The following is a 104,209-nucleotide window of genomic DNA, read 5'->3' on the forward strand; positions in this document are numbered from 1 at the left end:
CCATGCACGCAGGACAGCGCGCAGCACAGCCAGGCGCGCAGCACAGCCCGTGTGCGCAACCATGCTCATGGCCTGGCGCGCAACAACACGCCGCACGCCCACGCACATTCCAGTGTGCAGGCCCGTGCGCACGCTAATGGGTTGCGTGGCCCTGCGCGTGCCTAAGTGCCGCAAGGCCATGCGCACATCCATGTGCCGCACGGCCAGGCCAACCAACCAAGTCAGCGCGCACGCGCACACGCCCATGCCCACCATTTAGCCGCACGCTAGCGGACGCCCATGCCCACCATCCTGCCGCATGCCAGCGAGGTTAGTGGCATGCCTCACTGCCCCAGCCCGTGCCTTGCAGAGCAGGCCAGTGGGCGCATGGCTCCAGCCCATACCTTGCAGCCAGCGCCTAGGCCACCAGCCTAGGCCATGCAGTGCACCCACATGGCTCACCATCAGCAAGCCATGCCGCACCACTTGACCATGGACCAGCCTGAAGACCACCATGCACCAACCTAGCCCATCATGGGTCATGCATGCCACGGCTAGACTTGGTCCATGACCACTATCATGACATTTACTTTATTTATTTATTTATTTTCAAGGGACCTATTGGGGGTTTCCAAATTTTTTTGCTTATAAATAGAACTTCATGCATTTGCCTTGGGATCTTTTGACAAAACTCCTAGTGAGAGAACTATTGTTTGAGAGATCATTTTCGATGCCTTTGCATTTGGGCTTTTTGGGTGAAATTCATGAATCCCAAAGAGAGGATTACACCTTAGAATTCATTGAATAGGTGTAATCCATTTAACTTGTTTCTTTACAACTTGATGAAATTCGTGAATCTAAGTTGTATTATCAATATATGAGGTTTATTCATTTCTTGTGCAATTCGTGAATCAAGAATTAGATTGTATTTGTTTATGCTTTGGTTCATTCAAGTGCATGAGTGTTTTGCATTTTGTTCTTGAGTGTTCATCTTTGTTCTTAGAGTTCTTCACATTTTTGCTCTTCCAAATCCATTTTGCCCTAGTGGTCGACCAACAAAGGTGTTAGTCAACTTTCCATAAGTTGATTCTCATCTTTTGTTGCGTTAGCCGAACACAACATACTTGCCAAGTCCAATCCCAATTCGGCAACCACTTGCCTTATTGGGACTTGCCTTAACCGCCCACTCCACTTACCATAATTAGAGTTCCTACATTTTAGGAACCCTAATTGACCAAATCCTTACCATAGCCAGCTATATACACTTCCCATTTGAGTTCCAAGAATTTAGGAAACTTTCCTAAATTCACTCAACTACCCAACTCGTCCAACCCTAGCCGCACATACCAAAACCCTAATTCCAAAACCCTAGTCGTCCATCACCACTTTCCAAACTCTAAACCCAAGTTCCAAGTGGCGCCAACCCTAGTTCCTCACTAGTGTCGTGCGCCCCTTACCACCATTCTAGCCATACACTTCCTTGACCATTTTCACCATTCCAAACATCCATTCTAGCCTAAACACTTAACCTCACCATCCCAAATTGGCCATTGTGACCATCATCAATCGAGGACCAAGCAAGAGAGGGACAAGGTTTCGGTCATTTCAAGACTACCATTGGTGTGGAGAACAAAGTGTTTAGGAACTTGACCGAGGTCCCTAACAGGAGCTCCCCCCTCCTTCATCTCTCATTCCTCTCATCTCTAGTTTTCTCTCTCTCTTTTATTTTTTATTTTTTATTATTTTATTATTTTTTCCATTTTTGGGTGTTTTTCAGGGCTAAGTAAGGAGGAAGGCCAATCAGCTACTCTCCGGCATCCGGCATCTAGCAACCACCATGCGCCCTACTGCAGGCTTCCCAAGGCGCCAATCCTTCAGACGGGCGAACAATTTTGCTGAATGGAGCAACGCGTAAGCCACATGCGCAACCCAAAGAGAGCACATATATTCCACGCACCACCACTCAGGGTGCCCTTCTGCCGCCACGCGGGGCTTTTTTGGGTCTAGGAGTACCGACTACTTTAGACCTAACCGTCCGCCATATCCCTAGGGTGGCGCGTGGCTCTCACGTGCCATCACAGCCGTTGTTTGTGTTACTTTTTTCCTCCAAGGTTGAAAATGCGGATCTATATCTTTCCAAAATATTCTCATATTTTTTAAATTTCTGTAAAGTCTTTTATTTTTAGAAAAATGAAAATAATAAAACACATAGTCTCTTGGACTTTCGTCCGTAGAATGTGTCATCAACTCTGTCTTGGACAGAGTGTGGGGTTTGGTTAACTCTATTCCATCTAAAACACATAGTCTCTTGGGCTTTTGTCCGTAGAATGTGTCATCAACTCCGTCTTAAACGGAGTGTGGGGTTTGGTTAACTCAACTCCATCTTAGACGGAATTTGGAGTTTGATTAACTCTGTTTTGGGCAGAGTTGTGCTGTCTCTCAGACTTTAGATCTGTAGAGGTTTGCAGCTTGGACTAGACCATCATGTTAGTCACGAGTGTGTACTGGAGAGCTATTAATGTTGTAGTTGACGTGTAATATAAGTTTCAGGTCCAGTTTATAATGTCCGTTATTAAAAAATGCAGGTCCAGTCATGTTATGTCCTTAGAGTATTCTCTATCTCTTTATAAGGAACATGATGAAGCCCAGAGGATCGCTTCTCAATCTTTTTCTACGAACTTCAAATGGCATCCTCCACCTGCTGCTGTGTTAAAGTTGAACACTAATGGAGCAACTTTTGCAAATCAATCTAGTTCAGGAATTAGAGTGATTCTAAGAGATTCCCATGGCAGAGTCTTAATGTCAGTAAGTCGTAAAGAGAATGAGGTCCAGGATTCTATGGAAATTGAATTGCTTGCAATCTTAAGAGGTATGCAGCTATGCTTCCCAATGGGGATTCCTGAATTGATAGTGGAGACAGATTCCTTATTGAGTGTGCAAGCATTACAAAGCCAAGATGAACTTATGTCTATGCAGGGTAACCTGATTAGTGCTATCAAGGAATTGATGAAACAGATGCCTATGGTCTCAATCCAACATGTGAGTCGGCTGGCTAATGGAGCTGCAGATGGTTTGGCCTAATATGCATGGTTCCTTAATACTCTTACAGTTTGGTCGGATTATGTCCCTGAATCTGTTTCCCAAGTTGTGGAGTTTGAAACTGTGTAATCTGTTTTTCTATTTTCTGTTGCATGGTTCTTGTTTTAACTATGTTTTATGTTTTCCAGTTAAGCTGATGAATAAAGTGATGTTTTGCTATAAAAAAAAAAAAAATTATGAATGAATACAATATGCATTTTTCTAAAAAAATAGAGAAAAAAGAAACCTCAATCGCTGGAACGAAAATAACTCCCTCACTTTTTCTGTCTCTCTTAAGAGTAAAGAGTGCTTGGTCTTATGCAGCCTCTACTGGAACCAGGTAACATATTTCTGCATTAAATAAAATGACTTTTTAATCAAGAATTTTTGTAACAGCACTTTTTATCTGTTTTGACTATTTTCCAAGTTTCCGGTTCATGTTAATTAATTGTTTTGATTAGTAGTTATATTCTTTTGTTTGGTGCACATATGAATTTTGACTGTTTAGTTTAAACATATCCATGGGTTGTATACAATTGTTGGGAATTTGTAGGAACAGACATCAGAATGAAATTTGGAAATATCGGTATTTGGGGCTTGAGAAAACAATGGCTAGACTCAAGTGATCCTTTAAAAGTGTTGTGGTCCTTTTTATTTCCTTGGTTTTCTTTGCAACCAAACAAAAAGGGTATAGCTTTCTTGGTGCTTCTTCTTTTTATTATTATTATTTTTTTTTTTACAGTGCTTTCTTGGTGCTAATTCGTGTTTATGCATCTATTGTTTAAATTGATTTGGTTTGGTAAATGGTAAGCTATAAGTAAGAGCAAAAACTAGATGTGTTCTGATATTTTGCTGCTTGTATTAAGAATCCGAGAAGCACATTTTTCCACTAATATGTGAGTTTTCTCAGAGAGATCCAAAACTGATTATGTAGTAATTCTATAGAACTTCAGGATTTTTTGGGCCTTCTTGAAATTATTTTTCTTCTAGGGATATTTGTGGACAATTCCCAAAAGCATGTAACCTAAGAGGATTCTGTTTAGGTTCTCTGTGTGAATTTTATTTGGGAATTTGGAGTGACTTATGAGTAAAAGATGTATTTTTGCAGCATAGATTTTGAAACTCTAAGGATCGTATATATATATTGGCATTGTATGATCTTTTGCATTCTCTTCATGCTTCTTTACCAAATCTTAAATGCTGGAGCCAGAAGAGACCCCACGATCTATCCTTGATTTTAATACAAATTTCGATCTCCTCCATTTCTGGGTTGACCACAACTCTAGATCCAATAACAACACAGAAAACAATTTCTTCTATGTCATTCAAATACAGGGGCCCATTAATATCTAGTTCACACAAGTTACTATCATTAGCCTCCTTGCAATGACTGAACAAGCTTGGAATCCTTTTTCCTGGAAATATAATGCCAATGCTCTTCTTATATCGGTGTATCCAATTTTGTTCCTTAGAATCTCCCTGTCATACGGATATAAAAAAAAACTTTCAGCAAGGCAAGCTATAAACAAAGAAAAAGAAAAAGAATCACCTCATTCCTTGAAGGAATACCTCTGCACTCTTAATTCATTAGACAGACAATTAAGCCATCCAAAGAATCTTACAAGAAGTCTTGCAGAAAAAGATCAGCAGCAAATTGCACGGATGCACAAACCATAGCCAATCTAGCACAAGTAATCATGTAGAGATACAAAATTCTATCTTTTCATTGAGATTGTAAGTGATCGATGTTAACCTAAAAAGAAGGCTGCCTATTGTCTAACCCTACTCATCAAACAAGAGAAAAAGAATAACAAAAAAATCTTCAAATTATCACTCAATTTGCAATCATATCCTACACTATCATTTTTTACAATCATTCCCACTAATTATCTAAAAATTGAAATGTACCCAATTTTTCTATTAAAAATACAACTGTGATAGAAGTCTTAAAAAACTTTCATATTTCTTTCAAGAATTATTCCTTTAGACATGTATGCATGACATCCCATCTTACACATTGGGCAATTAAGCCTTTATTATAATTTCTAATTAAACATACGTACTTTTAATTAATGATATCTTGCTTAATAGGTATTGCTCGAATAAATTTTTTTGAAATGCTCTAGATGTGCTTAGATGCTCTGTTTTTTGTTAGTAGATGGACAGATTACTCTGTTGGAGGCATAAATTGGAGACAAGATTTATTTTAAGGTAGATAGTTATAAGGTTCCTAGAGTTAAACATACGAGATGTCCTATATCTATAAAGAGATTTCACAAAAAAAAATTCACAAACTGACATTGCCTCATATGATACATTAGATCTATTTTATAATAAAAGTAGTTTTACAATCTAATGTACCATTTTCAAGCTATGTCAATTTGCAGATTTAATTTTGTGTGGTCTCTTTGTGACTAAAACATTTCTCTAAACATGATGACTTGTAATGGCAAGAAATTAATGACATCATTAGAGTCGCTTGATTTTAGCTAGATGGTAGTATGTGGACACCATTGTCTTGGTCATATCATTTCTGTGCGAATGGTAAAAATAAATGTCCTACTAAAATGTCACTTTAGTTAAAACGCATGCATTATGAACAATCGTAATGTATTCAATATATAAAAAAAGTATCCACAACTCTTGAAACAAATGAGCAAAGATCTTCAATAAACCAAACCCGAAAAATTTATAATATATATACACATAAAAGGAAAGCAACCACAATATTGTTTCTACAAAACTTCTGACATGACTTGATACATCTGGTTATTCTTTCTCCTGCAAAACATGATAAACAAGCCAAAGTAATCATTTAGCCTAATAAAATTACGAAAACAATTCTAGTTTCTACAAGAGGCAGTGACACACCACCAAATATGTAAGCCAAAAAAAAAACACATGATATTATCCAATTTAATTCTTGAAAATACTCACAGTATGCAGATGACGTGATCCAGTAACATCAACTCAAATGCAACTTTCATTTCTTGGTTTGCAACAAATGAAACATCACTTGAAAAGGTGATTCTTCATGAGGGCGAGTGCTGTTGTAGTTGTGAACTAACCTTGTTGAAAGAAAGCAAACACCAAGACAGTTCTTTTCAGTGATTATGGGTCCTTCGATGGTTCTTGTATCTGATCCAAGAATGATATCATCCTGAATATATGTTGAAAACAAGTAAAACACTAATCAAATATGTTATAAAGTGGTGTCAACCATTTAAAAGAAGACACCTGTAAAATTAGAAAATGACCTTGTAGCCAATATCAGAATGACAAGTATACCAGATTTATCGAGAGGGGCATTTTCTGTTCTGATATGCTCCTACACATATGTATATAAATATGAGTTGGTGGTAAAGGGAAAAGATATACATTTTTCTGAAATTCACAGGAGAGTACAGAGAGATCGACAGAGAGTTTTTCTAATAGCTTTGTAAAAGAGAGGCTGAGTGTGTGTGATCTTGTATTCTCAAAAGTTGTGGTTATTGATCATCAATAAAATCTCTAGATAGTTCCTGCTATGGATGTAGATCCTAGGATTGAATCACGTAATTCTTTTGTGTTACTTTTGTTTACTGCATACTGTTTACAAGCTCTAAACAAGTATACCTGGATTATCAATCCAAGGAGTCTTCTATTTCCCTGTATAATTGGGATTCTTAATTTTCTGTCAAGTCAAAAAGAACAATTTTATCATAAACTGCAAAGAAGAATAAAGCTTCAATCTTTATATGTAGCAATTATGCTTAATTGTCATACCTTGCGCTTCCATGGTCCTTTATATGTGGATTAGGTACTTTGGAGGGTTTCCATATTCTATTCTCTTCTTCATCCCAATGATCAGGCAGCTTATAATGGAAAAGAATTGTGAGATGTTTTCATCTTCTTTAATATTAGTTTTAATGCTTTTCAAATGTATCATGTCACGAAATAGAGCAGTCAACATAAAAAAAACAATTGGGATGCTCCTACACGTGAAGCTCCAACAACTGATATGGGGAGGTCATCTCAATGGGAAGCTCCTACACGTGGCCAACTAAAGTTGAATTGGGATGCTGCCCTTGACAAAAACAATTGCAAGGTGGGTATTGGAGCTGTTATTCAAGATTGGGAAGGAACAGTTAAGGCCACTGTGAGAATGAAGCATGATCTCTACCCTGACCCCCTATTGGCCGAAGCCTATGCTCTCCTGCAAGCATCCATTTTCTGCAAGTCACTAGGCTGGAAGGAACTCATCTTCGAAGGGGACTCTTTACAAGTTGTCAACTATCTCAAGGCTAGTGAAGTCATTGATTCTTATGTGGGAACAATGATTAGGGACGCTAAGTCTATTTTGAACTCTTTCACATCTTGGACTGTGAGGAATACTCTTAGAGCTGGTAATGTTGAAGCTCATGCTTTAAGTTGAGATTCACTTAGTATTAGAGATAGTATCTGGTCTGTAGGTACTATCCCAACTTGTATCCAAACACTTTTATAAGTGAATACATGAGACTTTATCTTCAAAAAAAAGTAGGTATGCCCAATTTTGTTCCTTAGAATGTCTCTGTTATACGAATATAAAAATAAAAAAAACTTTCAGCAATACAAGGTATAAACCAAGGTCACACACAAACATGTTGAAAAAAGAATGAGAGGAAAAGAGACGTACATAACTCTTCCCATGAAGGAATCAGCCAGCTTATTTTCGCAAGCAGTTTATGGCATCCGTACAAGTCAATCCTTTGGAGGTTACGAAAATTCGTTCCATTGTTTTTAATAAGTATTTCAGATAGTAGTGCAAAACTTTCCAATGACGTGCATTCACGAGCATGAACACTTGCTATACTTGATGGAAGAGGTAAAATTTCTTCAAGTTTCTTGCAATTGTTCAAACAAAGGTCTCGCAACCTATCAAATCTGAGGCTTTGAACTGGAAAGATAACAATATCACTCCCACTTAGATCTAACCTATCCAAAGCAGGAAAGTAATTACCATTCGTGAAGAAATTTGATTCTGACAGGCAACAGAATCGAAGAGTTAAAACTTGTAGCGATTTCCAAATCGCGCTTGAGGAGGAACTTGCATCATTAAAAATGCTTGAATTTGTTGGAGTCAATTCTGCAGTAGTTGATGCAATTTCACATTCTTCGCCTGTAGACACAACAGATGGCGTGGATTGTATACCATCCTCCTCCACCTTTCCAATGTGTATTGGTACTTGTGAATCACCGTGGACTTGGACAATGTGTAGACTTCGCAACTGATCAATGCAGCCTGCTACATATAATTCTTGAAGCTGAGTAAGGTTGCTAATTGATGAAGGTAGTTTCTTTAGACTAGAGCCGGGGTACAGATATAACTTTTTAAGTCCTTTGAGGTTCTCAATTGATGAAGGTAGTTCTTTTATGCTAGAGTCACGAAAATCTAACACATGTAAAAATTCCATTTCACGCTCAATCTCTGGAAAGTCTTCGAGACTAGAGCACTCTCTAAGATTAAAAACACGTAGAGATCTCAACTTGAATCTTTTCGGCAAAATCCTAAGCTTGCAGCATCCGCCAACAGAAAATCTCGAAAGCTTATCAAGGAATCCAACGGAATCATGAACCTCAACTAAGTTCTCACACACTGTAAGATCCAACTTCACTAAATTTGGGCTACTTGAAAGGTCAGGAATTTTTGTTATGGATTTACATTTAAATAAATCCATAACTGTCAAGTTCTGTCCAAATTACATAAAATAAATGTATTAGGTTCAATGAAATTTTGTTTCATAATTAAAGAAATAAATATTGAAAATAATAATGGTACCTTAGATTTTAGGCCGCCTAACTCCTTGATGAGGCTATCAGGCATTCTTAATATAGTGAGATTATTTCCATGAAAATTAGAAGGCAAAAATGAGGAAGGATATTCAGGCCAATCAAACACTCTTATCTCATTAGATAGATATTCTGGCCCTGCAGAAAATTGTGCATTTCGATTTAAAAACAATCGAAGATTCTTCATCTTCTTAAATGCCTTGGAATGCAAGCATATCTTGTCATGGCCTCCGGGAAAATCTAACAAAATCGCTTCAATTGTTTTTGTTCCCTACAAAGACATACAAAGGCATAAGTATCCCAACAAAATCAAATCATAAAGTTGTTCTTCTTTTATTACCACTTGCTAGCATCATGGAAACACATAGAAACCAAAACAAATTAAGCTTAAATTATTGAAATGAAAATTTTAATAAATTAATTTTCAAAAAGTCAAGTCAAATCAATTAACATTATAAACTAAAAAATAGAAAAAAAATCAGAAAAATTAAAACTTAATATTAGAAAATTTCATTATTTAAGTTTCTTGTTTCTATTTTATTTATATAAATTAAGTTTAATACTAAACTACAGAAAGTTTCATTAAAACAAAAAAGATAATTTTTTGAGGAGACAATTGTGATTTTCTTTTATGAAAAGTAAATTGTTAACTTTAACGGGAGCATATATATTATGTAGAAATGGTCATGATATACATACAAACTCTTTTAAACTACACACACGTGCACCAACGAGTTACTTCACCATTTTTAACTTCAACATTTTTTTGGGAGTTTCACTTGTGAACAGAAAACAAATATAAATTCAAAGGTTTCTATTAGCGTGATCTTACCGTATTTTCTTCTAATACATGGCGAATATCTTCATGAAACCACAATCTACTGCGCTTGCCAGCTTCTTTAGGCGATTCTTGTCGAACAATTTCTTTACCCATTTCTTGCAACAAGTCATGCATCTCCACACATTGATGACAATTAATATTGATGAGACACTTATCTTTAAGCCTTGCAATGCCAATAGATGATGAAAAACGACAACTGTCTAGTATTTTCGTGACATATTCAACAGAGTTCCCCTTGAAGAAACATGCAATGTCAAGAAAAATATCCCTTTCATTGTCATCCAGCCCATCATAGCTTATTTTAAGAATTTCATAAATATCCTTGTGAGGACTTCTTTCATACTCTTCCAATGCACTTTTCCATTCTTGTATACTTCTACCACGTAAATCTGAACCAAGTACTGTAAGAGCTAGTGGAAGGCCCTTAGCATAACCTATTATACATGTTGTGAGTTTTACATGACTTTCAATTGGCTTCTCTCTTTTAAATGCATGCCAACTAAAAAGTTGAATAGCTTGGTTGTGGTCCAATTCCTGCACTTCGTACGTTGAATCAACTTGATGATAAGTTAATAGATGTTGATCTCTTGTTGTTATTACTATTCTACTTCCTGGGCCGAACCAATTATGATTTCCAGCTATTTCTTTTAATTGGCGCAACTCATTCACATCATCAAGAATTATAAGTACCCTTTTAGAGCAAAGCATATGCTTCATAACATTAGAACCTCTAACACCGCCAATATTAAAACTTCCAAAGCTTCCTAAGAGCTCATAAAGAAGTTTCTCTTGTAGTTTGACCAAACCGTCCTTTCGACTCGAAATCTCTCTAACATTTGCTAGAAAACATCTAGCTTCAAATTGATGTCCAATTGAGTTAAAGACTGCTTTGGCGAGAGTTGTTTTACCAATTCCACCAGTTCCATAAATCCCTATCATGAGAGTAATGTCATTCCTTCCAATTTCTAAATTAGTGTTCAAGTCATTTAGACGAGACTCCAGTCCAATTGGATACTCAGCAATGTCTAACTGGTATGTAGATTTAAATATTGTAGAGTCCACCCATTCAATGATTTTATGCATAAATTCATATTCATTCCTGCCAATACAAGGAAATAGAACATTCAATGAGTCACATTTTTCACATAAAAAGATATAGAGTTTCATTATTTATAAGTCGGTGTGTCAACACATTAACTATAGTACTTATCACCCATTACAATTACAAAATAAGTTTAGAAAAAATCATGACTAATATATAAATTGTTATAGTAGCTGATGTAGAAGATCTTCCACAAGGTCTAGTTACAAGGTTTCTCTCTTTATTTTTTTAATAGATTTGCTTACTCAATACCAATAAATTAGTATGAAACCAATAAAAATTATAGTATATCATATGAGTTTGCTCTCTCATTTTGACCGCTCATAATTTTAATTTACTTTTTAGTTTTTTTTTAATGATTAAAGAAGTGAATTTTAGTATATTAGTATATTTTTTATTTTTAAAAAATATTTAAAGATATTTTGAAATTTTGAAAAAATTTAAAATATAAAATGTAAAATTTACACTGGTGGACACCCCTAATGATCAAAACTAAACCGCACAGTAGTAGCACTCATTATTTTTTTATATTTTCATTTAAGTCTAACTTTAATCTTTGATGCAGGGAATTGATTGCTAGCCCAAATATATTGGAATAAAGGTGGGCAAGACCAAGTAAAGTCCACTATGTTTATATGGCCCATGTCTCGTTGATATTAAACGAGAGACGATAACGAAAATAGGAATAGATGTATGCATTCATTGGGTTTTTATCGAGGTTTTCTTCAAATTGGATAGGAGGAAAATTCCTCCATAGATCTATAAAAATGAAAAGCGTTATAGTGAGCATGTGCTGTCACATGATTTTTTTAAAGGCTAATGCCTTATTTGTTTTTACAGATAAGATAAAATGTGTTGAGATAAAAATTAAAATATATATATTTTTAATATTATTTTTATTTTGAGATTTAAAAAAGTTAAATTGTTTATTTTATTTTATATGAGAATTTGAAAAAATTATAATAATTAGATAAGATGAAAAATTTTATGAAAGTGAACGAGACCTAAGTTAAAAAATTGACATATCATTCCAAACTATACGTTTCTCACATGCTCAAAGAACACATGATAATTTTTTATATAAACAATCTCGCTTGAAGAAAAATTCTATTATGAATTAATATAATGGTTAAAGATCGAAGTACCCGTCTTCCAAATGTTCTCCAGCCAAACCGGCAACCTCTTGTAGGCTTTCCTTCCACCTTTGCACCTTCGGATCCTCCTTAAATCTCTCCTGATGTTTAGCCAATGCTTCTCCAAAACTTCCGCTTTGATTTCGTACTTCTGATGGATTTACATGGTAAAACACAGGTAAAACAATTTGTTGTTTTGTTTTCTTGCACTCAAGGATCTTCGTTAACTCTTCCAAGCACCATGCAGATGATGCATAGTTTGAAGATAATACAATGATAGAAATCATCGACTCCTCAATAGTTTTGAAAACTGTAGGTGAAATTATCTCTCCTCTTTCAAGATCTTTGTCATCTATGTAGGTTTTGATTCCCCTGTCTCGTAGAGCATGGTATAGAAAGACAGTAAAAGTATTGCGAGTGTCTATTCCTCTAAAACTCAAGAATACATCGTAAGACTGTTTAAGAGTGGAAGAAGAAGAGGCGGACGAGGAAGAGGGTAAACTGAATGTCATTGAAGAAGTGTATGCAATTGATCTGATACAGAAAACGGAGCAACTTCTTGATAAGTTTCAGTTGGATTCGTGGACATCTCAAGCCACCTAACGCTTTAATTCGTGGACAAGAAGGCATTGAATGTCTATCAAACATTAATATCTTGTTCCTGTTGGTAGGAATGAGGTCGTGTATGCATATTAATAAAGAAAAGAATTTACTTTCAAAAAATAAAAATAAAAAGTTGCAACTTCTTCCTATAAAAATATAATATCAGAACCAATGAAGAAAATAAGTGAAGAAATTTTCAAGCTTCTTTAATACCGTAAATGCCTATAATATATGTAAGATGGCAATAATTTGTCAACAAAATACTTACGGATTGTAATAGTTAATTGAGATTAGATGAATTAAAATAAAAATTAAAAGTTGAATAAAATATTATTAAAATATTATTTTATAATAATATTAATGTTTTGAAATTTGATAAAGTTGAATTGTTTATTATATTTTATTTAAAAATTTTAAAAAAATTGAGTGGTGGTTGAACTAAGGGCAAAAATATAGTGCCATTTCAAATGAAATTCTTTCTTTCTCAATTCATGCCAGCCTGTAATGCTGTAGAAGATCAAGCTCCGTCTTTGCCACCGACAATTGAACGCACAAAGCAAAAAACAAAAAACCAAAACAAATCAAAACAATCTCCAAGAAAATTCCAAAGATTAAACTCAAGAAAGGTACTTGTAAACATAAGATGTACATTCCTAAGGCGTAGATTGTGTACTGGAGTGGATGTAATTTCATATTTGCCTGTATGCACAACAGATGGCTTGGATTGTGTAGTGTGTACCATCCTCCTCCACCTTTACAATGTTTATTGGTTGTGAGGTGAAATGGAAAGAACATAGACTTCGCAACTGATTAATGCTAGATCAACAAAGTAGAATGATCGAGATTCAAACGATCTAGAGGTGGGGAGTGCATCCAATTGTGCCGCACTTACGAGCTACACCCTCAATTTGTACTTACCAATAACAAAAGGAGAGCCGATCCCTGTGAGAAACATAGTGTATCATAAAATCTCATCCATTCTACTTATTATTTTAGGGAATTGAAATTAAAATTTTGTTAATAATAATAATAAGATGGTTTAACATCCCAAACCATTATAAAATTATTCTTTCTTGTGATTGCTTATGCTTTGGCATTCTTTTACTTGTTTTGTAGATCAACGGTAATAAAATAATGGTGTACTTCCACGGCACAACAGCTGCCACACATCTCCCCAAATGGCTTTTACAAGCTATCAGACCTAACCATCTCAGCCACACACAAAAATATCCGAAAGTAAACAAATAAAACAAAATCATATTATTAAAAAAAAAAAGAGAGAGAGAATTTATATATTATAAACTTAGGGAAACATGATTTGCATGTCTGACTCCGCTAGTCAGAAACGCACTCAATCGCTGGAACGAAAATAACTTCCTCTCACTTTTTCTCGTCTCTCACCAAGCACTCTGTACTCTTTATGCAACCTCTACTGGAACCTGGTAACATATTTCTGCATTAAATTGTATGTCTTTTTAATCAAGAATTTTTGTTACAGCAATTTTAATCTGTTCTGACTATTTTACACGTTTCCGGTTCATTTTAATTAATCGTTTTGATTAGAAGTGCACAGATGAATTTTGACTGTTTAGTTTAAACATATCCATGGGTTGTATGCGATTGCTGGGAAATTGTAGGAACAGACATACATGATAATGAAATTTGGAAATATCGGTATTTGGGGCTTGAGAAAACAATGGCTAGACTCAAGTGATCCTTAAAAGAGATTCTCTTTTCCTCAAAGTCGTGGTCCCTTTTTCTTTCCCTGGTTTTCTTTGCAACCAATCAAAAGGGTATAGCTTTCTTGGTGCTAATTCGTGTTTCTGCATCTATTGTTTAAATTGATTTGGTTTGGTAAATGGTAAGCTATAAGTAAGAGCAAAAACTAGATGTGTTCTGATATTTGCTGCTTGTATTAAGAATCTTAGAAGCACATTTTTCTAGGGCTGCAAACGGTCCGGTGAACACCCAAAGGGACCGGACCGGACCGGGTCCAGTCGGTCCGGCCTTTTTTTTTTTTTTTTAATAATTAATAAAAAAATTTTATTTAAAATACTAAATTAAATTAAGTGACTTATTAATATGGATTATATAACAAACTCAATAAAAAAATATTTTATATTGTCAATGATAATAAATTAGATGAAAATTATATTATTAATTTATATAATTACTATATAATTAACTAATTGATATTATATATTTATTAATTCATAGAATATTAACAAGTGTTAATAGCATATTTAAAATTTTTATTATTAATAGTGATAGGTTAGATGAAGATATATATAAAATATTGTTAATTTATAGAATATTAACAAGTATTAATAATATATTTAAAAATTTATATTGTTAATTGTATAATTATTATATATAAAATATTTTTATTTTTTTATTTTTCATTCGGTCAGGTCCGGTCCGAAAAAACCCTGGACCGAGGACCGGACCAAATGTTTTCGGTTGTCTAAAATGTGGACCGGACCGGACCGGTCTAAGTCTGGGTCCGGTCCGGTCTGGACCAAAACGGTCGGTCCGTTCGGTCTGAGGTCGGACCGTTATCACCCCTACGTTTTTCCACTAATATGTGAGAGTTTTCTTAGAGAGATCCAAAACTGATTAGGTAGTAATTCTGTAGAACTTCAGGGTGTTTTGGGCCTTCTTGAAATGATCTGTGAATTATTTTTCTTCTAGGGATATTTGTGGATAATTCCCAAAGCATGTAACCTGAGAGATTCTGTTTAGGTTCGCTGTGTGAATTTTGTTTGGGAATTTGGAGTGACTTATGAGTAAAAGATGTATTTTTGCTGTATAGATTTTGAAACTCTCTTTCTTGTCCAGCACTATATTGGCAGATGGTGATCTTCCCTAACTTTGCTATCTATTTTGCTATTTGGTGGTCATCCAAGTATTTTTAATGGAAATATGTGAAAACCCGATTGGTAATAGGATTTGATCTTCCAATCAGGGTAACTTTGCTATCTATTTTGCTATTTGATGGTCATCCAAGTATTTTAATGGAAATATGTGAAAACCCGATTGGTAATAGGATTTTTATCTGCCAATCAGGATTTGCTCAGTTGAGTGTTCTCCAGATTTTTAGTTTTAGCCAGAGAAGCGCTAAATAAAACTTTGGGCTGTACTAGCCTTTGGACCCTGATACTTGCTAACTATTTGTGTGGGATTGTATTTGCCCTCAAATGGGGAGTCCTGCTTATGGAGTGCTTCTGATGCACCAGTCAGATACTGGGACTGGCAAGATAGTTTTACATAGTTTTTCTTTGAGTTTATCTTCTATAACAGGAACCAAGTAGTAAGAGTTAAACGTACACATTTAGACATAACTTCACGTTCTTTCTGGGATGAAATTTACTTTTTATGCTGTTAATGATTGATCCTATTGACTGAATGAGAAATCTGGGAGTTTTCCATAGCGATATCAATATGTTGTTCCTTTTTGACATAAAAAGTCCCCCCGAAAGGGGGGGTGGGGGTTTCTCTCATTCAGTCAATATCTAATTATTTGATAATAATTTTGATGAGAAAGCTAGCATCATTTTATGACAGCAGAAAAACAAAAATGTCTCGGTTTGTATTTAACTCAATATCTAATTGTTGTGTTTCACCATCAGGTGATCAAATGGAGGAGGCATTACCAACTCCTGTTTCATTTTGGAGCAAGATATCCGCCTTTAGGACCATGGCTTGGGAAGCATACAAAAAGAAGCCGATCTCACATTGGATTCTTCTATTTCTAAGCAGTGCAGCAATGCTTGTTGCTTTCCCTGCTTCTAGCATTCTTTCTCGTCTCTATTATTCCAATGGGGGCACAAGCAAGTGGATCATTTCATGGGTGGCAGTTGCCGGGTGGCCTCTAACTGCTTTGATCTTATTTTCTACATACTACTTTTGTAAAACCTTTCCTACTCCTCTGAACTTTAAACTCACTCTTTCCTATATCATGCTGGGTTTCTTGAGTGCTGCCGACAATCTCATGTATGCATATGCATATGCTTACCTGCCAGCATCCACTGCTGCTCTACTGGCATCATCGTCGCTTGCATTTTCTGCACTATTTGGGTATTTTCTTGTGAAGAACAAACTGAATGCTTCAATAATAAATGCTATTGTGGTCATTACTGCTGCGATGACCATCATTGCATTGGATTCAGATTCCGATACATATGGAGATATCACTAATAGCCAATATATCATAGGCTTTATATGGGATATTTTGGGATCCGCTCTTCATGGGCTCATTTTTGCACTTTCAGAACTAGTTTTTGTGAAGTTATTGGGTAGAAGGTCCTTCCATGTTGTGTTGGAGCAACAACTCATGGTTTCTCTGTTTGCCTTTGTATTTACCACTATTGGGGTTATTGTGAATAAAGATTTTCAAGGGATGAAATCTGAGGCTAAAAGTTTCAAGGGTGGCACAACTTCTTATCTCCTTGTTCTGATCTGGGGTGCTATCACTTTTCAGCTGGGGGTATTGGGAGGTACTGCTGTGCTTTTTCTATCATCCACTGTGCTTGCTGGTGTGCTCAATGCAATAAGGGTACCCATCACAAGCATTGCAGCCGTTATACTATTAGATGACCCCATGGGAGGTTTCAAAATTCTCTCTCTGATGGTTACCTTCTGGGGATTTGGCTCATATATATATGGCAGTTCGTCGTTTGGTAAGGATCCATCGAGACAATAGGTTCTTGAATTCCCTGTTAATCATTGTTTTCTTGGTTGAAGAATCATTGGGGTTAATTTATACAATATTGTTGGGCAATTCTAGCACCCAAATTGACTTAGAGAAGTGTACTAGTAGTACCTTTGCAATATAGTTAGTTTTCTGCAAGATTTTGTACCTTGAATACAACTTCAAAGGGAGAGGAATTGTGCAATGGATGCCACATTAGATTCTTGTCCATTTCTGTTTAGTGAAAGGTTAGGAGGGGGTGGGAGGCATGGACTTCCCCTGGTTGCGGGTAGGCAATCCTTTGAGGGTATTATACCAAACTGAACTGACGGAGTTGGGTTCCACCCCATCATGTGCATAGAACTGTTGAGAGCACAATCTCCCTGGTCGCACTCAGTGAACTGAACAAGGAGCCTCCGCCCTATTTGGAGCTTGTATTTAGCATTACTCTTTTTAGTTATTCACCCGCTACTGTTGGTAGTTTAGATGATTGTCTTGCTGAAACAGTTTTGAAACAATGTTGTTATGGCTGTCTTAGAAGAATGTTCTTGGCGTCAGATTGTATATGAGAAAACAAATTTGTATCAGAGAAATGATGTCAAGAATCAAATTGATGTCGAAGGCTAGATACAAGCATAGTACCACTATCTTAGAGATTTAAGATGACTCAGTAGGGTGTAAATAGAGGTAAAAAACAAAATTCTCAGCGGGCAGGGATAGCCCTGACTTGGCATACTTTCTTCTCAAAAAGTGGAACAAGAAGCGCAGGGCATGGACACAGCCTGACCGCGGGCTGATCATAGGTAGGTAGTTCCCAACTTGATTCATATCCATCCGGATCCAACATCTTTCATACAGGAGTCTCTTTAACCCAGTAAGTATGCCAACCCTGCCCCATTATAAGGCGTGATGATGATGCAACTGAACAGGTTGCCTCTTCAAAACGAAAGGAGAGTTTGCCACTACAAGGCCAAGGATATGAAAATGGTTAAAACGAATTGTAAAAATGTAAAAATTCATATATCAATTTCGAAAGTTCGAAACTTGGGTTTCGAACCGCAAAAACATGAAAATCCAGATACTTTTTTAAATTAACCCAGAAAAAAACATGCAGTCTACCACAGTCCCCACAATGGCAAAAGCTAAAAAAGTAACAAGAACATGACACAGTAGTTATATTTATATAAAGTCTATCCTGATTTAAACTTGAGTTCCTTTCAGCAGCCCCAACTCGTTTCTCTTTACCCATTCACAAGCCTCAAAAGATTTTAAGCACATCCAAATGCCAATTTATACAACGTCAAATGCCCAGAAGATATCATCCCTGTCAAACATAAAAGCAAACGTATTCATTTGCCATCAGCCATAGCTACTGCTACAGCATCATCATATTTAATTTTTGGGGCCAATATCCTTAAGGGCACAGATCTGCTCCTCTCCCATTGCAGACATAACGGTCAATACAAGGTCCTTTCCTTCAGCAAACCCATCTTTAATCTATACACAAGAGACCAAAGACAAAACTATTAGTCTATCAGGCAGAAGAATAAAGATTCCATCAAAGGTTTGGACTCCTAAGCTTTTTATGCACAAGCAATTGGCAAAATTAACAAAAACCTTCTCGATGAGATACCTGGCTGAGCAGATTGTCATCGGTGGGAAGCCTCAGATCATCCTTTGTGTCTCCATTATCCATCAAAAGACTCACCTATATGACACCAAATCTTAATTTGGTAAACATCACTATCATTGCTATTACTATTGATGGTTTTTTTATCATCACATAATAGAATTGCCAAAATTGGTAATGATCAATATATAAAGCTTACGAAACCGTCTTCAGAGATATCAATCAACTGATAGTCAGTGCGAGAAACATGAGGAACCTGAGAAAATAAAAAATGTATGAGAAGGGCCAACAAGTAAACGTGTGCCTCGGCACAAACGAACAACTGCATAGTAATGAAAAATTAGAAATAGCTTTACATCACAGTTGTGGGACGAAGGAACAATATCCTCAAGCTTCTTCCCATTAAATATGTCGATTGCCACAAAGTGGCACTTTGCATGTCCATGCTTGCCTGTCTTTGAAGTGGAAACTTCTACAACCTGGTTTCAAGAACCATAAAAACAAACGATTCATGAAGCTTTTTTGAGGTATACATTGAAAACTGTTAAGAATTAAAACATGAAATTCTGAACAAGACGATCAACAAAATTCATAGTTATGAGCTGCAACAATACTTGTATCAATTATGTTTTCGTATTAGTATTTTCACATTCAATCCTAGGCTTTTTTTAAAGAAATAGGATGCTTAAATGAAGGTAAATGCAACAATGAAAGGCACACATACTAAAAACAAGCTAGGGCTCATCATTAACATCCAATTTTAGCATTAGATGTTGTTAACGCAGAAAACACAGGGTGGGAGTTATACCCCTGCTCTTGTCACGAACTAGATGAAGTGTTTGATGTAGTTTTTAAAGTCTAAGCATTCAGAAAAGACTCGAGCCCTCAAACTTCTTCAACATTCGAAGTTGCCAACCTCACACCTTCAAGAAGTTATTCACAAATACCAAATTTGAAATGTAGTAGTTAAGAATCTCTATTAAGCTTCGAAAATTATCATTGAAGATGCAGACACATGCACAACGGCTAAAATACGCCCCCATTACCACCAAATTCAATAAAACCAAAAACCAGAACTTTAATGAGGTAGCCAAAATTTATTTGAAGCTTATTTAAAAAAAAAAAAAAAAAAAAGATCAGAGAATCTCCACACAAACAGCTCATACAATTTTTCCCCAGAAAGAGAAAAAATAAATAAATAAATAAATTTGATCGGTAAAACGCTAAGATAAGAATGATAAGAAACCTAAAAAAATAAAACAAAACTACAATTGATAAGGCCCCATGTACCATTATACCAAAATAAACCCATCAAAGACCCAGAAAAATAACACGAACCACCAGTGACACCCAGAAAAGAATTCATAATAACAAACCAAAAAATAAAACGAAAGAAAAGAGAGAACCTTGCAAGGCCTGTTCTTGATGACAATATATCCATTCTTACGAATGGTACCAGCTTGTTGAGGGTATGTCTTTGACGCCCCTGCGTCGGCCTTTGACTCGAAGTGGTGTTCCTCGTCCGACATTTTCCTGAACTCTCTCTTTGCTTCGTTCTGTTATGAGAATGTACAGGACGGATTCGTGGAGGAAGGTGACCAGTCCTTTAATACGAGGACTCTCAGGTCCATATTCATATTCTTAACCCTGGTTAACGTAAAAGATAAGATCCAAGCCGTTCAATTTTGGGTACGAGATTAGCTCTTTGCCAACGAATCATATCCTCTCGAGCACAATTGTGCATGTGTTTGGATTGGTGCGTACGCGTGAATCCTATTCATACACATGCAACGTGACAATCGCTATTTTTAAGCAGCTACCTAATTAATATATTATTTTTTGTGAGACCAGAATATTCATAAAATAATTCAAAAATTAATTTTTCGTATTAATTAGTGTACCATAATTTTATATTAATTCCATAGAGATACCTATTCACCATGAGGTATCTTCTCACCAAGTGACACCTTTTCCACCGAATGCTACCCGATGATCTTCACCAAGAGATAACTCTTTCTACTCTATTTTTCACGTAGAACTGAAATTTTTCTAAGTATAGAAGCCTTAGAATGGAGTTATTCTTTTTAACATTCTACATGTATTTTTACATATTTATAAAAATATATCATTGACTTATATTTTTTGTTCAAATCCTGTTTCAATAAGCTTCTGTTGTTCAATCGATGGCTCGTAAGGCACTGGCACAGCATGGCTTGAAAGCAGCTGCTTCAAGTGAGACTTGGAGACAAGTGGTCCATGAAACCATATATAGCCCATAACTTGTGATCGAAGGGGGTTTGGTTTCTATTAACATGTCATGATGGATACAGGAAAGCTGCATGGTGATTAATGGGTCATTGGTGTGTATGTTTCGCAGCTAAAAGTATCCATGGTTATGGAGTAACACCTTGCTCACGTACGTGCCAAACTCTATCTTAGCAATTTAGTCTAAAATGTGAAATATTTAATTAAATATGAATAAAATAATCTGTTACTATGTTAAATCACTAGTTATCTTAAAATGTTGAAGATGAAAAAGTTAAAAAGTTGAAATTAAAAAGTATTTGTATTTGTGATGTTTGAATAATAATATAAGATGAGATGAGTTGAGAGGATTTTACTATCCAAACCAGGTTATAATACCCGCCAAAAGTAACAAAACACTTTTACTTATCAAAAAAAGAAACAAAACACTTGTGCCATGACCTAAATTCAAAAGATTTTCTCTTATGCTTAAAGAAAAAAGATTTTCTCTTATAGATAATTGCTTTATGGTGCTGGAATTCACAGTTTTGTATGAAAATAAGGGACAAAGAATTCTAAGATAACTATTTAGTCAAAGAAAGACTTAACACTCATTTGTTTTTACAGATAAAATAAGATGAGATGAATTGAAATAAAAGTTAAAAATTAAATATTATTTTTATTTTAAAATTTGAAAAAGTTGAATTGTTTATTTTATTTTGTATGAATTTAAAAAAATTGTAATAATGAAATGAAATGAAATGAAAATAATTATAAAAATAAACGTAAGCTTATTTTATGTGTGAATAATAAAATGAGTTTATTCTTTTTACATGCCATAATTGAAAAAGTACCACGTGAGATAGAAAATTATAAATGAGTGTGCATTCAATTTTGGTGACCACCTTAACTGCACACACCGTAAGAAAAATAAGAGGAAACTGCTACACCCGAAATCTTCTACCGAAAGGCAAATGTTTTTTTTTTTTTTCTTTTGCTTTTTTTTTTTCAATCATTTTTTTAAACACTTTAAATATTTTTAAAAAATATAAAAAAATCATAAATTCATTTAAAAACATTCCTTAATCACTAAGTAAAAATAAAATAATAAAAAATAAATAAAATACAATTTCGGTAGAAATTTTCGGTAAAACATTTCTGTGGGAATAGTATTTTCCAAAATAAGAATGCAGCCAAGTTTTGCTTTTGTTTTTCAGCTTAAATTGTTTTTCTTTTTATCCAAATCTGGAAAAAATGGCAAACTGAACTGAACAAAATCTACTCCATTCCTAAAACTGCGATGGTTATGTCCTTTTTATGTAAGGCAGGTTCCTACCATACTAAGATGGGGGCAAGTATCCATCTTCTTGGGACCTACTGTGGTAGGAACCTCTCACCTCTCATTCTAATATGGGAACTGCTAGGGCAGAGGTGGTTCTATGCCAAGTGCAAATGCACTTTTTTATTTTATGTGTTTATTTTTCAAGTATTTTTTAAATTACTTTAAATGTTTAAAAAAAATTATAAACTTATTTAAAAACACTTCCTTAATCATTAAGTAAAAAAAAAACCACCATCGGTAGCCTTTCTCGGTGGCTATCCTCGGTTCTCTCTCTCTCTTCTCTTGTCAAACTTGTACATTGATAGAGTGCTGCATTTTTGCTAAATTCGAGTTCCAATTGACAACCATGTATAACCAAATTCCTCGACTAGTGCTGCTACCTTTTTGCTTTCATGTGCATAGCCACAACCTTATACACCATTCCTCAACATGGTCCAGAGGTGGTCCATGAATTAATTCTATATGTTATGCACCATACTGCTAATAACACCTCTAGAATATATTCTACTTAGAAATAGCACTATAAAAAAATACATATACTAGCATACAAATTCACATATCATGGAGCAACCCTAATCATTTGTGTTCAAGAGACACCCCTAAAGCATTAACTCCAAAGTCAGCTTTGATTCCTCATTCCAAGGCATTAACAAGAAAAGAAACCAAACCAAAACTCCATCTCCCCCACTGGCCAATATGCCTATAAAGTTCTAAATATATTTGTTATAGAGGCTTTTGTGAGTAAATGTGAACCAAATGAACTCTTATATTGTATGTAAAACCGCAAGGAGATATATTTGTGTTAAGGAATAAAGGATCAAACTCTTTCTTTGTATAAATTAAACTTTTATGCCACCAGCAATGGAAAGGTAATGGAAAGACATCAAAACCAAAAGCAGAGTTCAGGGCTACTGTACATTCCCCTCCATGGCAGCATAGAAAGAAAGTCATAACAGAAAAAAATAACAAAGAAGATATAAAGCAAAGTAAGAAACTCTGCTTTTATCTTCTTTTTTCATGTTCATCACTGATGAGATGTTGGCTCAATATCTTTAAGAATTCCAACTATTTGCTGCATGCTAGGTCGCTTTGAGGGAAGGTCAGCCGTGCACAGATACCCGATCTTGAGGGCCTCCTCCATTTGGTCACTCAGTCCTGTATTTCGTATTTTCAGATCAATCGCTCTTGACCCTTGGCCCTTCCTCACTAATCCTCGAACCCAACTCACCAAAGTTGCTTCTTTCTCCTCAGGATAGTCATCTCCAGTTGGTTTTTTACCAGTGATTAGCTCAAATAGGACAACCCCAAAGCAATATACATCAGATTTTGGTGTTGGGGTATCATATTCTGGCTGAGAAAACTCTGGTGGCATATACCCCGGTGACCCTTGGGCTATCTCCTCATCCAAGCCATTGCCAAAAATTTTAGCCAGACCAAAATCTGATAATCTGGGCTCCAAATCATAATCCAGATACACACTGCTAGCTTTGACATCTCTATGAATAATTGGAGGTGAGCAGCCATGGTGGAGAAAAGCCAGTGCTCGGGCTGTACCAAGTGCAATTTTGTGACGAAATTTCCAAGTTGTTAATAACCCTTCAGAGCCGACATTTTGAATTCCATTAATATCATCTTCTTCCCATGTATCTGTGCTCCAATCCTCGGTAGTCTGAACCCCAAGTGGCAAGTCATGAAGCAAATTCTGCAGGTTCCCATTCTCCATGTAATCATAGATTGCAATTCTTTGATCCCCAGCTAAGCAATATCCAGTCAATGGAACAAGATTGGGGTGTTTAATTCGACCAAGATGCTCGAGCTCTCTTGCAGCTTCTTGCTCTGTTAATGTTGACCCATGGACCAAAACTTTCACTGCTACATGAATACCACCGGGTAGAAATCCTCTATAAACAGGCCCAAATTTTCCTTCAGCCAAAAGAGTGCCACGGTCAAAATTTGAAGTTGCAGACAGGAGGTCTGCAAATGTGATATTCAACAATGGTTTCTCAAAAATCACCACGGGCACTGAATTTGCATGCTTAACATCAGCTACCCATGTGGTTGAATCAGTCTGGAATGAAAAGGGGCCTGAAATATGTTGTTCTTCTTTGTATGATGTCTGCTTTACAATCCACATCTTACTTTTCCTTCTGCAACCAAATGCTAGAAATAGCAATAACCCAGCAAGCAAACAGATCATTGAGACGGTTAAAGTCAGAGCAAGCTTCATTCCCTTATGTTTGGTGGGTTTTCTTTTGAAGAGCTCAGGGTTTGCAGCAATTGGACAGCTGTTAGATGAACCAAAGAAGGCTGTTTGGAGGGTATCGGGGGAGAACTCAGAAGCACAGAGGGTTATGTTATTGTAAGAGAAGTTGAACTTCTCCATCCATGGGAGTTTCTCTAAGAGAGACAAAGGAACTTCTCCACTCAAGTTGTTGTGTGAAACATCAAGAAGTTGGAGGCTTTTGATACTTAGCACTGGAATTTTCCCAGTAAGATGGTTGTCAGAAAGATCAAGTGTATTCAAATTAACTAATTGTGAGACTTCATCCGGAATGTGACCAGTGAGAGCAGTTTTAGACAAATTGAGATATTCCAAGTCTAAAAGCATTTCAATTCTCGGGAAGCGTTGCCTGTTAAATCTATTGTGTGCAAGATTAAGGTGTTTGAGATTCTGGGCTTGACTCAAATTATGGAAAATCTCTCCACTAAGCCGATTCTCAGACAAGTCTATATACACCAAATGAAACCAATTGTAACTTGAATTGAATTGTACCTGAGAAATATGACCTTGAAACTGGTTCCTACTCAGGTCTATAATCTCCAGCTGCTCCTGCAACACAGCCATTACAGAACCCTGGAACAAATTTCCAGAAATATTAAGGCTAGCTATGGACTTCATTTCCCAGAAATCTGAATCTTGGCCATAAATCTCATTTCCTGCAAGGTTCAAGGTCTTGAGCTTGGGAAAAGCAGCACCAAAACCATCTGGAAGAGATCCACTTAGCTGATTCGATGAAAGATCAATGGTAACTAGGGACTGGCAATTCTTAATTCCTGATGGGATGCTCTGCTCAAAGCTGTTTCGATCGAGTTTAAGGACTTGCAGACTAACTAGTGAGCTTATGGTTGCCGGAATTTCCCCAGAAAAATTGTTGCTTGAAAGGTCTAAGATTTCTAGCATACCAAAATTGCCAATGTTGTTAGGTAGGGACCCAGAAATCCGGTTGGAGGAGAGATTAAGACTCCTGAGTAAGCCTAAACTCCACAAATCTGAAGACAAACCAGTGATTTGGTTGTTACTAAGGTCTAAATATTGAAGATTTGTGAGCTTGCCAATGGTGGTGTCAGGAATAGAGCCAGTGAGGCCTAAACCAGAAGCTTCAAACCGAACAACATTTTCTTTTCCGGCATCACAGAAAACCCGTTGCCATGAGCAAACTGGAGCAGAGAAGTTGTAGACTTGAGAAGAAGTCAAACCCATCTTCTGCAAGAACTCAGAGACAAAGAAACCATCTGTGTTGGGTTGTTGAGAAGCCAAAAGTTTGAAGAAAAGTGTGAGAACTAAAATGGAGCCAAAGAAAGCGTAACCCATTTGGGAATGACGTCGAAGATTGAGAAACAATAGAGTATGAATATTGAATACAAAGCCTCCCCAGTTCAAAACCCTCTCTCAAAGCTTCCAAACTACCATCACTCGATCATAAATGTTCTGGGTCCATCTCAGAAAACAATTTACTAGTTTCTGCAACTACGCATAAGACAAAACCAACACCCCAGTGTTTTAAGACAATACGAGTGTTGGGCTCAAACACTTCCAAAAAGAAACACTTTCCCTGAAGACTCAGGGGGACCCTTGCAAGCAAATATATTCAGTGGTAGTATTCAGATAACAAATGAGAATTTGAGGACCATGGAGCTTCTGGACTTTGAAGAGAGAATGCGAGTCTTACCTTGTCTGGCTTTGCAGGTATTTGAAAACCAACAAAAACAAACAACCCAACTGAAGAAGCACTTTTGTCTCTCTACAGAATATGAGGCAAGCTCTCGGTCGGCTGCATTGAATTTAAATAAAGCTCCATATTTTTTTCAAATGGTGAAAACAAGGAGGGTCCATTCCTAGAGGCAGAAAGAGACGAACTTGTAAAGAAAGGGTATTGGGAAGGGAAGAAACCACCAGCATGGGGCGGTCAGAGGTTGCTTCATAAATGACGAATTGAATACAAATATCTGTCATGGGTTGGTGAATTTATTCGGAGCTTGTTGGTGGGAATTCAATGATTCTTCATCGAGTGTTGTTAATCTTCTTCTTTTTTGCCAATAGGATAGGCTGTTACCTTTTTCCTCTTGACTAAAATGCATTCAGCTTTTTGTCGTAAGTACGGTAATTTCCTTCTTACATATAAAAAGTCAAATATTCATGGCTTTACTCAAGCCGATTAAAATTCTCTTTAATTTTTATTTAAATTCAATACTCACAAGTATAAGAGAGTTGAGGTCTTCTCCTTTCTCTTTTCAGCCGATATATCCTTTCGAAAAAATTTAATTATAAGTGATTATACGTATTAATACGCACACTTATTTAATATGATTGGTCAGAAAGTAGATTTTATTGAAAACAGTACTAATTTAAATTTAGAATATGAATACAACAACATTAGTATACAAATTGGTACGCAAACTTGCTAGTACATAGTAAAACTCTATCTTCCCACCGTTGTTTTCAGTATAACCCCCTTTCCTCCAACCAAAGGCAGGTGGAGAGTCAACTCCACCCTCCCTCCCCCTATATGACCTTCGCAAGACCTATCCAAAGTTTTTTTTTTTTGGCTTTCCTTTAGTTTTCCGCCCATAGTACAAAAATACATCGGTCTGCTATCTCCTGGCTTCCTACGACCGCCATGCACCCCACCATCAGATTCTCCAGCCGCTTATCTGTTATACAACAGAAGAAAACTAACCAAAAGAGCGGCGCATATGTCTTACACATGGCTCACACTGCGTGTAAGACTCACGAGTCGTTGCGCCATGGGAGGTCTATTGTCACCACGCGAGATACCATCGGAGTCAACGGCTTTGGATCTATTAGATTAGACCTATACTTTACTGCCAAGGTGGCGCATGAGCTACAAGCACCTCCACAGCCAATGGCAGTCTTTCGCTGGCGATTAGATTCATTTTCCGGTTGTTAATTTCCTATATTCCTGCTTTCCCTAACCAAGGATCAAGATAAAGTGGTTGTTAAAATCTACTTCAGACAGTCCAACCCAGCAAAATGCAGCACACATCATTTCACTGTGGCTTCTAGTTGTAGTCTTATAGTTTGTTTATCAAACCATGTAAAAACTGCTTCAAGCGGCTTCCCTTTGTGGGAAATGGGTGGAAGCCAAACTTCTGACTCCAGATCTCTTTTTTTTTTTTTTTTTTCGCTTGTATTGTATTTGTTGGTCTTGGGATGATTATTGGAGACTCACACCCCATTGAATCTTGTATCTTGAACCCCTTAGTTTATCTATGATATGCTTGCTTGCTTAGAAAAAAAAAATGATAAATGCTATTTATTATTATCTATTTGAGTAGACTCACTTTATGTATCTTACCTCTTCTTACTTAAAACTCTCAAAGCCTCAAGCAAATATTTGAGGAAGTTTTTTCATTTTGATGAAAATAAAAGATGCTTCCATTTTATGCATAGTAGTTCAATTGAGGTAGATATCCTCTGATTATGGGAGAAGGCAGAAAAAAATGTATTACTAATTTTTATCATTCATGGGGTTCTATAGTCCAACATGTGGGAAGAAAAAATAGCTAAAATAATATGGAAGAGATCTTGCCCAAGATGTTTAGTTTGAAATGCTGGATAGCAAAAACCATTTAAAATTCTCTTAAATTGCATTTAAATACGGCAGCATGCATATTCTATTCCCCTACAGAAACACTTTATATGATGCGTCTACAATCTGCAACTGAAAGACCATAAAATCAACCTTTTCTTCCACTTAATTGTCTGGTTGATAACGAGTAATGTTGATTATTTATATTTATATTATAGTGGAGATTTCTATGGATTAGATACGAATGCTGGTAGGAAAATGTATTTTGTTGACTTAAACCCTTGAAAAAAGTTTCTTCCAAGTGGACATTTGTTTTCTTTTTTCCCTCTAATCATAGCATAGCAGGACTACCATATGATGGGGCCAGACGAGTGTAGATTCAAGGGACCATGACAGTGATCTTGAATCAATTTATCTGGGAGTGGGGCATCCACAACAGATTAAAAAACAAAGAAAGAGAATTGTGTGTCGTGTTCATCTGATCATGTTGAATCATCTAAACAATCCATACTGTATAAGTTCCCATCAAATGTGAAATAGGGCTCTACTCTATGGCCTTGATCATTGAGTTGGCCCCCACAACCCTTCTGTCTCCACCTCTTTCCTGTAATTTTCTTTTTAAGACTTTGTGGATGCAAAATAATGGGTTATGAGATGAATAATGATTAATCTCTGCATCATTAATAACTTGCGCACCTTCCTTGTAATAAACACAGATTACCCACGTCATGCACATGATCAGGGGGCCTGAAAAGTTGAGAATGACCCTTTTCCTGCGCAAGAGAATCATGATATTTAGCAGGAGTTAGAGGTCATTGCACATGGGAAGGTGTCCCTTTCATCATATACAAGGTGTCTGCAATCTGCATTAAACAATGATATTTAGTAAAGTCTTAAAAATATGAGAGAGAGAGAGAGAGAGTTCAGCACGCCAAACCCGACAGCAAAGGAAGTGGGGAGGAAGAAGCATTGAGTCTTGTAATGATTTGCATTGATTGAGGATTGAGGACTGAGGAGTAAGAAATAATCAACCGACATAATCAGTGTTCATAATTAAACATCACATATCATTTATATTATTCTCTTATATATCTCTCTTAATCATCAGATCAGATCCCAGCAAGCTTAATCTTCAAACAAAGTTTGATAACAAAAGTCAAAGATTTAGCTTTTAGCATTACCATACCTGCATGTACTAGGATCCATGACAAGAAAAAGACTCAGAATTGTGGCTATTGTTTGGTAATTCATAGATAAGACCTCTTCTTTTTCTTTATCTTTGGTTGCTTTGCAAATTGTTTTGGCAGTTGGTGTGTTAGGTTTCAACTTTTGAATTTGCAAATTCCAGTGTCAATCAAGCCCATGGCTTATTTGGGTTTTGTCAAGTGTGGTTGGATCTCAAGAGATACTCCTAATTTAAAGCTAATTATTTTGCTGCAAAGCATTGGAGGGGTACTCACAAAAACAAAAAGAAACAATTTTAAAATAAATAAATAAATAAAATATTGCTTCAAACTCAAACTCTCCAAGATGTTGAAATAAGGGAAAGTTAATAAATTTCTCGATCCGTAAAAGAAAATAATTGAGATCATAAGATGAATTAAGGTTATTTCTCTAAAGTTTTATACTTAAAATTTAGAAAAAAAAAAAAAAAACACAAAATAAATCCTATAGATTTATTAAACTGTGTCTTCATTGTTCATCTTAGTAAGATATGTTTCTCGTTAGCAGGACCAGAACAGAACAATAGTAAACAAACTGTCTTAAATTTGTCTTCATTTTAAATGAGGGTCAAAAACTTTGTTAGGGGCTCTGCAACTGTAGTAGGCAGTGCTTTATGGTTGTATTTACTGTGAAGTGACCAAACATTTATATAAAAAAACGTATGCTACCTCCAAGAATGTGCTAAGATACTCTAATAAATAAGGGACAGATAATACTTTTTATTTTTTTATTCAAGGGACAGATAACATTTAAAAGTTAAAAAATCAAACCTTATTTTTATATTATTTAGATTAATGAGGTTAGATAGGTTCCATTTTCTAGTGCGTATATATATATATATATATATATACATGGATTTTCACTTCGTGTGTGGACTGTGAGTAAATGTTGTTCAGATTAATGATTAGTCCAAAATTGTCCTACTAGTTATCAAATTGGATGATTTAATTTTAGAGAAAGATACATTACGTGAGTTTTATAATATTTAGGCTGTATTTAGATGTTGAACTGAGTTGAGTTGAGTTGAATTGAATTGAGATGATAAAATATTGTTAGAATATTATTTTTTAATATTATTATTATTTTAGAATTTAAAAAAGTTGAATTATTTATTATATTTTCTATTGGAATCTGAAAAAGTTGTAATGATGAGTTGAGATATGTTTAGTAACCAAACAAAGCTTAATGTTGTCCTTATAATATTTTCAAGCAGCGTGAATTTCATATAAATATTTAAGAGTGATGCTCTTTATTATCCCTTTTATAATTATCTTCTCATCATCTCATGATATGATATTAAATTATTGGAGGCTGTTTATTATATTTTACTTGTAGACCTATTATTTAATTTCACGTCAAAGAATGTTGAGAGGGTGATAACAAAAATAATAATAGATAGATTTTTCTAATATTTAATACTGTGTCTATCTGTTTCTGCATTAGATCATCTAATTTGATCAAATAATTAAAGAGTATCATAGGCAGCCATAAGAGGTGAGAGGAAAACATAATTATATCCATATTAATTCAAACCAACATGCTCTTTTGAGTGTATGAAATAACGTAAGAACAAGGTAATTCCAAGTTTTATGGGGAGGTGAAACACGAGAAATAGTAGGTCTGGGGACAGCAATGTCTGAGACTCGCATGTGAACTACAAGGTACAGCCTTAAAGAAAACTTGGGTGTATTAACTGTGCCTGGTTGGACGCTTTGGAGAGCCACAGGCAAATTTAATGCTGGTTTTGGACTTTATGTCGTTCATTCTGTTATTGATTTTGATCTTTTTACAATAAGATGTTGTTTCTATATAATACTGAAGAAGCACGGACATCCATTGGGTTGCACTTGTCTCTGACAATCCCAAAAGACCAGACACCCATATTCAATTCTTGTTTGTTTGGGAGGAAAGATCCTTGAGATGATGGAGATGGGAGAGAGGAGTCCAAGGCTCCTTTCACAAGATAATAAAAGGAGGAAGAAGTTTAAAATTTGAATAGGTAGAACTTGTTTCTGGAGACAAGTTTATGAATTTTTTGGTTCTCATTTTTAATTTTTTTCACACTTTTTTTCCATTCTCTCCAACCAAACAATAAACTGGAAAGATCCTATTACGCACATTGGGAGCATGCATGAAAGGAAAATGCCAAATAACAGGTCTCAAATATCCAAGATGGATACCCCAGAAAATCGATGCCAAAACATTTCCAATTCAAATTGCCCCTAGAAAGTAAAAAACAGCAATTTATGATCCATAACACAACTAAAAACTAATAAAATGGAAGTAACTACAACTTTCGGAAATAACTCCAAGATTCAGTTATATTAGCAAAAAGAACTTGATCATTTCTCGAACATAAAACCTGTTCAGATAATAAAGTCTTCCAACATGAGAAATGTTCCGAGAGGAATAAGTCCAATACAAAAAATCCCCCCAAATCTCCCTCTCCCTAACAAACAATTCACGGAAAGGATAAGATCAGCTCTAGCACTCTCCTTAAAATTTCTGCTTAACAATACACCAATTGCCCCAGGCAAACAAATGAGTCAGGCTTACACTTCACTGATATCAATCTAGTCTTTCTTCATATCCTGAATGGCTGATTTCCTGAGCTAGATCGGTCCACTTTAGTCTTGTTCGTTTGTGTTTTCTTGGTGGCGATTTCTTGAAAAGGATTTGGTCCACCAAAAGTATGCTTAAACTGCCTAACCTTCTTTCTCTTTCCCCTGTCATATTCTTCATCCCTGCAGATATTGAAAAATGGATAACTCAAGTTAAAATCATATGTGATATAGCTCAGTTTGAATTTGCAGGCAGTCGAGTTGAGCCATTCAACCAAACCCCATCAAAGATGACTACAATTTCAATTAAGCTAACATATAAAAAATTCTAATTAAAAGTGACTACAAATAATGTGAGCATTCTCTCTCCTCTTCAGTAATATCACTGCTCACTGCCCTAGGTTATGGCATTAACTCTGCCACTGCCACTGCCACCCACCTCTACTGCAAAGTACTTCCTCCCAACTACAACCCTCGACCTATGGCCAAATTAGGTTAAAAATCCCCAACACCAGTCTCCACTAGCCCAAATCCACCTGCCAAACTCACTGCCAATTCTAAGCAAACACCACATCAACCTCAACAGCTACATCAAATCCAAACTCCTCAGCCACTGTTTTCAAAAACTCATTCTGTATGACATCTCCTTCCAACCATGTGAACTCAAAATCCATCAGCAAAAGATAAAGATTTCGAACACAAATTTAAGGCTTTGCATCCTCTGAGCAGTTAAGGCAATGCATAGGACCCAACCATCCCAGTGTTCAGTGTCCAAATTGCGTTCAAAAGTTTTAACCTAAGCCTAACAACAGGGTAGGAAACTGGATGACACATCAGGTAAGGGTTTCATAACTCTTTTAAGTTCATCAAGGCATCACCGATACAGCTTTTATGTGCTTAAGCTCCATGTTCTCAAGCAGTCAAGTTCAAGAATGAGCATGACTTCATAGTGATTTATGGTCAGTGAATTCATTTCTTTAACTTGAGAAAAACTAGCATAATAAGTGACAATCCAGCTTACCATTCATCTGGTATGTAGCCGATGCTGATTTTACCCATCCCATTTGATGCTACAGATTGAGATGTAGGCAACTCTATCCCATCCCACTGAGCAACTGCAATCAACAGATTAAGACCAAAGAACAATGATCAGCATGCTATAGAATTGAGACTGATCCACCATATTTGAAGTTGAGCAATTGAGAGCTATAGGGAAAAGAATGATGGCAAAACCAGCATGGACTTGGGAATATGCCAAGATACAGATCCCAAATAAGTGAATCCCAAACAGACCTTCACTTGAATAGAATATCCCATTTCCTATTTGGAAAAAGAAGAACAAAGACAAATCCAGAGTATGTTATATAAACCTAATTTCTTCTACCCTAAGGGGTACTTTCTCCTGGATACCTCCTATGTACATAAATTTTAGCACCCCTTCATGACTCAATAAAATTTCCTTCTTTATAAAAAGAGTAATGCTATACACCACACTCTCATCTTATTTTGATCATACAATATGTGGCACATTTATCAACATTAGATGAAAAAGAAGCATGCAATAAATGATCATTTAATGGTGATATATGTGACACATCATACTTAGTGGGATGATAGTATGGTGCATAGAATTTTCCTTATAAAAAAGTCTTATAAACTTAAAGCATGCATTGCCACTTGCTAGGGCCTCTTATTTGTCAGAAATTAATGTAAGTTTGGTCTATAGGCACCACTTTAGAATTTTAAGCAGTAGCACCAAGCTCAAAATTACGTATCTTTCCAGATGAGTGCTGGAAAGATAACTACATGAAAAATCTCTTACCAACTGTCTCCTCCAGACCTCGGGTGAGCATACTCATCAAACCATTCTGCATTACTTTTCTTTTTCCTTCTTTCAGACCATCTAATCGTCCTGCTTCCCACTGATCTGCTACCAAGCTAGAGCTAGAGCTCTTCTCCAATTGCTTATCAGTGGCAAGCACAGTTCCACTCTGATCCATTCTTTGTCTACATTCATCATTTATCATATCTTCCATCTTCATTAAATCCTTGGCAGCAGCATTACTAGCTCCCTCTTTTGAACCAGACTTGGTCCTTTTTCTCAGAGGTTGAGCTAAACTTGAGGTAATTTTCCTGGTAATCTCAGACGTAGACGGCCCCAGATCAGTTGAGATACAATCCATGTCAAACAAGTTTTCTCTGTTAATATTCTTCACATCTAAAGTGTGTTTTTTGTTTCTTTTGTGCTTTTTCTTCTTCCACAAACTCAACGATGCCTGGAAAAGGAAGTGTGAATTAAGCTGCATGCTCGCTGCCCGACATTTCACTGGCTTCTTTTTCAGTTTTCTGTGATGTTTGCAATTAAGAGCTTGTTTCTGTGATCCATTTCTCTTCATTGATGAGCACAATTTCACTGACCCATCAAGCACTATTTTTTGAACCGGAACACCAGCATTCTCAACCAGTGAATTGCCAATAGTGCCTTCATGGGATGTATTCCCAACCTGGAAAAATTGAAGAATAAAAAATCAATACTTGTTCAGACTAATGAATACCCGACCATTTTCAAGGCCTTTTTTGGTGTACTTACAGGGTCCATTGTATTCAATTTCTTATCATTAAGATTTTGTGATGGTGCTACATGTAAAATGTGATTAATCTGGCGAATAAAACATGTAACAGATCAGTTGGAACAAGGTTAAAATTATATCTGCCCACCGGACTGGTAAGGACCCTAAGGAGCATGCGTAAAGAAACATCCACTGACCTTCTGAGAGGTCTCCTCTCTGACAAGTTTAGCAGTAGAAGAGCTTTGGGGATCACTGAAGGTAGGTAATTTTGCAACCGAGACTCTCATATCTTTCCTTGAATCTCCATGCTCTTTATGATCATTAATAATGCCTTTAGCTGTCTTTTCAATATCAGGAGCCCCACCATCACCAGATGGAGCTGATACTGACGAGCATTCTCTTGAATTTGGGTCAGTAACAGGAAGTGTTTCCTGTGGAGTGTTTGATAATGGCAACTTTAAGACAGGTTCTGGTACAGAACCCTTTTCCAGCACTGAGCATTCGGTAATTATCAGGCAATTATTTTTTTGTACTAATTCTTCCTTAGTAAGGGGTGTCCCATGTGGACCAACATTTAACACATCATTCCGAGGAACAGCAGTAGCAGAGGTTGCACCACTTAACCGATTCTCAACTGGACCATTCTTAACTATCTCCTTTAAGCCTTGGTTGAAACTGGAAGATGTTCTATTTCCATTAGAGTTTCCTTTCAAATTCTCTTTATGAGCAACATCAGTGGGGATTTTCCTTGGAATAATATTTCTTCTGTCACGAACATAAAACAGCATGTAAGCTTGCTGTTCTAGAACTCTCTTCTCACTGGCTGGGGCAACCTGTCACAGAAGAATTGCAAAAATTCATGAGAAATTCATCTCAAAGACAACAATCAGGTGCCCATATTTAGTATTTGGTTGTGAAGTGAAGCTAATTGTATAATCTAGGTTTGAATAACGCAGATTTGGTACCTTTCTACTATATTTGTAATATCACCAAAGAGTGGTTTTATCTAATCAGAAATGGACTAATTGATAGCTTACCTGATTGTCGTTGAGATAGTACCAAATGCCATTTGAAGTGCGAACATAGCAAGAATAATGTCCATAATGGGTGTTCCAACCATCATGGACCAAAACACCATAAAGAGTATACCTCAGATCTCCATCCTGTGAAGTATAAGAAACAAAATGTCAAATATATATTATGTACAATGTGACCTGAAAACTGTTGGAACATAAGGCAGCATCATGCATTTACTACAACAATCTGGAAACTAGACTTGCTTCCTGCTTCCAACAAAGCAGGTTTTCCATTAACGGCATCAGTAATCAGATACTGAAAATTAAAATATACATCCAGAGCCATAACAGCTGGCATCTTCCCTCTATGTCATTGCTGCCTCTTTTCACAATCAACGTAGTGGGTTTCAGTTTTTTTTTTACATGTACATCATTTGTGCACTTACTAAACTGAACTAGTGACTGAACCCCAACACTCTGAACCGGTGACTGAAACAAAACTCTTGGTTAGGGGGGAAGTAGATGCCACTTGGAGGCACTCGTGAAAATAAAGGGATTAAAAAAAAAGCGCACTGCTACTCTTCATCCAAGTTTTGTCATCCTCAATCACACATGGTGATGTATCACATTTCCAGTGGCTTTTTCTATCAACCACTTAAAATGGCACCCACTTGAATTGTGCGACATTACCAAGTCTGACTAGGGACGACAACGATTACGATGATGAAGAGCATTACTCTTACAAAAATTATTTGATAAACTTTCTCTGAACAAATTAATATCTTGGCATAATTCTTGATTCGTGACTGGCTTTGCCCCAAGCTTCCCCATATTTCCCAACATTCCACATTCAATACCCATTTCCTCCTTTCACAATACTTTCCCCAAGGAAAATTTCTCCTTTGTTTAAACTCAGTTTCACTCCAATTCCGCTCTTTGCTGGAGGCAAAATAATTTTTTTTCCATCGGAATTTTTTTAAATATAATATTCATTAAAATACCAGATGCCAATAATTAAAACAAAGGCTACTATGCCTATGAAATCTAGGGGAAAAGAAACTTGCAATAAAAATAAGTTCACTTACATAGGAACCACTGACAAAGGGTTTCAAATCTAATGTACAACCAAAATGAACCTTCTTTTTAATCTTTTGCCCAGGATCGTGAGCATGAAACCGCTTCAAGTGAACAGTTAGGACATATGGTGCCTTGTGGACCGTAAGCTGTTTGAGAGCCCTAACTTTCTGCTTGCATCGTTGACACTGATATTGCCTCTCTCCTCCGTCTAGCTGCTCTGCAGCAGTGAAGTTTGCAAGTGCTTTATGCAAGGAATCTGCCTTGACTATTTCAAGACTTAAATCTAAGAATGGATCAAACGTATTGGAGCAATAAGAACATTGCAAGCATTTAACCTGGGGAAGCAACAAGGAAAAATGGTCAAAAATATAAATAAAAAATTTTCCAACCTTGTCAGGAAACACATCCAAAAGCATTGAAACTTCAAAAGCAGTTCCGAAGGCATCTAGTCACTCATTACAGAATGTCAATACATTCTACCAGGTATCAAGATTAAGTTACCTGACTCCTAAGGCGACCTCCGAATATCTTGTGCACCAAACTTTTCTCATAAGCACTAGGGGATTCACCAGGCACTCCAGAAGGTAAGCAACATTTATGCATTGATTCCAGCAAATTTACCATGTACTCATGTGCATCCTCTTGTCTAGCTTTCCGGAAATTCCGTGATATGCCTAATTGTGTGGTCAGGAGGTACAAATTCCAACACAGTTCAAATGCAAAAAAAAAAAAAAAAAAAAGCTGTATCTCAATAAAATCAAGAACTAACTGTTTATCCTTTAAACTCTTAACAAAAACTTAATTGGTTGGACCTCAGGACCAATATGAGGTTTTTTTCTTTCTCAAACAAAGCATTAATAATTACTTAAAAGTAATCTTTAGAAAACCGACTGTTGCAGTTGAATCAATTAAGATATGAATTCCCAGAAGCAAAAACACTTTCACCAAACGTATCCATCCATTAATCCTTGTATATAAGAACAAGGATACATTGCAAGTTCCTGACAAAATCGCTAGGTGCTAATACTCTCCCAGTTGATTGTAGAGCACAGCTGACATGCTTTTGGATGGCACATAAAACACAAAATCCAGCAATATGACCTTCATCAAACAACAAATGAAATTAGAAATGGCATGTAATTAACCACCCAAGTTCTAGGACCAATGGCCATAGTGGGCCAATGAATCTAATATAATGGACAAAAACCATGGCAATTTTCCATAGAAGTCTAGAAAAGAATTAGCTTGTAAGAAATCTGTAAAAAACACAATAATTTATTAAATTGAGATTGAAAACCTTATTTGCAGAGGCATTCTCGTCAGACAAAAAGCATAAATCTTGGAGTTAAGTTAACAGAATTAAATAGCCGATAAGAGTTCAAATATTAATCTGCAGCTAACTCTTTCCAGTCCAAGTGAGCGCATGCACAATAGCATGAATTCTTGATCAAAATTGCAATTAGCGATTGGAAAAGAGTCCTCGAGCCTTCAAGAACAAAGAAAATGTAGGTCTACCATACAATTCTTGGGTTTTTTGTGGATTCAGATCAGTTAGTAGTATAAAAAAAATCCTTGGCCTGCAGTAAAGGTTGATACTTAGGTTAGCATGTTGATAGCCTATGCTGAAAGTATCAACCCATAAAAATAAGTTTTAAACTGTGAAACTTGAAGAGTAATGCATAACCAACAGGCATAGTCACTTCAAAATGTTTAAGAAATTAAAAGTCTATATGAAATACTACTTGCACTTCTTAGGAAAGTAAGTTAGTGGTTGAACGAATGAGTTAAGGCCATTAGGCCTCGTTTGGATGTTGAGATGAGATGATAAATCTATGAATAGTAGTCAAATGGTTTGTGAATAGTAGTCAAATGGTTTGAGTTAAGATGTTTTATGGGATTTTGGGAAAGGAGGGAGAAAAATGTTGAATAAAAATATTATAAAGTTAAAATATTGTTAGAATATAATTTTTTAATATTATTTTTGTTTTGGGATTTAAAAAAATTGAATTGCTTTTTGTGCTTTGTTTTTATGTTTGAGAAAGTTGTAATGATTAGGTAAAGACAAGATGAAAAAGTTGAAGATTTAAAATTGAAAAGTATTTGTATTTGAGTGGTGTTTGGATGTTGGGATGAGATCATCTCATCCCAACATCCAATCGGGGCCTACTATCTAATGAGTGCAATTAGTCAAATATAACTCATAAATGAACACACCACACCAGAAGCCTTATGGTCAGATCATATCCTTCTCAAACAGCCTCAGAATTGAGATCAAGAGTTCAAGGTACAAGTGCAATAATGGATAAGTGATATAACTAGAATTTAGGCATATATTAACTCATACTTAAGATATTACAAGCCAAAAAAGTAGAAAATGAGAACAGAGATACAAGACCAAATGATGGAGTGCATCAGCACACTGTTCTTTCAATGGCTTCTTAAGTGACTCGAAGACTTATATTATGATTGAACGAATAGAGAGAAGGGAGAGGATATTGGAAGTGGGTAAGATCTATAAAACCCAGAGGTCGCTTCATATAAAACTCTTCGTCAAGAAAGCTATGAAGAAAGGCATTTTTTGACGTCCAACTGTCGCATAAGCCACTCTTTAGAAGTCACTAGAGTAAGAACAGTCCAAATAGTCGAAAAAAGAATCTTCACACATAATCTTCGTCATATAATGGAAAATAATCTCACTAGTAATTTTTATAAGTAAAATTATTTCATTCAATTCCTTCAATTTCACTGGTTATGGAAGCATATAAACTTTTTTAGATTTTATCAAATAGACATCCTAAACTTCAAAAATACTTTTAACATAGAACCACCCATCCTTATGCACGGGTCACTAAGGAAGCGAGTGTTAGAACATGCATGTACAAAATTCATAAATACATATAGTACAAATAAACAGGAGAAATAAATCCGTTTCAGTCAAGGGCATTCTCTGGGAACAAAAGGTGCTGGGGATCACTCACAAGAATTTTGATGCTTGCTACTCTGCAGGTATGCTGCTAAAGGCTCTGTGTACGTTAGACACTGCAACACTGAATTGAGGAAACAAGTATTTCCAAGATTTTGCAGGCCAGCACCCTGAAATTATTCAAACCAGAGCTGAGCTACCGGATAACTTTTACTTTTTAGACAAATCAAAACAAGAAAAAGTCGAAACCCAAGCAAACTAATGGCATAAATTCAGAAATTTTAAATAAAATATCATGATTCATGATAACAAATATAACAAAGATGGCAAATGCGTAAAAATTTGAGAACGGGAAATTTTATACACCACTAAAATTGGAAGTAATCGATACCAAACACCACAAAGTTGAAGCAAGAACAAATTGGACAAGAAAGCTTTAAAAAGAAACTAGGAGCACCCACTAAATAATGAAGAGCAGAGACTAATTCCAAGAAATATATCAATCTTAAGTCTACACACTCTCCAAAACCAGCTAAACAAACCCAAAACCATGAAAACCCACTGAACCACTTACAATTCTCCGAACGGTAATCCCGAAGCTGAGCTCGGGATCCAACCCATGCTCCAAAAACTCGGACCCATCTCCTTTCTTCCCAGCCAAACCTGATTGACCCGTGTTAGACCCCGATCGCCGTTGGTCCGAGCCGCCGCCGGGGTTCAGAGTCTCAAGCTTGAAATCGCCACCACCGCCGCCATTACCGAATCCCTTAAAGGGCTTCCTCGCCGGGTGAAACTCTATTCTCCTGTGAAACAAAGCCGGGGATCCATTCGCCGAGGCACATGGAGGATCCGATTGGATTTCGGATCCCATACTAGTTCCTAAGCTGTCAGGCATTACAACCTCTGAACTGGATTTAAAAGCTATTGAGTTTTACAGGTTTTTCCTTCTATACGTATATGCATTCAGCTCAGAAACGCTACCGATTGTTTGTTCTGTAGGGGGTTCTGGGGGAAAGTTTTGAGAAAGCAGAGGCTTTTCGGCTTCTGCGAAAGAGAAAGAGACAAAAGGGAGGGAGAAGCAGTAATAAACCCTACGTTCCCGAGGATTTTTTGGTGGTACACGGAAAGACCACGCTGAATCTCGTCGCACCTGATTATTCAGAATAAAAAGTATAGGTAAATTTGTGTTTGCGTGGATGCTTTTGGACCGTGAGATCAACAGTGGCGACACGTGGGATGGCTTTGAAGTCTCAGGTTGATGCGCCACCAAAAGTGGGACCCTCTAGGATATTCCAGATTGGCCTTATTTGAACCGCTGGATTTCCACATTTCTCGTGGCCTATAATCAAATACTGTAGGAAATAACAGTTTTTTTTTATTAAATTAAGAATTCATGATGTAAATTAAATTGGTACGAAAATAAGTAAATAATGATAATAAAAATATACTTTTTAGTAATAAAAATAATATTTGTAAACGCAAACTGTACAAATCATTTAAAAAAATAAGTAAATGTCATATTTATATAAAATTAATTAATTTTTTAATAATAAATTTTATTTTTTTAAATAAAATTAAACGACATTCAAAACTATATATAATATTACTCTTCGACTTTAATTTCATTTCATTATCAAAATCCATCACATTTCTCAGTACACCAAGTCCAATTATGTTTAAGCGCATTTGGGCCAGGGTTTTTGTAAATGATATACCTTTTTAATGTCCATCTCATTGTTCAGATATTTTGTCCGAAATTATGGGAGATATATAGGCCCAAAATGATTCTCATGATATTTATAAAATTTTTCAAATTTATAACATTCCATACAGGATTTGAATGACTTTCTCCTGTTATTCCCTCTTTAAAATCTTGTGACTTGTCCCAATGTTTTCTTATATAGTTTCCGGCCAAAAGTTTTAACAAATTGTTGGCATCATTATCCATATCAATGAATTCTTTTTCTTTTTCTTTTTATACGGTGGATAGGGGGGTTTTGAATCCATGTTCTCCATTTGGAGAGAACTGTATGCCATCAGGCTGGCTCTTGGCCATATCAATGAATTCATGTCACCTGTGGAGATAACATATGAAGATGCATTCTTTAATAGATTTTACAGGATTCAATCGTGCCATGAAGAATGTTAAAACTATGGGTCATGCTTATCAAGACTTGGTAGTTGGCATATCGATTGCCATCTGTTAGGCCCATCACAAACACGGCAATCGGCCCAATCTAACATATAGAGAAAGAACACTTTTTTTTTCTTTTTTATGAAGAGACAAAGGTCACATGTTCAAGAGTGACCACAGCCTATATTATTAAAAAACTCTCACTTATGACATAAGAATACCGTAATAACCAATTCAAATCACCTGAGAAGCGTACAAATAATCATCTTATTCTATCAACTCAGGTGTCATATCGTAACCTCCCCCATTAAACAAAACTTTACAAAAAATACCACGTCCCAATTCTTCACCAAATAAAATTGCCCAGCCCGAATAAACCCATATCACAAAACCAACGTGCTTAAGTTCTAACATATGGAATACCAAGTTTGTCCATACGAATAATACCTCGGATGCAATCTTAAATGGAATCCAACCCAGAAAAATCCGACACCATACCTCTTGTCCCTTGTTTTGCCAAAAAATTTGCAACCATATTTGCCTCTATGAATATGTGCCAAAATCGAACATTCACTTCCCGAGCTAATATTTTAATCTCTTCTCAATAATCCCAAAGGAACCAGAATTTACAAATACCCTACGCCAACCAATGTATTATAACTAAAGAATCCGACTCAATCACAAAATCCCAAAACCTCAACTGTTTACATAAACGCAAGCCATCCAAAACAAGTTTATATTCTGCAATATTATTAGTAGCATGGCCATAATAAAGGGAGAAACCAGCAACCACATCCCCATTTGAATCTCGAATAATTCCTCCTCCTCCTGCAACTCCTGGATTACCACAACATCCACCATTCACATTTAACTTTAACCCCCCTCTCACTGGTTTTCTCCACAAAATTAACACTGTTTTTTTTTTTTAGCAATAGGCAAAGTCAGACAAGCTAAATTATCCAGAATTTCTTTATCCTTACCACCCATGTGCCGGAACCTCTTCATGTTAATAGAAATATTCCTCAAGCCCACTTTAACTTCCCGAATCACATTCTCAACTTTGAAGCTAAAGCCTTCCATTCTAGCAGCACATCTAGATTTCCAGAGTTTCCAAGAAATCACAATAGGAATTAACCCTTTAAGCCAACCCACCTGTGAACTCAAAGATGCCTTTTGCCACCAAATATTCAACATGCCCTCCCAGTTTCTAATATGTGATACATCAATGTAATAAGATTTTACAAAAAATACCTTTTGAGCTCTTTCTCCCTCACATAAAATGTGGTGCGAGGTTTCCAGTTGAGGTTTAGTACAACATTCACACCTCGATACCATCAGAATACCTATGTTTCAAATAATGTCATCCATCGGAATAGCCTTTCTCTTCGCTCGCCATAAGAAAAATGACATCTTCTTTGGTACCCCATTTTTCCATAACCATTTTTTCCAAGGACATAACTCACATCTTTGTCGAATTAATTCACAAGCTGATTTTGTAGTGAACTTACCATCTACCCCATGCTTCCATACACAAACATCTTGCCCCTACCGAATCTGAATTCCAGACTCAATAATAATTCTCATCGTTGCATCTGGAATCAGTTGCTGCAATTCCTGCGCTTTTGGCCCGTTAGTATCAAAAACATCTGCAACTTTCAGATTCAAAACTCCTACTATCGAGATTGAATCAATCAACGGACCCGTTTATAACCAATTATCCATCCAAAAGCTGCATTGTCCATCTCGAACAAGCCACTTCGAGTTCCTTATCACTTTTGGCATTAAAGTCATTAAACCCTTCCAGAATCTGGTTCCCTTTCTTAAATGTAATACTGAATACACATGAGAATTACCCATGTATTTAGTAGTAAAAAATCTTGACCACATGGAACCCCCTTTAATCAATTTCCAAGCAAATTTCATCATCAAAGACTCCTGAACATCATGCAAATTTCTGATTCCAAGCCATCCCGCCTCCACCGGCAAACATATTTTTTTTCATGCTATCCATTTCCTTTTTTTGTTATCAACCGACGAGTTCCAAAGGAAATCATAGAATAACTTCTCAAGTTTGGCTAACACGCCTTTGGCTCAATTTAAAACAGAGAGCATGTGAATATGCATACTATTCAAAACATGCTTAATCAGTACAATTTTACCTCCAAAAGAGAGCACTTTGCTTTTCCACCCTGTCAGTTTCTTCTTTAACTTTTGCCAAAAGAGGATCAAACATCCTTAATTTCATTCCTCCTACAAATAATGGAACTCCCAAATATGTGCATGGCCAACTTCCTTTCTCAAATCCTGAAGTCATTTTCAAACTACTCCTCCTGTTAACTGGAATGGAATTAGAGAAAAACAATGAAGACTTACTTGGATTAATCAGCTATCTCGACATCACTTCATAGACATCACTTCATATCTATGTAACACTTCCATAATTTTTCTCATAGACGCACTTCCCCCATTTACAAAAATTAGTAGATCGTCCGCATAATAAATGAAAAATCAATGAACCTCCACTAGGATGAAATGGCAGAATTCTCCCCAAATTGAACTCTTGATTAATCATGCGAGAAAGAACCTCTTCGGATAATATAAACAAATAAGGGGAAAGCGGATCACCTTGTCGAAGTCCGCGCGATGCCTTAAAAAATCATTTGGAGCAACCATTCAACATTACCGAGCAACACGGTAGATACTCTCATGATGTTACGAGAGTCAAGAATTGATATATACAAGATCTGAATATATAAATTTAGTGCAAGAAATTAAAAAAATAAAAAAAAAAAAAGTGGACTACACCATGAGAAAGTTTGAAAAAACTCATTTTTTTTAAAACGGGACCTAAATTTTTACAAAAAACTTGTACATTTTAGACTTATACCTAACATTACTCCGATGTTATAAAAAAAGAAAAAACAAGCAAAACCTAGAGTCTGAGAGAGAAATAGACATATTTATTGAATATTTAATATTGTCCGAATAATTCACTTGGTAGCTATAAATAATGTTGAATTCACTTCATATGTCTATCTCTATCACTCTAAATTTTAAAGTTGGGTCAATAATCCTAGGAAATTCAAATCCGGAATCATCACCTAGCAATCTGCTTCACTTTGAAGCGTACTCAAATGCAAAGAAAAACACACAAAACCAAGGCAATCTATGCTAGTTTCTCATAACTTGTATCAAGCATCATTGACAGAACTTGTCCCAAGTCCCAATTTACATGATCTTAAACCGATAAACTTGGTGAGTTTCAGTTAACCAAAATGATATCTCACACACTTGTCAGTGCATGCAATATGATTAACTCTACATATTAATTCAAGCCAGCCAACGACACGCTAGAAAAAGAAAATCAAACCCCAACGGGGTTTAAAGTTACTGAGGCTATTGTCAATGATCATGATGATGATGGCTAACCACCCTCTCTCTTGATGAAAATTGAATAAGACTAAATCTTTATTTCTCTAAATGAAAGATGACAAATTGTGCACTATTACTTTACAAGGATTCGTATACATTTTAAATAGAAACTTTACAAGCTCTATTCTAGGAAACTAGCTACAGTTATGACTTTACAAAATTAATAGAATTAATTTCCAAGATATGATAATTGTTACAAGCTTGATTTTCGACTAGCTGGCAGATTTTTTATCCTTGGCTTGATTGGTGAAATCTTCCTTAATACCAGATTTTTGATCATTTGATTGATTGGTGGAATCTTCCTTAATACACCCCCGCAAGATAGGGCTGTCATCGGCAAGGCCAATCTTGTTTCGCAATTGTTCCATACGTTGCCTTGACAGTGGTTTTGTTAGAAGATCTGTAAGCTGATCCTGTGTATTAACATGATGAACTTGGAAAGTTCCTTTCTGAACCATATCACGCACAATGTGTAGATCAATTTGAAAATGCTTCATGCGGGAGTGCTGGACTAGATTTAAACTTAGCTATGTAGCACCCAAATCATCACAAAGCAGCTTGGGTGTAGTGGAGAGAGGGTGACCGAGTTCTTTAAGCAATTGATGAAGTAGCCAAATGGTCTCAGAGGCAGCAGCATTTGCAAGGGCTCTATACTCAGTCTCGGTAGATGATCTAGCAACTACCCTCTGTTTTTTTGAGCTCCAAGAAATAGGATTTTTTCCAAAGAAACTTATGTAAGCAGAAGTTGAAGTTCTATCATCAAAGTTCCCTGCCCAATCCGCATCCGTGTAGGTTGTAAGGGTCGATGGACTGTTTTTTCTGATGTGAATGCCATGAAAAATTGTGTTTTTCAAGTAATCAAGGAGCCTCTTCGCATCTGTCCAGTGAGTTGTAGTGGGTTTATGCATGAACTGAGAGAGTTTATCCATTGCAAAGGAGATGTCTGGCCTTGTAAGAGAGATATGTTGAAGAGCACCTATAACACTCCTGAATTCGGTGCTATCAACTGAACTGGTGCCATCAATTAGTTTAAGAGCTGTGGTAGTTGACAATGGGGTGGAGACATCTTTAGCACCGAGCATGTTACTCTTGGACAGAATATCTCTAATGTACTTATGCTGAGACAAGAAGAGACCAAATTTTGTAGGTATAGCTTCCATGCCCAAAAAAAAATGAAGATGTCCCATGTCTTTTAAAGAGAAACATTGTCCAAGTTTTGCAATTATGGAATCAATAAATTGATGATCATTTCCAGTTATGACCAGGTCATCCACATATACCAACAGAAAACATGTGATAGGGCTGGTTTTGTATATAAAGAGAGAAGAATCTGCCTTAGAATTCACAAACCCAAGCTCTATGTTGGTGTTTTTTATAGCCGAGTACCAGGCTCTTGGTGCTTATTTTAGGCCATAAATGGCCTTGCGTAAGTGACAAACATGATTAGGCTTAGACATGTTCTTGAAGCCCGGAGGTTGAACCATGTAAACATTTTCAATCAACATTTCATGCAAGAATGCATTGTTGACATCAAGTTGTCTTAGAATCTACCCATGCATAACAGTAATAGAAAGAACAGTTCTTATAGTTGTTGGTTTTACAACTGGACTAAATGTCTCCTTGTAATCTAAACTAGGGTGTTGATTGTACCCTTTGGCAACAAGCCGTGCTTAGAATCGATCAACAGACCCATCAGTTTTTCTCTTAACACGGAAAACCTAATTTACAACCCACTGGTTTGCAGTGTGTAGGAGGTGGTACTAATTCCCACGTACCATGACTCATCAAGGTCGTGAGTTCTTCAGACATAACATGTCTCCATTTTGGATCACGGAGTGCGTGAGTCACACAGGTTGGTTTAATGGTGGGTGGAATGGGATGTTTGGTGACTGAGTTTAACTGATTCGGTTTGTGGATATTGTTCATGGACCGCGTGGTCATTGTGTGGGTTCGGGTTATCATAGGAGGCGGATTATTAACTACTGACTCAGTGAGAGTTTCACAAGGATTTGGTGTACTCGTGGGTGGCGATTCCATAGAGTGAGTAGACTCACTCATGCGTGACTCATGTGGTGCAAAGGAAGAGCAGGAATGCAAATTTGTGAAATGTTGAGAAGAAAAATTAGGGCTATTACCAGAAGATGCACCAGAAGACGATGTGCGCTCGGTCTGCACTGGCAGCGGTCGCGACAGGGGCAGTGTCGAGATGGGCAAAGTAGAAGGCAAGGATTCAATGCGGGTGACTTGGGACTGGAGGGGGCTGCGAGTTTCATCAAAGATTACATGCCGAGAAAAATAAATTCGATTTGTGTGGAGATCAAGGCATCTGAAGGCATTTTGAGTTTGGGAATAGCCCACGAACAGGCACGGTAGTGATTTGGGCTGGAGTTTATTTGAGTTATAGGGCCGGGTTAGGGGAAAACATAGACATCCAAATTTTCTTAACTTGAGATAATTTGGACGTTGTTGAAATAAGGCTTCAAATGGTGATTTATTGTTCAACAATGATGTTGGCTGTCGATTAATGAGCTAAATAGCCGTTTCGAAAGCATAGGGCCAATAAGACAAGGGTAGAGAAGCATCTTGTAATAAGGTTAAACCGGTTTCAATAAGATGACGATGACGATGCTCGGAGACATCATTTTGTTGTGGGGTATGAGGGGCGGTGGTATAGTGGCTTATTCCATGAATTGAAAAATATTTTTTGAGTGCCACAAATTCACCACCATTATCGGAATAAAGGCATTTGATTTTTCTTTAAAAACGATATTCCACAAGGTGTTTAAATTGTGGAAAAATGGTACTTACGTCAGATTTGTTTGTTAAAGGATAGAACCACATATATTTGGTAAAATGGTCAACCAAAATCAAGTAATATTTGGAACCATCAAGACCAATTGTATGTGCGGGACACCAAACATCGGTGTAAATGAGATCAAGTGGTGCATTGCTTTTTAAACTTGTGGAACCAAATGGTTGTTAATGGGCTTTATTCATTAAACATGAAGTACAAATGTGAGACACTTAGTCTTTTTTATTGGAAGAGAAAAAGATTTGATAAGATAGTGGACAATTTTTTGAGATGAATGTCCAAGCCGCTTGTGCCACCCATCAACCGATGTCTGCTCATGCACATTTGCAACCATTTTGGAGGGAGAGTCCACCAGTGAGTCCAGAAGCGTGTAAACACCGTCTTCACATGCACCTTTGAGTAAAATCGCCCCCGTGGTCTGATCGTTGACAAGAAAAAAAGTTGGATGAAATTCAAGAAAAACTTTATTTTGAGTTGTAAAGTGATGGACATAAATTAAATTTTTACGGATACTGAGAACACAAAGTGTATCATTTAAATGAAATGTGCGTGATGGTGATTGAAAAACCAAAGAACCAATGTGTGAAACACGCAAACCTGAACCGTCACCAATTACAATTTCATTTGTCCCACCATACTCGGAATGCACAGAAAGGTTAGCCAAATCACCCGTAATATTATGTGAAGCAGCAGAATCAATGAGCCACTTAGTATCCTGCTTTGGAGAGGTGGAGACACAATTTGCAATAGCTTCGGGAAAAGTCACTCGCGGACACTGCTTTGCAATGTGATCCAGTTGGTCACAAATTTGACAGTTTGGCTGGAAACGTCACTGCCCATTGAACTTGCCTAAGTTGTTGGGTTTCTTGCTATCACAGGGCCCATTGTTTGGCGAGATTAACCCGAAGGCCCCTTAGAATATAGAGACTTGTTGGAACTCCGAAAGGAGTTACCTTTGTTTTCAGAAGATGAAAACGAACCTGGATGTCGATTCGTGTAGTTCGTCGTAGCTTGCAACTGCTGTGTGGAGAGTTCGAGACGGCGCAGATATGCCTCATGGCCCACGAGGAGATCATGAAGTTCCTCGAAGGTGAGCGATTTTTCCCAAGCTCTAATCGGTGCCGCGATCTCCCGATAATCTGAACCAAGGCCATTGAGGATGTATAAAGTGAGATCATCATTTGAAATGTGATGATCTATGAGAGCGATTTCATTGGCAAGGGACTTCACAGTGTGCAGGTATTCCTGAATGGTCTGATTGCCCCGCTTGATTAATGTAATTTCCTCTTTGAGTTGCATTTCCCTAGTTCGCAATTTGCTAGCATAGAGAATATTTAATTTCTGCCAAGCTTCCTTAGAAGTTTTGGCAACTGAAATGAGGGGAGTGATGGTTGATGCGGTGGAGGCAAGGAGTACTTAAGATGAGTTTATCCTGCCTTACCCAGTGGGTTTTTTGAATAGAGGATGTGGGGGGTGTCGTCTTGATGGGGGCAAGGGTTATCTCCGGTGACATAGTCAAGAAGATTGTACCCAATTAAACGTGCTTCGAATTGGGCACGCCACTGTGGGAAGGTTGAGGGAGTAAGTTTGTCATTGATTTGTGCAGAAATGTTAAGTGCAATCAAGGGGATATTTGTGGGGGAGGAAGGGTTCTGAGTGGGATTTGAGAATATGGGGATCGAATTCTCGTGAGATGATGGCTCTCCTAATACCATGATGAAAATTGAATAAGACTAAATCTTTATTTCTCAAAATGAAGGATGACAAACTGTGCACTATTACTTTACAAGGATTCGTATACATTTTAAATTGAAACTTTACAAGCTCTATTCTAAGAAACTAGCTACAGTTATGACTTTACAAAATTAACAGAATTAATTGCCAAGATATGATAACTGTTACAAGCTTGATTTTCGGCTAGCTGGCAGATTTTTTATCCTTAGCTTGATTGGTGAAATCTTCTTTAATACCAGATTTTTGATCATTTGCTTGATTGGTGGAATCTTCCTTAATATCTCTTATGTATTTAGAATTTGGATTCTTTTTCCTGTAGTAGTACAGTATCAATTATTTTGTTTTAACGAATTATTAATTTCAGATAATCTATTATATGCATGTAGATAAACTAGCTTTGAGGTTGGCGATTGGACACCATATAATAATGGCGGCCATACCTTATTTAGAGGCAAGTAGTATAAAACTAAGGTTGTTTTAGAACTTGGACTGAATTAAGATTAGTCTAGTTTTAAGCTCAGTCTAACATTCAAACACTTAATTTTCAAATTGTTAAACTTATCTCAACTCAAAACCTCTTTACACGTGGGATCCATAATATTTTTTAACTCAACACATCTTTACACGCAGACCCACAACTTTTTTTAACTTCTCATAAATATATCTAAATTCATCTTAACATTCAAACACATATAAATTCATCTTATATGGGCTCTACAAAACTCACTTTACTATCTCAACTCACCACTATTTATAAAAAAAATAACTCATTTCAACTCAGCTCAACATTCAAACGGGGCCCAACTCTATCATGTCAATGATCAGCCATAAAATCGCTAATTCTAGTGTACACAATATAGCCATAAAAGAACCGAAAGTATTAATCATCTAATACTCCATGTTCACTCGTTTATGAATTGAATTATTTTATTTTCGAATCAATGTGTAGAGTATATTATTTACATTACTTAAAATTTATAAAAATTGATTTATAAAATTTAAATTATATCACGTAAACAGTATAGAATATAAAAATTTTAGAATAGAATACCATGAAAGAGGACGTCAAGCCCACCTTAGACTTTCCTTCCTTTCAAGATGTACGATGTACTTCTTATTTGCTTAAAAACAGGGAAGAATATAGAAGACGAAACCTAAATTGCCAAATTGCTAAAGGTGCATGACCCAATATTGAAAAAATAATGCCAAATTGATATTTTTAATGTTAGAGTACATAAACAGGGGAAAAAAAAAAAGAGAGATTAAAGTCAATAGGTGCAATATCGGTGGGGTGGCGTGGCGTGGCGTGGCGTATATAGCCAGCAATCGGCAAATTGCGGTGGCCGCGGATAAAAAGGGCTGAAAAAGAAAGGCATGACAAAATGAGAATGGTTCTCGCCTTGTAGATTTCATAAACGAAAGATAACTGATTCAGAGGTTGGGTGGGTGGCATGCAACTATGTGTTATTTATTCGTCACTACAAGTAAAAAAAGAAATTAATACAAGATAAAATCTTTATAAAAAAAAAAAGTATAATTTTGCATTCTATATGTAAGTCGTCAAATCAAAATGATAATATGGCTAAATTAGAGAGAGGGCATCATACAAATTCTATAATCAGGTCAGTGTATAAAACACATCTCATAAATTATTTATACAGTATAATTTGATTTGAAAGATAAACTTTAAAATTTAAATCTTACAAATAAAATAACATGAATGATGTGCTCTATGCTCCGACTTGAAAATAGAATAAGTAAAAGTTAAAAGACTAATCAAAACTCAAGTTTTTTTTAATTTTTATTTTTATTTATAATAAGCTTTCCATTAACCAGAACAACCATTTCCAGTGTCTATCAATCCAAATAACGGAACTTAAAAACTCTGGATATGACCCCTCCCACTGAGTCTCACACACTTATATCATCAATATTCCAAATTTCCAAGCAAATTTAGCCAATTTGTGTGGTCCTTCATTTCCCATACGTTCAACATGTTGTATGCTGCATTGGTGGCAGTTTTAGTCAACTCTTGAAACTCCTTAATCACATTTCCAAGAATTGACATAGAAGTCAATGTTTTGAATACCGTACCAAAAGTTATACCGGTCAAAACACTGAAACGAAATAATTCGATATCGATACCGTTTCGTGTATCGTTTTGAGATAGTCGATATATTAATAAATATATATATATATAAATTATATTCTAAAATGTATGGAGTACCTGTATCGGCCCAACGGTCGGTACGGAAAATTTCGATCGTACCGATCGATACGGTACGAAATTTAAAACGGTGATAGAAGCACCAATGTTCTTAATTATATGTACCATAACTAAAGAATCACTCTAGTCTCGGCCTCGTTTAGATGTTGAAATGAGTTGAGATGAGCTGATTTATAAATAATAATGAGTTGAAATGATGGAGTAAGTTTTGTGAGCGAACCTCAGATGAATTTAGATGTGTTTTGATGTTAAAATGAGTTTAAATGTATTTATGAGAAGTTAAAAAAAGTTGTGGGTCCCGTGTGTAAAGAGGTGTTGAGTTAAAAAATGTCGTAGGTCCCATGTGTAAAAAGGTGTTGAGTTGAAAAAGATCTTAGGTCTCATATGTAAAGAGATCTTGAATTGAGTAATGTTTAATGACTTGTGAGTTGTGTGTTTGAATACTGGGCTATCCTTAAATTTGAACTCAACTATCTGTTGAGATGAGTTCTGCTCCAAACGAGACCTAAATATTTTTTAGCAATTCTAAGACATTGATAAGGGCAGATTTTATTAGTATTGCTTATTCGATCAATCTATTATTCTCCCTCGGATTCTTTATATATTTTCAGTGATGATCTAGAAATTAATAAATTACTTAAAACATATATCGTATTATCTATTGGAAATCTGAGATAGATAAAAGAATTATCATCATTGAGAAGTTGGAGCCTGGAGGTGGAAAGTTTGCCACTCTTCCCAAATTGGAAAAGACGTTAAGCAGCAATCCCTTAACCACTCTTTAATGTGAGCGAGATGAGACTTTGTGGGAAAGGGAAACCTTAACCACTCAGCAACCTCATATGATGTTCCTCAACCTCTGTATCCCCACCGTTCAATGCGATAAAGAAAGTGATCGAACTGTGTGGATCTGTGGAGGAGCCAATGGGAAAATGAAGCCCACCATAGTATTTAACTTAAAGAAAAGTTTTGACTGTTAATGTCCTGACCAAAGGAAGATCAGAGGACCTATTGAGAGACAGAGAGACAGGATGGGTAATTTCCTTTAGAATTCCATCCGCTCCCATTCTTCAATGTGTTCTCACTAGATACGACAGATTTAAAAACCCGTCACTGAAAACCACCTGTCTACGATACCCAGATCTCTGTTTCTCTTAATTTGATCAAAATTATTCACCATCTTATTTATCGAAGTTCCCCTGTTTCTACATGATCTTTTGCTCTGTTTTCCGCACGAAGTCTTATAACTTCTCTGCTTGATGATATGCTCTTTAGCTTCTAGTCTATCCGTTTCAATTCTCTTCTCTGGTTTGATCCTTGTAAACTAGTCTTTGTCTAAATTTAGTTCCTTTTTCGAATTCGAAGTACAATCCCACAACTCTTTTCCCCTGCTTTTGGTATCCAAATTACTCTCTAGCCATATCTCCACCTAATTAGTTTGATCCTAATAGCCATTTCTCCCCCCTCTAAATCCCCTGCTTTTGCTGTATAGATTTTCGGTTTTTCGACTGGAACTCGTCTTATCCAACGAGTCCTGCCTAGTTTCTGGGCCTCCCACTTCAAAAACCCGATTTGTATTTTTCGAATTTGAACAAACCCAATCATGGGAATTCAGAAAGATAGGGTGAGATTCAATGTTGGAGGCAGACTCTTTGAAACAACTGCGGCAACCCTAGCAAACGCCGGTCGAAATTCGATATTCGGCGCGATGTTCGACGAGAATTGGACTCTACAAACAGATAGTTCCGGGGAATATTTCATTGATCGGAACCCGGATTGCTTTTCCATCCTCCTCGATCTCCTCAGAACCGGCGAGCTCTACATTCCTGTGGATATTCCAGAAAAACTCCTCTACCGGGAGGCCCTGTTCTATGGCCTTCTAGCCCGCGTTCGCTCCTCGAAATGGGGTCCCTTTGATGGCAATCGATTGCGGCTTTCTCGTTCTATAACCGGTCAAGCACCTGGCGATGGAACGGCGATTCGAGCTGGCCCCGATGGTGGATGCTGCGTTGCTCATGGTAGCATGGTTCACGTCTATGACTGGATGCTAGATGAGCATGCACCAATAACGCTCGATTACCAAAGAGTCAATGATGTTGGCTGGATTGACTCACAGGGTATTGTGATCAGTGTGTGTGAACGATTAGGCCGTGGAGATGGTGGGATGGGTCTGTTCAGTTCATCAACAGGGGAGCTGAGGCATAAGTTTCAAGTCAATCATGATAATCAAGTCAAGAGCTTTACTGCTGGGGCTTTGAGTTTCAGCTCGGATTGCAAGATATTTTCTAGTTGTAAAGGTCGGAGTAATGAGTATGGTATTGGAGTCTGGGACCAAGTCACAGGAAAACAAACTGATTTTTTCTATGAGCCTCTTGGTTGGTCACTTGGTGATGCTGACAAACTCCAATGGCTACATGGGAGCAACTGTTTGTTGGTTGCATCTTTGTTTCCTAGGAAGGACAATTGTTACATTAGTTTGTTGGATTTTAGGGATAAGAAGATGGCTTGGTCTTGGTCTGATATTGGTGCTCCTACGACTGTGGATGAGAAGCGGGTTAGAGATGCAATAGCAATGGAGGAGAATAGCTCTATCTGTGTGGTGAATGAATATGAGGATTTAGGTTTCATGGACTTGAGAAGCACTGCTGGGAGCATCAGGTGGAGCTCAAGAAGCCGGTTGATGAAGGGGAAGATGCCGGACGAGCCATGTTACCCTAAATTGGCATTGCATGAAGGGCAACTCTTCTCGTCAATGAATGATTCCATATCAGTGTTCTGTGGTCCTGATTGGGTTTTAACGTCGAGGCTGGGTCGAAGCTATGGAGGTTCGATATGTGATTTTTCTATAGGTGGTGATCGGCTCTTCGCGCTGCATAGTGAAGAAAATGTGTTTGATATATGGGAGACTCCACCTCCTCCTATTATATGATTCAGCAATGGTCTGCTTGTTTTTGGTCTTTGTGTTTCTTCCCTTTTGATATACATGGTTTTCCTTTTTGTTTTCTAGAATATAGGTGGAGTTGCAGTTAGGCCTATAAGTAGAGTTCTGAGCTTGTATAGGGTTTGCTAATTCTTAGAGAGATGAAGATGATTGCTTTAACTAGGTTTAACCTCATATAACACAGAGGGACATCAAAAAGTGTGTATAAAATGGGGGTTTCCCATTGTTACAAAAGAAACGAAAATGATTGCTGAACTAAATTACAGAGAGGAACATGTTTTTGTTGGGAAGATGCATCTACTCGTCAATTGTGGGTCTACTTGCATGTTTCGTTTTCAAACTGACCAGGAATGCCTCTTTCATTCTCTCTTTTTTGGCATCTCTCTTTTTGTTCTTTTTGACCTCTGCTTTCACAGTTTTATTCCCTTCCTCTTGTTCTGATGCATCCCCATGCTCTCGATACAGATTCCAGATTTGCTCGAGAAGGGAAGGGGGGGTGGGCTTTGTTTTCTTCTAAGCGAGCTTCATTGATTAAAAAAACCATTGTACAAATTACAGAAGAACGTAATTATACAGTAAATATGGGTGGATTTTTCCCACTAAGAAAATCTAATAGACATTAGAGAATGCAGATAATGGGAATGCTTCCAAATGTTTGGTTAGAAAAGGGTTACTTTTGTTTAAACAAGCAGTCTAGTTTAGGTTTATCAATTTATAACCATAACAGCAAGCCCAAAAGTCAGTCACTACGACTCACTAGCAAACAGTCAAAAAGAAAATGTAAGTAAAACAGCAAAATATAATGATAAAAAAGAGCTTAATTGTGGGAAGATACTCTGTGAACAGAGATTAATGTCAGTCAACTATAACAAATGATGGGCTCCATTGCTCCAACCAATATTACCCCGACCCTCATGTAATCAATCTGAGTAGACGTTATGAATTCAACATAGCGTTGATACGAGGAAGGAGGTTTTGATCATCCAAGGAAAACCACGCTGTTCATGATTACTTTTATGTAGGGAACCATGATCATTTGTTATTGATTACTGACAAAGAAAAAGAGGTTGTTCCTTGGATAATCCAGAACAATACAATGACATCATGAGCACCCTCCATATAAGATTATCCAGTAATCAAAAGTGCCTTATGTGAACTTCCAGGAAGCTACCTTCAATTATTTTTCTATATCAATAAGAAACTTTCAAATGTATTGTACAACATGAGCAGGAACAAAAATGATAATCCAAGTAGCACAACTAACTTGACTTTGAAAGGAAGAAAAAATTAGGTAAGAGAGAACCAAAAAGCCGCGGACCCCAGAAGCAGACGGTAAATCAAGCATGTTCAGGCATCACTTTCTTGAGAAATGTAATTGGCTGAGATTCTTCAGGAGCAAGTTGCTCAAAGGAAACATAATTTTGCTCCTTATCGTAAACATGACATAGGGTCATTATCGTCTTCATCAAACGCCAATTCCAATTAGCTTCATTCAGATACTGTTGATGAGATGTGAGAGAAAAATGAATGAAATCAGCAACTTATTGGCATCAGTAAGGAAACCATGGGACCCGTGTCTGTGTGCCTGCATGTAGGAGTTAAGAACTTATCAATTATACCTTTCCCCAATTTTCTTGTAGAGATTTATGGGCTGCCCGCAAATTATAGCTTGGTATCCTTGGAGAAATATGGTGGGGAATGTGGACACTGATATCATGACACAGGATCTCAATCCTGTACAGGAAAAAGGAGCCGGAATTTAGCAGTCTAATTCATATATATAGAAAATAAAGGAGATTGCAAAGTACATCCCATCAGTTTGCCAATCAAAGCAACGAAAGGACAGACAGACACAAAGAAGGAAGTAGTCATTACCATCGAGGATAATCACAATGAACTGTTCCATTTAGCTGGGCCTGAGCAGCATTCCACTCATTTGAAGATTTGAATGGTATGTGAGGAGCTGAATGATGGACCATGGTGAAAGTACTCATCTACACAGACAAATAAAATCATAATACTTGGACACATCTTATAGGCTGAAATGATCAGGTCATAAGCTCATATGATCATCAAGGCATGAATCAAACTATGGAAATTTGGGATTCTAGCATAATCTATGCTAAACTTCGCAAGAATCTTTTCAATGGACCATCTTTGTGAAACTGATATAGCAGGGCCAAAAGACTTTTAAATTAATGAGAATGTAAGATCCATTCAAGAGTGAAACTGAAACATATCAAGAGTGAATAATGTCACATTATTTTGCAGCAAACCATGAATAGATCACGTTGGACATCTTGCTTGGCTACTTCCAATAAGTTCAGTGAGAAGTCCTCATGTTGAACCCCTTCTTTTTTCAGAAAGAAATAAGTCCCATATGACTCAAGTAATTGTGGTACTTCCAAAATTTTCATGTAGTGTGAACCACGGCAGGAAAGGAAGTCTCCTTTCTGCCGCATGTATCACCACCATCCACAACACTATCTACAAGAAAAATGGCAGGGCCATCTAACAGATGCTATAGATTTCCGGGATATTAACCACTCTTGAAAGAGAATATCATTATAAAGTGTGTCCAAATATTACTGCAAGAGAATTGGAAGTAGCATTACCCAAAAGTGATAGCCCAACCATGGCATAAACCAGAACTTAATCCATCCCATGATCCCAGTCTTGTAGATAATCAATGGCCATCCAATTGCAATAAATGCAAAGACACAAGCCAAACTTATTTTCGCTCTTTTCACTTCACTTGGTCTGAACTTGTTCACATCGAAGTGCCAGATCAACCTATAAGGATGTTTATTAATGTCAAGACACATAAAGTATCGAATAAAAACATAAAAAATCATGATTGCCCAAGTTACTAGCGGTAACCGTTGATAGTAATGGCCAGGAAAATTTTGCTACACAGTAAATATTGCCCCATATAGTTCCCTGTATTTTCTTACGCACCAGTGTGCTATAGACATCCATGTTCTAAAAGGACCATATCCATATATAATTGCCTTGCGCAAAACAGGGGATGAATCAAACTCCTCTTTCCAAACAGGATGCCAAGCTGTATCCTCAGACAACCTATAGAAGTAAGATGGATGAGAATACATATGAAACTTTAACAAATGGAAGAAGACCAGCACCTTACAAAAGTAGTAAACCAGCCAAAACAGCAAACGAAAAGAAAAATTCATAAAAAAAAAAAAAATTAAACAATTATAATCACACGTCAACAACAAATTTGTGAGGCAAAAAGAGGAGAGGAGAGACTTCTTCTGCTTGCAGCTTGGGATAATTCGAAAGGAAAAATCATACATACATGTTTGTTTTCGCATGATGCTGATCGTGCTTAAACCTCCATGGCTCGTATGGGTATATCAGTGGCATAAAGGCCAAAGTGCCAACAATATCCTCCACTAATTTGTTCTTTGAAAAAGACTTGTGAGCACAATCGTGGCCTATAACAAAGAACTTTATGGAAACAAGAATAAAGAGTAATATGAATCAGCTAGGATGCACATCTATTAAGATGATGGAATGGGGGGGGGAAAAATGTACCCGCCATAAAATTCACAAGCAACATAACATATAATAAAGAAGTTTAAGGAACTAACCCCTGTTATTGCAGTCCCTGTCCACGCCCAAGCCAGAGGAAGTAGATACCAGGGGGCCTTTGAAATCATGAGGAGCCCCAAGGCATAGGAAGTGACGGATATTAAAACTGATCTCCATGCTTTCACATCATCAATCTCAAACACCTTCAGAAGTTTCGAAAGGAAAAAATAAATAGAAATATCATCAATTCTCTTCTTTTGTCTACATTTCCAACCTCAAATGTGTACAAGAAAATAGGATCTTTTCTTCAGTTAAGCTATAAGATTAGTCTTAAAGGTGGGGCGCAAAGGTGAAGCATAATTTAATGCTCCCATTCTCATTAAATACACAACTAATTACCCTAAATTAATAACCCGCAAAGGACTCTGCATCTCCAACCATGCAACTAAGAGCAACTGCTTAAGAGAGGAAGTTAACCAAATGAAATAGTTTTACCCATTTGAATGCACCAATCTTTGGCACAGAGATCTTCCATCCGGGCACAGAGTCTAATTCCCAAAAGCTAAGTTCGGCAGTAAAAGAAATAGAATGCAAATGCTTCATGTAGAAGCATTACCTTTTTTGGAAGGGTATCAATAACATCCTTTAATTTAACATCTTCAGGAATTGGTTCTCCAATTTGCTTAAAACCATAGCTTTCAGCTAATTTTTTTCTATAGTCAGCACTGTCTGTCGGAGCTGTTACAACTGGAATTGCAACAGCTTGTAGGACTTTAGTCCTCTTAGGAAATAAAAACTGCTTATGCCTGTTTCCCTTCTGGAGAAGTCTGTCTCCCTTCAGGTAACATATGCCTGTCTATCAGAATAGAAATAAGACACCTAAAATAGAGAATGCCAGAAGCAACGATAGTTTGAACAAATATAACTCACATAATAATTTTGACAATGTATGATAGACATTGCTTCACTCACAGAAAAGTTGCATTGAAAAGATGGAGAGATTCATTGATAGTACCCTAGCTTTCAGTTTTTTCTCCTCTATTGGTTGCTTATGATTATCAATGGAGATTGTTAGAAAAATTACATGATCAAATTCACCTCTTCCCATTAGCTTAAGCTGTTGGAATAATTAGTAATTTAACATGGTATTAGAGTAGAGCTCCTAAGTTCGAATCATGATTCCAGACTTCATCCCATCTCAATTAAATATTCTAATTTTCAGGCACACTTATTAAGAGAGAGTCTAACTATGAACAAAATGTCAAAGTATAAATCAAATGATTAAATTTACCATCTAATCACACATGAGAGAGAGAGTATTGCAATAATTAAATGATAGATTTACCTATTCCTATCCGTTTAAACTTTTGGTACAACTTAGTGATTCAACAAATGTAACATTTAATACACTTTAGTCCAATCCAATGACGACCATAAGAAAAAATAGTTCTCTTAGGGTACTCTGAGTCCATATCTTGTACAGTGTATGACACGTAACAGAATACGCACACCAGTGGCGGAAGCCATCACAACAAGAATAACCAACCCATATTGATTCCCTTGGCTGAATGGAATATAATGAATGATACAGAGATCACTGCCATTTAATTAGAAAATGCTAATGAGTCGATCGTGCATAAGAAATTGAGAAACTTAAAGAGAGGGCTCCTTCATCCGTTTAAGTCGTTTCAGTCTCTCAATTCCTTGCTTATATTTCAGAAAATCCTTCACTTTTGCCATTTCTAACACCCAATTTACCATGCTAACTACCGATGCACCAATAAAATAAAACTCAAATCCCCATTTGGGCCAAATAAATGACGAAGCTAATAAAGCTCAAATCTTAGCCAAACTAATTAAACAAACTTTACCTTAAACTTGATAGAGCTAGAAGGAAAACTTATCAGAGAGAGAGAGAGAGAGAGAAAGAGAGAGTAACATACCGGGAGAAGGAGAACAATGAGCCAAAATTTCTCGACTCCCACGAAGCTTTTGATGGGGGCACTGAAATGCAAACCCAAAAGATTGGCAAACAAAAAGAAAACCATAAAAGCAGCAACAAAGCTCTAAACGATAACGTTGTGGGGGGGGTGTGAGTGTGAGAGAGAGAAAGGGGGGGGGGGGGGGGGGGATGGTATACCATGAACAGGAACACGGAGTCTGACAGTCTGCAAGCCATTCCGAAAGAGCTGTAGGATATTCCAATTCACAAAGGCCACCCCCGGCGCCCGCCACCCGTTTGAAGCTCTATGGGTGTGGGTGTTAGAGAGTGTACGAATGCGAAAAATATATGCTTTTCTGTTCTTGGTAATGGACAAAGTAACAAGGAGGCTCGTTTAAGAACACGCACCTTTCAGTGAAAAATGGATATCGACGTTTAACGCCAACCACACTTTTTGTGAATCAAGTTTCCACCTTAGAATAAAAATCATCTCATTTGACTTGTGAATCTTCCTTAATGGTTATAACACAAATCAAATGGAGATACAATTTTAAAATTCAATGTGTATCACAAAATTATTTTTCTCAAGTTTTTTTTTTGTAGAGAACAATGGATGAATTTATCAATAATGGATAAAATTTAAAGTCTCATTCATATAAATATAATGTTTTCCTTGCAATTAGAATAACATGGAAATATGCTATTTTTCATTTTAGCTTCGTTGTTTTTAACTATATTATTTATGCAGTATGATTTAAGTAATTTTTTATACAAGCGTTTTACATTAGTCAATACGACTAAAAATAATAAATTAAAAGAAAAAGAGTAGCATTGATTAAAGAGTAATTTCACATACAATCGTAAAATACGTAAACCTCGCTTAATCATTTTGAAAAAGAGTGGGGTTCACTATTAAAAATTTAATTTTTTTCATGTGGATCCTATATTTTATTCACTTTTTTCAAAGCGATTATGCAGCGGTTGCACAATTCACAGTTGTAAATATATTTTCTTTTGATCAAAATAGATATATATGAATGAGCTTTGCAACTTATCATCCCTACATATCACACACCACATTTTTTATTATTATTTTATTCTTCTTAAACTTATTGAATTATTCTACTTATCATTCATATACCATACATTTGATAAGAGAAAAAAAAATAAAAAAAATATGGTGTATGAGATGATGAATATAATTTTTCTATATGAATATGGTCCGTATCTACAGCTCTCATCAATGGCAAGTTTTTTTGTTTTTAGAAAAATATAATTATTAGCTAATTTCTAATCAACAGTTTTATGGATTATTCCAAGGTTACATTAACTATTTCTGACCAACTAGAAAAGAACAAATAAAAGAAGGAAATTCACTGTTACTGTAAAGCTGAAAATGACAATGGGATCGTTGAGAGGTTTACAATTTTGTTTACATACAAGAAATAGGGTGTGTATCACATTTTCAATGCATGTCCAAGGTGTGGAATTCGTGCAAAATATTCATAGCATGGATTTTGCGTGTGAATTATTTTCTTCTATGTTAGGTATTGAGACCACTTTCTAATCATTTGTTTCATGTTTTTTAATTCCACACTCAACACCACTTTCTAATCAAAATAAGGAAAAGAATGGTATGAAAAAGACTATTATTTTTAGGCTGATTTATTAAATCAAGTTAAATTCATATAAATTTGACTCGACTGGTATAAACTCGACTGATATTACTTCAGTTTTATAATGAAAACATCTCGAATTGGATTCTTAGAATTTCTTTTAATACTTCTAATTTTAGAAACAGATTAGGACATGTTTGGACACTTGGATTGAGATGAGATGATCTCATTTCGTCTCAAAACTTTTCATAATTTCTTTTCCGAACATCACTCAAATATAAAACGTTTTTTAATTTCAAATCTTCAACATTTTTATCTAATAATTATCGAATCATTACAACATTCCTAAACTTTTAAATAAAACACAAAAAATAATACAATTTTTTCAAATTAAAAATAGTAATAATATTATTGAAAAATTATATTCAAACAATATTTTAACTTTATAATATTTTTATTAAACTTTCTTTTCTCTCATTTTTCAAAACTTAATAAAACATCTTAATTCAAACCATTTTACTATTATTCATAAATGATTTCACTATTATTTATAAAATTTTAATCTCATCTCATTATCCAACATTCCTAAGATCATCAATCAATATTCATCATCAAAAAATGGTAGACGTAATGATTACAACATTAGCTTCTACATTTTTTTTTTTTATTTCTTTTAATGGGAGAGGAGGGTTTTGAACTTCACACTCCTTTTTGGTAGGGGTGTAACTGGTCCGGTTCAGTTCAGTTTTTGACAAAATCTAGGACCGAACTGGTATGTACCGATTTTTTATTTTTCAAAATCGATTACGCTCCGGTTACCCTCCTAAACCGATTTTTCGATTTTTTTTTAAATGTAAAAAACATATAATAAAATGTTACTTCTTATGATAAAATATTATTAATAATTTAATATATATATTATGTTTAAAGCATATGATCAATTAAATTTTCATTTTTAAGATTAAATTTTTATTTTATAAATTATAATAACATTATCTTATATATAATTATATTAATAACATATGATCAAACAAATTACAAATATTCATATTTAAGATTAACATTTTATGTTATAATTTATAAATTATAATATGAAATTATTTCATATATGATATATAATTATATATTATATATAAAAATTTAATATATTATTATATATTATATATAAAACTTATATATATAAATATTTGTATAATATATAAAATTAATTTATATATATATTTTTCCAATCGGTCCGATTCGGTTCCAAAAACTACGGAATCGAAACCGGACCGATTCCGGCCGGTTTTCATAATATAGGAACCGGTTATAAACCGGACCGGTTCAAAACGAGACCAACCGATTCAGTCCGGTTTGATTCGATCTAATTTTCTAATTTTTCAATTTAAATTTACACCCTTACTTTTTGAAGGTTGAAGGTTAAGCCTGGGCTTCTTTTTAATTGTTGGAGCAAAGCTCAAAATGAATATGGGCCTTTCTGTGTTTGGGCCTTGGGAAAAAGGCCCCATTGTTGCACCAAACCTTGGGCTGAATTTGCCATCAATGCCATGGATGAAGAGAATGGAACATGACACTGAAGTCAGTGAATTGGTAACATGTCACTCGAAAAATCTTTTTTCTTTTCCTCAATTAATGAAAGAAATTTTCTACTGTAAAATTATTCCCTGAAAATGATTAATAAGCCCGATTAATTTAATTAACATAACCAAACAAACCCAGTTTCATATAAAATTTGCAGTACACGCTTTCTTCTTGGCATTTAGTTAGGCCGGCACGATGACTAGACAGGATGATGAAGAAGATGGATTTCAGGTTCATCAAACCTTAAAGAATGAGTCAATTATTATAAGACGGTAGAATTCAGAAACATCCACACCACATACATCTGCAAGAATATAATAGCGTTGTTATTCTAGGGGTATACTTCACTAATGACTCAACAAGAAGATCACCATGAAGCAGCAGCAGCCATTGGTGTGGATTTTGAAGGTCCAGATTCAGTCAACGGCCATCTGGGGTGTTGATATGATATATCCGTAGCTCACTAAATTCCCTTTGGCCGGCTAAAGACCCAATGGCAGTGGAAGAAAGAGATGTTAAAAGCTTTGGATATGTGGATTTGACCTCTAGTATTTGGCATTTCCATTTGTGTCAAAGAAGACCGGTTCCTCATCTGACTTGATGACTTGCCCAGTCAATTTGCCTAAATTCTTTAACTGTAGTTATAAAATTCTTAATACTTAAAACCCACACAAAGAAAGTAAGCATCAATGACGGTATATCACCAAAGTAGCTCTCTTGGTGTATTGGTGCAGAATTATGGAAAATAAGACATTACCAGAGTACAAAGAAGGAAACCAGACCTCAAAATCACCACCAATGGCCACTCCCTACTTCTTCCTATTCATCTTCATCCTCCTTTGCAGTCCTTACAAGATAAATTCAAGTAAGCATGCAACAAAGATCCAATAGTACTATGAAATGAAATCTCTCCTCTTAACTACTTCCTTGACAGAACTTTTGTTCCATGTTTCAGGTTCATGCTCACTGAATTTCAGCCAATTCCCATATGAAGCACACAGCGAGTGCTTTGACATAGATTCAGGTTCTATCCCCTCTACAGTAATGCGTTCATGCTGCAGCTCAGCCCTCCAATCTTTCTTCCAAGCAATGGCTATAAAAACCAATCAGTCTGGATCCATATTCCTCCAAATGGATGAAGCTCAAGATTGTTTTAACACATTCCAAAGTCTTCATCAGAGGACTAATCTCAATAAATGTGAAATCCAACAGTTCATCTCTTCTTCAACACCAAACCTGTGCTCAAAGGGAGTTGATTCAATCACAAATTTTCTCGGGTTTGAGAGATACAGCGCCGTCCAGTCCAATTGTAAAGATTTGTCTGCTTCTTATTATAGTGATGAGACGTGTTTTAACTGCGTCTCCTCTTATAGTCAGTCACTGCAAGCTTTGAAAGAAGGTGATAGTTCAAATGGACAAAGGTGTGCTGAAGCTCTCCTTGTTAGTCTTGCAAGCTCAGATGTGAACACCCCAAACTGGGTCTATGGGACTTTTTCTTGTTTATGGAGTGAAATACGTAAGTAAGATTTTCTAAGTTTTCACATATGTGACATTTTCATTTTGACTGATTCGTTTGAATATTTTCATTCTTGTGATTCAGAGCTTCCATGGACTACACAAAATCAGAAGAAAGGTGAATCAAAATAAGTACTAAATTACCTTTCTTGTTTTGTTCACCCTTATACATTAAATGAAATTTAGCCTTAATCAGCTGATTAATATGTAAAAGGACCTCTGCTGAGTTCCAAGGAACTCATGGCTACGGTAATTGCGGTAGCAGTGCTTGTCATCCTAGCTCCAATACTATATACACTAACCAGGAAGCAACTTCAACATGCAAGTGAAGAGGACATGGATAATCTATCAGGTGAGGAAAATGATACGTGTGTGCGCGCGTGTATGTATATGTATGTATTCATTGCTGCTTTCTTTTGTGAATATCAATTCATGCAAATTCGTTGCTTCAGTCGTAGCCCTTAAAAAAGAACTAGAAGATGAAGCCAGAAGTCACTTCGATTGCTCTGGCCTCTATGTATTCTCGCAAGATGAAATGAACAGAGCTACCAATTCTTTTGATAATTCAAACTTGATTGGAGAGGGAACTCTTGGTATGATGCCCATGACCACTTGTAAATATGGTAATTGTGACTGAGTTCAAGTTGAATTAATTCTTAAGGGTTTGTTTAGGGAAAATGTATGTTGGAAGAATGCCTAGCGGAATGAGAGTGGCAATCAAGAGACTTAAAGAGGGCATTAAGCTTCATACTCTTATTGATGATATATGCCAGAAGGCAAAAATAAGGCATCCAAATTTGGTGAGCACTCTTGGATATTGTGATAGAGGAGATGAGTGTCTGGTATCTGAGTTCTGTGTTAATGGTGATCTTGAAAGCCGGCTTCTTGGTAAGCTTCTCTGTTTCTTATTATATAGGAAGTTTATAGTAATCCACAAATTGCAGAACTTTTCTTCCGTACTAAGTTTTGCTAATTCCAGTCACACTTAATGGTACGACAAATTTTAAATGGAAAATGCTACTTAAACCGATAAAAATGATCGATTGAATTTTTTGTTTTTATTTTTTTTACTAAATGATTAAGAAAGTGAATATTAGTGAATTGATATATTTTTTTTAAAATGTTTACAAATGTATTAAAAATTGATTAAAGAAAAAAAAAAAGTGCATATACACCTATTGGTCGAGTTCTTCAGTTAAAATCTCGATCCTTGTAACACGGTCTATTTTAAATTGCTTCATATGTCGTATATCTACCTCTTAACGGAGACTCATTTAAAATATGTCATATCAACTCATTACTATGTTAACTCACTTCATCATCTCAACTTATTACTATTTATAAAAAATTTAATTCAGCTCAACATTCAAACGCAGCCTTAAAGTCTCAATCCGTGTAGCATGGTCTTGCTTTATATGTCATATATCTACCTCTTAATGGAGAGCCGAGACTCATTTAAAATATGTCATATCAATATGCAGGACAGAAAATAACAAAACCTATGATGAAAAACAGCATTTTTCCTCCAAGAAAGGTTGGAAACTTTTGATTACCAACTTATTGCAACAAGGAAATGCATACAATGCTTCCTCTCCAAACATGTCACTGAAGCTACCATTTTCCATGACTTCAGAAATTTTTACTATCTTAAAAATGTAAACAATGAATGCGTGTGGCAGGTGAAAGAAGAGTACCGATCTTGACATGGGAACAGCGGTTGCAGATATCTATTGGAATTGCAAGGGGTTTATGGTTTCTGCATGACAATCCCTTGCAGAAGATGGTTCATGGAGATATAAAGGTAATACTATAATTAAGCTGGTTCGCTGTTACCTGATGATGATGATTGCCAAGTTACTAATAATCCAATATGGCTCAGTTAACAAACATATTACTGAATGAGAAAGTAGAGCCAAAGATTTCAGACCCCATCTTATCAAACTCCAAGTTACAGAAGACTGATCACAGCTCAGGAACTTCCGACGATGTTCTCAAATATGGTGTTTTGCTGCTTCAACTTTTGACGGGAAGAAAGTCTCCATCTCTAGTCGAGGAGGTTTGATCTATTCAATCTGTTTTCTTTCCAAAATAAGTTGGTGATTTTTTTGGGTGAAAAAGCATACACAGAACCTGCTCACCGGCGCACAGCTTCTGATATGACATCATTTAATTTAATATAATAAATGCTGTATTATTAAAACGTGCATCAAAAGTAATTTGTTGGGCAGTGTCTTATAATGGGTTTGGAGACAGATAGTAAGTAGGAAAATAAGGACATTCTTCGACAATTATAGCTATAAGAGACATGCATGTGGTTACATCCATCCCATATGAGGTGGTTTTCACGATGAGTAATTTTACTTAAGTATGTAAAGTCGTATAATCGCTTTGAAAAAAAATAAGATTTATTATTAAAAAATTATTTTTTTATATAGATCTTATATTTTATTTAATTTTTTAAAAATAATTACGCTGCTATTACCCAATTTTCAGTTACAAATATTTTTTTATTACAGCGAGTACGAATTTATTTGATCTTTGTTTGAATGCGACTATTCTGACAGAACAACTTAGGGTCGATGTACTACCTAAAACCTGTTTGTTGTCGTTAATGCAGGCAACAGATGCAGTAAAGAAAGGAGAAAGTGTAAGCGCCATGGCAGATCCCAGCTTACGTGGGGCAATGTTTGGATCTGAGTTTCGAAATCTGTTTTCCATAGCTGTCTTGTGTACAGTTCCAAATGAATGCGAAAGACCAACCATGAAACAAGTCTTGCAGAGACTTGAAGAAACACAGATTCTTGTCTGAGCTTTGAACTTCCAGCTGTTTCAAACACTTGTGAAACAGGATTGTTACAGCTATCAATCCTTCATGTTTTGTGGAGGTGTAACATCAATGTGTTTTTCAAGTTTGAAATCACATTCCACTTTCATCTGTTGCTGTTTTGCCCTCACTGATTGGATTAAGTTGAAGAAGTTGCCAGAACTTAACAGGAAAAAAACAGCCCTGATGAGATGTATAGCCTAAACATCATCATGTGTATCTTAGATTCAATTTGATGATCTCCATTTGATATGTTGGGTGGTCCAAAATCTAGCTACAATCACTATAGTGAGGTTATCTACAATAATATTATCTTTCGACCATTAGATCGGTTATTAATAGTAACTTAAAAGAGTTATTTTATTTATCCTAATAGAAAACTGAGTGAGATAAGAATACGTAAAATTGATATTTATAGTTACAGAGTGTGAAAGTTTCCCGTATTATTTTTGAAAAAAATGTGTAAATTTTAGTCTTGTATAAAAAATTATTTTTTTAATAATAAATCTCACTTTTTTTAATGAGAATGCGTGTGACTTGTATACTTTAACATTATTCAATAATATAATATATAATAATTTCTTTTTTATTCAAATATTAAAAATAAGATGTTATATCCATAGTTATGGTAGTTGTAGTGTCGTCCAAGTCATCCGACGTGGCCTCTCCTCCGGAGTCGGTGGGAAAATAATATTCAGCTTTCAGAAAAAGAGAAGTGACTTAAGAGGAAAGACAGGGAAGGAAAGCATGTAATTCTAAGCCAGACCTTTATCCTTCAGTCATCGTCAACAACACTAGCACCACCTGACATTTGACAACAAGCAGACACAGCGACCGTACATACGCGTATATGTAATGTACATATATATATATATATTGATTTGATATGTATGTATATAGATCTTTATAGAGTGTTAAAGTTGGAGTAGTGATTGGACGACCAAGATGGCGTTGCTGCGGCGGTTCTTTTTCCGGCAGCCACCCGATGGGCTCCTTGAGATCTCTGAGCGAGTTTATGGTAACGTTTCTTAATTTTTTTTTTTTTTTTGAAGAAAAGGTTCGTGGGAAGTGATAAATATTTCCAAGTTGCAATTTAATAAATGGAAAATTGTGACTTGGAAGAGTGGGGAGTTTCATACTGTGTTTATCTCTGAGATGAGGCACTGCTTGGTTGCTGAGAAAATTTAGAAGGAATGGGATTATTAATTATTGGCCGTTTCCTGATCTTTTAGTACTCATTATTTGAGGAAACAGTGAAAAACGTTCAAAAGAGTTCGTTTGAGATTCACTTAACAAGAAAAGATAAAAAAATTGTAGTTTTTTCCCTTACTTTACCTCTAGATTCCGAGCAACCAAGCAGAGCGGAAAGGTAGAAAAATCCAAGTTGTGGCTGGTATTTATAATTATGTACTAGAAGGGTCAAATGGGATCTCTATGTCGGGTTTAGGGGACTATGACAATGTCTCATTGCATTATGGTGGCAGAAGAATGGAACCCAAATTTTTTGCATTGCAATTAATAGAGTGCATATAATACATGGCCTTTACTAAGTACGATTATATGGTCTTTAACTAAAAGTTTTGGAAGTAAGTTTTTCAATTGGTGGCTAATGGTTTCACATTCTATGTACATGTATGTATGTATATATAGTATTCGACTCCTGTTTCTCTACCGAGGCTTGGGATGAAGAGAACTATAAGATATATACTGATGGGATAGTCAGTCAACTTCGAGATCACTTGCCTGAAGCATCCTTCTTGGTATTCAATTTTCGTGAGGGAGAGGCACAAAGCGAGATTGCTAATATTTTGGACACATATGATATGACCAGAATGGAATACCCTCGACATTATGAGGGCTGCCCTGTGCTGACAGTAGAGGTCATCCACCATTTTCTAAAATCAAGTGAAAGTTGGTTGGCGCTTGGACACCATAACATGCTGTTGATGCACTGTGAACATGGCGGTTGGCCGGTTTTAGCTTTTATGTTGGCTGCACTGTTGATTTATAGGAAGCAGTATAGTGGGGAGCAGAAGACCTTAGACATGGTTTACAGACAGGCTCCTCGCGAACTTTTGCATTTTCTGTCGCCACTGAACCCAATACCTTCTCAACTGAGGTATCTACAGTATGTATCAAGGAGGAATGTTGCCTTTGAATGGCCACCGTTGGATAGAGCGCTCACCTTGGACTGCATCATTCTCAGATGCATTCCTGATTTTGATGTAAGTGGGGGTTGTTGTCCAATATTTCAGGTATATGGACAGGATCCCTTTTTTGTTGCTGATAAAACCCCCAAAGTTTTGTACTCATCACTGAAAAGAAGCAAGGCTGTCCGGGCTTACAAGCAGGTGATGTTACGCTTCTTCTTTTGGGTCAAATACCCTTTTCACACACAAACTATTGTTTTATGCTTTGCACTTGAAACTACCAGAAGTGACACTGCACCCTTCAACTTCTGTTGATTGCCAAATAGCTTCCGTCTTCAAGATCTGACTGTCAAGATTGTGTCACATGACACATCGCCTACTTTTTACCTTAACGATCAGAATTGGACGAAATGTGCTATTTGCTAGTTCCTGGTATTTGAGAGCGCAGTATGTTAACTTTAGTAATTTATAGTGCAAACTGCAAAACACATGGTAGTTTGGGGGCAAAAAGTGTATATAACCCTTAGCTTTATCCTTTTCTCCTTTCTTGAAATAGGTGGATCTTGTGTTTTATATAAACCCAACTTTCTATTCACCCTCTTCTCGACAGGGAATATAAGGTTTTCGTGAGGTTGATCTTGAGTCGCCATCATAGTGTGAATACCTTCATTTAAAGGATTATTTTAGTTTCTTAGATTGTTCCATTTTCAACTCTTGTATTTTGTAATAGTATCATGGGTTCCCTTTCTTGGGGAGCATACATAAAATGTGTTCATTTAAAGGGTAGGTGTACCAGGGTTAAGAAGCATAATAATCAGAATGATAATAGCCTAAAAACTGTATAGAATATCTAGCCTATGGTACATCACTTGTGCATCAGTGCAATTGGTAATCCTATGGAAGGTCTCCAGAAAATAAAAGTTAAATCCTTTTTTTTTTCCCTTGGGCAATTGTTCTATGGGATTTATTAACATTATAAAAAATAATTACACTGGCCAATCTAGGTTCAGGGGATCTCTTTAATTTGGGACTTCAGCATTGAGAAGGCATGGTTGAAGTTTAATATGGCTTTCTGGTCTTGACTTGAAAACCAAAAGGGTAAGAGTGCTGTGTGTTTTTGGAGCTTTATTTATATCTGTTGTTGAGTCTGCAAAAGATTATCTGGATTGGGAGGTTGATATCTTTCTTTCTATGATTTAATCTGCTTGGGAAGCTCACTTTCCTTGATTACAAAGTTTTTCGGGACTTATTATTTCATGTAAAGTGAAGTCTAATCTTTGTATCATATGATTGTCTGTAACCCCTTACTATTGTGTTTCAGGCAGAATGCGAACTAGTTAAAATAGATATCAATTGCCATGTTCAAGGTGATGTTGTGGTGGAGTGTTTTAGCTTGAATGATGACATCAAACGTGAAGAGATGATGTTCAGAGTCATGTTTAACACTGCTTTTATTAGGTCCAATATATTGATCCTAAACCGAGATGAAATTGACATGTTGTGGAATGCTAAGGATCAATTTCCAAAGGACTTCAGAGTAGAGGTATTTCACATGCCAGATTTGTTTAGGTGTAGCTATTCGCTGGTGCTCTTTCTTAACGTGAAGTTTATGATTGGTTATCATTTGGATGCAGATTCTCTTCTCAGAGATGGATGCTGCTGCTTCCATAGTTGTGGGTGATATCTCGTGCTTCGAGGAGGAGGGTCTTCCAATGGAAGCATTTGCAAAAGTTCAAGAGTTCTTTAGTCATGTAGACTGGTTAGATCCCAAGGCTGATGCAGCACTAAATGTGCTTCAACAGATGAGTGCATCAAATATTGTCCATGAGATGTTGGAAAGTGTTTCTCATGGGAGTGTGGAAAATAACGCTAAGAGCTCCTTATCTTTGTCCCCAGAGATTCAGTCCATGTCCTCACCTGAGCGATCTCCTGGTTCTTATCTGAGTAGAAAGGTAGCTGAGACTCATGACATTCAGATTGCGCATCAACCACGTAGGCAATCTTACATCCTCAGCTATGGGATGCCTCAATTTTCTCAGTCAACCTCAGTCTCCTGTAAATCTGTGCAAGATGCACTTGTAGCCCAAACTTCTGGTATGGCAAGTCAGCTACATGATCCTGCCTTACCTGAAAGTGCAGAAGTCACTCGTCTGGAAGTGGTATCTCCAGCCATTCTTGATCCAACCTTTGCAGTTTCACACATACCTGAATCTGTAGATACCAAAATTGTTTCAATTTCACCCACCACACCTCCTCCTCCTCCATCACATCCTTCCTCAACTGATTGTTCTAGAAAAAAATTTCCTTCTCCTCCCCCACTGCCACCTCATCATCTTTTAGAAACTACACATTCTTCACTTACCAATGAGATATATTATAGAGATAAGTTGTCAGTGGTTAGTCCCCTGGGTGATCCTAGGATTCCATTCTCAAATACCCCTTCCAATAATTTGTTACCTAATCCTCCTCCAACTGCACCACTTCTTCCTCAAACGCTTCCTTTGAAGGAAAATCAAGTTGTTAGGATTGGGCCGCCTCCACCTCCACCTCCACCCCCTCATTCTATGCAAAATGCAAGTCCCCCAATTTTTGCCACTAATTCATTACTTAATCTGCCTTTAGCACCTGTAGTCACATCATCATCAAGGTCTCTGCCTAATTTTCCACCACCTCCAACTCCACCACCTCCTCCAACACCTCCTTTGAAGGAAAAAATAACTGGCAGAGCTGGACATCCTCCACCCCCACCCCCACCCCCACCCCCACCCCCTCCACCTCCTCATTCTGGACAGGCTGCAAGTCCTAGAGTTCCATCTCCAGTGCCACCACCGCCTCCTGCACACATTGTTTCATCCAAGCACTTCAACCCTGAATCACAGAATTCCTCTTCCATTCCATCTGCGCCTCCTCCTCCAGTTCCTTTTGTTAAAGGTTTCTCTAGGACAGATAGTAACGGAAATAGTGTCTCTAGATCCCCACTTAGATCTCGCAGTAGGGGGAAGGGGCACATTCTGTCACGCACTATAAGCTCAAAGAATAATCATATGAAAAAACTGAAGCCATTGCATTGGCTGAAATTGACAAGAGCAGCATCAGGAAGTCTATGGGCTGAGGCACAAAAATTGGGTGAAGCTGCCAAGTATGTGCTTTTTTCCTTGGAGATAATTTTTATGTCAAACTACTAATCATGCTTTGAGCTTCCTTCAAATTTAATAGGCAATTTCTTTTGTTCTCTCTTATTTAGGGCTCCTGAGATTGACATTTCAGAACTAGAGAATCTTTTCTCAGCAGCACTTCCGAGTTCAGATCATGCCAAGAAGTCTATACGTGGTTCACTTGGACATAAATCAGATAAAGTGCAACTGGTAATCAAGTTTTTGGTTCTCAAGCTATATTGGGCATAACTATTTCTGTTCAATTTTTCTTCCTTGAAGTTGTCTATATTTCTTCTTGAGATCTAAGCCCTGGAATATTTGGCAAAAGATGTGTCATTGGAAATCTTGTGTCCATTTGGAGAAACAAAAAACTCTGTTGTTGCTAAGATTTTATTGTGAAAATTCTTTTCATATTCTCCATCTTATAGTACTTTGTTTGCTTTTGGATAGAACTTGTATAGGATTGCATTTTCTAATGGCTACGGTTAGGGGAATTCTTAAGGATCTATTAGGTGAGAGAAAGTATTGGACTTTGTGGGTGAGTTGAGGATTACATTAGAAAAGGTTGGAGGAGCGAAATTTTGCAAGATGTTGAGACAGATGTGCAGAACCCTTTTGGTGATGACGAAATTTAAGATTGGATTGTTGAGATGATGGTATAAGGGCAAAAACCATAAAGAGTTCCAAATTAGGGTTATGTGATGGAAAAATATAAAGAAAGCACGGCTGGTGGATTTGGTTTCCCCTTTTCTTTGAGATATTTTACAGTTTTAGAATAAGATAAGAAGGTGTGGATACTATATGTTGGATCCCTTCCAAGAGAGGATCCAAGTGACATAAGTTTGAAGTTAAGTCATATGATATGCTTTCAAGATTACATGCACTTTCACTCTCGAATAAAGGACCATTCGAGAGTATTTTTTTTGGATGGCGGCTTTGGGAAATATTTTGTCGTTAGACAATCTGAGGAAGCGAAATGTCATTGTGGTGAATTAGTGTTGTATGTGTGAGAAGAATGGAGAGTCCACTGATCATCTTCGTCTTCATTGTGTAAGTAGTGAGAGACTTATGGTGTTTTCTATTCAATGGGTTTGGTGTTGATTGGTTATGTGTAGAAAGATTAGAGACTTGTTGGAGAACTGGGGAGGACAACAAGGGCACGAATAATGTTTTGTTAGCATGGGCGTTGGCTCAATGGTCCCTGGGTTACCTTATGTGGTTTGACATATACTCGGTCTTGGGTTTGAATCCAACTCCAGATTCCCCTTAGACTATTAGTATTAGTTGCATAAGGATTCATTGAATTTCCTAGTGGCACTGGGTTCTAGGCTATGACTCAAATGCGACTTGAGGGAGTGCCTGCAGCTTCCTGCCATCCGGGCCCCTCCTATCCGGTTCCTAGTAGGTAGGGTGCTGCTATGGTCATGCCTAGGTAGGGAGGCCACTTCTAGTTGCCCCCTCCTACCCTTTTTTACCCATTAAAAAAATGAAAGTTGGCTCCTTTATGCTTAATGCGGTGTATTTGGAGAGAACAGAATGCACAAATAGTTGAAGATAAAGAAGCTTCCGTAGTAGAGCTTATGAAGATTGCCTTCAACTCCCGTTATACATGTACAATGGCTCGTTATTCTTTGCTTTTTATTAGCTTTTAGGAATTTTTTAATTGTTGTTTTTCTTTTTATTCTGAACAGGGGTTCTTCCTGTGTTCTAAAGCCGTGCCTCTTTGCACTTGTTAATAAGATCACATTACTTATAAGAAAAATGATCTTATAAAAAAAATAAAGAAACTCTTTAGTCAATCTAGTGCAACATCTATAGTTGATATGTGATTTGCATATTTTCTCATCACATTGATCTTGTTTGGCCAAGTTACATTTGTTATGAAAATTACCTCACTATCTAGTTCTTATGTAATAGTATCACGTTTCAGATTGACCACCGGCGGGCATATAACTGTGAAATCATGCTTTCAAAGGTGAAAATACCATTGCACGACTTAGTGGTAAGTTTGATGACACTTGAAGCATCTACTTCTCTTGGTCAATGGAATAAAGTTTTAATTCAGCTTAAAATTCAAGCAGTCTAGAGCTCAACTCTACAAATCCTTATCCAAACTAAAGGAGCTCAGATATATGAATTTGTTTTGTCATTTCACTATATCCAGGGCAATCTTTGTTTTTTATTCCTATGTTGTCTTTCTCTAGCCTCACATCCTTCTTGTATTTGACATTTTATACGCTTTCAATATATCTGTTCCTATATGGCTTCATAAATGGCAGTACTTCCAACATTCCGTTTGTGTTTATTTTTGAAAAATCATTTAGTCTGTGTTTGGTTGCAAGACTCAACTGAGTTCAGTCTAATTTTAAACTGAGTCTAACATCCAAACACCCAGCTCTCAAATTACGAAATTCATCTCAACTCAAAACCTCCTTACACGTGGGACCCACAACCTTTTTCAACCTAACACATCTTTATATGTGGGACCCGCAACCTTTTTCAACTTCCCATAAAAAGTACTAAAATCATCTTAACATTCAAACACACTTTAAACTCAGTTTATATGGGCCCCACTTAACTCCCACCACTACTCAACTCACTACTATTCATAAAGAACTGAGCTCAGCTAAACATCCAAACACAGCCTTATGCTTTTGCCATCCATATCTTCATCTGTCATGAATGCATTTCTAACAGCAGCAGCAGAAGCAGCTTGCATTTTATTACTCTAGAAGCACATCTCAACTGCATCCATTCTTGTGATTGTATAAATAAATTCGCTTCAATCCTTTCATGAGAATATTGTAAACAAGGTAATGAAAATGGTCTTGCCTCGATATTCCTTTTTTCATTGTTCTGATCACATTTCAAATATAAAGTTTGGGTCCAACTATACTGGTACTGTTTATTGATAAGATTCTGTAGTTTTAGGAATGACAAAAGAATGAAAAAAAAACACCTAATTGATTTCAACGGTCTAAGGATGAAATGGAACCACCTTCCCTTTTAAATAAAGAGTTTTGAAAAACAAGTGACATGTCGTGAAACCTCGTACTCTGTCAGTGTCAAATTATACATAGCATATGATGATGTGTAAATACATTCTTATGGGTGTCTTATGTTAACTTATCGTGTAAGGGATGTAGGCCATGTCTTTTAACTCACCTTGAGCAGGTCATGTTATAATGTCTTGGTGATTGTAGTCTCATCTCTGCCTCTCTCCCTTCCTCCCGGGGCAGTTTTAGCAATGTTCTTATTCCTTTGTGTAGGCTTGGGTATAAGTCATTTTTTCCTCTGGGTTTGTCCTTGTGATACATATTCTATGTCCATGCAATGTTCTCATTGATTGCTTGCAAGATATGTGGTCTTTATCCCATCATAGAAGTCATTATGGTTTCATGTGGAACATTGACAGAGTTCAGTGCTTGCTCTTGAAGATTCAGCTTTAGATGTGGATCAGGTTGAGAATCTGATAAAATTCTGTCCTACAAAAGAGGAGATGGAGCTACTTAAGGTTTGGCAGCTATTATGTTGAAATTGAATTTAATATTTTATCATTTGATATCTTCTAAAAATGTTTCGTATTGAAGGAGTCAGGTCCCTCAAGATGATAGTTTCACCTGTTCCTTACAGGTTATAATTGCATTTATATTTCCGTGTTCAGGGCTACACAGGAGAGAAGGAAAAGTTAGGAAAATCCGAACAGGTTTGTTGGATTTTTTTCATGCTACTTGTATTCTAACCTTTTATTTGATGTCTTGAAAAATTCACTTTTGATGACATGCATATGGATACTTTTTGAGGCTTCCGATTTATCTTTGCTTCACAAGTAATTATGCACTAAAGATATAGAAGAGAGCTACTATACTAATCATTTTGAATTGCAATGTTAGTTGTATTTGCAAGTCTAACTACCTAACATCGAAAAGTGTAGCTTTCCTTTGCATTAGTTTTGCTTTTTCTTGTGTACCTATAAATACAACCGGTGGTACATTATAATTTGGTTAAGTATTCATGGCTGTGCTTATATTTGTATAACAGTCGAATTGTAATGTTCCAAGTTTTGACATCATAAAATGGAATTTGTAAGTGTACTTCTTGATATGAACATATAGTGAAAATATAGCTGTAATCCAATATTAATTCAACTGATTAAGAAAAATGTATTGTTTTGGGTTCCCATTCAAAAACTTCATTTTGTAGGTAGAGGTTTTCTATGACACAAAATAGAAAAGGTACAATTGTGTGGTGGAGGAAGAAAATTTTTTTGGTATCTCTCTGTGTATGTGTGTGTACATTTGTGCAAAGGCATGTATACATGTGTGCTCATGTTTGTCCTTGTCTTGAGAAGTTTATTATTGTAGTGTGTGCTTTTGTGTGTTAGTGGTTGGGTAGTTCTACTTTTATCACGAAGGCATTCGTCTTTAAAATGTAAGTGTGTGATGTATGTACATACCTGTCTCTAGAAATTGCAAGTGCAAGTAAGTGTGTGTGTGTGTGTTCTTGTCTGTTAATAAACCCTTCATTCTTTAGTATAAGAAATTTTGAAGAGTGGTTGGTGTGTTCATAGATGTATACCATGTGCACATTTTTCTCATTACACTGAAATAGTTGTTTGCATCTTAGGTAAATTCAACTTCTTGTTCTCTATTGTTGATGTCAATATGTTGGTCCCTTGATTCTAATAGTTAAGCTGGTATAACAGCTCGGTATGAAAACATGCTCTACCTGATGTATTATGTGGCAGCATCGTGGATTAATTTGTTTTGTAAATGTTCACGACAGTTCTTCTTAGAGTTGATGCAAGTACCACGTGTAGAATGTAAGCTCAGAGTTTTTTCATTCAAGATACAGTTCCACTCCCAGGTAAGAAAAAGCTCATAATCTTCCTGCTTTTCGGAAAACTCCTTCATTTGTGTTAATGTGACTCATATATATGGTTCCATATAGATTTCTGACCTTAGAAAGAATCTAAACGTTGTAAACTCAGCTGCAGAAGAGGCAAGTTATTCTCTCATATTCTCATTCTTCTTCCCGGAAGTGCGTTTGATGATTCCCTGAATACTCATTTCTTAGTTTCTTATTCCTGATGTTCTCATCAGATCAGGAATTCAGCCAAACTGAAGAGAATTATGCAGACGATTCTGTCATTAGGAAATGCTTTGAACCAGGGAACTGCTAGGGGTAAGTTGATATTAAACTGGTCTGACCTCTTGGCTAAGTGCATTAAGAATGTTAAATATAAAGAGGTCAGCCAGTAAATAACCTACCATTACCTTTGGAAGGCATCTATAGTTTGGATATATTAGATTACATAGAAGCATATAAAAGAAGAAAATCCTCATACAAGAAGATAATCCTCATACAAGAAGATAGTCCAGGAGTGCCATAATTTTGTTGGCCATCACCAATACATGGTGAATGGTTTGAGTTACTGTTAGTAATATAGCAAGGTGTTGTAAGTAATGAAATATGAGTATCATAGGAGAGTATAAAGAAGATGGAGAAAGTACTTGGGCCATGCATAAATTGTGCTCATTTATGCGTTTGATTACTAGGGAATGTGAGCATTGCTACTTGGCTTGAAAAACAACTCCTGATTCTCTAGTAAAGGAAATCGTGTGATCTTTTAAAAGGAGATAAAAGACCATAATTCCTAGACGATTGGAGCAAGTAGAACCCTAACAAATCTTAGAATTAGATTTTTGAAAAAGTTTTGCAGCAAATCTAGGGGCAAATACAGGGAAAATCAAGGAGCAGAAAGTCATAGATTCAGGATGGTTTTAACATGTGAGTTGCCTTCTTAAACTTCGAAAAAGAGCCACTGAAGTTTGTAAAGAATGAGTCTAACTATTATATTAAAGTATAATTGGCATGGAATTGATCACTTGAGCTGTCTTTTTAGTAGATCCAGTGTGGAGAAGTATGGAAAAAATGAATCTGACCGATCTTCTGGTTTATAGGAAGTTTACTTGAGTGGTGGCCTATGGATACAATCCCGTATATGTGCATACCTTTATCCTATTCAACCTAGGCAGTGGCTTGGATGCTGATCTATTGATATTTTAGTCGGTGCCCTTGAACATCAAGTTACCATTTTAATCCTCAAATCCGTACAACTTTGAGCATCAGCTCCTTGCTCTGTACGAAAATACTTATTTCACATGCTGGTTACTGCCACATGTTTTTATATCTTTTTGGCACGGTACCTTCTACACAGCTGTGGAATGTGTCATATTCCTGTTATCCCATTCATGGAATCTCAATGCACTTTTCATCTTCCAACTCACTTCCATTGTTTTTTCTAGGATCCGCTGTTGGATTTAGCTTGGATAGCCTCCTTAAACTTATCGAGACACGTGCACGGAACAACAAGATGACTCTCATGCATTATCTTTGTAAGGTATGAGTGGTACTTATTTATTGTGGGTTTGTATCATAACTTGACTTTCCAGTGGTCTGAAAATCTTCTTGGAACATTTGGTTTGCTTATCAAGATCCAATGGTTATTTATGGTACCTTATTATGTGGTTTGATACTGAAGCCCAAAATGTTGATGAATTGTGAGATGTTAGGTCTCGGGTCATATCTTGCATATCATTTCAAATACTTGCCAATGGAGAAGTTTTACCTGCATAGTACATGGTTATGTTTAAGCTTGCTTATCAAGTTGTAGGTGCTTGCTGATAAACTGCCAGAAGTTCTTGATTTTTCCAATGACCTTGCCAGCTTGGAGCCAGCTTCAAAGGTATTCTTATTTGTTTTTGGTAAGAATCTTTTTAGGAATTTTTATTAGAGTTGGCACGTCTTGACATATATGTGTTATTTCCAAACAGATACAATTGAAATATTTGGCGGAGGAAATACAAGCAATAAGCAAAGGCTTGGAAAAAGTTATACAGGAATTGTCTGCCTCAGAAACTGATGGCCCTATATCACAAAATTTCCGTGAGGTATATAAGCCGATTAATCTTTTTGTCACCGTACACAAGATCTATCCTTGTCTGAATATCTATCCTTGGGGACTCTAAGACTGTATGCAGTGTTCCTTAATTTTTGACTATTACAAAGTAACAAAATGAGGATACCATGAAAATAATATTTATAATGCTTTAGCCAAGGAATCCCAGTATCTTGCTTTTAGCTTTCATTAATTAGGCTTCTTGTATCTTTGTTCTCAATCAGTTTCCATGAAAATGTTTGCTCCAAGTATATTGTTCAGGCTTTGATGTAATCGTTTTCCTTTTCTTTTCAGACTTTAAAGGAGTTCCTTCTTTTTGCCGAAGCCGAAGTGAGGTCTTTGGCGTCATTGTATGCAGGCGTGGTAGGCCATGTTCTAAAAAGTAGTTGGGAGTTTTCAAGTGATTATAACAGTAAACAACCATTCTTTACCATCTGGAATGTTTTACAGGGTAGAAATGTGGACGCATTGATCCTTTATTTTGGAGAAGATCCGTCTCGCTGCCCCTTTGAACAAGGTATTGAATTTTCAGATCAAACATTGTATTAACTGATCGTTCAACAGAATTATGAAGCTCAAAAACCATTCCCATTGATGTTTTGGTTTTGAAATATCTTGCTGTTTTAACAATTTCTGGTTCCCAGGTTTAGGATACTTACTCATATTCAAATTCACCAGAATTCTTGGTTTGTAGCTATATGTCTATCCCTAGGCTTGCCATTGGATTAGAACTCACGTGTGTAATAACTCATTTACACGAATATAATGGTGTTTCCCCAACCTAAATCTACATATTAGTGACCCTGATATTTTTATTGGTGACCCTGATATATGCTTTTTCTGTATCATTAAAGACCATGTTGATTCATTTTTTTCCTAAAAGATATACAGAGTTCTCAGGATGGCGGTTTGCTAATCTTGAAGTTGATCATCTTCTCTATCTATGTGGATGATTGATATAAGCCTGGTTCGAGGCCAGCATGTACAGTTCTTTGCAGTATAATTTAGGCTACCCTATTTACCCTTCTGAATTACATCTGGCAGTTGTTTCAACTCTGCTCAACTTTGTAAGAATGTTCAAGAAAGCCCATGAAGAGAACATCAGGCAGCTTGGGCTTGAAATGAAGAAAACAGCAGGAAGTGAAAAGTCAAATACTCCAATACACACTGGAAATGTTAAAGTATGAGTGTTCAAATGAATTATTCCCTTCTTGGGTGGAGATTCAAAAGATGCTCCGTGTGGCAAGAACATTCGACATTAGAGTTTAGTTTGTGCAAAAAACAGTTCTTGGTGTGGGGAGAAGCATGTATCTTGGTCAGTGGATTGAATATGAAATTTGTCCACTTTGTGGTAAGATCTGCCCCCATCTGTTCGATCTGTCTATTGATTCCTTTGCTTTTCTATAGAAGAGTTCATAGATTTGATAATACTATTCTTTAGGGAGCAAAGATAATGGAGCTTACACGATTCTGTTCTTGGCAGGCAACCTGTATATACTCCTGGTTCCGCTGACAAAATTCATTGTTACAAGTCCTTTTTTCTTTTTTCTTTTTTTTTCTTTTTTATCATTACAGGGAAAATTGTGTCTCCCTTACAAATTTGTTTCTTGTTACTGCATTTAGATCTCCTCACCCTTGCTCAGTTGCTCGTTCTTTAAATTGAAGATCCTCCTGTATGTTTTGCCTTTATTATTGTGATATACGTATGACGTCTGTTTTCTATAGATCAATAAAAAATAAGGTTCTTCTTAACGAAATTATGTATGACAATAAGGAGAAACCCTTGCTTAAGGAGCTTCAATATAAATTTAGAACATAAACTGCTCTTGGACTGAAAGGGCAAAGTATATTTATTGCAACAAAGATATTTAGTCACAAAATTAAATTTACAAATTGACTTGGCTTGACATGGTATGTTAAATTATAAAGTTATTTTTATTGTAAAATAAATTTAATGTATTATATAAAGTCATATCAATTTTTAAATTTATTTTTATTGATTTTTTTGTGGCTATAACAGTTTATTATTGTAAATTTATTCCTTCAGAGCGTCAGTTAATGAAATAATCACTTAAAATAAGGGTGGTCAAGAAAGATGGATTGAAACATGAAAATAATTTAAAGAAAGAAACAGACAAAACAATACTAAGACTGTTCATGGAATTCAGGTCCAAATGAAGTGGACGGATCTCGCACTGCAAATCCCCAGATAACCAAATGGTAAATATCAATTAAGATCTCAAAGCAGACAAGTTCTGGAGCTTCTGGTCACCAAACTTCATCAACCCATATAAAAAACAAAGCATTTGTTGGTTTTCTCAAGTTCAGAGATCAGCACAATGGGTTCTTCATCTGATAATGGGCCAATCACCTACCTAATCCTTTTATCTGCAAGTCTCACTCTTAACATTGTTGACGTGTGCTTTCATGTAGGATTCATCCATATAGCTTAAAAGTTAGAATTTTAATTTTTTTACAATATGACATGTTAGACTTGTTATAGATCTGTTCTCCACAACTGTTTGCAGGAAAAAATGAATCATGTATTTGTTATTCCCGATGCTCTGTCAGAACAATGTATCTCTCCATTATATGGGCTGTTAATGATAACAAGCTTTAAATAAAAGGGGCTGCAACACTGGAATCCCTTTGCCTTCGGATAAACAATCCCGAGGGAGAGAGAAGGTTGTGGCTAGATCATGGGTTTGTGGGTCTCTCTCTTTTCAACTTCCTTTTCTCAGTTTTGGTATATAATTTTACAAAGGCAAAGATCATGACTTTGGTGGGGTTGAATGATTAGGGGCGTTGAGGATAATCTCTTTTTTCTTGGAATACTTAATTTATTCCCATTACTTTTATGTTAAAAGAATCATTGAGAGCACTATAGCCGAGGCACTCAGGAAGGTACTCTCACGTGCAAATAAAGACATTACCTATACTGTTTTCTAGGGAATTAGGAGCTTAAAAAAAATAAAAAATAAAAAATAAAAAATAAAAAATAAAAAACCCTATCTATAATTATAAAATATGTAAATGTGATATAATCATTTTGTAGAGTTTATTAATTAAAAATTAATTTTTTTCATTTAAATTAATTTATTTATTTTAAATAATTACATGACATTTGTATACGATTACAACTATCATTTCTCAAAAATTACCAGAAAAGTAAATTCTCATGTGATCGAAAGCACACATAAATTTGGGCCAATTTCTCCTCCAAAGTTTCATATCTGCCCTTAAAAAGTGGAAGAAATTTGAAACTTGATGTTTAAGTGAACTGAAATTATCCAAGTTCACATCATCAAACTCATATTTTCTTGTCCCTTTAAGCAGTTGTGATGATAATGCAGTAAATTGAAGATGAAATTGCAGAAACTTACTGTACTGATATGTTAGGTAGGCTGAAACTTTGTACTGTCACATTGTCAACAGAAGCACGGGGAATGTTTGGCCAAATGACTGACTGACAGATAGAATCATGAATTCCCACGAGATAAACAGACCGACCTCCACTGTTTTTTGCATCTGCATAAACGAAGCCCATATGATATCAACTAGGCCTGCGCCTGCATACGGATAGCCACAAACTAAAGTTTCAGGCCACCGACAGATGTCATGCAATCAAATTATATCTTCTCAACGAAATCGAAAAGAAAATAGTATTAGATTAAATTAGATTTGTTTTGTCTAAGCAGGAACCTAGAAATTAATATCAAGTCAGTAGGACGTATAAGCTCTATATATATAATAATGGTATGATTGAGAGCCTTCGGAGGGTCTTGTAGCTGCATTCATTCTTTGGTCCCCAAGCCTTTGAGGCTAGTTTGGATTCAAACTTAATTTTACTTTATCTTATTTTATCTCATCTAATTATTATAATTTATTTAAATTTTTATATAAAATATAATAAATAATTCAAATTTTTTTTTTAAATCTCAAAATAATAATAATATTAAAAAATAATATTCTAACAATATTTTATTCAACTTTCATCTAAACTCATCTCATTTTAACTCACTATCCAAATCTAAACTTAAGACCTAATCTCCAAAGAAATACTACAATGATAAAGAGATTTATAAACTTAAATTTATAAATTAATATAATTTTATGTGATATATTATAGTTATTTTATAATATATATATAAAATTACATCATTTTATGAGTTTATTTTTATGAAATACCTTTTATGATTAAAACATTTCTCTAATTTTAAACTCTGGACAGGAGATCCTTCTTTTATACGTTTATTTCACTGCTTCTAGTTACTTCTTAATTTGTACTAACTCTTGTTGAAATCTTTGTGTTGATTAGCTCTAAATTGATAATTACTTAAATTTATGGATACCTCAGTATACATGAACTGGGTATGTATACATTTTGCCACGTCGAAAAATGATGAAATATGTGAAAGATGGAAAGATAAGTAAAAAAGCATTTTACACCACATATGGATCTTATTGTTCTTAGCAATGATATACAATCTTATCGATCACTACACACTATATCTTTTTAATTTTTTAATTTTTTTTTAATTTTTTTTTTAGTTTATTCTTTTTAAACTAATTTATTTTTTTTATTCATTATTCATATATTAAATATTTGATAAAAAAATAAAAAAATATATAATATATAAAGATTATGTGAATAGTAAGAGATTACGTAAATTTTTTCTATTGTTACGTAGATAAAGGAAAAATTCCATGATCTAACTCCAAAGTTAAATATTAATATTTTTAAAAAGAATAATTATCAAATATATTGAAATTGAGGTAGTATTTTTAATCTATCATATAACATGTGACATTATAAATTAATCGTGAATATAATTTTTTATGTACTCTCAAATAAATTAAGAATAATGTTACTATATTGCCTCATTTTGACTGTCTATGTATTTTATTTTTATTTTATTTTTTTCGTTTACTTACTGATTAAAGAAGTGACTATTAGTATATTGATATATTTTTTTTATTTTTTTAAAATGTTTAAATATGTTAAAAAATATAAAGAAAAAAATAAAAAGTGAAATTTGTACTAGTGGACATGCCAGTGGTCAAAGTTGGGTGGCACACTAACACTACCCATAAATTAATCACTTGCCCAAGCAGAGTGCATATTGATTGATTTATTTATTTTTAATATTTATTTTTTGCATTATTACTAATGCCAGATCAGAATAGAAGATTATTTTGACGGCTAGCTAAACAATAAAAGTTAAAGATTGAGATTGAGAAAACTCATAAATAGAGAGAAACTCTGATATTAAGATTTTAAATGACATAAATCAATCTTCCTTTCTAAAACCCAAAAGTCGGACTTAAATAATTATAAAAAAATGTTAAAAATTATAATTAAGGTCAAATAATAGAATATGAAATAAGATAACTATGACTAAAATCTAACCTAAGAATTCGGAATAAAATTATTAGTAAAGATAAACATTACCATAAAAGAAAACTAACCAAAAATGAAGAAATCGACTAAAGTTGACGTTTCGAAGGTAAAAAGGCTGATTTTGGAGTCGAAAAGGGGGCCATCAAGCCAAGTATGGTGACCACAACGTGCGCACCAAAGAGAGCTTTCTAAATTGGGGTCATATATATAATTCTGACACATATAACCAAAATTATAATTAAAATATGAATGTTGTCACTTCTCCTCGTCCAACTAAGAGATAAAGTCTCATTACTAAGAAATAAATTCTCCCGTCCGAAAGATAAGTCTCATTGCCCAACTAAAGAATAAGTTGTTTCTTGCGTAAATCTAGTACACAAATTCAATATATTTAGTTAATAAATTCATTTCAATTCATCATTATAATTTTTTTAAATCATAAAATAATAATAATAATAAATAATTTTATAATAATATTTTATCATCTTAATTCAATTTAATTCAATTCAAATCAGTTATACACAACCAACGCAGCCTAAAAATACTTGGGCTGGAGCCTCTGCATCAGTTATGGAATTTGACGAAGAAGTGATTATTAGACCTAAAGCTCAATGAATAATAAATTTATAGAGATAAGTGTCATTGTCTTGGGATTTGCACACTATATTGGGATTCAAAGGGAATATGATCAGATAAGCAGAAATCTATGACCAGGAGAGCATGACCACCCAACATTTTTGTTACCGTTGAAGCGAAGGAACAAGAAATTTTTACGACTAACAACAAAGAGATGCTTCACTCAGGACAGACATTATTTTACAGCCCCGAAGTAAACGAAGAAAAAGCATGCAAACGTGGCTCACACGTTATATAGTAACTACTTTTGTCGACCTTTTCTATGATTTTCAAATAGTCAATTAATTGGGTCGTCTACAGCTTTGACGACAAAATAAGTTGATAGAATTAAAGCCACTTCATTACCTGTCTGTTTCTGATTTTTCCAAAACAATTCTGTATTTTTATAGTTTCACAGGAAACCATTTTTTTCTTTCTTTAAAAAAATAGTTCAAAATTTAAAATCATCTCAATTTATTATTACAATTTTTTAAATTCTAACATAAAATATTCAATTTTTTTAAATCTTAAAATAATATTAATAATAAATAATAATATTTTATCATTTTAACTCAACTCAATTCAGTTCAATATCTAAACGCTTGGTCTACAACTCATTTTTCTTTTAATTTTATTTTTTGAAAATTTATGAAAAATAACTTGCTTGTTTATCTCTTTTTTTACAGTAAACTTTAGAATACGGATATATCAGATTTTGGTTCAATAGAATAATTCAAAGAGTGATATAAGTATAGGGAAAATTCATAAAATTAAACTCACAAATCGACATATCTTCACAAATCAACAAACTCACAAATCGTAAGATATTTTATAAAAATGGATCTTGAAAGTTTTTTCATGATATGATTCAATTTTTTTATAAAATATTTGTACGAAATTTATATATTTTAGACTTGTACCCAATAATATCTAACCTTAATAACTTTATAATATTACGCAGTAACATGACATTGCCTTGAATCTATAGGAGATGAAATGGCAATAAGAAAGTTTCATAAATTTGGTATGGATTAAATTAGGGACTTGATAAAAATTGTAAACAAATACAATATAGAAGTTAAAAGAGAGATGACATCTCACCTTATCAGTCAGTGTCAGTTTCTTCAAGATGTGATTTACTACGAAGTTTACCTTCGGAGAGAAAAAAGTTGGGGGGTGAAAGTGCCTTTCATGGTGTCGTATAGACCATAAGAAATTAATATAATTGGAGATTATTTTAGTCGCAATCTTCATTAAAATAAAATTCTGCCATTGTAGTTCATGACCTGATCGTCATAAATTGCAGTGCTGATGTATTGAGGTTAACGTCACTGTAGTTAAGTTTCTTGATCTGTCTAACCCTGGAAGTGGTACTGTTTTTGCGTATTTGCATATTTATACGTGGTTTCCACCTTCTCCGTCCCACTGCAGTAATCATTACCAAAGAGACGAGAGAGAGAGAGAGAGAGAGAGAGAGCGAGAGCGCGCGCAAAGCAAGCAATTAGAGATGGATGTGGGTAGAAGGAGAAGTGTGGTGGCAGGGTCTGTGTGGGAGAGCAGGATGAAGATTGATGAAGTGAGAGGTGGGATTAAGGTATTCAATGGTGAAGAAGAAAGCTCTGAGGAAAGTATGGCCTCCGTAAATAATGGTGGTGGTGGGGATACTACAACAAGGTTAAAGAGAGGCCAAGCCGGTGCTGTGGCCACCAGTGGGAAGAGGAAGACATGGAAATCCGAGAGCTTTGATGGTTTTGACAAGAGCCCATTTCAGATATCCAAACGAAAACCTGAGCCGCTGAAAAATTCCGAGGAACAGTGCAAGGAGCTGACTGTTTCTGCCGAGGGAATCAAGAAGAGCCCAGCTCAGGCCAGGAAACTGAGATCTGAGGGAAGCAAGGAGGCTGGTGTTTCTGTTGAGAAGTTCGAGAGGAGCCCCATTCAGATGAGGAGGTCAAGATCCGAATCACTCAAGGGGGTCGGTGGGGAATCTGGTGGGGGAATTGAGAGGAACTCGGCGCAGTTGAGGAAGGTGAAGTCGAACTCGGTTAAGGCTGTTGAGGGAAGCGGCAATGGGATTGATCAGAAAACTCCAGTTCAGCTCAGGAAGGCCAAGTCGGAGTTGAGTCAAACTGTGGATGATTCAGGGGAGGGAATTGGTGAAGATTCTGTTGGAGGAAATGAGAAAAGTGCAGTCGATGAATTTGGGACGGCTGGATCTGAAGAAACTAGTAAGGAGTTTGGCATTTGCCAAGAAAAAGTTATAACAGATAGGAGTGTGGTGAATTATGATCCAAAAGTGGTGGTGAACAATGACGAGGATGACGACCTTGATGTTGTTGATGCAGAAGATGAAGAAGACGAAGAGGAGGTGGATGAGGAAACTGAGATTGATGTTAAGAAAATCAATGGTCCAGAACCCAAGAAGATTGTCACCGAAGAGAAGAAGGCTGTCGGTGAAGAAAAGAAGGTTGTCAATGAAGAAAAAAAGATTGTCAATCAAGAGAGAAGGCTTCATCAAGTTAGTAGAAAACCACTTATCACTGTAGAACAGTCTCCTCCACTTGTAAAACGTCGTGCTATGTACCAGAATCTATCAAAGCCCACTATGAGGAACCAGGAATTCTCAAAACCCACTCCAAGTTTGTGTCTTTACTATCCTGCATTCGGAGTTTTCTTTGTGAATCTATCTGTAGGAATTTGGATTGAGCCTGACAGTTTTATGATCCAGGTTCTTATAAACAAACTTTTCCGGAAACCCACAGCAAATTGCAAAGTTTTGGTAAGTTCTGATTTTAGAAACATAGAATTTTCAGCAATTTTATCCTGAGTTAGAGTACCATGTTTGAGTTTTCAGTGGACTTGGTAATGTGGAAAGAAGTCCCAAGATCAGCACTTGTGGTGCTAATTGGATCATTTTTCATACTCTCATCTTCCTACACAAAGGATCTGAATCTCAGGTTAGGAATCCACAGTAAAGGAAATTGATTTTTGACCTGAATTTTACACATTCTTAATTTCTTTGAGCTGCTATTCCTCTGGTTCAGAACAGGGCCCAGAAATGAAATCCTTTTTTAATTTTTGTATCTACAGCTTTATTTCTGTGATTTCCTACATGGGGCTTGTGTATCTTGCCGCCATTTTCATCTATAGGACCCTCATATGCAGGTAAATCCTTCAAACACTTGCCAATTAACCGGGAAACATACTTCCAATTTGGTCTCTTTCTAATAATTTTCCTTTCTATTTTCTAAATGATCAAACAGGGGAGTTGTATATATAGATGATGCAAGCTATGTGCTGGGGGAACAAGAAGCAATATGGTTACTGAGATTGGTTCTTCCTTACGTGAATGAGTTACTGTTGAAACTCAGAGCCCTTTTTTCTGGAGATCCTGCAACTACAATGAAGGTAATTTTTTCCTCATTATTTTTCTTGGGAAGTTTAATGAAGCTGGAAAGAGCGTTTCTTTTCTTTTCGGTTTGTCGGAATATGCAAAAGATGACAAATAGTCAAAGTGTGACAATGGCAGCTGGCAGTACTGCTCTTTGTTTTGGCCAGGTGTGGCAGCTGCATAACCATCTGGACTGTGGTTAAATTGGGTAATTTCCACTTGATTTCCTTTTTGTTTTTTATTTTTATTTTTTATTTTTAAAAGAGAACTGAAATTACAGTTTGTGTTTTTATGTGGTTAACGTTTTGCTGACGCATTGTTGTGCTCTCACTGCCTCAGGTTTTATGGGTGTTTTCACAGTTCCAAAACTCTGCTCATTGTACTCTGCACAGTTAACTGCAATTGGTAAAGTTCATCAATTTTTAACTGTGGTTTCGTGTGAAATTCTGGTCCAAAACGTATGCTGTCTCTGCTCTTCATATAGTGCAACCTAAGCCATATTTCCCTCTTGCTGTGAGCATAATCTGGACAGATGCATTTAATTTCTACAAGCAAAATGGAATATAAAATCTACCCAACACGTGAATGACCAAACAAATTTATTTACATGGCTTATCTCTGCTATGGATGCATCATATTGAAATATTAGGAAATTGCATTTCATTTTGCCTATTGAACCAATTCTCCCTCTCACCCACTCAAGATGCCTCGGCCTCCCTCCTTGGATATTCACAACTCTATGAGCAGTGGTACTATAGTTACAAAGAGATTTCACAAAAATAAACTCATAAACTAACGTGTATTTATGTGATACGATAGATTTACTTTTATCACGTCAGTTTATAAGTTTACTTCTGTGAAATCCTCTTGTGGTTAACATATTTCTCTTTTAATAAATAATAAGAAAAACTTGATTGTAACCCATGACCTTTCACTTGGAAATTGGTAAAGAGTAGTAAAGTATAGTTTGTGTTAGTCCTTTGTAAGTCTAAAGTGTCCTAGTTTCCCATTGCAGCTAAATTTTGGGTTTGGCGCTTCCACGACATATGGGAGTCGTGCTCACACAAGAAAGCTGTGGCTGCAGCCATTGTTTTTCTGGTCTTGAACCTATCCTCAACTGTTGCACGCTTTTGGGAAGGTGAGAACTGCATGCTGTCTTTTAGGGTTTTCAGGTCCATCACTCATTATCAAAGTTGTTCATAGCTTTGGTTTGAGAACTTTTACAGCATCTGTTTGAGAGCTGTCTTCTTGCATGCATGCAGTGTTCATGCTGTATGTGGCTTTCCGATGCTACCAGCAGCCTTCTTCAGTGAGATATGATTGGGTAGAAGATGAAGCAGGAGTTGAAGAAACTTCATGACAAGAAGGATCAGGAGGATCAATTTGAACATAGAGCAGTACATACACAAGGGTGGCCAAATCATTAACCATTTAAAAGGGGGAACAAAAGTAGAAACACATTTTGTTGCTACATTCACTAATAATACAAAGGAATCTATGTTTCTATAGTACTCAGCCATTTAGAGTCGGAACTCCATACAAATTACAGTGTAAAAATCAGTTGATGCAGGCTGAAGTGGCTTTCCTAAGCATACGCAGTTAGATCGTTACAAGATCTAAAATACCCGAGGCTTTTATATCGAATAATTCTATTTGAAAGCCTGGTTAGCGAAACACGAAACAATACGCATCATAAATGTAGATGCATGCCATGGTAAGCACAAAAGAAATACTTTGTTTTGAGTTTTTTTATGAATGCTTTTGTTTTACCATTAACTTGAACGATGTATTTATACACAAGAACTCTTTGATACAACGCGGCCTTAATTAATTAAATCTATGAGTTGCATTTAGTTATCTTATGATAATCTTTCATTGCTGTCTCACTATTTTCTCATATGATTATGTCTAAAAATTGACAGAAGTACTAAATTGGTAGGCAAAGATTATTACTAGAATAAATTTTCAGATTTTTTTTTTTTTTGATAAGAAAACAAACTTTCAATCTTAAGAAGAAATTACATGTCAATCTGATCAATCCAAAGTGCATGAGTTACAAACGTTGGAACCTCGTCCCACCACATCTGCACATCATCTACATTCCATGCAAATCGTGCTAAAGTATGGGCCACCTCATTTCCATCCCTATAAACATGTTGAACATTTGAATTTCTGAAAAGCTGCATGAGTCCTTTAACATCCTAAATCAGATTTCCATTTGATAATAAAGACTCTTGGCTATCTTGCAATTCCTGTACCACAACTAGACAATCAGATTCGACCACCAAGTTAGGAATCCCAAGTGGAAGACAAAATTGTAGTCCTCTCAACACAGCTAACAACTCGATTGTAGCAGGTTCATTAACAAAATCCTCCTTTTTGGTTGCTGCCATAACCACCTGCCCAGCCTCATCCCGTAGGACCACCCCTATTCCAGCTTTTCCCACATCTGCAAACATTGCACTATCAACATTTAGCTTTAAGAAACTTGGTGGAGGTGGCTTTCATTTGCAAAGTTTTCCTCTTTCCATAGCATTAGAAGTTTTCAGCTGTATAAAGGTCTTTTGTAAAGATAAAGCATGGTTCACTGTAGCCAAAGGGTAAATCACAATTTTTTCCATCATCATCTTATTTCTTCTATTCCATAAACTCCAACCAATCAGGAAAAACAAAGTTAAATCTGCTGCATTGCCTCTATCTAGAACAAGCCGAACCTGGTCCAAGAAGGTTGCCTGCTGCTGGCTGTGCTGCACTAAAGGGAGATACTGCATCCATACCAATCGGATATGAGAACAAAAAAGAATAGCATGTGCTACATCCTCCCCATTATCTTGACAGAAACAACAAACATTAGCCACATCTATGCTTTTATGTCTCAAATTAGTAAGCGTAAGTAGAATATCTTTACAAGCTCTCTACGCAAAAATCTTAATTTTACTAGGCACTTTCATTTGCCAAAGACCCTTTCAAAGTTTCTCATCAACCATAAGAGAAGAGCTATCTCCATCCCCTTCAGTGTTTAGGTTCTGTATCAAACGATAGGCACTCTTCACAGTAAAGTTGCCACTTGATTCTTCATTCCAAAGCCATTTATCCATATACTTAGTGCTTGACAATCTGATCTGAAGAATCCTATCAGCCACATTTGGATTGAAGAGAGATCTAACGAGACTTATATTCCACAATCTGGAAGCTTGGTCGAGTAATGAATCTACTGTTGCTTCCACATGTGCCTCATTCACAGAAATTTCATCTAGAGCTGGATGTAAACAGCTATGTCCTGGTACCCAAAAATCATTCCAGATTTTTATATTCTCCCCCGTCCCAACTCGCCACCGACAACCTGCCTTTAACCACTTTTGAGTTTCAAGTATCCCTCTCCAAGCATAAGAAGGGTTAGGACCCAACTTTACTTGAAAAAAGGAAACATGTGGAAAGTATTTTGCTTTGTAAATTCTTTGTAATAAAGAGTCATTATTCTGTAAAATCCGCCACCCTTGTTTTGCTAACAATGCCATGTTAAAAAAGTGTAAGTTCTTGAATCCCATACCACCTCTAAATTTCGACAAACAAAGTCTTTGCCATTTAATCCAATGCACTTTTTGTTCATCCTCTTTTTGCCCCCACCAAAACCAAGCCATCAATCTCTCCAACTCCCTACACAAACCCAACGGTAATTTGAAACAACTCATGGCATAAGTAGGGATGGATAGAGCAACAGCTTTTATAAGAACTTCTCTCCCTACTTGAGATAATAGCTTCCCTTTCCAGCTCTGCAATTTAACCCACACTTTCCTTTTAATATCCTCAAAAGCTCTAGTTTTAGATCTCCCCACTAGGTTAGGCAAACCTAGATACTTATCATACTGCTGAAATGTTCTCACCCCCCACAACGCAAGAATCTCTCTCTGTCGCAATGCTGGGACATTATTTGAAAAAACCACAGCATTCTTTCCCTTATTAACCATTTGGCCTGATGCTAACTCATACTGATGTAACACTTTTTGAATATGAGAGGTGGTTAGAGAATCAGCTTTACAGAAAATAAGACTATCATCTGTGAAGAGAAGGTGATTTACACTCAGGGCTCTTCTACATACTTTTATACCTTTCACCAGACTTCTCCTCTCAGCATCTTTCAGTAGAGCAATTAATCCCTCACTACAAAAGAAAAATAGGTTAGGGGATAAAGGGTCCCCTTGCCTAATACCTCTAGTAGGAATAATATGCCCTAGGGCTTCACCATTCACCAAGATGAAAAAAGAAACTGTTTTTACACGCTCCATGACCAGCTGGACAAAAGACTCAGCAAATCCCAACTTCAGCATAATATTTTCTAAAAACAGCCACTCCACCCTATTATACGCTTTGCTCATATCCAATTTAAGGGACATGTAACCTTTTCGACCCTTCCTCTTTTGCCTCAGATAATTCACAAGCTCATAAGCAATCAACACATTATCAGTCATTAATCTACCCCCAACAAAAGCAGTTTGAGATTCATATATAACAGCAGGCAGCAGATGTTTTAATCTATTAACCATCACTTTCGAGACTAGTTTATAAACCACATTACAAAGACCTATAGGTATGAAATCAGTCACCATCTCACAAGTCTTCTTTTTTGGAATTAAACTAATGAAAGTGTGATTAAGCTCCTTAGGAATCTTTCCCGAATTCAAAGTATTTAAAATAGCTTGTATCATGGAATTACCAACCATAGGCCAATAGTGCTGGAAAAATATGGGAGACATACCGTCGGGGCCTGGAGCTTTCGTTGGATGCATTTGTTGGAGAGACATCTCTACTTCCGCTGTTTCATATGGCCTAGTAAGCTGCTGATTCATCTCTGGTGTGACTTTCCTCTCCACACAATCTAAAACTTCCTGCTGATCGTGCTGCCCCGAAGCTGAGAAGAGGGTCTGAAAAAAACCAAGAATCAGATTGTTCTGCAAGGTTCCTTCAACCCAATCACCCTGCTCATTCCTAAGTCCTTTAATCCAGTTCCTCCTCCTTCGCATGTTAGCCTGGGAATGGAAAAATCGAGTATTCTGGTCCCCTTCATGGAGCCACTGCACTCTAGATCGCTGTCTCCACAATACTTCCTCCCGTTCAAGCCATACTTGCAAATTTTCTTTGGCTTGTGACAATCCCACTGGATCAGGTTGCTCTTCATTTTTAGCTTGTAAAGCTTCCAGCCTTTGCCTAGCTTCAGCTTTCTTTTGCTTTACATGCCCAAACGACAATTTATTCCATGATGCCAATCGATGACCACACACTTTAATACGCTGGATCACCCCCTCCATATTATTGTTTCCAATGCTATTCCCAGTCATCCAAACATCTTCAATAATGTCAGCACATTTTTGCTCCCCTACCCACATTGCTTCAAAGCAGAATTTTCGCGTTTGTTTTCCTTCAACAACCCCACCCTCAATGTCAAACCAAATAGGTAAATGATCAGAGTGAGCAGCCACTCCATGCCTCATCACCCCTTGGGGAAACAGACCAAAGAAATAGTTGTTGCCCAAGAACCGATCAAGCCTCTCACTAATGGCTTCCGTACATTCCCTTCCATTTGACCACGTGAACTTTGGACCATGAAAGCCCACATCCCGCAAAGAACAATCCATCAAAACCTCACGGAATGCAGCCATTTGATTCTCGGATCGTATTCGATCTCCCTTCTTCTCACTCAGTTGCAATACTTCATTAAAATCGCCTCCCAACAGCCATGGTACATCATCATCATCGTGTAACTGACGTATCAAATCCCATGTGAGGAATCGGCTCGTAGTCTGCGGGTTCCCATAAATACCCGTAAACCTTCACTCACGAGCATCATTTGGGCTTTAAAAATATCCCAAATTTCACTTATTATATATATACCTAATCCAAAGACAACACAACCTTCTTGAAAACAAATGCATGTTATAGTAAAAAGTAATAATAATATTAGTATCAAATTGATAAGTGTGTGTATATATATATAATTTTATATATAAGTTGGTTTGGATAATAGACCTAATAAAATATTTATGCGGTATAATTTAACTTGAAAGATAAATTTTAAAAATAAAATTTTACCATTTAAATGATGTAGAAAATGTACTTACACACCGATTTAGTGAATTCCTAAAAATAAAAATTTATCATTTAAATGATGTATTTTACATATCGATTTAAATATAAGAAGGCTATATATAAAAGTTCCAAATTTACAAGTCTTGTACAAGTCTTTTATAAAGAAAAATTATATTTGTAATTATGTAGTATGCAAACGCTACACAATTCCTTTAAAAAAAATAAGTAAATACGTGATCCACATAAAAAAAAAAAATTAATTTTTTAAAACATTTACGCATTTACACTTATACGTTCTACAATTATATATAGTATTATTCTTTTATAAAAAAACTTATACAAAATTTGTGCATTTAAAACTTCTATCTTGCATTACTATTTGCTACAGTAAAAAAGGGTAATCAGAAAAAAAAAAAAAAAAAACGTTCGATTTTAATCCGTTTGATGAGTTCTCCAAAAAAAAAAAAAAAAAAAAAACGGCCTTAAAAACGTATCTATTACTTGGACTTTTCCAGCGTTTTGGTGATTCTTTTCCGGCTTTGCCCTCCTCGTTCTCTTCTCAGACAACTGTTCTTTCTCGGTGCGGCGGCATCAGCAGCACTGGCCGAAGACAACTGTGGTGCTTGATTTGGCCTTTCAACACTGTAGTTTTTCTCTACTTCGATTCGAATTTTGTGTTACCCCCGAGAGACTCAGAATACAGCCTAGACAAATCGAGGTAATGTGCCCTTCCTTTTCTTCTTCTCCTCTTGTTTGTCTTCGCTTTGTTGGTGGTAATCAATCAAAACTCATTTCAGATCCAAATAAAAGGAATGGGATTGGAATTGGGTTTTCACTGTCAATTCATTTGGTTATGTTTGGTGGATTGCGCTTAATAAATGCAGATGAGCCTCGTGACCGATTCTCCGGTGCACTCTTCGAGCAGCGACGACTTTGCAGCGTTCCTCGATGCATCACTTGATTCCGGTTCTTCTGAAGAAACTGAAGATTCCGATCAGCTTGAAACGCAAAGGTAGGTTTTCTGTTGGCTTTTGGGATTTTTCGGTTTGGAATACATATATATATATATATATTCAATTTTTTTTTTTTTTTTTTTGTCATTAACTGGCAGGGTAAAAAGGCGCAAAGTTGACAAGATGGAAAACATAGAGGAGCTTCAGGACCCAACTTCACTTCCACCCTCTCTAGAACAAACCGCAGGTAAATTCTCCCATTTAGTTTATTAGTTCTCTGGCCGTAGAAGTTTGTGAGAAATGCCTTTTAACATCCTTCCAGCCAAATATTGGGAAAGACAGCACCAGACCAACTTATCAGAAGGTTACTTGCTACCTTTCGTCATACCAATCTGATTTCTGGTTGCATAGCTTCATAATTATACTGTATAGATTCCTACATATTTCTTTTCTTATTCATTTTGAAGCGCTGCTTTTGTGGAGTCTATGTATAAATGTACATACTAAACCTACATTCACACACTGTTTTACGCAACCCTGCAGAGCCATCACTCTGCCATATTCTATATCATTCTCTGTGTGTGTTCCAGCTTCCATATTATTTATGAGAACTTCCTGGAAAACGACACACTGGATGTGCATTACTGAGTTTTACTTTCATCTGAGATTTATGCTATTTGGTTGAACTGAATTTATAAGGAATGTGTTATCTTTTGCAGAAGCATCCATGAAGAAGGATGTTTGTACTCATCCTGGTTCTTTTGGAGAGATGTGTATACTGTGTGGGCAAAGGTTGGATGCAGATTCTGGTGTGACATTTGGGTACATTCACAAGGTATGCATTTCTTATGTTTGGTGATTATGGGTTTTGGTTACCTTTAATGCATATTGGAAAATATTATTTCAAGTACTTGTGAAAGCTTCCAATATGTTGTGGCATTATCTACTGCCAATTGGCTGCGACCTTTCATCCACAAACTATTGATTCCCTAATACGAAAGAATTTTAAAATCAGAACTGGAGAGATGTAACCAACTTAGAATTTTTATCCATTTTTCCAAACATGCAAGAGTAAGATTTCTTGATTAATAGTGATGTTTTATAGTCTCAAATGGAATATGGTTTGAGCCTGTGCAACATCTGTATTTGTAGGGACTTAGGCTTGAGAATGATGAAATTGTCAGATTGAGAAACACAGACATGAAGAATTTATTACGCCATAAGAAGCTTTATTTGGTCCTTGATCTAGATCATACACTGCTAAATTCTACTCAACTTATACATATGTCACCACAAGAGGAATATCTAAAGAGCCAAACAGATTCATTGCAAGGTATTTCTGTAACCCTTTTTATGTGAGTGTGTTTTTGTAGTGTAAATAAGCATTTCAGAATATTACTGATATTGTTTTTTGGCTTTAACCATTTATTTCGTATTTCTGTAACCATTTCTTGTGAATTTGATAGGTTAATAGTTAGCTTTTACTTATCTCAACCTGCTGCTGCCACAGAATATGGCAGTTTTTTTTAATTGTTTTTAATAAAAATGAGTTTGGTTGTGCCAGTTAATTTTCTGACTTTCTGGGAATATTAGGGACTTTTTTGTGCTTGCTGCCTTGTGTAATTCAATAATTATGAAATGGACAGATGTCTCAAAAGGCAGTCTCTTCATGCTGAGCTTTATGCATATGATGACCAAGTTAAGGCCCTTTGTTCGTGCATTTTTAAAAGAAGCAAGTGAACTGTTTGAGATGTACATTTATACAATGGGTGACCGGGCGTATGCATTGGAAATGGCTAAACTGCTTGATCCTCAAAGAGAGTACTTCAGTTCTAGAGTTATATCACGCGATGATGGCACCCATAGACATCAAAAAGGTCTTGATGTTGTGCTGGGGCAAGAAAGTGCTGTTCTTATTCTTGATGATACAGAGAATGTAGGTACATTTGTGATCAGATAATCTTTGCATTATTAAATTGGTTGTAATTATTACATGTGCAAACCAGTCCTGAAGTTTTCCTTCTGTGTGTGACCTTCCCCTCACCCCTCTTCTCCCCACAATAGGTGACGGTAGGGAATATGCTTTCTTAAAAAAAAAAAATTGTTTCTTTTTCCATATTGTGTGATGGTTACAATGATTTTTTATAGTGAAATCCCTCAAAATAAAAAGGAGCTTTCTCCATTAGTTTTCTCCTGGTGTATGTAGAAGCCCTTTGCAAAACCATTGAGATCTGTCTGAAGCTGTTAAAGTATGCACCCACTCTCTCTGTTTAAAGATATTATTGCAACAAAGGAGCTGAATGGGAAATTTTATGAAGTGTTTCGTAGTGCCAGCTTGCCTGAGCTTCATTCTTTGATATGGTGTGCTCATTCTTGCTTCAAAGATGGATGAATTGTAAAAGATACATTGTATTTTATCTGATTCACTGGGTTTCATTTCTGTTTCTTTGAACTTGCGATTTATCTTTGTAGGTTTTTGCGGACCACAATAATCCTGTTACTATAGGCTAGTCTAGCTAGAATTAAAAGGTTGCTATGCATTATTGTAGGCATGGACAAAGCACAAGGACAATCTGATATTGATGGAAAGATATCACTTCTTTGCTTCAAGTTGTCACCAATTTGGCTTCAACTGTAAATCTCTTTCTGAGTTGAAGAATGATGAAAGTGAGACAGATGGAGCACTTGTAACTATTCTTAAAGTTCTTAAGCGTGTCCATGGGATGTTCTTTGATGTATGTCCCTTTTTGTTTCTCTTTATTGATTATTGTTGTTAAAGTTTTGTTGTGTTATGTTTTAACATGGGGGAACCTTCTGGTAGGAACTTGAGGGGAATCTTGTTGACAGAGATGTGAGGCAGGTAATCGTCTTCTTGACAACCAAAACATGACTATTTTCATTCTAAGCTTTGTTTTCAAGTGTCCTATATTGTTCTTTAGTCCTGTTCTCCACTGGCAAGCTCACGTCAATTAGTAAAATCTAGTAGTCCTTCCACGAGGATGATATCAATAGAGTCCCATATTATGGGATTATAAAAAAGTGCAGAACTAAGGATTTTTTAAATATATTAAAGCTGGATGATTTGGTTTCTTATGCGTTTGTTAGATTCTTATTTTCTACCAACATCTATCTCCCTCCCTCCCTCCCTCCCTCTCACTCCCTCCTGCTTTTGGCTGGGTTCCACTTAATCTGTCATGGGTTCTGGCCTATTGGATAGTACTTAATCTGAAGTAATGCATCCCAATCATATGGGTCCTTTTCTTGGCCATGCATCGGCTTTAAACTGTTGTAGGTGAGCTTCAATAATGTTCATTGTCGATGACTTCATCTCTTTCATAAATTGTTGAATATTTTCTCATTAATAATTTATTTTTTCCTGTATGTCATTCTCTGCAGGTGCTGAAAACGATTAGGAAGGAAGTCTTGAAGGGCTGTAAACTTGTCTTCAGTCGTGTGTTTCCCACCGGATTCCAGGCTGATAATCACCTTCTCTGGAAGATGGCAGAGGGTTTGGGAGCTACATGTTTGAAAGAGCTCGATCCATCCGTGACGCACGTGGTCTCAACAGATGCTGGAACAGAGAAATCTCGTTGGGCAGTGAAACATAAGAAGTTTTTGGTCCATCCACAGTGGATAGAAGCTGCAAATTATTTGTGGCAAAAGCAACCTGAAGAGAACTTTATTGTCAACCAAACTAAGAATCCATGACTGACCCTTTAACAATCAGCGCTAACACTTGGTACTGATGCATTAGTTTGAGGTACTTAGCTACTCTCCAGCTCTGTAGACCAGCTCGTTTAAAACTTTGGATGGGTTAATTATGCTTCGTAGATAGGTGGACTCAGTTTTGATGGTTTTAAATCGCCTAAAAGGGTCAAGAATTAATTGATTGGGATACTGAATGTTGGATACTGCTCTAATTTTCTGTATATAAATTTTCTTTATCTTATAGTGAGATGAACCTTAAATTACTAGAGAGCAGCTACCTGTCTGGAACCACATGCCCATCCTATTGCTCTCTCTCTCTCTCTCTCTCTCTCTCTCTCTCTCTCTAGTTTTTCTGGCATAATTGATTTTGAGTAATTGGAACAGCTAGAGCATCCCGAATAGCCGGCTGCATCAAGTATTCCTAAAATAGTTAAAATATTTTCATAGATGAGATAAGATGAGTTGAGATAAAAGTTAAAAGTTAAAAGTTGAATAAAATATTGTTAAAATATATATTTTTAATATTATTTTTGTTTTGAAATTTAAAAAAGTTGAATTGTTTATTTTATTTTATATAGGAATTTAAAAAAGTTATAATTATTAAATGAGTTGAGATGGGTTGTGAAAACAAACGAGACCATAATCGATGCTAAAAATCATGTGCAGCTGGCTAATATGACTTAAATATATATAAAGGGAAATGTTTTAATCAGTTACGTCAGTTTTTTTGTAAAATCTCACACCCACACGGATCCCATAATTTCAAATCATTGAAAATTCTAACATGTTCACCGTCATTATAATCAACTAATGTAACAAAACCTTACTCTACAATAAGACACCCAATTTCAACAACGTTGGTAATGATCTTGCGCGGGGGCAACCTCAACCGCTGTCTACTTCAGAATAGATAAATAGAACATGGCCTTGAATTCATCCGGAAATGTTGAATATGTGTTGGGCTTTAGGATGTCTATATAATTGATATGTTTAAAACAAGAAGGGTTTCTGAATTGAAAACCAGAAAGAATCCCGCTTTTTCGTCTGTTTGTACTTCTCGGTTTTGTCTTTTTTTTTTTTTCGTTACTCCCTCATCGTTCAGCAGACGACCTTTTCTATTTTCAAAAAAGGCCCATTCAAATTGGTTTCGTGCGTGCGTCAAAGCCGGAAAGAGCAATCCTCAAAAAACAGCTACCCCGAGTGCAATTGCCGAATGCGTCTAAAACCAAAATTAATTTTGAATCCCAGCCAATCCAATTCATCCTAGCCATTTTGAATCCCGTGTCCCACGCATGCAAATACCAAAAGCCAAGTCAAACCTTGAACTCCTTTTACTAAGTCAAACCTCCTACTGCTTTTCCATGTCCAAGAGCTAAGACAAAGACTAAGAATAATTTTCTTCTACGTGTTCATTCATCCAAGCCCAATCTCTCTTGCTGCTTCACGTCTCTTCTATTCCAATAAATTTTCCTTTAAATATGAGTGTCTTTAAACGATAGGCTTATAAAATTTGGATTTTATTTTTCTTCAAATTTGAAATAAAATTTAATGACAATAATGAAGTCTAAAATCAACATAAATAAATAAAATTAGACTAAATTTCAAAGTTAAGAAGTGATAAAATATAAGAAATTATGCAAGTCATCAAACACCCCCAACCTTACAACTTTGTTTGTCCTCAAACAAAAATAAAAGAAAATAAAATACCACTATAAACTATCAACTAGACCCCATAGAGAAGTTTCATCACTCACCAAGCCATGATCTGAATTAGATTTCATCACTAGTATCTTAATCTTTTAAAATCAAAGATAGAAGGAAAATCAATAAAACATTTAGCAATTTGTCAATCAAGAGTTAAGCGTTTACTTCAACCTAAAGCTAAAACCTTGAGTGTGTGTGTGTGTGTGTGATATAGTCAACTTAACTCCAAACCACTTGCAAACTCAGATAAAAGTAGAACAACTAAAATTAGAAGAATTCTCTCAAAACTTGACCCCATAAGTCCAATTTTCAGAAATCCTCTCTACTAATGTAGTCAAACACCAAAATCATAGATCAAAAGATTTTTAATCAATGTTGTAATGGCAGGCCAAAGGGTGAGGGCCAAGAAAGAAATTGATATAGAAAATCAAAGTAAACTAGGAAAATACTTGATGGAAAGAACAATGAAAGAGATATCCACATGATTCAAATCATAACTCTTTCTTGACTATATACTCATACTTGTGATATTATTGTTGCTGTAATTAATGAAGTAGTGCCAAGTTCACATTCAACAAAATCTAAAATGATTTGCACTCCACTTATTGAATTTTCTCTCTTTTTTTTTTCTTTTTTTTTTTAAAAAAATTTTTCACATTTTTCGTTCAGCCACCTCAATTCTTGTAGCCTTTTCAAATCTTCAACCACTTCAACCTTTTTTTTTTTTTTTAAACTTGGATCATATAGAGCATAATTTCCTTTGAACTAACTTTCTCTTTAAATGTAGATTTCCACCAAAGTATTTTCTCAAACTGTAAAGGTAAATTCTGGTTTTTCAGGCTTAGAAGGGAAATTGTTTATGTAGTTAAAAGAACAAATAAAAGCTCATGTAAAATAAGGCTCAAGGGGGTTGACTATGGAAATACACCATGCAATGATGACATGATAATCAAGACAGCTGGGAAAGCTTTTTGGTTACAACAAAAAAAATTTGCTTAGATCATTTCTCTAATTTTTGGTATCAACTAGGATTTCACCTCAAGGATCCATCAACGGATTCTTGAGCAAAGCCAGATTGAACTTTTCTGACCCAGTTAATTCAACTCATTCTCTTCATAAGCAAAATGGAATAAAGAAAAAATGACTATCTGCTCAATTATGTTCAAGGTCAAATGTTTAAATCAAGGTACCCACAAAACTCAGCCTGACATAAAAGAAAATTTTGAAAATTTTTCTCAATCCTATCCTCAATCACAAATTTTATAGTCAGAGAGAATTTAATCATCCTCAAATGCATGCTTGGTAAGAGAATCCAACAACTCAAGACTTATAAAATCACAAAAAAAAAAAAAAAAAAGCAAACAAGAAGATCAAATGACTATAGGAGTTTACACCCCCAAACTTAAACTAAACAATGTCCTCATTGTAATGCAAAAGTGAGACAGATTGAAGAAATGAAAGGAACTTCCCTGGTTTCATGGTGAATCAGCCGTAGTTTGTAATTTTCAGCTCTTTATTCATGCTAAATAAATCTGCATCAAAATCCAAATTATTAGAAAATAAAAAATAAAAATAAAGGAATAAAAGAAAGTTCTATGGGCTGCCTTTCATAAGCGCTTGTTTTAAAGTCTACAACCAGACTTTTCAATCTTCATCAATTAGGATCTCCAAGAGGAATGAATGCACAGTTCCTCTCCACTTTTTCTCCATAATAGTGCTTCAATCTTTAACCGTTAACTCTGAATATATTCCTTGTCTTGTCTTTCAAGTCTATTACTCCAAAAGAGGAAACTTTGTCAATTGTATAAGGACTTGTTTATCTTGATTTCAACTTGCCTGGAAAGAGTTTGAGTCGAGAATTGAAGAGTAAAACTTGATGTCCTGGAGCAAACTCACGCCTAAGAATCTGTTTGTCATGCCACTTCTTCGTCTGTTCTTTGTAGATCTTTGCATTTTCATAAGTATCGTTACGGAATTCATCCATCTCATTCAATTGAAGAAGTCGCTTTTCTCCTGCTGCCTACAAATCAAAATTAAACTTTGTTATAGCCCAGTAAGCTCTATGCTCCAACTCAACAGGAAGATGACATGCTTTTCCAAACACTAATCGGTAAGGAGA

General features: G+C 36.1%; 12 protein-coding genes across 26 annotated transcripts; 7 read left to right on the top strand and 5 right to left on the bottom strand.

Moving 5' to 3' along the window:
* The first annotated feature begins 1,816 nt into the window (after nt 1–1,816).
* LOC108993079 lies at nt 1,817–3,060 on the top strand. Its single transcript, XM_018967842.1, has 2 exons — nt 1,817–1,890; nt 2,565–3,060. The coding sequence occupies exons 1-2, from the start codon at nt 1,817–1,819 to the stop codon at nt 3,058–3,060; spliced, it is 570 nt and encodes a 189-aa protein (XP_018823387.1).
* A 1,154-nt stretch (nt 3,061–4,214) lies between these two features.
* On the bottom strand, nt 4,215–12,555 carry LOC108993108 (disease resistance protein RPV1). Of its 11 annotated transcripts, none has more exons than XM_035685963.1 (9): nt 11,957–12,555; nt 9,701–10,811; nt 8,858–9,139; nt 7,720–8,768; nt 6,823–7,609; nt 6,673–6,730; nt 6,315–6,385; nt 5,995–6,217; nt 4,215–4,536 (listed from the first exon to the last, which is right to left on the bottom strand). In XM_035685963.1, exons 1-5 carry the CDS (start codon nt 12,454–12,456, stop codon nt 7,456–7,458), a joined length of 3,096 nt encoding a protein of 1,031 aa, XP_035541856.1. In that variant the 5' UTR covers nt 12,457–12,555; the 3' UTR covers nt 4,215–4,536; nt 5,995–6,217; nt 6,315–6,385; nt 6,673–6,730; nt 6,823–7,455. The 11 variants fall into 11 exon arrangements, with proteins under 11 accessions (XP_035541856.1, XP_035541857.1, XP_035541854.1 ...); XM_035685964.1 differs by lacking the exon at nt 4,215–4,536 and adding an exon at nt 5,711–5,838 and having other exon boundaries at nt 9,701–10,808; XM_035685961.1 differs by lacking the exon at nt 4,215–4,536 and adding an exon at nt 5,711–5,838 and having other exon boundaries at nt 6,346–6,385.
* A 1,297-nt stretch (nt 12,556–13,852) lies between these two features.
* Nucleotides 13,853–17,819, top strand: LOC108993110 (probable purine permease 5). Of its 2 annotated transcripts, none has more exons than XM_018967875.2 (2): nt 13,853–14,012; nt 16,177–17,819. In XM_018967875.2, exon 2 carries the CDS (start codon nt 16,185–16,187, stop codon nt 17,247–17,249), a length of 1,065 nt encoding a protein of 354 aa, XP_018823420.1. In that variant the 5' UTR covers nt 13,853–14,012; nt 16,177–16,184; the 3' UTR covers nt 17,250–17,819. The 2 variants fall into 2 exon arrangements, with proteins under 2 accessions (XP_018823420.1, XP_018823419.1); XM_018967874.2 differs by having other exon boundaries at nt 13,853–13,989; nt 16,177–17,560.
* On the bottom strand, nt 17,675–20,478 carry LOC108993111 (eukaryotic translation initiation factor 5A-1). The gene is made up of 5 exons (XM_018967879.2): nt 20,274–20,478; nt 19,224–19,346; nt 19,067–19,123; nt 18,871–18,945; nt 17,675–18,734 (listed from the first exon to the last, which is right to left on the bottom strand). The coding sequence occupies exons 1-5, from the start codon at nt 20,394–20,396 to the stop codon at nt 18,630–18,632; spliced, it is 483 nt and encodes a 160-aa protein (XP_018823424.1). The 5' UTR covers nt 20,397–20,478; the 3' UTR covers nt 17,675–18,629.
* Nucleotides 20,479–23,271: 2,793 nt separating this feature from the next.
* LOC108993021 (probable LRR receptor-like serine/threonine-protein kinase At2g24230) lies at nt 23,272–26,710 on the bottom strand. Its single transcript, XM_018967783.2, has one exon. The coding sequence runs from the start codon at nt 26,043–26,045 to the stop codon at nt 23,478–23,480; it is 2,568 nt and encodes an 855-aa protein (XP_018823328.1). The 5' UTR covers nt 26,046–26,710; the 3' UTR covers nt 23,272–23,477.
* Nucleotides 26,711–31,802: 5,092 nt separating this feature from the next.
* On the bottom strand, nt 31,803–40,717 carry LOC108993150 (ubiquitin carboxyl-terminal hydrolase 23-like). The gene is made up of 10 exons (XM_018967938.2): nt 40,230–40,717; nt 39,711–39,825; nt 37,723–37,833; nt 37,234–37,406; nt 36,741–37,067; nt 35,677–35,802; nt 34,837–35,472; nt 33,892–34,573; nt 33,091–33,184; nt 31,803–32,252 (listed from the first exon to the last, which is right to left on the bottom strand). The coding sequence occupies exons 1-10, from the start codon at nt 40,548–40,550 to the stop codon at nt 32,093–32,095; spliced, it is 2,745 nt and encodes a 914-aa protein (XP_018823483.1). The 5' UTR covers nt 40,551–40,717; the 3' UTR covers nt 31,803–32,092.
* Nucleotides 40,718–52,939: 12,222 nt separating this feature from the next.
* On the top strand, nt 52,940–55,346 carry LOC108993198 (BTB/POZ domain-containing protein At2g24240-like). Its single transcript, XM_018968020.2, has one exon. The coding sequence runs from the start codon at nt 53,598–53,600 to the stop codon at nt 54,921–54,923; it is 1,326 nt and encodes a 441-aa protein (XP_018823565.1). The 5' UTR covers nt 52,940–53,597; the 3' UTR covers nt 54,924–55,346.
* Nucleotides 55,347–55,985: 639 nt separating this feature from the next.
* Nucleotides 55,986–60,854, bottom strand: LOC108993197 (omega-6 fatty acid desaturase, chloroplastic). Its single transcript, XM_018968019.2, has 10 exons — nt 60,631–60,854; nt 60,434–60,494; nt 59,107–59,342; nt 58,550–58,693; nt 58,255–58,406; nt 57,894–58,016; nt 57,551–57,728; nt 56,811–56,929; nt 56,555–56,669; nt 55,986–56,434 (listed from the first exon to the last, which is right to left on the bottom strand). The coding sequence occupies exons 1-10, from the start codon at nt 60,667–60,669 to the stop codon at nt 56,273–56,275; spliced, it is 1,329 nt and encodes a 442-aa protein (XP_018823564.1). The 5' UTR covers nt 60,670–60,854; the 3' UTR covers nt 55,986–56,272.
* Nucleotides 60,855–63,824: 2,970 nt separating this feature from the next.
* Nucleotides 63,825–67,953, top strand: LOC108993082 (proline-rich receptor-like protein kinase PERK15). Its single transcript, XM_018967843.1, has 11 exons — nt 63,825–63,860; nt 63,965–64,065; nt 64,364–64,494; nt 64,585–65,145; nt 65,230–65,262; nt 65,359–65,496; nt 65,597–65,737; nt 65,817–66,032; nt 66,824–66,945; nt 67,024–67,200; nt 67,762–67,953. Exons 1-11 carry the CDS (start codon nt 63,825–63,827, stop codon nt 67,951–67,953), a joined length of 1,848 nt encoding a protein of 615 aa, XP_018823388.1.
* A 756-nt stretch (nt 67,954–68,709) lies between these two features.
* LOC108993182 (formin-like protein 13) lies at nt 68,710–81,979 on the top strand. 3 transcript variants are annotated; one of them, XR_001996471.2, is made up of 18 exons: nt 68,710–68,986; nt 69,619–70,319; nt 71,440–71,661; nt 71,753–73,257; nt 73,363–73,483; nt 75,204–75,275; nt 76,689–76,787; nt 76,938–76,979; nt 78,059–78,139; nt 78,224–78,274; nt 78,376–78,457; nt 79,582–79,676; nt 79,950–80,021; nt 80,110–80,226; nt 80,529–80,597; nt 80,685–80,751; nt 81,279–81,585; nt 81,676–81,979. XR_001996471.2 is itself a non-coding variant. In XM_018967986.2 (17 exons), exons 1-17 carry the CDS (start codon nt 68,914–68,916, stop codon nt 81,419–81,421), a joined length of 3,612 nt encoding a protein of 1,203 aa, XP_018823531.1. In that variant the 5' UTR covers nt 68,710–68,913; the 3' UTR covers nt 81,422–81,979. The 3 variants fall into 3 exon arrangements, 1 of the variants encoding a protein (XP_018823531.1); XR_001996470.2 differs by having other exon boundaries at nt 81,718–81,979; XM_018967986.2 differs by having other exon boundaries at nt 81,279–81,979.
* A 5,554-nt stretch (nt 81,980–87,533) lies between these two features.
* LOC108993183 (reticulon-like protein B21) lies at nt 87,534–91,149 on the top strand. The gene is made up of 9 exons (XM_018967990.2): nt 87,534–88,889; nt 88,979–89,029; nt 89,105–89,207; nt 89,341–89,415; nt 89,514–89,658; nt 89,780–89,849; nt 89,981–90,046; nt 90,657–90,779; nt 90,904–91,149. Exons 1-9 carry the CDS (start codon nt 87,758–87,760, stop codon nt 90,999–91,001), a joined length of 1,863 nt encoding a protein of 620 aa, XP_018823535.1. The 5' UTR covers nt 87,534–87,757; the 3' UTR covers nt 91,002–91,149.
* A 5,089-nt stretch (nt 91,150–96,238) lies between these two features.
* On the top strand, nt 96,239–100,659 carry LOC108993186 (RNA polymerase II C-terminal domain phosphatase-like 4). 2 transcript variants are annotated; one of them, XM_018967993.2, is made up of 9 exons: nt 96,239–96,443; nt 96,610–96,737; nt 96,837–96,925; nt 97,398–97,513; nt 97,831–98,011; nt 98,325–98,614; nt 99,228–99,413; nt 99,500–99,538; nt 100,075–100,659. In XM_018967993.2, exons 2-9 carry the CDS (start codon nt 96,610–96,612, stop codon nt 100,384–100,386), a joined length of 1,341 nt encoding a protein of 446 aa, XP_018823538.1. In that variant the 5' UTR covers nt 96,239–96,443; the 3' UTR covers nt 100,387–100,659. The 2 variants fall into 2 exon arrangements, with proteins under 2 accessions (XP_018823538.1, XP_018823537.1); XM_018967992.2 differs by having other exon boundaries at nt 96,256–96,443; nt 96,523–96,737.
* The last annotated feature ends 3,550 nt before the right edge of the window (nt 100,660–104,209 follow it).

The sequence above is a fragment of the Juglans regia genome, chromosome 15 (genome assembly GCF_001411555.2).
Source record: "Juglans regia cultivar Chandler chromosome 15, Walnut 2.0, whole genome shotgun sequence".
NCBI classification, from domain to species: domain Eukaryota; kingdom Viridiplantae; phylum Streptophyta; class Magnoliopsida; order Fagales; family Juglandaceae; genus Juglans; species Juglans regia.

Bases quoted from the DNA above. Each gene is read 5' to 3' on its own strand.
- LOC108993079 (XM_018967842.1), top strand. From the start codon at position 1,817: ATGCGCCCTACTGCAGGCTTCCCAAGGCGCCAATCCTTCAGACGGGCG. The intron at 1,891-2,564 runs GTAAGCCACATG...TAAAAAATGCAG, and splicing joins TTTGCTGAATGGAGCAACGC to GTCCAGTCATGTTATGTCCT.
- LOC108993182 (XM_018967986.2), top strand. From the start codon at position 68,914: ATGGCGTTGCTGCGGCGGTTCTTTTTCCGGCAGCCACCCGATGGGCTC. The intron at 73,258-73,362 runs GTATGTGCTTTT...TCTCTTATTTAG, and splicing joins AAATTGGGTGAAGCTGCCAA to GGCTCCTGAGATTGACATTT. The intron at 76,788-76,937 runs GTTTGGCAGCTA...TTCCGTGTTCAG, and splicing joins AGGAGATGGAGCTACTTAAG to GGCTACACAGGAGAGAAGGA.
- LOC108993111 (XM_018967879.2), bottom strand. From the start codon at position 20,396: ATGTCGGACGAGGAACACCACTTCGAGTCAAAGGCCGACGCAGGGGCG. The intron at 19,124-19,223 runs GTAAAGCTATTT...TTATTTTCTCAG, and splicing joins CTTCGTCCCACAACTGTGAT to GTTCCTCATGTTTCTCGCAC. The intron at 18,735-18,870 runs GTATCTCATCGA...TCTTGTGTATAG, and splicing joins ATGACAATCTGCTCAGCCAG to ATTAAAGATGGGTTTGCTGA.
- LOC108993150 (XM_018967938.2), bottom strand. From the start codon at position 40,550: ATGCCTGACAGCTTAGGAACTAGTATGGGATCCGAAATCCAATCGGAT. The intron at 35,803-36,740 runs GTAAGTGAACTT...TATACTTCACAG, and splicing joins CCTTTGTCAGTGGTTCCTAT to GATGGAGATCTGAGGTATAC. The intron at 32,253-33,090 runs GTAAGCTGGATT...CAATATCTGCAG, and splicing joins GGCTACATACCAGATGAATG to GGATGAAGAATATGACAGGG.
- LOC108993198 (XM_018968020.2), top strand. From the start codon at position 53,598: ATGGGAATTCAGAAAGATAGGGTGAGATTCAATGTTGGAGGCAGACTC.
- LOC108993183 (XM_018967990.2), top strand. From the start codon at position 87,758: ATGGATGTGGGTAGAAGGAGAAGTGTGGTGGCAGGGTCTGTGTGGGAG. The intron at 88,890-88,978 runs GTTTGTGTCTTT...TTTATGATCCAG, and splicing joins ATTCTCAAAACCCACTCCAA to GTTCTTATAAACAAACTTTT. The intron at 89,030-89,104 runs GTAAGTTCTGAT...TTGAGTTTTCAG, and splicing joins CAGCAAATTGCAAAGTTTTG to TGGACTTGGTAATGTGGAAA.
- LOC108993110 (XM_018967874.2), top strand. From the start codon at position 13,968: ATGCAACCTCTACTGGAACCTG. The intron at 13,990-16,176 runs GTAACATATTTC...TTTCACCATCAG, and splicing joins GCAACCTCTACTGGAACCTG to GTGATCAAATGGAGGAGGCA.
- LOC108993197 (XM_018968019.2), bottom strand. From the start codon at position 60,669: ATGGCTTGCAGACTGTCAGACTCCGTGTTCCTGTTCATG. The intron at 58,694-59,106 runs GTAATGCTTCTA...AAACTTCTGAAG, and splicing joins TTGATACCCTTCCAAAAAAG to GTGTTTGAGATTGATGATGT. The intron at 56,435-56,554 runs GTATAATTGATA...TCTCATCAACAG, and splicing joins TACAAGAAAATTGGGGAAAG to TATCTGAATGAAGCTAATTG.
- LOC108993108 (XM_035685963.1), bottom strand. From the start codon at position 12,456: ATGACATTCAGTTTACCCTCTTCCTCGTCCGCCTCTTCTTCTTCCACT. The intron at 10,812-11,956 runs GTACTTCGATCT...TCCTTGTATTGG, and splicing joins GGAGAACATTTGGAAGACGG to CAGGAATGAATATGAATTTA. The intron at 9,140-9,700 runs GTAAGATCACGC...ATGTCTTTGTAG, and splicing joins ATGTATTAGAAGAAAATACG to GGAACAAAAACAATTGAAGC.
- LOC108993186 (XM_018967992.2), top strand. From the start codon at position 96,604: ATGCAGATGAGCCTCGTGACCGATTCTCCGGTGCACTCTTCGAGCAGC. The intron at 96,926-97,397 runs GTAAATTCTCCC...TATCTTTTGCAG, and splicing joins CTCTCTAGAACAAACCGCAG to AAGCATCCATGAAGAAGGAT. The intron at 99,539-100,074 runs GTAATCGTCTTC...CATTCTCTGCAG, and splicing joins TTGACAGAGATGTGAGGCAG to GTGCTGAAAACGATTAGGAA.
- LOC108993021 (XM_018967783.2), bottom strand. From the start codon at position 26,045: ATGGGTTACGCTTTCTTTGGCTCCATTTTAGTTCTCACACTTTTCTTC.
- LOC108993082 (XM_018967843.1), top strand. From the start codon at position 63,825: ATGACTAGACAGGATGATGAAGAAGATGGATTTCAG. The intron at 65,263-65,358 runs GTGAATCAAAAT...AATATGTAAAAG, and splicing joins TACACAAAATCAGAAGAAAG to GACCTCTGCTGAGTTCCAAG. The intron at 66,946-67,023 runs GTAATACTATAA...AATATGGCTCAG, and splicing joins TGGTTCATGGAGATATAAAG to TTAACAAACATATTACTGAA.